General features: G+C 42.1%; 1 protein-coding gene, 1 non-coding gene and 1 pseudogene across 3 annotated transcripts; all 3 read left to right on the forward strand.

The window, feature by feature from the left end:
* The first annotated feature begins 39,758 nt into the window (after window positions 1–39,758).
* LOC131812150 (dual specificity protein phosphatase 5-like) lies at window positions 39,759–44,580 on the forward strand (annotated as a pseudogene).
* A 4,675-nt stretch (window positions 44,581–49,255) lies between these two features.
* On the forward strand, window positions 49,256–110,621 carry SLC28A3 (solute carrier family 28 member 3). 2 transcript variants are annotated; one of them, XM_059142123.1, is made up of 19 exons: window positions 49,256–49,462; window positions 70,226–70,321; window positions 83,368–83,450; window positions 86,051–86,142; window positions 86,944–87,133; window positions 88,214–88,358; window positions 89,593–89,706; window positions 90,291–90,368; window positions 92,659–92,739; window positions 94,171–94,251; window positions 96,552–96,677; window positions 98,320–98,450; window positions 99,828–99,996; window positions 100,416–100,613; window positions 104,767–104,848; window positions 105,603–105,701; window positions 105,940–106,060; window positions 107,115–107,270; window positions 108,267–110,621. In XM_059142123.1, the coding sequence occupies exons 1-18, from the start codon at window positions 49,364–49,366 to the stop codon at window positions 107,239–107,241; spliced, it is 2,112 nt and encodes a 703-aa protein (XP_058998106.1). In that variant the 5' UTR covers window positions 49,256–49,363; the 3' UTR covers window positions 107,242–107,270; window positions 108,267–110,621. The 2 variants fall into 2 exon arrangements, with proteins under 2 accessions (XP_058998106.1, XP_058998107.1); XM_059142124.1 differs by lacking the exon at window positions 83,368–83,450 and having other exon boundaries at window positions 49,447–49,462.
* On the forward strand, window positions 80,478–80,584 carry LOC131813287 (U6 spliceosomal RNA). Its single transcript, XR_009346712.1, has one exon. It is a non-coding gene; the product is annotated as a U6 spliceosomal RNA (small nuclear RNA).
* Window positions 110,622–144,179: the final 33,558 nt, after the last annotated feature.

Below are 144,179 nucleotides of genomic sequence, written 5' to 3' on the forward strand. Positions count from 1 at the left end.
ATCTCCGGTCTCAGAGTCGTGGAAGGCATGGATCACAATATCGCATGTGCTGATGCCCTCACCGGGTCACCGCCCAGCATCGCTGAGCTCCCCGTGTCTAAGCACTGTGGGGCTGAGCCGCACCCACTGAACGTGGCCCGTACACTGTGCTCAGAGAAGTGGTGATAAGCGGGGCCCAGGGCAGGCGAGCACAGGGAGTGAGGGATGAACTCTGCCAAGGGTTCTGGGGAGGGGAGGCTTCTTACTTATAAGGAACCCGCAGGAGGAGGGGGCGCAGAATCCCTCCTCCCTCCACCCTCCCCCCTTCATGCCTTTCTCCTGTCCCTAGGAAGCGCTTTAACCTGCTTGCCTACCTGTGTCCCATCTCGCCCATCAGGTCTCATCACCGCTTCTCCCTCCATCTATCCTTGACCAAACTCACCCTGGAGGGCCAAACCCTGCCTCCAAACTAGACTCAGAGCATCCCAACATGCTTTCGGGGCGGTTATATTCCTCCCCAAGGGGCACAAGCAGGAAGCCGTCAAGTGGGAAGAGCCCGAAGGTTGGGTGGGGTTCTCGTATGGACCCCCAGGGAAAACGGGGTCTCAGTGAAGAGAAGGCAGGAGCAGGAAGGGAAGGGGCGCAGAGGCCATGGCTTTGGCGCAGGAGGGCACGGGGGGGGGGGTGGTGAGATGGGGACCTGGGGGAGATGGAGGGAGAAGGTGGGCCCGAATGTGCAGGGCCTGGGGTGCCAGATGCAGGGAAGTGACTCCCGCCAGCAGGGGCCATGTGGGCGGTGATGACGGGTGGAAGGAAGGACGGTGGGTTGTGAGGGACAAACCTCTGCATGAAAAGTTGAGTGTGGATGCTGATTCAGTCTGACAAGGGCAAGGGGCTCAGAGCCCTCCCAGACAGCTGGGAGGATTTGAGCCCACCGATACTTGTAGTGTCACAGGAGAGGGCCCTGGGGCTATGTGACCTCAGGCTTGAAGATGCCAAACCCTGAGCTTCAGTTCCCTCCTCGGGAAAATGGTAATTACAACAATCCATACTGCGATGATTCATATGCCAACTTGACAGGGCCATAGTGTCCAAACATTTGGTCAAACATTATTCCGGGCGTTTCTGCTAAGGTGTTTTTGGATGAGGTTAACTTCTTGTTTTTTGGTTTTTGGTTTTGGGTTTTTTTTGTTTGTTTGCTTTTGTTTTTTAAAGAGAAAGAGCACAAGCGAGGGTGGAGGGGCAAAGACAGAATCTTCAGTGGGCTCTGTGCTTGGCGTGGAGCCTGACGTGGGGCTCCATCTCATGACCCTGAGATCATGACCTGAGCCAAAACCAAGAGTCAGATGCTTGACTGACTGCACCACTGAGGCACCCCTGAGATTAACATTTTAGTAGACGACTAAAGCAGGTCACACTCCCTAGTGTGGGTGGGCCTTGTCTGATCAGTTGAAGGCTTGCATAGAACAAAAAGACCAACCCCTCCCCCACTGACCTGAGTAAGAAAAAAATTCTCTGGGAGATTGACTTCAGACTTCATCTGCACCATCAGCTCTCCTGGGTGTCAAGTCCTCCTGCCCACACTACAGATCTGAACATGCCAGCCACCATAATCACAAACCAATTCCTCGTAATAAATCTCTATTTCTGCATATACTAATCCTTTTGGTTCTATTTCTCTGGAGACCCCTAATACACATACCTCATAGCACTATTGTACGAGTTAAGTGAAATGATACTTGTAAGACCCTTAGAACGATGCCTAGCACATACCAAGCATGAGTCTGAGGGGTATGCAAATCAAGATTCTTCTTCATCGAGGAAGGTTGGTCATCATTTGAAGACCTCCTGTCAGGAATCCACGACGCAGAGGTGTTCTGTTAGCGGTAATCAGAAGAGCAGCAATCACAAATCCATCCTCTTGTTAGAGAAAAGCCAGGCACCAAGCTTGAGAAAGGTAGAGGGATCATTGCCTCACATTTTACGTCATGCTGGAGCATTGCCCAGTGAGCCTGCCTGACCCGCACCTGACACCCCCAAGGGCTGTCACGGCGGATTTGGCTAACAATCCGCAATAACACTGCAGGCGGTTGTTAGCTCAGTCAGGTTAGAAGTTAACCTGCAGAAATTGGTAAGTTGTTCTGACTTTATGACCTGGTAGAAAAGTGAGCCCCAAAGCTGTGGTGGTTTCCCTGGGCTCTAGAAAGTTAAAGTCATATATCTAACCTGGCTGCCTGATTGGGCACCCATTTCCCTAAAGACCACAAATCCTTCCCCTTCAAATGCTCTGAGCCAGCACTTTGGTCCCCCTGCTGGTTCCCTCATTAAAGAATTAAATCAAATCTTGACACCTGGTTTCTATCTATTTGTAGGAAAATTATGTTTATAACACTCCAGAGGGAGCCCAATCTGCCCCAGGGGGTTCATGATTTCACACAAGTTGCTTGAAATAATGTTTCCAAAGATGAAAAAATACTGGTGAGAAATATGATTGTCACAGGGCTTCTCGACAGGGTTGGGTTTTGTTTGTTTGTTTGTCTTATTGTTCCCCTAAAGGAACGTTTTTAAACACATTTTTCCCTTGATCATCCCCCTCTTGTGAAAATTTTGTACAACCCATATACTTACATCTGCTCGTATACTGTGAGCCTTTGGCGAGCTCTAAACCACTGTGATAGCTAATATCTCTTCAACTCCCCAAGAAGGACCCATGTGTTCTCAGTGGGGCAATGTGGCGTCCAGGGGGATAAATCAGTCATGTCTTACCCATAATTTTTGAGCCCTTAAAAACTCCCTAGTAGAGGAGTTTTTTTAGCTCTACCCTACCATTCGTTTGATCTTACGGAAGTGACTTCCTTTCTCATAAGACAGTTGTGGGACACAGAGGCAGGAGGACAGAGGAAGATCAGTCTTCACGGATGTATGTGTCTAGGTAGAGTAATTGGGCTCTAGAACCCACTGCCAATCACCACTCCACTATCCTGTACCTAGACACATTCATCTTGCTTCAGTGTTTGGAGTCTGGGACTTTTTTGTTCATTTGGTAGGTTGGCAGGTAAGTGGGTAGGTAGGTAGGTAGGTTGGTTGGTTTTGGACTTTCAGGTCACAATGTCTTGAAACTCACCCTTTTTTCTCTCTCTATTAAAAATGTTGCTAATTATATATTATTGACTATTTATTTCAATTTAATTCTATGCCCCTTACAAATGTGAAGCATGAATAACCAGCCTCTCCAGTCATGCAGCTTCCGTGCAGATCCCTTTAATGCCTGCGGCAAGTGATCATTTCTGAGGGAGAGACCATTTCTATCCCGAGAGAACATGCTAGAAAGACTGGAAGACCAACTAAAGCAATACTTCTACTCAACGCTTCTCCTAGTATGATACTGGTGGCGATAAAGTCACAGCCTGAGAGGCAATCATCACACAACGGAGTTATTTCCCGGTCATGGGATTTTGTCCTTGAAATTTAACAAAGTCTGAGAACCTTGGCCTTCCCTGGCTGGGAAAAATCAAGAGGGCCTGAGAGATTCAGGTCTGCTGCCCTGTGGAGACCCAGTCAGGCCTAAGATCTAAAGGCGATGCCATCCCAGGGAAGACCTTTTGCTGGGAATCAGAAAATGAGCCCAGGGTGGCATTGGCAGAAGGAAGGAGGAGATGCAGGAGAGAACCCCCTGCTTACCCCCAGTCCCGCGAAATCATCCTTTACCAGAGACTGAATCTCAAAAGTTTGGAGGGAAAAAAAAAAAAAAGGCAAGAGTTTCAAACAAGCCATAAATCAATATTTATGCAACCAAAAAAGAAATGAGAACAGGATTACTACAGGCCGACATAGTGGTCTAAATGACACTGGAAGAGAAAAAGTGGGGAGAAGTGTTTTTTCTTGAAGTTTGAAGCTAACCCAAGGAAGAAAGGACAAAGAAGTCAACCCTAGGCTCCTCACACCAGCTTACTTGGCTTTCTTCCTATTCTTTTTGTCCTTCCTACCCAGGTATCTTCCAAATGCTTTTGCGATCCATTTGTGTCTTCTGTATGGTGGAATTTAAGTGAGATCACTTTGGGGCACCTGGGTGGCTCAGTCGGTTAAGCCTCTGCCTTCGGCTCAGGTCATGATCTCAGGGTCCTGGGATCGAGCCCTACGTCGGGCTCTCTGCTCAGCAGGAGCCTGCTTCCTCCTCTCTCTGCTTGCCTCTCTGCCTACTTGTGATCTCTGTCAAAGAAATAAAATATTTTTTAAAAATGAGATCACTTTAATACTGGGAATGAAACCCACCAGGAATCTACAAGCACTTCCTGCACAAAGAGGAAATTTTGATTGGATTTCCATCACTGGTAGAATTTTCCTCTCAAGTGTGAGCAAAAGAAAATACGCAATGAGGGAAAATTCACGATGACTCTCTGGGGTCAAATGAAATAAAATCTTCCTGATGTCCTAGAAAGAAATACTTCCTATATACCCCCTAATACATCTAGCATAACAAAGTGAAGTTAATCCTGTGTATTTATTATACTCCCAAAGATCACCAGACGGATAAGCACACTTTCCCTCTGGGACAATACGTTTTGTAAGCCTCCTCCCACGGCCGCTGAAAAATGTATGCTTTTCAGCTCTCGGCTATTAAATATAGTCAACTCTTGTTATTTGCAGAGTTGGAGAAATTCAATGTAAATACTGAATTAATGAGTCCTGAACCATTGTTTCTAGGCAAAATGCACAGTTCAGTTCCTGTGAACCTCTGGTCACATTTTTGTGCACAGAACACGCATAGCTTTGTTGCGTGTGTCTTACTGGATGTATATTGCTGACCCATCCCCACGGCACTCACAGCCGAGGGCCCTGTCACTCAAGCCGGAACACAGCTTATCTAACACATGTATTCTCTGCATGCCATGGGGAGCCCTACATAGCATTTCAGCACCCCGCTTGAGGACTATTTCAAATAGTGAAATCACCAACAAAAAGCACAAAAACACAAAATACATGGCATAAGCCAGGTTGGGAAAAGGAGGGCTGGAAGGAGAAGGCCGTGGTGGCACCTTGTCTGGCCTCCTTGTCGGCTGGGAACACGTGACTCAAATGTGGCTCCAATCCGCACGTGCCCACAGATGACGGCAAAGTTGTCGCGAGCACGGATCTGGGGATTACAAATAAATTTCAGGAAATAGGTGAATTTGCGATCTGTGAATAACGAGATCAACTGCAGTTCTGTCTTTAGCTCCTACAGCACAGATGACCGAAGCCAAGACTTGGGAGTCCTTCACATGTACACAGACTTTACACCCAGTAAAAGGGCCCTTTCCATTCCGTTCAGACTTCGCTTGCAAGAGTCTAGTCCTCTTCTTGTCAGTGAAGAGGAACCAAATAGGGACACCCCAAAATACACCACTTTGGCATATTGATTATTTTGAATTAAAGGTACTTGAGATACAGCTGGCACAAGGACACGCTGACCATCCTTTGTCCCCCTGAAAGCAGGAGCTAAATCTCCTACGTGAGAGGTAGCCTCCCTGTCCCAGGAGAGTAGAGGCATCCTAACCACCAGACAGGAGATCCGGAGTCAAGAAGGCTCTATCACCAAATCGCATCACTTCTTCACCGATTTACGACCCCAAGCACAAACTCCTTTGTCCTGTTCAATTCATGACCGTAAATATACCAAATATATTGTCATAAAAGCTTTCTGCTTTTGTCACTGCTTTTAGTCTCATATTTTTATGGGGTTCCCATTGTACAGAATTACATTTTTCTCTGATTCATCTGCTTTGTGTCAGTTTAACTATTGCAGCAGCCAAAGAAATTTAGGGAAGAAGAGAACATCCTTCTACCCCAGCAGCAGCCAATTTTATCTGTTAGAAAGTTCCTCTTCCAGGGGTTCCTGGGTGGCTCAGTTGCTTAAGCTTTGGACTCTTGATTTTGGCTCAGGTCATGATCTCAGGGTCGTGAGATTCAGCTCTGTGTCAGGTTTCAAGCACAGTAGGGATAGAGAGTCTGCTTGGGATTCTCTCTCTCTCTCCCTTCTGTCTGCCCCTCCCCCCCCCAAAATAAATAAATCTGAAATAAAGGAGGGAGAGAAGGAAGGAAGGAAGGAAGGAAGGAAAAGAAAGAAAGAAAGAAAGAAAGAAAGAAAGAAAGAAAGAAAGAAAGAAAGAGAGAGAGAGAGAAAGAAAGAGAAAGAAGAGAAGAGGAAAGAAAAGAAAAGAGTAAGTTAGTTCCTCCTCCCCTAATGGGCCATGGAGCCTCGTGGTTAAGAGTGGACTCTGGAGCCTGATGACTGAATTTGAACCTAGACCCATCATTTATAAGGCTTGGCCTTTGGCAACTCAACCTCACTAAGCCTCAATTTCCTTGACTTTAAAATGGGAACAGTAAGAGTACCTACTTCATTGGGTTGTTACAACACTTAAATGCTACAATCAGTCTAAAGCACTTAGCCCCATGCCTGCCATGCTCCTGAGTCCTCAGGAAGGGCATATTATATTGAGTTGAACAGGACACCCTTCCCACATTCGAGAAGCACCGCTTTCCCTATGTTTCTCAGAGCTGGGAGCTGCATTGCTGTCCTTAGAGAGAAAATAACATAGTATCCTTAAAAGGCTTGTTTTAACAGCGTGTTCTTTAACCCTTCGAGTGGATTTAACCTCAAAAAAGGGGGAAAATACAAAAGATAGTCCGTGCAAGTTCTCTAGTGTTTTCCGGATCACAGGTCTGCCTTGGCCAATGGTCCACCCCTCTGTAAGGTGAGGGTTTTACCAAGTGATCTCATCTCCATGGACCCATCCTGAACAGCAATGATGTTCCAGCCCAGTCTGACTTATGACCCTTTTCCCCTCTGCTTCCAGACCCTCAAGCTGAAACAGTCTTCCCAATAACAAGATCCGAGACAAGATTTCATGAGATGTTACTCTATCTTGCGCCTTTGTTCACTGCTGTGGTTCTCAACCAGCAGTCTTCTTGCCTCTGAAGGGATGTTTGGCAGCAAAGTCTGCAGGCACTTCTCATTGTCACACAGTGGGGCAAGGGAGATGCTATTGGCTTCCGGGGGGGGAAGGCCAAGGATGCTGCTGACACGCTACGAGGCACAGGAGAGCCCCAGAGCACAGAATCCGCTAGCCTGAAGTGGGTTACTGGTGCAGAGGCAGAGAAAGCCTGGCTTCTCTTGAAAGCACAGTTCTCAATGCCAAGGGAGGTCTTGGCATTGAGATCCAGGGCTGCAGGAGTGAGGGGCTACCTGTTTTGGATGGTGTTCTGACCACGACCGGTGATTTCCTGCCGACTTTGAGAGTATGTGATCGGTGGCATTTTTGGCTAGTTAAACCCTCACAGAGTTTAATCCTCCCCTAAACCTATGTTCCCGTGACCTGACTTTTTCCTAAGATACAAACGAGTGATTTTTTTTAAATCTCCAAGTATAAGCCAGAAACACTTTGTGGATTTGATTAAGACACATACCATCAGCTTCAGTGGAGATGATCACATGGAACTGCTTTATCCTGATAAGGAATTAGCACCTGGTGGGAGTAGAAATAGTGGTGCAGCTTTGGCTATGAATATCTGTCTCACCCCATTGCACTTACTCTTTCTAGCTTTGAGGAAAGCATAACTTCTATACCTAATGATACTTTGAAAGTCCAGAATTCTTTTCAGCTGATTACCTTTCTTTTGTACCTTAATCCTGTTGCTCCTCAGAACCTTAGAGAATCACCACGTGCTCTGACACCAGTCCCTGGACTATTTCTGACCAACTTGCAGTGAACAGAGTCCCCAAACACTCCACACCAAGCAACAGTAATAAGACAAGAGTTTGCTCTTGGAAATCTCTGGCTGCATCAGCAACACTTAAACCCATCAGGAAATTCCCTAAGAGGGAGAGGCTTGGCACCAAGTGTGTGTGAAGTAGTCTTGCTCGACAAGCTCTTCCAGTCCAGGCTGAGCGAAGACCATGTATTAGAAAAAGGAAAAGGAGAGAGGGGCCAGCGTGGCCCTTCCTGTGGACCCAAACCACCACCTCATGAGGAGAGTGTTACAACCTGACACTAGTGGGAAGGCCCCACTAGGGTTCTCTGATTCCCTCCTCGGATAAGCCTGCAGACAACAGTCCCAGTATCACAATTTGGAATCACTCTTCCCAATTTTTCATTTTGTATCGATCATCTCATCCATAGCAGTGAGAGAGTTTACTGTCCCCATCTTACAGACAAGAAAATTGAGCTACACAGTTCCGTGCCTCCCCTAGATGGTCACAGGATTCATGCAGGCACCAGACCACGGTCCCCCTCTCTCCTGACTGGCCGGTGAGACCATTACAGGAACATAAACTGAGATAATCTCACAGACAAGAAAGAATTGCACGTCCTTTTCACCAACCAAACCACTTTCGACGGTATGTCATGGAAACGCCCCTGCTACACTGTACCCCTTTACTGTGGCTTTAGTAACAACGCAGGCAAAGAAAAATTGGCTCCTTTACAAGTTATTGAATTCTTAATCTTAAGATTTGTTAAATTTTACATATGACCCCAAGACTTCTAGAATCTATAATACCCATTTTATATGTGAGAAAAATGAGGTCTGAGGTACACTGAGGTACTACATGATCAGGTGTAATCGTGTTCCTTGGTATTGATTCAATGCAGTTGAAAACATATCCACAGCAAAACCTCCACGTGGATATTGATAGCAGCTTTATTCATAATCGTCAATACTTACAAGCAGCCAAGATGCCCTCCAGTAGATGAACTAAAAACAAATGGGCTATCAAGTCTGAAAAGATATGGGGGAAACTTCCGTGCGTATCACTAAGTCGAAGAAGCCAGCGTGAAAAGGCTGCGTATGATTCCAACTACATGATATTCTAGGAAAAGCAAAACTATGGAAACAGTGAAAAGATTAGTGGTTTCTAAGAAGAGAGGGATGAACAGGCAGCACAGTAAGGATTTTTAGGTCAGTGAAACTACTCAGTGTGATACCACAATGGTAGATACATGTCAATACCCATTTGTCCAAACCCACAGAACATAAAACACCAAGAGTGAATCCTCATGTAAATTAGACACTTTGGGTGGTAATGATGTATCAGTACAGATTCTTCAGCTGCAACAAATGTGCCACTCTGGGGAGGGATGTTCATAATGGGGAGGGCTCTGCCTGGGGGGGGGGGGCAGGATATAGATGGAAAATCTCTGTCCTTTCCACTCAATTTTGCTTTGAACCTAAAACTATTCTAAAAATGAGGTCTATTTTCATTAAAAAGAAAAAAAAATCAGCTCCTCTTAGGAGATTCAAATATTGTTGTCCTGGGGGGGCTCCCCATCCCCCAGTAGGGGTCCTTATTATACCCATGTTTGGAAACCACTTGCTTAAGTGACCTGCTGCCTGCCATTTAATAGCTCTGTGACTCTGTGACCTTGGGCAAATTCCTTCACCTCAGTCTTCAGTTTATTGCCCCTCAATGAGGTTAATCACTTCCTCATGAGATTCTGGATAGGATTAAGGGAAGATGCAGCATAGGAAAAATACCTGAACATTATTCCTTTTCTTATCTCTAAGAAGTTCAGGTTTGGTCTATGGGCATTTAGGCACTCACCAAGAATATAAGGAAGGAAACGCGTGATTAGCTTTGTTTAGAAAAATCACTGATTAAAAAAATCATTTCAGGATGCCTGGGTGGCTCAGTCGGTGAAGCCACTGCCTTCGGCTCAGGTCATGACCCCAGGGTCCTGGGATCGAGTCCCACATCGGGCTCCTTGTTCAGCAGGGAGCCTCCTTCTCTCTCTGCCTCTGCCTGCCACTCTGCCTGCTTGTGCACTCTCTCTCTCTGACAAATAAATAAGTAAAATCTTAAAAAAAAGAATCGTTTCATCAGCAATGTGAAGATGGCTGGAAGATCTTGTTGACAGCTTCTCGCAGTGTTCAGTGAGAGATAATTAAATCCAAGAGAGTGGGATGGACAGAGAAAGGACACACACATTCACAAAGAAGTTAGGAGGTGGACAGGACAAACTTCGGGACAAACCCTGCCTTTCTTCACAGCACACAGCTGCTCCAATAGCAGGTCTAGTCTTCTCTACCATGGAGCCTTCCAAGCTCTCGCCCCCCATGCTGGGATTACTACCATCCACACTGTTCAGCCCCTGGTCTTGGTCACCAGAGGCTTCTACTGCTCTTGCACCCAACCCCAAGCCATTCTCTATAAAGCAGCCAGAATGTTACTTAGAAATATAAATCAAATCTCTTTCACTCCCCGCTTTAAAATCCTCTACTCAGTTCCCATGACACTGAAATATAAAATTCTTTAACCGTGGCTTTTAGGATCAGGCTGATTTCTTCTCCTTCTTCATTGACAATTTCCCTTCCCCCATTCTGTGGCAGCCTTTGTTTTCCACCAGCTAAATGCAAGGCCAGTTACCAGTGCGTGCAGTTTCCTGCTCCCTCTCTCTAGAATGCGCTCCCTGCCCTCCCCCCTACCTACCCCCACCGGCCCACTCCACCCCCTCCATGCTTGCACCTCTTGTGCACCGACCTCTTCCACCCCTTTCAGGATACATTTTCTTAATCATCTTTGCTTTCCCAACATCTTACTCAACATCTGACCCATGGTAACCGTTCAGCACTTATTTGTAACATGAAGGAAGGAATGAATGAATGAATGAATGAATGGAAATTTCTCAGTTAAGGTTTTACTTCTTATTGAGCCAAGCTTTATTTCTCATATAGTCGCTTCCTGCATTTTTCCTTCTGGCACTGCCTTAAACTCTATATCCTCTCCTCATACTCACATTTGAGACCTGCGCCATTCACCACTCAACTCTCCTCACCTTGGACTAGACTATGTCCTCTAACCTTGGCTCCTAAGAGACGTTTAGACTTCTTTCTTTTTCACCACAGAATTTCTCTGAATTCTCTCACTTCCTCTCTCCTCCACTCTTGCCTAATTTTACCTCCCCAGTGCTCCCTTACATGCCCTCAGAAGTTATGTTTCTCCAAGGATAGTCAGAATCAACTCCATCAACAGCTATCAACACAGAGTGCTGTGTCCTACCTCAGACATAATGAATTGGCCTCTGTAGAGCGGAGATCAGAAAATGCAGTTAAGCATTGAACAACACAGATTTGAACAGCACAAGTCTACTTAAACACAGATTTTTTTTTTTCAGTATGAACAGTACTGTTACTGTGTGATTTATGATGACATTATTTTTAACAACATTCTTTTCTCTAGCTTGCTTTATTGTAAGAATTTTGTATGCAATATAGATAACATACAAAATGTGTGTTAATCATCTGTTTATGTTATTGGCAAGGCTTCTAGTCAACAGCAGTCTATTCATAGTTAAGTCTGGAAAGTCAAAAATTATACTCGTATTTTTTACTATGCAGGGGATTCGAGGGTTAACTGTATGCATTTTTAACTTTCCAGATGATTCTGAAGAAAACCAGAATATGTCACCCCAAAATATGCCTCTTTGACATAAAAATTATTTTTAACTAAAGGCTATTAAGAACACAATTAGTAAACACAGAAAAATCTTCCCCATTTCTGCCTAAAGGCAGGATATAAATTCTCCTTCCACTGGAGATAGACATATATCAGCCCAGAGCTGGCACCAAAGGACTCTGCAACAAACCTTGTTAAACTAACCCTTCTCTTACTAGTTAAGGAAGGACAAAATACCTAGCCCTAGTTGAACTGCCCTTACCCCAGACCCCTTTGTCTTGTCAGTGCTTCATAAATATGTTGTTTCTTTGTCTAAAAGGTATAAAAGCTTCCTGCTTAGGCACTTCTTGACATCTTCATTCTCTTATTAACATGTAAAAATTCAATAAAATGTGTATGCCTTTCTCCCGTTAATCTTTGTCCATTTAATTTTTAACCCCAGCTAGGGACCTTAAGAGGATTGAGAAAGATTTATTCCTCCCCTGCAATTCTTGAGTACACCAAAACTTAAGACTTCCAGTAAGCTATTTTTAATTTTTTTAGATAGTTAATACCCTCACAATGCAAAACAAACAAACAAACAAACAAAACCTAATAGTGCAATAGGATTTCAGTGGTTTGCCACATGTAACTATAGGATTCCTGCCATTTAATAAGATGACCAACAATCCAATAGAAAAATGGGCAAGAGACATGAACAGGCATTTCTCAGAATAGCCAACAAGCATATGAAAAGATACACCATCTTGACAAAATAAACATTCATATTTCTATCTAAACCCCCTCAGAATTCTTGCAGTTAAATATATTCAGGAATTTTCTCAGTAACATTGTTTGTGATAGAAAGAAAGGGAATGACTCAAATGTCCATCTACAGAAGTCTAAATAAGTAAATGATGATATATTGATTCAAAGGAATACTATATAACAATGAAAATAAGCAAACTTTAGCTCTAAGCTTCAACACAGATGAATCTTAGAAAATAATGTGGAGGGGGGGTGCCTCAGTTGTTCAGTCAGTAGAGCATGTGACTCTTGATCTCAGGATTGTGGGTTCGAGCCCCATGTTGTGTATAAAGATTACTTAAAAATAAAATCTTTTTAAAGAAAAAAAAAAAAAAAAGGTTGCCTGGGTGGCTCAGCTGGTTAATGTCAGACTCTTGATCTCAGCTCAGATCTTGATACCCGAGTGGTAAGTTCAAGCCCTACATTAGGTTCCATGTCCAGCTTGACAAGAGAAGAGAAGAGAAGAGAAGCTCATACTCATGCTCATGCTCTCTCCCTCAAATAAATACAATGTGTGTGTGTGTGTGTGTACACACACACATACATATATTTATATTCCAGCTACATGGGTAACTCTCCCAGAGATGGCCCAAGCCAGCACCTTAAATACCAGTAGTCTTCAGCGAAAAACAAAAGAAAGATCCTGAGGAGGGAGGCCAGTCATGGGTAGTTACTAGGAAAACATGGTCAACAATGAAGGTTTGCTATGCAAGTTTAAGTCTATGCCTCCTCCATTGATAGGAGTTTCTAGAGATTTCATCTTTTTTCTCTTCAAGGTATTGAAAAGAGGACATCTTTACAAATGAAGATTTGTTTTATAAATGTAAATATCCTTTGTTGAAAGGTAACTTCTACCCTGTTTTCAGAGCTTCTCCCATGTCTGTTGTCTCTCACAATAATCCTTATGCCAAAGAGACATATTTTGGCACAGACTATTCTGCTACCTTTCAGGGGAAAAAAGCAAATTAACAAATGCAGAAGAATACACAAAGTATTACACCATTTTTATGAAGTTCATAAATAAGCAATACTAAAGAATATGTTATCTAAGGGTACATACCTACATGGCAACTCTATAAAGGAAGGCAAGGGGATGACCTAACAAATTTAGGACAAGGGTCACTCTATGGGATGAGGCGGGATGGAAGACAGAGCAATGAGATAGACAGAAATCCATAGAGAATGTCAAGAGTATTCCATGCTGAGGGACTGGCTCATAGGTGTTTATATTATATTACATCTCCTAACTTACATGGTATTTTACTTATTCTCTTGGAGGTATAAAATATTTTATTATTTCCAAATGAAATAAAAAATTTAAATGATTTAGAGTAGGAAATGTATGTCCCTCTATCCCTGTGCCCCACAGACATTCCAAGCACATACAACTATGGGTGCATCTATACACATTTTTACACATACGGTACCGTAACACACATAGCGCGCTACATCCTGTATTAGCCTGTTGCATTACAACATATTTGACTGTCTTATTCTATATCCATCTTGTTTTCCTGTTGAGCTGTTGAGCTCTTTCACATTTATTTGCAGGAGCTCCTTTTATTTTTTTTTCAATAGCTTTTTCATATGCAAATGTATTTGCCTCAGCTTGTCTCTTATCGCTTGATTTTGTTGATATTTTTCCAAAACACTTTTAAGTTTTAATACTGCTGATTCATCAAACTCTGTGGGTTTGTTTATGGCTGTCTTCATGCTTACAAAGGTCTTTCCCATTCTAAGTGTTAGTTCCCATATTTTCTACTGACACGTTTATGGATTTGTTCTTAAATATTTTTTTATCATCTGTAATTTTTTAAAAATATTTTATTTATTTACTTATTTATGTATTTATTTATTTGACAGACAGAGATCACAAGTAGGTGGAGAAGCAGGCAGAGAGAGAGAGAGAGAGAGAGAGGAAGAAACAGGCTCCCTGCTGAGCAAACTGTATCTATCTGAGCAGAGAGCCTGATGTGGGGCTCGATCCCAGAACCCTGGGATCATGACCTGAGCCGAAGGCAGAAGCTTTAACCCACTGAGCCACCCAGGCGCCCTATCATTCTTCTGGCGTGTTAAAAAAAAAAAATTCAACCAGGTAAATTGGAAGATCTAGTTGATTTTATTCAACAATTCATGAGCCAGGCAGCATCTCACCTAGCAGGTAGAAAGGAGCTCCAAGGAGCTGTACAAGATGGAAGGATTTTCTAGGCAAGAGGATGCAACAAGGAAGTTTAGAGTGGATTATTTCAGACAAGACTAGCTTCCCTTAGGGGGAGTCAGAGGGTCTGAAGCAGGTTACCTCACTAGTCTCCTGATGAGTAGACGGAGCAAAATTTGCCAACACAAAATGTATCTCTTTGGCATGTAAATTATTCTAGGCGAATTATGTCTAAGAAACAGAAGGCCCTGGAAGAACCTTTGATATTCCCCTCATCTCTCTAAAAGAATGTAGATAACTGCAGGATAATATAAACTAGACAGGGAGTATCTTAACAAAGTCTGTTAAACTTCCTCTCTGTGTTCCACCGTTTCTGTACGGCTCAGCACACATTTGTTTACCAACAATCTATTCTTTCATATTCCTGTGAATTGCAATCCTTCCCTTTGAAGTCCCAGACTCCTTGGCTCTGGATGGCATATGCTGTGGGCCTCATGTTCTTAGAGAGCCAAAGTACGAACATAACTAAATTTGATTTTCTCCTGTTAACCTGTCTCACCTTAGTTTAATTCTTAGACCAGCCAAAAAAAAACAGTTAAGGTTAGAGGCAATTTTTCCTCCCTAACATCAGAGAATTCCAGACGGACTGGTTTAAAATTCCACTCCCATAGAGGCTGAAACTGTGATCAGGTTAGGTATTCTTGCTATGGCCTAGAAGTGACTCCATTTTAGGCAGGTTGTTTCTTTTTAATAGATATAAAAAGTGAAATTGGGATCTCCCTTTTTTTTTTTTTCCTAAACGGTCATGTGTTTTTCCAGCACCATGCCCTAAGTCAGTCATATTTTCCCCCACTAATCTGATATGCCGCCTTTTTATTGGTGAAATATGAAACTCATATTTCATAGTAAAGGCAACAATTTGGAGAGAGTAGGGAGGGTAGGTAGGGGAATTCCAAGGCGCCTGAGGCAGGCCCTGCTTCCCAAGATCAGTCTGCACAGGGGGAGAGGACCAAGAAGAATGTAGTTAGGAATTCAGCACGGATTCCTTTGACAAGGTTTAGCTCCTGGACCCAGCCAGAGAGCTCCTTTAGCCTGTGCTAAGTAAGGGCAAGCATTCTCTTTTTCCTACGAAACCATTTCCCTCTGGCACTTTTTCTCTTGTATTTGAAACAGAAGCCAGGATCTCCCGGGCTCTGCCAGTCACTGCTCCCTCGGCCTTCCACATGGCTGCTGCTAACGAGGTTCTCATTAGAAGACCATTTACTGTCTTTCCACCTTATTTCACTAAATACTAATATCCCCCTCCATCCTGACATAACAAACAAATCACTGCCTTTGTTCGTCCAGCCCCATAAATTCTATTTTGCTTCCTCTTTGAGTGACAGAGGTTAAGAAAACACAATCAAAGTATACCTTAATTATGCTGTCAGAATGAGGCTTTTCTAGGATATTTATCGGGTCTACAGGGGTGGAAGAGAACAAACATAGGGGAAAGCCATGTTTTCAAAGATTTAAAGATGCATGAAATTCATGTTTAATGAGAAACAGATGTACCGTAATTAATCAAACGAAAGTTTTTTGAAAACAACGGGCCCCAACTTGGAACCTACCAAAAATGCCAAGTTCAAAGCCGAGGGTGACAGCAGCAAAAATAAAGATAAATGGCAGCTACTCGGGAAAAATAAAGATCTGACATCACCTCTAACCAGGCGAGACCGGGCCAGTATTTAGAATGCATTCAATTTGCCGAACCTAATCAAAGGCAGAAGGTGGCCCTAGATTCACATCAGCACCGAGGGGATGGGTTCAGGGAGTCTGCTCTGTACAGCGTAGTGAGCTCTTATAAAAGGTAGATCAGATGATGTCACACCCTCCGGGACCCTCCTCAGACCCTCTTCACCTTTCTGACCTCCCCTTCGACCCCCTTCTCCATGGCTCCACCACCCTGGCCAACCTACAGACTTCCTGACAAAAAAGCACCACAATGTCGCGTAGGCTCAACGCCCTGGGCACTCTTGTGCCAGACACCTGCTGGTACCCTTCTCGGTGAGGCCGTGGAGACTGGAGCAGCCCTCCTGCCCCCGAGACCCCAACGCCCCTACTCTACTCCACTTTTCCCATATCACTGATCACTAGCTAGCATAATACAATGAATATATTCTATTCTATTTGTTCTTTCTTTCCTATCTGCATCTCCCAGAATGTAAGAACATAAAGATAGGAATTTTTGCTGCTTATTGGCTTACGTCCAAAACAGCGCACAACACAGAGTTGGTCCTCAGTGAATACTGTGAGATGAGTAAGTGACATTTATATCAGCAAAAGTATTGTTGTTTGTTTCTAAATGAGAACCAAATTACAGTTGACCCTTGAACAATGCAGGGATTTGAGGCATTGACCCCCTGCGTAGTCAAAAACCCAAATATAACTTTCAACACCCCAGGAAAACTACTGATAGCCCACTATTGACCAGAAGCCTTACTCATAACATAAACAGTCAGTGAACACGTATTTTGTATGTTACATGTACTATATACTGCATTCCTATAATAAAGTAAGCTACAGAGAATATGTTATTAAGAAAATCATAAGGGGGTACTTGGGTGGCTCAGTTGGTTAAGCATCTGCCTTTGGCTCAGCTCATGGTCCCAGGGTCCTGGGATCGAGCCCCACATCAGGCTTCTTGCTCAGTGGGGATCCTGCTTCTCTCCCCCCTCTGCTTGTGGTCTCTCACTCTCTCACTCTACATCTCAAATAAATTTAATTAAATCAAAATAAATAATTAAAAGAAAATCATAAGGAAATAGTAGGTCATAAATAAGGCCTCAGCAAGAATAAAAAGTCTGAGATCACATCATGTATATTTTCTCACCACAATGCTATGAAACTTGAAGTCAACACAAGAAAAAATGTGGAAAGACCACAGGTACGTGGAGGTTAAACAACACGCTACTAAACAATGAACAGGTCAACGAGGAAATCAAAGAAAAAAATTTTTAAATACATGGAAAAAAATGAAAATTAAAACACAAGGGTCCAAAACCTTTAGGATGCAGCAAAAGCAGTCCTAAGAGGAAAGCAGACAACATTACAGCCTACATGAAGAAGCAAGAGAAATCTCAAATAAATAGCCTAACCTTACACCTGAAGGAGTTAGAAAAAAAACAACAAATGAAGCCTAAAGCCAGCAGAAAAAAGGAAATAATAAAAATTAGAGCAGAAATAAATGACATGTAAACTTAAAAAAAAAAAGTAGAACAGATCAATGAAATCAAGAGTTAGTTCTTTAAAAAAATTAACAAAGTTGATAAGCCCCCTAGCCAGACTTATCAAAAAGAAAAGAGAAAGAACCCAAATTAAAAAATCACAAATGAGAGAAGAGAAAGAAAAACCAATACCACAGAAATATAAACAATTATAAATGAATATTATGAAAAACTCTATGCCAACAAATTGGACAAACTGGAAGAAATGTATAAATTCCTAGAAACATATAAATTACCAAAACTGAAACAAGAAGAAACAGAAAACTTGAACAGACCTATAACCAGCAAAGAAATTGAATCGGTAATAAAAAAAATCTCTCAACAAACAAAAGCTCAGGGCTACAGGCAAAATTTTACCACTGACAGAAGAATTAATGCCTATTCTTCTCAAACTATTTCAAAAAATGAAAAAGGAAGGAAAACTTCCAAATTCATTCTGTGAGGCCAGCATTACTGAGATACCAAAACCAGATAAGGATCCCACTAAAAAGGAGAACTATAGCCAATATCCCTAATGAACATGGATGCAAAAATTCTCAATAAAATGCTAGCATACCAAGTCCAACAGCGTATTATAAGAATCCTTGGCCACTATCAAGTGGGATTTATTCCTGGGTTTCAAGAGTGGTTCAATATTTAGAAATCAATCATTGTGATACACCACATTAATAAAAGAAAGGATAAGAATCATATGATACTTTAAATAGATGCAGAAAGGGCATTTGACAAAGTACAACATCCATTCTTGATGAAAACCTTCAACTAAGTAGGATAAAGGGAACATACCACAACATAACAAAGTCCATATAGAAAAACCCACAGCGGGCGCCTGGGTGGCTCAGTGGGTTAAGCCGCTGCCTTCGGCTCAGGTCATGATCTCAGGGTCCTGGGATCAAGTCCCGCATCGGGCTCTCTGCTCAGCAGGGAGCCTGCTTCCTTCTCTCTCTCTCTGCCTGCCTCTCAGTGTACTTGTAATTTCTCTCTGTCAAATAAATAAATAAATAAATCTTTAAAAAAAAAAAAAAAAGAAAAGAAAAAAAAGAAAAACCCACAGCTAATATCATCCTCGATGGGGAAAACTTGAGAGTTCTTCTTCTACAGCCAGGAGCAAGACAGGGATGTACACTCTCACCAGTGCTACTTAACAGTCCTGGAAGTCCTAGCCTCAGCAATAAGACAACAAAAAGAAATAAAAGACATCCAAATTGGCAAGAAAAAAGAAAAACTTTCGCTGTTTGCAGACATGACATTCTATATAGAAAATCCCTAAGACTCCACCAAAAAAAATGCTAGAACTGAATTCAGTAAAGTTGTAGGATATAAAATCAATGCACAGAAGCCTGTTGCATTTCTATGCACCTATAATGAATCAGCAGAAAGAAAAATCAAGGAGTCAGTCCCATTTACAACTGCACCAAAAACCATAAGATACCTAGGAATAAACCTAACCGAAGAAGTAAAAAACCTGTACTCTGAAAACTATGAAACACTGATGAAAGAGACTGAAGATGACACAAGCATTCCATGCTCATGGATTAGAAGAACAAATATTGTTAAAATGTCTGTACTACCCAGAGCAATCTACAAACTTAATGCAATCCTGATCAAAATACTGACAGCATTTTTCACAGAACTAGAACAAACAATCCTAAAATTTGTGTGGAACCACAAAAGTCCCTGAGTGGCCAATGCAAACTTGAAAAAGAAAAGCAAGGTTGGAGGCATCACAATTCCAAGCTTCAAGTTACATTACAAAACCACAGGGATCAAGACAGTATGGTAGGGTGCCTGGGTGGCTCAATCTGTTAAGACTAGACTCTTGATTTTGGCTCAGGTCATGATCTCAGGGTCATGAGATCAAGCCCTGCACTGGGCCCCATCTTCTGCACGGAGTCTGCTTGTTCCTCTCCTTCTGCTCCTCCCCCCACTCATTCTCTCTCGCTCACTCTTGCTCTCGTTCTTTCTCTCTCTCTCTCTCTCAAATAAATAAATAAAATCTTTTTAAAAATAAATAAATAAATAAAAGACTTCTAGGAGCACCTGGCTGGTTCAGTGGGTTAAGTCTCTGCCTTCAGCTCAGGTCATGGTCTCAGGATCCTGGGATCGAGCCCCACATCAGGCTCTCTGCTCAGCAAGGAGTCCGCTTCCCCCTCTCTCTCTGCCTGCCTCTCTGCCTACTTGTGATCTCTCTTTCTGTCAAACAAATAAAAATAAAATATTTTTTTTAAGAAAAGACCAAAAAAAAAAAAAAAAAGTATGATATTGACACAAAAATAGACGTGTAGATCAAGGAAACTGAATAGAAAACCCAGAAATGAACCCACAACTCTATGGTAAACTAATCTTCGACAAAGCAGGAAAGAATGTCCAATGGAAAAAAGAGTCTCTTCAAGAAATGGTGCTCGGAAAATTAGTCATTTACATGCAAAAGAATGAAACCAGACAACTTCCTTACATTATACACAAAAATAAATTCAAAATGGTTTAAAGACCTAAATGCGAGACAGGAAACCATTAAAATCCTAGAGAAGAACACAGGCAGTAACCTCTTCGACATCAGCCAGAGCAACTTCTTACTAGAAATGTCTCCTGAGGTGAGGGAAACAAAAGCAAAAATAAATTTTGGGGACTTCATCAAAATAAAAGCTTCTGCACAGCACAGGAAACGATCAACAAAACTAAAAGGCAAAAAACCTACAGAATGGGAGAAGGCATTTTACAAATGGCATATCTGATAAACAGTATCCAAAATGTATAAAGAAATTATATAATAACTCAACCCCAAAAACAGATAATCTAGTTGAAAAATTGGCAGAAGACATGAACAGATATTTTCCCAAAGAAGACATCCAAATGGCCGACACAAACATGAAAAGATGCTCAACATCACTCATCATCAGGGAGATGCGAATCAAAACTACAATGAGATGTCACCTCCCACCTGTCAGAATGGCTAAAATTAGCAACACAGGAAACAACAGATGTTGGCAAGGATGTGGAGAAAAGAGAACCCTATTTCACTGTTGATGGGAATGCAAACTGGTGCCGCCACTGTAGAAAACAGGATAGAGAGTCCTCAAAAAGTTAAAAAATAGAACTACCCTACGACCTGGCAATTGCACTACTAGGCATTTAGCCAAATAATACAAAAGTACTAATTCAAAAGGATACGTGTACCCCGATGTTTATAGGGGCATTATCTGTAATAGCCAAATTATGGAAAGAGCCCAAATATCCATCACCTGATGAATGGATAAAGAATATGTGGCATATCCATACAATTGAATATTACTCAGCCATAAAAAAGAATGAAATCTTGCCATTTGCAATGACGTGGAAGCTACAGAGTATAATGCTAAGCAAAATAAGTCAGAGCAAGACAATATGTCAGAGAGACAAAATATGTCAGAGAAAAACACATGCTTTCACTCATATGTGGAATTTAAGAAACAAAACAGACAATCATGTGGAGGGGGTGCAGGGTAGAGAGAGGCAAACTAACAAACAAACTCTTAGCTACAGAGAACAAACTAACAGTTACCACAAGGGAGGTAGGTGGGGGATGGGTTAAATAGGTGGTGGGGATTAAGGAGGGCACTTGTTGTGATGAGCACTGAGTGTTGTATGGAAGTGCTGAATCACTAAACTGTATACCTGAAACTAATATTACACTGTATGTTAACTAATTGAAATTCAAATAAAAACCTATTTTAAAAATGAAAATCATGAAGAGTAGAGAGTACATCTACAGTACATTCTGTACCATACTTAATGTTCAAAGCTGTAATTTAACATGTTTAAGAGTTTTATGTCCATATCTTCAAGTTGTGGGAGGAGAAGATAAATGCTATATTCCTGATTTGTTAAAAGGACAGGTTAGTTGAAGGGTTGGACCATGGCATTCTCCAAAGCCATTGGTTGGGAGGGGGCATTTTGCCTGGTCTTTTCATTCACATGTGTCAACAGCTTCTGTAAAGAACGAGTATGTTTCAGGGCGCCTGGGTGGCTCAGTGGGTTGAGGCCTCTGCCTTCGGCTCAGGTCATGATCCCAGGGTCCTGGGATGGAGCCCTTCGTCGGGCTCTCTGCTCAGCAGGGAGCCTGCTTCCCCTTCTCTCTCTGCCTGCCTCTCTGCCTACTTGTGATCTCTCTCTCTGTGTCAAATAAATAAAATCTTTAAAACAAAAAGAAAGAAAGAAAGAGTATGTTTCTTAGGATAGCTGGGAAATTTCTGAGTTTGACTTTAGTAGGAAGCAAACCAACCCCCTTGGACAACCACACTGCGTTATAAACTCACCTCATTTTGTTTTTATTTTAACTTTTCATTGGAAAAAAAAAGTCACCCTTCATAAAAGAATACTGCAATACATACCTATATATCCCTCATCTAGATTCACTGACATTTTACTACATTTGCTTTTCTGTCTCTTGTAATACCCTGAGAATTTTTAAACATCAAGACTTCTTCTCTAACTACTTCAGTTGTACTGAAATCCATGATAATGAGCTCTAAGGAGACAGCAAAATCACTTGAACTTCTTTGAGTTTAGTGTTAAGTGTCAGGTTGCTACTGAAGTTGACAGTGTAGTTATAGGAAGCTGTAACTAAAGGATTAGCAAACCAACCCCTTTCATTTCATAGACAAAGGAAACAAAGCCCCCAAATCAAGGGTAGTCAGGTGTCATTATGGGAAACCGTTGGACCCAAGTCAGGTCAAGGCACTAGGATATGGGAGACACTCAGACAAGGTGGACAGACTGTGATGCATACATAATTGGTCTTGGGCCCAGTTAAGTAAGACATGACTCATTGCAGGCAGCACTGGACAGGGAATGAATCACCTGCCTGTATACTGTTGTGTATTTGAGGAATGAGGGCCCTGAGCTTTGGGGTCAAAGAAGGAAAAGAAGTAGCAGAAACTGAAGATTCCCACATGTCCCTGCAGTTAGTTTTTTGGTGTGTGTGGTACACCGATGTTTGAATCCTTTGAGAAATAATATAATTTAAGGTGGCAGATCTTTGCGATGCTCTGGCTTGTTTTATCCACGATGAGAGTTAAGAACTGGAGATCAAATTGAAGTCATTGATAAATACTATTACTTAGGCAGCCCAGGTTGAGGTGTTTTGGCAGTGATCAGGGACAAATAGTCGGCTGCTTTTTATCAGAAAGGCCTCATTCCAGAGGCTACTTGGCTATAGGAGAGCCATTGTGGTTCACATAATGAACGTCACAGATAGGTTTTTCATTGGTGAAATTAATAGGCTTCGTAATCAGCATAAGATTGTTAAAAGTGAGCTTTTTTAAAACAAATATTTTATTTAGTTATTTGAGAGGGAGAGAGCATGCATGCGTGAGCTCAGGGGAAAGGGCAGAAGGAGGGAGAGAATCTGAGAGTCCCCACTGAGTGCGGAGCCTGACACAGGGCCCATCTCGTGACCCTGAGATCATGACCTGAACCAAAGCCAAGAGTTCATCGCCTGACAGCCACTCATGCACCCCAAAAGTGAGCTTTTATTTAGGGAAATTAATGGTATTCATGATATGTGGATTGGTTCAAATATTTCAGAGACTCTACCCAATCATCAATAACCCAAACAGAATAAAAGAACCCAGGGATATCTGTCACCTGTGATCTTAGGGACCATGCCCCAAGCTAAATCCTATATTGTCCCACCATGATCTCAGTGTGCTGATTATCTGATGTAACCATCAGTCTAACAGAATCCTACCTTTGAGCACAGTTTCTCAAACTTGGCTCTTTTGCTATTTTGCCCAGATAATTCTTTTTTGTTAACAACTATCCTAAGCACTGTAGGATTTTGAGCAGTAGCCCTGGACCCAGCCCTCTCTTCTGACAACCTAAAACATCCCCAGATATTACCAAATATTCTCGAGGGAGATAAATTGCTCTCAAGTACTGCTATTCAATAGAATTTTCTGTGATGTTGAAAATGTTCTACATCTGCATGAGTCCAACACAGAAGCCATTATCACATAAGCCTTATTAACTTTAAAATGTGCTTAATGTGTCCAAAGAAGTGAGTTTTTAGTTTTACTTCGTTTCAATTCATTCCAGTTGAAATCTGAATAGCCACGTGTGGCTAAAGTCTACCACACCGGACAACACAGCTCTAGAACATACCAGATCTGCCTTGAATCAACCCTTCATGGAAGGTGGTGGCCAGAGTGTCTACAAAGAGAATTGAGACTTTATTAAGGTGCCAAAACAAGTTGTATGAATTGGGTTTATGACAGCTAGCTACCAAATGTTTGTTTTATAGATTGAGAGGAAGAAAAAGGAAAGAAAAAACAAACAAACAAAAAAAAAAAAAAAAAACCACTCCAACCACATCTGTCCAGGGCCATTTTCTTTCCATTTTTAAAAATTGGGTTTTACTATTTACATGTTTCCATCCAGCCATATCCTACACTATAATATTTTGCAGAGAATTTTTTCTTACACAAAGAAAAATGGAGCAAAAGGAAATGACCATAGGTTTTTTCGAGATTTGTTAGATCTATTATTTAGAGATAAATCTTCATCTTTCTTTTCCCTCACATTCATAATTTTTTCAGTTCACATTTTATCTTTTCTTTATTATCTAGTCTTGCAAAAGGTCTCTGATCCAAGGTAATAAAAACTATGACCCCAGCCTTTCATCTTTTATCAAAATAATCTTTCAATATATTCAAATAATTTTTTTCATTTTAAAAGTAAATATTTAACTCAACATTGCAATAAGAATTGAACAGTATTAAAAACAGAAGCATATTAGTGGTTTTAAAAAGTGTATGTTAATCTCTAGTCTCCTTTGGAGATTTTAATTGCCAGCTCTCTACAGTGAAATGATACTAGGAAAATAGGTATCAAATAGTATCTGGATAAAGATTCTGACTCCTCCAGTAGCAGAAACTGATGATTGGATATATTTGTAACAGTCATTCTAGAACTTTGAAACAACAGTATTCTAAGGTGGGGAAGGAGCAAAGCCAACAGCGCAATGAATCATGTCTAGATAGGGATTATGACAATCCTCATATTGTGAATGAGACAAAATTGAGGTCCAAAAAGGTTAAATGACTCTCCAGAATGGGAAAATCTCGTCTGTAAAATGGACTTGATCTTGCGTCTTCTGACCCCATATCTAACGTTGCTGCTGCTTCTATTCTTTAAACATAAGTTGGAAACAAGAGAATTTATGATTGGTTTTTAGAATGTGTATTTTCCTACACCCCTGATAACTGTACTGAAATCACAGAAATAATCTCATTTTAGAAATGGAATTATCATAACATCCTAAGTATAAAAGGAGTACTTTGTTGATTTTGGAGAAAAAAACAAAAAACAAAAAACAATGGGGTGCTTGGCTGGCTCAGTGTCTGTCTTCTGTTCAGATCGTGATCCCAGGATCCTAGGGTAGAGTCCCACCTCAGGCTCCCTACTCAGCGGGGAGCCTGCTTCTCCCTCTCCCTCTGCCTCTCCTCCTGCTTGTGTTCTCTGTCTCTCTCTCACTCTCTTTCTCAAATAAATAAAATATTTTAAAAATAAACAAATAATAGTAGAACTACCAGCAATCCTACTTTTCAGTATATGTCCAAAGAAAATGAAAACAATACCTAGAAGAGATACAATTGCACTCCCATGTTCAATGCCCCATCGTTCACAACAGCCGAGACTTGGAAACACCCTGTGTCCTTCAACAGATGAATGGTCAAATAAAATGTGGTGTATGGATAGAATGGCATATTATTCAGCCATAAAAAAATAAAATAAGAAAATCCCACTATTTGTGACAACCTGAACCCTGAGGACATTATACTAAGGAAAGTAGGTCAGAGAAAGATAAATAACGTATGATAAAACTGATGTGTGGAATCTAAAAAAGTTGAAATTGAAGAAGCAAAGGGTGGGTTTGGTGATCGCCAAGGCTGAGGAAAGGTGAAATGGGGGAAAGGAGTGATGTTGGTCAAAGTGTATAAACTTCCAGTTATAAGAGGACTAAGTTTTAGAGGTTGAATGTATTTCATGGTAACTATAATTAATAATACCACATTATATACTTGAAATTTGCAGAGATTAGATTTTAAATATTCTTAGCGTACACACAAAAAATTCTAACAATATGAGGTGATGGATGTGTTACTAACTTTATTGTGGTAATAGTTTCACAATGTGTATGTATCAAATCGTCATGTAAACTTACAGAAAGCTATATATCAATTACATCTCCATGAAGCAGAGGTAAAAGAATTTAAAGGGAATCATGAACAACCTTGAAATTCAAATCCTTAAAAAAAAATAAATAAAGGTGTCGGGTTTAGGAGTCTGGTCTAAATCCAGGCTATCTCCCTATCTTTGGATAATTTATGTAACCTTTCCTGTCCTGATTTCATATACTGAGTGGATGTATTTATAAAAGAATTGTTGAAAGAATTAAAATCACGAATATTGAACGCCTATTAGAGAGTAAGTGGCCATTGCTTCTGTATTCCCAGACTGTATTCCCAGAAACTTTGCTTGGCATATTGTTGGAGTTGACAAAAACTAATAAATGGATGGATAGATGGGTTGATAGCATGGATAAATGGATGAATGGATGAATGGATGGATGGATGAAAGAGTGAATGAATGAAAATGAACAAACAAACAATGGGAATGGTCCAACAGAGAGGAATCTGAAGTGCTCTACATAGTAAATCCCAATATACAAATGCAGGATTATAAACAATGCAGATCTTTGGATCCCTCCCCACAGACATTTTCTTCTCTTGGCTTCTTGACTCCACCCTCTCCTGGCTCCTGTTTTACCTCACTTCTGGCACCGTCTCAGTGTGCAGAGGAAGAGGAGCTCGAAGAGATTAGAGTACATAGACAAAGAAGAACAAGGGGATCAATCTCGAAGAGATTGAGATCGTGCCAGCAGTGAGGTAGGAGACAGTTGGTCGCCAATAGATAACAAACATTTTCACATTACACTGGAGTTGTTCCAGGTATCTGAAGATATCATTTACTTTTTTATTACTTTGAAATTACGGTCATAATTTCTCAGAGCTTGGGTTGTTAGTTTAACCCATCTTCCTACTAGACCTGTTACTGAATGTATTAATACAGGAGCATGTTACATTACTCATCACAATTTTTTTTTAAGATTTTATTTATTGAGGGGTGCCTGGGTGGCTCAGTGGGTTAAAGCCTCTGCCTTTGGCTCAGGTCATGATCCCAGGGTCCTGGGATCGAGCCCCACATCAGGCTCTCTGCTCAGCAGGGAGCCTGCTTCCCTTCCTCTCTCTCTGCCTGCCTCTCTGCCTCCTTGTGATCTCTGTCTGTCAAATAAATAAATAAAAAAAATCTTTTTTTTAAAAAAATCTTCTTTTAAAAAAGATTTTATTTATTCATTTGACAGACAAGTGATCTTGTGATCTCTCTCTCTCTCTCTTTCTCTCAAAAATAAATAAATAAAATCTTTTTAAAAAAAGATTTCAAATCTTTAAATTTCAAAAAGATTTTATTTATTCATTTGACAGACAGAGATCACAAGTAGGTAGAGAGGCAGGCAGACAGAGAGGAGGAAGCAGGCTCCCTGCTAAGCAGAGAGCCCGATGCAGGGCTTGATCCCAGGACCCTAAGACCATGACCCGAGCTGAAGGCAGAGGCCTCAACCCACTGAGCCACCCATCACAATTTTTAAAAACTTGTTTATATTTTAATGTGGTTTCCTGTGTAATCATATGCATTTTATGTTATGCATGTAAAAACATCATTGTAAGAAAAAGTCTAGTGGCTTCACTAGATTCCACAGGGGTCCATGGCATAAGAAAAGTGAATCACTCTTGATCTAAGTGGTAAGTCCTAAATTTCTATCTTCAGTTCTGAGTTGGCTCTAATGGCAGCCTCAAGAATTCTGTTGCCTCCTTGACCCCTCTATCATGGGTGTCCAGAAGGCATCTCAACATCAGACACAGAGAAATAAGCTCAGGGGTTCCAACCTTAGCTACTCTTCCAGTCCCTGCTTCAAATCGCTGGAACTCCAGGACCACCACCTCCAGAACAGCCCCTGAAATTCTTGAGTCAATGAGCTTCAGGAAAAATTAACAAGCCAGGTGTCCCCCAGAAAAGGCAAGTTGATTCTTTTTTCTTTCTTTAGAGATTTTATTTATTTATTTGACAGACAGAGATCACAAGTAGGCAGAGAGACAGGCAGAGAGAGGGGGAAGCAGGCTCCCTGCTGAGCAGAGAGCCCGACTCGGGGCTCGATCCCAGGAGCCTGGGATCATGACCTGAGCCGAAGGCAGAGGTTTTAACCCACTGAGCCACCCAGGAGCCCCACAAGTTGATTCTTATTTTGAAGAAAGGAGCACAAAAGGATTGGAATAGCTAGGAGGAGCCTTTTCAGAAAATTTCCAAACCAGAAAATTCCCTTAGTAGTTACTAGGGATGAATTCTATCCCCACCTCCCTCCCTAGAGTTGAGGTCTACCCTGGGGTAGGACAAATCAGGGTGGGTGGGGCAGAGTGGAGGATGAAAACTAACAGATCCTTTAAAATGGGTTTATCCACACCCAGCCAGTAAGACTCACAAGGCATTCTCAAAGGGTATAAGGCACAGGTGAGCTGGGGAGTGAAACTGGAATCTGGCCCTCCCATCAGATCCACCAGGAAGGACGCACAGGAAAGTGTAGAGATCATCTGTGGCTCCAATGGTGGTGCAGAGAACCAGATTTCCTTTCCTGAAATGGTTTTCTTTGTGTAACTCAGCAAGTGGGTGATGGACTCATATTCTGAATTAGCCCCATGACCTATTTGTATGTCTAGCCTTAAAGGTCACTCTGGTTTGGGATTAATCGTTGACTATGAGCTCATTGAACAAGTATTTTGTGAGGAGAGGGAAACTAACATCTACTGAGTGTGTGTTCCATTCCAGGCACAATGCTGGAGGTTTTTAATGTGTGATACCATTTAATCTTCGATGAAATGTCAGATCTCTTGGGATTAATACTGGACCATTGACCCATGTTCACCCTACATGTCTACATGCTGTCAACTCATGTTTCTACCTTCAGCATGGCTTCTAAGGGCACATCCAAACTCACTCAAACTTCCCCCTCTACTTCTCTGCTCACATCCCTTATGAGAATCCCAAACATCGCCAGGACTCTCCATGCCCTCCCCACGTCACCCCACAAAACTACTAATCTCTAAGGTGGCTTTTCTAAGTAAATGATAATCAGATTACCTTTAAAGACTCCATATATTTCTTCCACATTGCCACTCTCCTTTGCCCTAATCACCAAATGCTATCCTAACTCTCCAAATCCGTCCAGCTGGTATCCCAGCTTCCAGTCTGGCCTCTTCAATAATCCATTCTCCCTCACTCAGAATATCCCAGTGGCTTCTCATAGTTTCTTAGAACAGAATGCAGTTGTCTTAAGGGGAAGCCCCAGACTTTGGCTTTATTTTCGGCCACTCTAGCCACAAAGGCCTTGCAGATTCCAGATTCCATCCCATGTCAGGATCGTAACCGCCTCCACACCCATATAGACACAATAGTAGTCTTTAGATTTTTTGCAATTTAATACTTTACAGCAAGGTCCTGTCATTTGCTCTTAGGCTCTGATACCAGCTGTAGCTTTCAGGTTAAGTCCAAAGACGTTTTCATTTGGACACCCCGTTTTAAACCTTGATGTATACTTCATGCACATGCTTTCAAACGCACCCGCAAACAGAATGATATACAATTATTGTGCGCCAAATTACTCTTTTAAAATGTAACTCGCAGAATCCTTTTATATTGATTCTTACAGATGTGCTTTATTCTTTCTGTTGCTTACTCTCTCCTGGTATGAGTGTACCATAATTCGCAGTTTCCCCTAGGAGCTGTTCTAACGTTTTTCTTTTATTAATGTTACAATGAACATCTTTGTACATGTGTCCCTGAAAACTTGAGTGTTTCTGTAAGTCAGTTTCCTACAAGTGGAATGCTGGAGCATATATGAAATGAGCATTTTAAATGTTCATCTCTTTTGTCTAGCTGTCCTGAACCCAGGTATTAGAGAGCATGTGGTCGGTCTCTTGTGCTTTGTAACAGAAGAGGAAAACTTACAACAAAATGCCCAGGCAGCAATTGGAGACCAAAACAGAGCTAGGACAGGAGGAAGAGGCAAGAGAGGGTGATTTGAAAGACTCCTGGTGGTGATGGGAGGGTGAGTCCTCTGAGACTACCTCTAGAGGAGCAGCACCCTCCAAGGTTGGGAAGGGCAGAGAAGCACCAGCAGGAGTGAAGAGAACCCAGCAGAGTGTCCAGCAGAAGGCAGCACTATCAGTAGAGCCAGGGGTCAGGTAAGTTAAAGAGAATGAGACCTGAGGAAAGTTGCTTGCATTTGGCAAGGAGGGTTTTCCGGAGCGTGGCTTCTGAAATTCTTTTTTTCTCTATGCCTCAGTTTATTTATTTATTTATTTATTTTAGTTTTTATTTACATACCAGTAAGTTAAAATGCAGTGTAATAATTAGTCTCAGGTGTACAATATAACGATGGTCTGGATTCTTATCAAGGATGTATCTGAGTTTTGGAATGTAGAAACTAGTACCATTTATTGGCTGTTTGCCCCTAAAGCCCTCTAGACCACCTCTGAGACAGAGAGGTCAAGGACCCACAATCACACAGCGGTGAGGGGTTAAGACCTCACCTGAGTCAGTGTTCCCTGGTCACAGAGAGCTGACTGTGTCTCCTGAACTAGATCAGAAGATCCCAGCTGCAAAAGTGCTGAGTTAGCTAGTCGTCCCCACCCATACGAAGGGTGGAAGCGCTTATTACCGTGAACCTCCTGACCATTTCCACCGTAGGGCTCAGTTCCCGCCCAGCCTGGCCACCCGCGCAGACCACGCCTACCAGACACACCCACTCCAGGCCACACCCACAGCCGGCAGTGTGGAGGGACCCATCCCAGCAAGCAGGTAAGCGAGGCTCACCTGGCAGCCTGACGGGTTCAACTCACTTGTGTCACTTCAGGAGCTGCTCTCTTTGATGACGCTACTGTTGTCTGAGTGCGCAGGTGAAGAGTGTCTACAGGGGCCGAACATTTAGCTTCGCCACTTATTAGCCAAGTAATGTGGACCCAGTTATTTGATGCCTCTGAGCCTTCGTTTCCTTGTCTGAAAAGAGAGGAAAGTAACAGAACCTGCCTTGGGGTTATTGTGAGGATTAAATGAGGTAATATATGTGGTGAGCTTAGGAAAACGCTTTTTAGATGAATGAAAGCTGGAAGGGGGCCAGCGGGACCGGATGGAAAGGCGGTGTGGTACCGAGCGCGGACTCTGGATGTGAGCTGTCTGGTTTGAGTCCTGCTCTAACAGAGTCCTGCACTCTGTCTAATCCCCCTGTACGTCAGCTGCCTCAGCGATGAACGGGATGAGGGACGACACCACAGACTACGAGGAGGAGCCCGTAGGCAGGCGTTGAGAGCCATGGCTGGCCCAGGACACCACGAAAGCATTTGCCATCCTTCGGCATTCTCCCTCCAGCTGTTAGTAGAGGAGCTAGTGCCTGATGGGCACCCTGCTTCCTCAAAGGCATGATGAATTAATTCTCTAAGAATTATCCAAAAATGTCTTCTTTTGAGTTCCTTATTTTACAATTCATTCAGAAAATGTACTTAATTTTTACTAGGCTAAGTGAAATAAGTCAGACAAAGAAAGACAAAGACCCTATGATTTCACTTACATGTGGAATCAAAAAAAAAAAACAAAAAACAAAAAAAAAACCCACCCATACAGCCAGAGAACAAACTGGCAGTGGGCAGGGGGAGTAGATGAGGGAGGGGCAAAATGCAGGAAGGGGAGTGGGAGATACACGCTTCCAGGTGCCCCCCCCCAAAAAAAGAAGTCCTGATTTCTTAAAATAAAAAAGTACTACCTTTGTCTGTTATTAAGAATTCTTTTCTCACTGGTGGAGAACTTCCAGAGTTCTCTGCCTAGTTAGTTCTAGGCTCTGAGGGAAAAAAATTGAAAACACAGTCTTTGCATTCAAGGCAGAGGACATAAGGTATGTACATAATCACTGCAAAGTGCACGGAGCTCTGGGTGCGGTACCACCTCACTATCTTGTTTAATCCCCACAGTCACAAATAAACCTCAACCTGCCATAGAGGAATGGGTGACACAAATGAAATTAAATGAGCGACAAGCACATGTGAGTTGTAAAATTCTCCCTTCGCCCCCTTTTAGCTTGGAAAGATTTAGATGCCCAGACCTCTGCATGCAGGCTTTCTTTTTGTTCCTTCCATTAATCTTGCTTTGGTTCCCTATATACAGAGCAAGAGTGCTGCCCTGTGTAAATCATTTAAGGTTGGAGAGCCTTGCTTCAGTGTAAAATGAAAATGCAGTGGGGGGGGGGTGTGAAACTTGGAGGTGTGTAGCTAGGTGGGCTAACCTGGGAAGTGCACAGATCCCAGGAGTCTGGCTTATGTCACCTAGGAAAGCCAGGAAGCATAACAGAGGAGGCATCCCTTGAAGGAGAAGCTTGAAGGGTAGGGGGAGATTTGCCTGGCGAATTGGATGGGGAGAATGAGGGGGCAGGGGTGAGGAGGTGATGTTCCCTACAGAGAAGCTGAATTCGCAAAGCAGAGTGAGAAAGCTTAGCATGTTCTAGAGGCCATGGGGAGTTGAGCATTGCTGAACCAAATCACGCTGGAGAATTAAAAGATGATGGAAAGTGGCAGGCAAGGACCAAGGTCTTCCTTACCGGGTTCAGGTGTCTTTTTCGGTGAGCAATGGGAAGCCACTGAAGAATACTGAGAATGAGAGTGACATGATTAAATGTGCGTGTATGAAATACTTGGGCAGTCACGTGAAGATGGACTAGACAAACGAATGAGAGGCAGGACATTGGCAAGGAAACGATAGCTCTGATTGAGGTGCGCGTCTGAACAGGGCAGATGCCGAAGGATGGAAAGAAGGTAAGGATGGAGGGAAACTGGGGAGTGGCTGGTGTGAGACGTAAGAGCAAGTTTTAACCCACTAAACGCTCCCTCAAGGTTCTGACTTGGGAAGCAGGGGGAAGGGTAATGGCACGCACAGGTGATGCGAAAACAGGAACAGGAACCTGTTTGGGGGGTTGATGTCAGTTTTAGTCACATTGGGCTGGAAACACCTGTGGGAGCATCAGGTGGAGATGTCCAATGGGCAGTTTCCAAATATGGGTGTGGAGCATCTGCCACCTGCAAGCTTGGGCTTCATCCGTGTCCTTCCCTCCTTTCCTCCTACCCTCTCCCCACAGGTTCTTATGGGGTTGTGGATTCTCAAGAATGATGAGAGCTCCAGACCCTTTCTTCAGGAAAATACATATGGACATGTGTAGAAGAGACACCTGTTCTCTCCCTGGGCATCTCCTTTACTCTCACACGACTACCAAGCCATGGGCTTCTGCCCCACACCAGGCAATTCTGTGACCCCAGTTGGGTATCCCACAATTTAACTCCATTCTGACACCATCTGTTCTGACACCATCTGTCTGGAGATAGCAGCAGATCCCACAGATTAAGGGCTCAGTTCCACAAGACCCTCCATCTCCACCCCCACCTTTGCCCCCCCCACCACACACACTCCAGACACCAGTCCCAGTCCCAAGTCCAGGTTGTCACCTGTGCCTCTGACCCATTGGCTCTAAATCAGAGGCTTCCACAAACCCCTCACCAGGTTCCATTAATTTGCTAGAAGGCTCACAGCACTCAGGAAAACAGTTTACTTACTTACTATTTATCAGTTTATGGGGAGGGAGAGGATAATGGGATAGAAGAGGAATCTCCAGAGAGAAGAAAGGCATAAAGAAAGGTCGGTGGGAATGAGAGAAGAGCCCCCATGCTCTGTCTACACACACCACTCTCCCCACATGTCCATGTTTCCACCAGCCCAGAAGACTTCTGAACACCATCTTACTGAGATCTTTACAGAGGCATCGTGTGCATGACTGGTCAATGGCTCCGTTTTCGGCCCCGTGTCCCCTCTCTGCAGAATGGGAGTTGGAGCTGAAAATTCCAAGCTTCTAATCATGTTCAAGTCTTTCTGGAGACTGGACCCCATCCAGGAGCCATCCAGGAGCCCATCCGGAGTCACCTCAATAGAACAAAAGATGACCTCAGTGCTCTTATCGCTTAGGGATTTACACGGGTTTGGGGGAGCTCTGTGCCAAGAACAGGGAACAATATCCCAACAGCATTTTTTAAATTTAAGTCACAGTACCCCAGCATGCATGCTAAACAGGCTCTCAGGAGAGCCTATGCATGGATTCTTATTAGCAAAACTGAGTCACACACCCATGGCAGAGTGAAAGGAAGCCCTTGGGACACTCCAAGGGTAGGAGAAGGGGAGCCACAAAGGCAACTAAGGGGGAGTGGCTGAAAGAGGAGGTGCAAGAGGGGCCCTGGGGGCCAAAGTGTGGGGCCACTGTGACCAGGGCGGGCCAGGATCCAGCATCACCACCACCAGCACTGCCAAGGGTTTACGGAGTCGCTGCTGGCATCGGTGAAGATTCTGTAGTGTGATGAGTGAGACACAAGGAGCCCCGCAGATCAAGTGGGTTTAATGAGTGCAGACTTTTCTCCCAGCTTGGATCTGGTGAGATCTGGTGAGATCGTCGCAGAGCCCCCTGCTCCCCGTAACCCGGCATCACTGTGTCTTTCAACAGTTCTCTCTCTTAGGAATTGAACGTCGGGGGTGGTGCGAATACTTTGAAGAAAGAGTAAGGAAACAGGGAGCGGTGAGTGGAGGAGGAAAACAAAAGCTACGGAGAGATGTGAGTCACAGAGGGAATCACTGACTCGGGAATTATATGACACTCTGTGCATGCATGAGTAGGTTTCCCCTAAGGACTAAAGCCTGAGTTATCTGCTCTCCTATTCTATATGCACAGCCAGGAATTAATAAACATGCTGGGAGTGTCATCGCACTTAAGAGGCAATATACAAAGATCTCTTTCCTCTCGGATTTGGTTTGCAAACTAATTGAAGGAGAAAAAAACTTACTGTGCTTCAAGATAGACATGTACTTAAATAATCCACGTCTGCAGTGAGGCTGATTCACCCCATACGTACACAGCAAGGTTTATCACGGAAAGATCGATGATAAGGGCAGCAAGGAAACAATTTTGAAGAATAAGAGAGAGAGAGAGAGAGAGAGAGAGAAAGAGCGCGCACCAGCCTTGTTATCTAGAAGGGTGTGAAAACAGCCTTGATGTTTTGCTTCTTGGAATTCATGCTTCCTGCTTACACATTACTAATTCTTCCTGGAAACACAAGGAAGAGTCTTTTTTTTCCTGCGACGTCACTGAGGGCATCAGGTAAATGCTCTGGGCGTGTACAAGGTCCCCTACATGGAGGGGCCTTCCCTCCAGGGCCAGCTCATGGTCTCATGGTTCACTCCACACACAGGCCCACATGGAGGGAGTCTTAGGGCCTCAGAAGAGCTTCTTTACTCAAGACTGCAGGATTTCTTTGCAGTTATAAAATCCTAGGAATATTCTGTTGATTAATTATAATTACTTATCATTCTATTCTTAATTCTAAGAACAAGAACAGTCAACACTTCAATAGCCCTTAGCTACGTGCTAAGAATGAGTCTGTGTGCTTTCCACATAAACTCACTCAATCTTTATAACATGAGAACAGAGACTGGCTGAGTCACTGCCCAAGGCCACACAGCTAATAAGTAACAGAGTTGGAATTGAAGCCAGGTACCTGTTCCTAACCACCACCACCTCGTTCTAATCTGTATGCTTACCACACAGAAAATGCAAGAGTGAAATAAGAAACAACCACGTTCCCACCAGTCAGAACTGACTACCAACATTGAATCCAATTTACGCTATGACATTTCTTTTTTGAAGAGTCGAAATAGTGCCTACAGACAACTCTTGTCAAGGACCCCTGGGCCATTGGTCCATCCTTCCTCCTCGTGCACTGTAATTATTGTCACAAATATAACTCATCTTCTTCCAACCCGATTGGTTGGTGCCACTGGCACTAACAGGTAAAACAGTGCCCTTTACTCTCACCTGACTGCTGCCTGTCTCCTGTTTAAGGAGCACGACAGTGGCCCCCACCTCCCAAAATCCCACCCTTGTTTACGGAACTGAGATGCCATTACCAAACCAAAAATTGCGATAAAACTGAAGTACGATGACTAATAAAGCTCCATCGGGAGAATAGGATTTTTTTGGTTTTTTTTTTTTAAGATTTTATTTATTATTTGACAGACAGAGATCACAAGTAGACAGAGAGGCAGGCAGAGAGGAAGAAGCAGGCTCCCTGCTGAGCAGAGAGCCCGATGCGGGGCTCAATCCCAGGACTCTGGGATCATGACCTGAGCCAAAGGCAGAGGCTTTAACCCACTGAGCCACCCAGGTGCCCCTGGAGAATAGGTTTTAATGTTCAGGCAGATTATGTGGCAGAATATTCGGGCAGGACAGGGGAGGAGCAAGGATCACTTCTACAAGGGGCTTTAAGAGCCGGACTCTCATCTCTGCCCCCAGGACTACCCACCACAGACTCCATCTCAGGCCATGGTGACTCCATCCAGGAGCTCAGGCCAAGTTCTTGGCATGATCTTCAGCTCTTTCTCCTGAATTCCATGGCCCCCAGAGGTCTTTGTTTTGTCCCCTGATGACTTCCAGGTGTCTAGAAGAGTGCCTAGCTCCTGGTAAGCTCTCAGTACCTATTTGTGAGGGAACTGAAGGTGCTAAAGGCAGAGAGGAAACATCTGTCTATTGAGGGGGATGCCCAAGTCTATAAGGCAGACAGGCTGTGTTGGATTGAGTCTGGGCAAAACCCAACCTTCTGTGTATTGTGGACACACATTACACATCCTTACATCAGACCTCACCTGTGCTCTCCAACACCCCTGGTGTTTCCCTGGCTCAAAACAGTCTTGGATGGAGACAAGTGAATAAACCCATTTTACAGACTGTTAGATATAAGCCCTGTATTTTATAAAAGCAATCAATATCCATGCTGCCAACTTAAGATTTTTGAGCAATTAAGAAAATATGTGCCAAATATTAAGTGTATGTCAGGTACTGCTGTAGGTGTTACAGATGCATCAATGAGCAAAACAAAAATCTCTGCCTTCATGGAGCTTGCAGCCTAGCCAGGGAAGCAGGCAATCAGTGTAGTCAATAGCACGTTGCAGTGTTTTAAAAGGGGTGAAGGACAAGGAACTTTTATTCTGGAATAAGAATAATGATCATTTAAAAAATGAAAGGATATAATAAACCAATATTTGCTCACTAAATCCTGGAAGGACTAGAATCAGGACAGCCCTCAGTTTTATTTTGGAAAAATTAAGAAAAACAGGGTCAGTGTGCTGTCCCCTGAGTGGGAGAACCATCACATTTTATCTAACATACAAAGTGCCCTGGGGTTTAGAACATAGTCATGCTGAAGACCACCTTCCTGCGTGGTCTGTGTGGTCTTTCTCCCTCATATGCTGCCCATTTGATGCACTATCCTCTTCGCCCACCTCCTTTCCAGGCTCATGATCAGGAAACTGAGGATCAGAGCCCTTGAGTGACTCGCTCAGGTCCTGCGCATGGGCTAATGACGGGAGAATGGGGAGCCCAGGTTCTGACACATGTAGGTGTTCTCGAATCATCCCTGGGCTAGAAGTGTAGAATCTCAAGGGCTGGACTGCGGTGGGTGAAGGGAGAGATGAGATCCAGAGGTATAGACAGCTCTCGTGGCTACAGTATTCCTTTATTCAGGAAATAATTATTTATAATAAAATAAAACTAATCTACTGAGCATAGTATGGTCCAGCCCTGGTCCACCCTTTCATAAATAGTCTAATTAGATCCTCATAAAACCCTAAGGCATCTAGGAAACTGAGGATCTGAGATGTTGCATGAACTGCTCAAGACCCCAACCTAAAAGTGGGGGAATCGGGAGCAGACAGACCCCTGCAGTCTCACTTCTGAGCTCTTGAGGAAAAAAGAAACCAAAACATACGCACTCAAAAAGAGAAGTGATAACACATACTTCATATTACTTCGCATCAGAGACTCCTAATGGCTGGTAGACCCACTTAAAAAAATGGAGGAAGGCAGCTCGGTGGTTCGGTGGGTTAAGCGACTGAGTCCTGATTTAGTTCATGATCTCCGAGGTAGGGGAAGGCAGGGCGGGTATTATGAGACTGAGCCCCGCATGGGGCTATGTGCTAAGCAGGAGCCTACCTCAGATTATCTCCTTCTCCCTCCACTTGCACGGTTTCTAATTTAAAAAATAAAAATTTTTTAAAAAAAAGTGGGGGAGGTCGCATTTGCATTAAAATTAGCCTTATGTCCTTATTCTGCTATTTTGTGGCTCCCTGTACTGGTATGTCCTCTATGTGTAGAGACTCTGGCTGCATGGAATGTCCAGCTCTTCACGAACTATCCACCAAATAATTTAATGCCAACCAATCAACCTTACTTAGGGGTCTCCAAACCACACCTTTGGAATCTTAGCGTTCCTCTTCTATTTATGCTAGCATTGTTACATAAAGTGTAGCTCCTCATAGACTGGGCTATTTGATTACCCTGAAATGCAATCCCTACCAGTTAATATAAATGTTCACTTTACCCCTTAACTACTTTCACAGTAAGGAATTAATCCTGCTTAAGTGAACACAAAGATGAGAGATATTTTCTAGAATTTTTTTTTTTTTAATCTTCATGGACTTGTGGGTTTTCATATACTTGATGTCATTCCACTATGAACATTCTTCTTTTTGGTATGCAAATCACCTTGACTTGGACTCCTTTTGATTTCTTTTTCAGATCACTCCTTCAGATACAATCAGGCTTAAAAGCTTCCTTGTTTGCAGAACTTGTTTACAAGTTCTTAAGTGTCCTATCTGCTTCCTATTAGGACGATAGCATATAGAAGCCAAGATCCTGGCCCTAAGAACTTCTATATAGCTCCCTCCTGCAGCCCCCAGGAAGGGTCCTGTCCTGGAGAAGAGATTCTATGGTGCACAAGACAGGTCCTTGACAAGAGGTGGGCTAGCTCTTAGAAGATTCAGAGGTTTGAGACAGCTCAGTGGGGAGCTGAGGACCAAGCAATGTGAAAGAACCAGTCCAAGTTCAAGTGAAAATTCTCCAAGGCCAGTCTGAGGGGCCAGGAAGATCAGTGGGCAAGGAAGACAACAGGACAGGATGAGTCGAGGCCAAGGTGTTTCTGCCCTATTCCTCTGCCAACAGAGAACAATGGTGAACAATATCCCAGTGTGTGCAATTCTCAGAAGAGAAAGCTGAACATAGGATTTCTTTTTTTTTCTTTTAGTCATTAAAATTTGCACAGAATGAATGAAATTCACTGGAATTTTTTATAAGTTTTGATAAGTTTTGAAACCTGCCAATGAATGCTAACAAAGCAAAGGATGTGTAATAAACTAAAATTAACAGAAGAACTCAGGAACCAAAGTTTTCTTGCCTAATTTTACCTAGTTTTGACAATTTGTGATTGTGATTGTTACAGTGCATATATAGAATATGGTCCTTTTCTGCTTGTAAACTGTTTCTAGCACAGTAGACCAAATAGAACAAAATACTGATATTTCCCAGTGTCCCCAAATACCGTCCAGATGTTCTAACAGCCGGTTCAAGATCCCCAACACTACCTTAAGCTTCTGCCAATATGTGAAATAATAGGGTAGTGATTGGTAAGGCTGAAATGAAAGTGAGCTCAAGATGTCATTCAAACATTTCCTTTCACACTTAGAGCAAATATTAGAGCAACTTACAACATTTGGGGTACATCCTTAAGTTCTTTAAATTCAATGTCACTGATTTGAATTTTCATATCACTGTTGGCATTTCTGTAATCAGGAGCTACTCTGCTTGACCAAGTCATCGCAAATCTTACCATTTTATGGGTGTGTTGTATAAGAGGAAACCCCTATACCAAAAGTCGTAACTTCCATCAATAACAGAATTTTTTATGTTGTTATTAATAAATCCATACCAACTCTGACCTCAAATGACAGAATGTGTATGGAATCGGCACTTGACCACATAGGAGGAATGTGTGGAATAATTATAGATTCAGAGATTTAATACACACACACACACACACGTGCACGCACACACACATACACACATACATACATATACATGGGTCCATATATATATGGGCTTTCTGGGGATGGTGAGCGGCTGGTCAGTAGCGGAACATGTCAGCAAGCACTTAGCTCAGCCAGCCGGGTCTACTTCCTCCAGGTGGGATAAGAGACCTTTAAGTCAGAATATCCTCAGTGTTATGTGGCTGCCGAACCCCTTTCACAAGAGAAGACTGAAACGACACAGCCCTCATCGGCCAGTATGGAAAACCATTAGTCAACACCGGATGAATTGCAAGCCTTCCATTCCTCCACCTAGGAAGTAGCTACCATGCATCCAAGTGCAAGGTCCACTCCAACCTGCTTAGCAGGCATCCAAGTGCAAGGTCCACACCAACCTGCCTACCATGCATCTGAGAGCAAGGTCCACACCGTCCCACATAACACAGTCCCACTGAATGTCTCACAACAGAGCTCTGAGACCAGCATGGCCCACCTACACGACAAATGGGTCCCTAAGGAAGACAGGCAAAAGTGGCTGACGTTAGCTCCCACTTTCAAGAAGCATAAACTTTATTGACTGTGTCAGGGAATAGGTAGGCAAGGTTCTGGTCCACTGTGAGGCTAGGATCTCCTGTTCACCCATCATCTGCATGGCTTAGCTCATGAAGACCAAGTAGGTTGCCTAAAAGGGGCCTTATATTACATCAAGCAGGGGAGTATGATCTCACCCAACTTTGGCCTCATGGGCCAGGTCCAGCGGGATCAATCTGGGATCCTGCCTTCCACACCTGCCTCCAGACTCCCTCCAGGCAAGGGGATGCAGCAAGCAGGCTCTTCATTTACGGACGGTTTGCAGTCACTGAGCCCTGACGTGCAGAGTTCCTATGGCACACACGCTATTTCAGTACCCCACCCACCTGATGGGAGTCCATGGGCACAGGCACATCCTGCTAAACCTGGGGTGGGGGCAGGGCCCCTGGGTGGCTCAGTCAGTTAAGCGTCTACCTGTGGCTCAGGTCACGATCCTAGGGTCCCGGAATGGAGCCCCATGTTGGTCTCCCTACTCAGCGGGAAGCCTGCTTTGCCCTCTCCTCCTGTTCTTGATTTCTCCCTCGCTCTCTGTCTCTCTCTCTCAAATAAATAAATAAAATCTTAAAGAAAAAAAAATAAAGCTGGGGTAGGGCAAACAGCCCAGCCCTAAGAGCAACTGTGATTTTCTTTTTGGCTCATGTACTTTCCATACCTGTGCCATGCTAAAGACCTCACTCTGTTCCCCTACCCCAGGGGGAGAGGGAGCAGTCACCAGGCTTGCGGATGAACTTCAGACAAACCTGTGGGGTAGGTTCTCAGGGCCGAAGGAAGGCCAGACCATCATGAGAGCACAGTGAGTACCGACTCCCGCACTTTCTGACCCCCGCCTTCTCAGGGCTGCCCAGTCCCTGCACCTAAGAGCTGCCCTTTCACTTGGAGCCTCGGTAATAAACACGGGCAGCAACAGGGAAGACAGCAGCTGCTAGCCTGGGGGAAGACAGGCACAAACGCAATTCATTTTTGTTTTTTTTAGGATTTTATTTATTTATTTGACACAGAGAGAGAGATCACAAGTAGGCGGAGAGGCAGGACAGAGAGAGACAGGAGGAAGCAGGTTCCCCACCGAGCCGAGAGCCTGATGCAGGGCTCAATCCCAGGACCCCGGGAACATGACCTGAGCCGAAGGCAGAGGCTTCAACCCACTGAGCCACCCAGGTGCCTCCCAATTCATTTTGAAGGAAGCAGTATTTCCATCTTAGTTTTTAACATTGGTGGCCTCCATGTCTGTCTCTGTTACCTCAGGACACACATTCATCACCATGCAGGAAAATAACCCTACAGGTTTTGTAGGGACACCATATATATGCTGACCCCTCAAATTTTTTGAGGTTCCCTCTCGAGTCCAACAGAGACAGTTGGTTGAAGTAGCAAGATATTGACATCTTGAGTCTCCTTTTCCCTGTAGGTTCTTCCCTGACCTTGACCTTCTGCTTCGGCATGATTCTTATTCACACTTGAACATTTCTCCTCGCACAACTCCTCAAACACACTCTGTGTCATTCGAAAAACATTCTTCAGACCATAGACCAAAACTCATCCCTTTGAGGCGGCAGCACTGGGCGCCAAGAGAAAAAGGGTACCTTACTGTGTACTCCGGGTCCGTGGTGTTGAAAACAGAAGTGATCCGTTTCCACAGCTCAGGGTCTAATTCTTGCAACAAGTGTGTTTGCTTCCCTGCCCCTGGGGGTCGTCTCCAAGCTACTGACTTCGGCAATCACCCATTTCACAAGGTGGTACTGCTTTTTTGTCTGTAGATTATTTCTCCAAGGGAAAAAGCAGTGCCTTCCTAAAATCTGTATGAATGGGAAGAAAAACTCTGTTATGGGTTCTTGTTTTCTATAGGGCAAAATAAAAATAGTTCAAGAGGAAATATATATTTATAAATTAACCATTCCATTGTCCACATACATATCTGAAAGGCAAAATTTATATGTTCACATATGTGAATAATTCAGAAAACACCTCTTTTTATGACTTTTTACTTTGATATCATCTTAAACTTATAGAAAAGTTGCAAGAATAACATAAACTCCCATAACTTAATCAGATTCACCAGGACCACATCGCCTCATTGGCTTTTTAAAATTTTCTCTCATACTCATATACATTTATACATCATTGCTTTTTTTCCCTAAGCCATCCAGGAATAAATTAGAGACATCATATCCCTCTATTCGTAATTATCCAATGTTTATTTAAGGACATTCTCTTGTATAACACAGTATAGTTATGAAGATGAAGAAGTTTAATATTGATGCACTGCTGAGACCAAATTCCAAATTTGGTCCGCTTGCCCCCTCTGTGGTCCTTTATAACAAACACTGCCCTTGGTCTAGGACTTACCCCCAGGTGACGTGCTGCATTTACTCATCCTGTATCTTTGGTGTCCTATAATCTGAAATGGTCTCTCTGTCTTCATCACCTCCCACAACCTTAACACTTTTAAAGAATACAGGCCAGTTATTTTGTAAAATATCCTTTGATTGGTTCTAACGTTTTTATTATTAGATTCAAGTTACTCATTTGGGGCAGGAACACCACAGAAGTGATCTGCCCTCCCCTGTGTACCATTTCAGGAGACACCTGATGTGGCTTTGTCCCATTCTTAGCGACCATTTGGTTAAGAATGCATCAGGTTTCACAGTTATAAAATTTCAACATTATAAATGCTCTTCTTATCAAAATTTTCCGGCTAAGTTTCGCACCCATTCGTGATTTTTGCCACGATAGTTATGAAATGATGAAGAAAACATATATGGGTGTTCCCTTTCCCAGAAATAACAATGTTTCGCTTCTCTGTCCCCAGTGACAGCCTTCTTTAGCTGACCATCCAAAACCACCCACCATTCCCCCATGAGCAGTATCCTATTTTCTCATCCATGAAAAGGGACAGTGAGTGTTTCCCACAACAGAATGTCCAGCACTGTGGTACTTTGGAAATGATGCCTCAGTGTTTAGACCTTGGGCTGGGTCCATGGACCCTGAAATCACATAAGATCCCAACCTGATCCCATCAGAACACAGCGGCCACTCTTGCTAAGCACTCTTGGGGGTAAGAACTGGGGAGAGTTTGTACCCAGCCCCAGCCCAGTATAAAGCTTTTCTGTAGATCGCTCACACAGCAGTCTTCTTCTCTGAACATACAAAATAAAGGGGAAGGTTTTTTATCTCTGGGAATCTCATTTTCTCAGCCTCCAAATGGTCTTCCTGGAAAGTCTTTGTTCCTCCACGAGGATTCTGTTGCCATTACCATAACCCAGACCAAACCCATGCTTTTTCTTCATTCCCTTTGTTAACCTTTTTAACTAGGTGTGACAGTAACCTGCGTGGCCTACTAGACACTTCCAGAGCCCTAGAAGTCCACTCTGGCTTGCCTCCTGGGCAGCGGCTGGCAGGTTTCCCTTGGACTCTCAAGTGTGCACACTCTTACTACCCAGTACCCTCCACTTTCCACCCAGTACATTGTTTAACCCCCACAGCCAGCCTGCTGTAAGATCGGTGCCCCTATAAAACTTTTTTTGCTGGGAACGGATGTATAGAGAGGTGACTGCTGAAGTGACTTGCCTAAGGTCCCAGCCAGTTAGTGTTCATCAGAGGCAAAGCCTGGATTGGAAGCTGAACCGAGTCCAGAGCCCATACTCATCCTGCCTACATTACACTGGTCCAAAATAAACCCAGAGACTGTTCTTGGCTGGGCCCGGGGTAGGGTGAGCAGAGCCAGCTGCCTAGGGGGCCAAGTTTAAGAAGGCCGTCAACTGCCAGGGGCTGTTCTCGCATTTGCACAGCACCGAGATGTGTGGCCCCTGAAAATCTGCACCCTCAGACCAGCCCCGGTTCTCAGGAAGGGCAGGTCAGTGTGAACTCATCTCCCTAACCACTCACTGTGCAACTCACACAAATCTCCAGGCTCCTGGGAATGCAGGGACTTCAGTTTTCTTCCTTTGATCAATGGACAAGCTATTCAGCCTCAAGGCAACTCTGTTTGAGAGCTCTCAAGAGAGAGCAGAGACAAAGATGGGTACAGCCCCTCCTAGATCTTGGAGCCCAAACATTCATTTCCCGTGGAATCAATACATCAAGCCAATACTTGGGCCTTCTTACAAATCCCCTCAACTAAGCACTGGCACATTTTTTGAGGATTTCAAAGTACACAGATGGATGAAACTCTGCTGTCTTGACAGGCCCATCATTTTTCCATTTTATTGACCTTTTTGCCTTTAGCTTGGTAAGTGGTTTGCGTTCCCCCCTGACAGAATGAGTACTTCCGGATATTAACTCAGTAGTGCTTCCCCTGGGCTGCATTTCTTTCCAGAACTCAGAGCTCTTATTAGGATGAGGTTTCAGAGCCATGGGCTCAAATGAGACTTTGCCACATACTAGTTACGTTCTTGGAAAAGTCAATTTGTCTCCCTGAGCCTCGGGGGTTTTGTCTGTGAAATGGGGATGTTAATACAACATTTGCAGAGTTGTTGTGACAATAAAATGGAAACAACATTAAGTACTTAAAAGACTCATGGCAGTGCTCCACAGGCTAGTTCTCTCCCCTTCTTTAGGCGCCCGCCCTTGGGCCAAGATCATCCTTCCCAGAATTCTAGCTAAATTGGTGCAAACGGGGACACCTGGCTGGCTCAGTCAGTACAAACGGGGACACCTGGCTGGCTCAGTCAGTAGAACATGTGACTCATTTTTTTTTTTAATTTTATTTATTTATTTGACAGTAGATGGAGAGGCAGGCAGAGAGAGAGAAAGAGAGGGGTGGGGGGAAGCAGGCTCCCTGCTGAGCAGAGAGCCCGATGCGGGACTCGATCCCAGGACCCTGAGATCATGACCTGAGCTGAAGGCTGCAGCTTAACCCACTGAGCCACCCAGGCGCCCCAAACATGTGACTCTTGATCCCTGGGTCATGAATTCAAGCCCTCAGGCTGGGCATAGAGATAAAACGGGGCACCTGAGTGACTCAGTCTGTTAAGTGTCTGTCTCTTGGTTCCCGCTCAGGTCTTGGGATCTCAGGGTCTTGGGATCAAGTCCCACATTGGCTCCCCGCTCAGCACAGAGTCTGCTTGTCCCTCTCCTTCTGCTCCTCTTCCTGCTCATTCTCTCTCAATCAAATAAATGGATAAATAAATAAATAAATAAATAAAATCTTTTTAAGAATAAATAAATAAAAATAAAAATAATAAAGTGATACCTACTGCCAAGCCATCTTAAATCACAGGCCACAGATCCTCTGACTCATCTTTGACTATGGGAAGTACTCTGGCTGGCCTTTCCTAGTACAGTGGGAGTACTGAAAAGCAGGGTTTTGTTTTGGTTTTTTTTGGAAAACCTCCCATAGTATTTATTTCAAATACATGTTATTGTGCTATTGGTTTTTTTCTCTTGAATGATCTGAATAGAGTTGGTTAATTAGTTTAAGCTTTGTAAGCATCCTAGGATTATATTTTTGGTTTATTAAACTACAAGATGTATAAACAAATGTTCATCTGTAATACACGAAGTGTTTCTTGTGGGGGAAACAGCAGGGAGCAGAAAAAACTCATGTTCTTACGTATAATACATTGTTGTTAACATGGGACAGATGTTATACGTAATTTTTTTAAAAAATTCACTTTACTCGTTTTGGAAACGTCACCAAAAGCAAAAGAGTGACCTTACTGTAGAATTACATGCACAAGGCAAGATCTATTGTCATGTATTGAAATTGTTTTTACATTCATAGTTTAAATAAATTTGGAGGGACTTGGGTTTTTTTTTTTCATTTATTTTTCTTTAATGAGCTTATACACACAGTCCATGAGTTTTCAGTCTTCATAAGCCAATTCTCAGGGAATGGAATATAGAAACAATTTGATTAAAATTCCAGCAATTAGTTGCTACACAATGGCTGCAAAGTTTAAAATTGAGTTTGAGGAAAATTGCCATGAAAATAGCTCAGACTCAGAAGAGATAAGGGGCCATTCCTTTGGTCTTGGTACAAGCTATTCCTTACAAATAATGATTCTGCACGACTAGGGAAGGATTTAAAATGTAGCCCTATCAAGTTGAATGGGTCTTTCACCTCATTTTCTGATCATAATTTCTATTTCCAAATTGGGCAAAATGAGCCACAGCTTCTACCAAGGTACTCATCATTTTAAGTGATAGTCCCATAAATCAAATGAATTCTTATGCTACAAAGAAAGTCTGCATTTTCATTACTTCTTAAAGCTCTTAACTACAGGTTTCAGATAGATAGCACATTAAGTTAAAACTTCTCTGCAACTTAAAAAATAAATACACAAAATAAAATAAAATAAAACAAAAAACTTCTTTGCAACTGACCATTACTTTTGCATTTTTAGCTTCATTGTTGTACATATAATTTATTCTATTTAGGATTCCATTTTCCTTCTCACTGGTGTAGGTGGAGGATGGAAGCGGCCAGTCACTGTGTCTTTTAATCAACACTATTGAGTGCTCTTGCTTGCACAGTGATATGTTCTCAAATATGCTTGTACTCTTCAAACCTAAGTTTTAAAACAGCCTAGGGGCTGAGAAAACACTGGGTTGTGCCTTGTAAAAGGCTCATATAAGAGTATTTGCAGGAATGTCAGGTATGTGAGTCAAGCTTCCTGCACTTATAGCCACAAATGGCAGAATAAAGGGGTTTTGTTCTTTGGGGTTTTTTTGTGTTGTTTTGTTTTGTTTTGTTTTGTTTCCTTTCCCCCCCCACTTTCCAGAAAATAAGAATCCTCCATAATCTTTAACTAGACTGAGTCTTGAGTTCATGATGGTTTTGATATCTGGTTGCAGCAACCAGCTTCTCCCAACAACACATTTTACAAAGAAAGCTCCTCATATTACCTGTTTTCTGTTTATCCGCACCTTTCTTGAGAAATTCCAATTGGACTTTTTGCCTTTGATAACATGGCAGCAACTTACTACAACATATCACAATTATGGGGAAGAGCTGATAAAAAAAATTCCCAAGTCTCCCATTTATCAGTGACAATCAAAAAAGAGCAAAAGCATAAAGAACGCTCTGATGATGTTAATAAATGGTGAGGATTTGGAACAGGGGTCCAGGAGCACGCAGTGAGAGATCACTTTTCCCACCACCAATATGGTGGGGTTTGGGGGAGGGACCAGCCTGACTGCCAGGCCAGCGAGGGCACTGTGCCTTCCTGTGTAAGTACAACATAGCACCTGTTCAGCCATAGGTTTACCTGCCTCAAGGAGAAAGACTGTCCCTAAAACACATGCAAACTACTATTTAGAGATCATCATGCTTTTTTTTTTTCAACATTTTAAGTATAATCTTATCACAACAAATTTACTTTTTGTCTAGGACTCTTCCATGTGTTTTTAAGTGTACTAACACACTTTGTCATCTCAATCATATAGCATAAAATGGGAAATATTATCTCCATTTTTTAGATGAAGTATTGAGGCACAGAGAACACAGTACCTTGCCCAGATTCACATGGCTAGTGAGTCAGGAATCAGCACACACTTTCCAAATAGAGTCAGGTAGTGAATATTTTTTACTTCCAGCCACCAGTCCCTGTAACAATTACCCAACCCTGCCCTTGTGCACCACCAGCAGCCATAAATGATACATAAATGGATAGACATGTTTGCATTCCAACAAAATTTTATTTATGGATACTGAAATTTGAACTTCATATAGTTTGCATGTGTCATGAAATATATGTTCCTTTGATTTTTCCCAACCATTTAAAAATCTAAAAATTATTCTTAGCTCTTATAAAAATAAGCAGCTTGGGGAGCTGGGTGGCACAGTGGGTTAAGCTACAGACTCTTGGTGACGCTTGTTTTCGATTCAGGTCTTGATCTCAGGGTCATGCAGTCAAGCCCCGCATAACGTACCGTGCTCATTGAGGAAGCTGTTGAGATTCTCCCTCTCCCTCCGCACCTGCCCCCACAACCCGCTGCCGTGCCTGTGCATTCTCTCTCTGTCTCTCTCTAAAATAAATAAATTAAAAAAGCTAAACAGCTGGCTGGGTTTAGCTCTTGAGCTATAGTTAGCTGCAGTAGGCGGTAGAGTCAGAATTTGAATCCACGCCATGTGTTTCCAGTGAGCTCTTAATCACTATATCCTCTAGATCATGATAATAATAGTAAATCATGCTCTTTATAGAAAACTCAGCAAAGTCTGAGAGAAAAAATAAAAACCACCCATAAAACCACAACCCAGAACTAACCATTAGTAATATCTGATACCTTCTTCCATTCTTTCATCTGCTGTGTGATGCAGTATTCCACTTAGTAATTCTAGCTTTTTCACTTATCATAAGCATATTTCACATTTCCGCAGAGGCCCACAATTGTAGCTCATTTGAAATGTACTAAGGGAAAGTGCTATTTTGAAAGAATCCTATAGCTAATGATTTCCTAAAGAATCCTTTTATTAAGTGAGCCGTTGGTCACATCCCATTTATCTGAGGCTTATTTGCATTTCTGGGAGTTGGATTCTTTAAAAGCCATCCAGTCTGCAGTCAGAGATGTAGTAAAAAGGCCTCAAAATCATCTAGACATGAATTTGACTTCTCACCATCCCTTTACTAATGAAATGATCCTGAGCAAACCATGAACTTTGCCACACTTCCGTTTTTGCTTATATGGAAGATAAACCATAACCACAATATACAATCATACATATGCATGAACCTAACACAGAATAGTGGTCCATTGGTAGCAAGGAGCCCTTACATTCCTTGCCCTGCCCTCCCAGGATTCCTAGTCCCCACCACCACCCGCAGGAAACAGATTATCTCCCTCCTGACCATTGGGAAAGCATCCTTTTCTGTTCTGTGCCCTGTAAGAGTTTTCCTGAGTAAAAATGGGGCCCCAGTTCCAGGGCTAATCAGGAATATAATGAGATGGGAGGATCCGAAAGCCTCCACGCCTTCCCCCTCTGGCTCCTGCTCCGCCCCACAGACTCTGGTTTACAAAAGTAAGCCGTGCCCAGGTTCCCACAAACAGCAGGTGGCATTCTGACATCAGCAGAGCCTGGGATCCTCTTCAGAGCTAACAAGGAACCTCTAGAGCAGACGTCCGAAAAGAATGCAGACCCCAGCCAATTCCAAGAGCAGCCACGATGTCCTGGAGCTAAAGAGTACGACAGCCCCCCCAGCAGAGGGCTACAGCAACATGGGCTTCCAGGTAAGCCGACAGTTCCTCTTGTTTCTGACAAAGTCATTGCAAATAATGCTCTTTCTAACCACCTTGGCAAGTTTCTGAAAGAAAGCAGCAGGCTTATGGAAATGCAGGAAGATTTTCTCAGGAAACACTTTAAACCTATTGTTTTTTCCTTCTTGGGTTCTTCTTGGGCAGACAAACCTGAAAAGTCTCTTTTAATAGAACTTGTTTTGATCCCTGACTTGCCCTGTCACTTAGAAACAAGTCTGTCCTCTCTGGCTTTTGTTTTGGGCTCACGGGCCCTGACAGTATTTCCCAAAGAGCTGGAAAATAAGGAAAGAATGGGGAGAATCCAGATGTTGGATGTAGGGAACACCTGAGGAGTTCTTCCTCTTCAGCAAGTCCCAAAGTCCCTGTCCCATGGTGGCCGCCCCAGTGCAGCCAGGTTAGGCAAACCAGTTGCATGTCATCAACCAAAACTCATTGAGTGATTAATGTCTCTGACCTCTGGACGAGGTGCTGCAGAAATCTAGAAGGTGTCCTGTCCCAGGGAAACACTGGGCTCTTCTGACGGGCTCTGGGATGGGGATTTTTCAGGGATGTCCCTAGCTGTGTTTCCTTCCTTAAGCTGACACAAGAGCCACACCAACAGGTGTCAGAAACCTCTTGGGATTCAGGGTCACCTCAGACAGGGTTACCTCAAACACCTCACCTTAGACACTAGCAAAGAAACAAACAAGGAAAGTAAATGTCTTTGGCACAAGTTCTAAGTCTTCCACCCACAAATGACTGTAACTTCCCTGAGCTTCAGTTCAGTTGTCTATATGTAGTCACAGTGATCTTCATCTCAGAGGTTACAAGTGTAAGGGAAGAGAAGTCTTATCCTCTCCTCTTATATGCACCTGAGGTCTGTGAATTAAACTGAGAAATGGCATATTAACCAGAGAAAGACGGACAAATTTTATTAGTCTTGAAATTTCTTTGGATTTTTCACTTTTAATGTTGTGTTCATGCAACTTCACAGAAAAGAAGTGAAAAATCCAAAGAAATTTCAAGACCCAGGGGTTTATATACCCTTTTAACAAAGGACAAAAAATTGTGGAAAAGTGTTAGGCAAAAAAAAAGAGAGAGAGAGAGAGAGAGAACTTAGGCTTTTAGGGCCAATAGTCTGTGGAGAAGTGAGTAGGAAATACGTTGGAGAAACTTATGGAATATAAGGTTTGATATGAGGTTATGCAATCTTATCCCAGTACCATCTCTTTGTCCAGTTCTGTTACAGGAGATGGGACACCTGTATAAGGGAAAGTCATGTCCTGCTTGTAGACAGAGAGACAAAGACCGAAGTGATCTTTTGGTGTCTGTGTTTTCTCAATTGCTTTCAGCTCAGAATAACTCTCAAACCAAAGTGGTATATTTTGGGATGGCATATCTTGATTCCCTTCATAAGAGTTAAATGAGAAAAAAGCCCAACTCCGAGGGCCTTTATGGTTCAAGAGAATGGAAGGGATAGAGTCAAAGTGAGTATGACAGCAAGACAAAGATGTCTGCAGAGGAGGGAGATCCACGTCACCCGCAACTGACAGCCTAGTCAGTGGGACACACATCCACCAAAGGTAGCCCTGACTTCTATCCCTCATTCTCTTCTATCAAAACAAAACATCTCCAGAGCTCAAACCCAGCATCTCTGGGTCTCAAACCCAGCAGAATAATACCACACACCAACACCAACAAGCAGTGACCAGGTTATTTCTTCTAACTCTTGCTGTTTGACAAGAATTTCAGCAAAACCATTAACTCCTCCCAGATAGGTCACTATTGGAAAGGGATACCAATTCAAGAAGGGATAATACACTATTCTTGCCCTCCAGGAGCAAAGCAGGCATAATCATAATATGATGTAGAATATGATGTTACTGTATATGATGTAAAAACAAAAGATACTGCTAGAAGTCAGCACCAAGTGCATTGTACATACATAAGCAAGTGGAGTTGGGCTGACCTGGGAGTCTCTCAGTTAGGGCTTCAAGAATGGGCAGGGATTCCCCAGCTGAACTGGGAGGGGTGTCAGCAGAGCCCTACAAGCAAAGAAAACTGTCTGCATAGGCCCAAGAGCCTGAAAGAACATGTGTGCTCAGGATAGAGAAGATGAGCTGGGGCTGGAGAGTAGGGACAGGGCCAGGGTGGCCCCAGATCACACAGCCTCCATGTGTGAAAAGGCATCGGGAAAGAATCCACCAGGATATACACTGCCAAGTTATTAAAATACTCTACTAGTCCTGCTGAGAGTGGACAAAATAGAAAGAGATTTGTGTGTGATTGGGACAGCATTTAGGAGGTTAGGATGATAATCATGGTGGAAACCAGCTCTAGGCAGAAGTACCGATACTGGTAGGAAGCCCCCTCGGCCATGGAATTAGCATTGAGTCAGGGCGACATAAGGGCTACTCTGGTTATTAATATCTCCATTTTCTTCTCTGTACGGTAGAGTAACAATATCATATCTTGAGGCTGAGAGAATCAAGTGAGGTAATATATGTTAGGGAAAAAAGCATGTAATATTTGTTTTAAAAAACTGTTCTATCCTAGTTTGTTCAGGTCATTGTAACAAAATACCACAGACTGGGGGGCATATACACAGAAATTTATATCTCATAGTTCTGAATCCTGGAAGTCCAAGATGGTGGCCGCAGAAGATTCAGTATCTGGTAAATGCCACTTCCTCATGGACAGTCATGTTCTTGGTGTGTCCTCACAAAGCAGAATGCACAAGGGAGCTCTCTGGAGTCTCTTTTATAAGGACACTGATCACCTCAAAGGCTCCACCACTTAATACTGTCACATTGGGCATTAGATTTTCCAAAGAGGAAATTTTGGGGGGTTGGTGGGGAAACATTCAGACCATAGCAAGTGCCTAGCACACAGTGTAAACATAGTAACAGTAGCTCTTGGTGTTGGGGCAGGTTAAAGAGTGACCAAGTCAACATTTCTCGCTTGAGAGCTCAACTTAGAGGTTCCCTTCATGTAGACAGGAAATCCAGAAATAGGGTGGGAACAAGGAAGACCATGAGTTCATTTTGAAGCCTGGTGGATGAAATTAGGGTGATTCCCTACCCCTAGATGAAGATGGAGAGGAGGCAGGAAGCTCTAGGCATGCATGCACCTAGGTCTGGAAGGGAACATGATGCGCTCGGGGGCCATTAGCACAGCGATGAGCCAGTGGCATGAATGAAATCAGCAGGAGGGAAACCTAGGGAGCCCCAGTGGTTTTTTTTGTTTGTTTGTTTTGTTTTGTTTTTAATTTTTAAAATTTATTTTCAGCGTAACAGTATTCATTGTTTTTGCACCACACCCAGTGCTCCATGCAATCCATGCCCTCTCCAATACCCACCACCTGGTTCCCCCAACCTCCCATCCCCCGCCCCTTCAAAACCCTCAGATTGTTTTTCAGAGTCCATAATCTTTCATGGTTCACCTCTCCTTCCAATTTCCCTCAACTCCCTTCTCCTCTCTAACTCCCCTTGTCCTCCATGCTATTTGTTATGCTCCACAAATAAGTGATACCATATGATAATTGACTCTCTCTGCTTGACTTATTTCACTCAGCATAATCTCTTCCAGTCTCATCCATGTTGCTACCAAAGTTGGGTATTCATCCTTTCTGATGGAGGCATAATACTCCATAGTGTATGTGGACCACATCTTCCTTATCCATTCGTCCATTGAAGGGCATCTTGGTTCTTTCCACAGTTTGGCGACTGTGGCCATTACTGATATAAATATTGGGGTACAGAAGGCCCTTCTTTTCACTACATCTGTATCTTTGGGGTAAATACCCAGTAGTGCAATTGCAGGGTCATAAGGAAGCTCTATTTTTAATTTCTTGAGGAATCTCCACACTGTTCTCCAAAGAGGCTGCACCAACTTGCATTCCCACCAACAGTGTAAGAGGATTCCCCTTTCTCCACATCCCCTCCAACGCATGTTGTTTCCTGTCTTGTTAATTTTGGCCATTCTAACTGGTGTAAGGTGGTATCTCAATGTGGTTTTAATTTGAATTTCCCTGATAGCTAGTGATGATGAACATTTTTTCATGTGTCTGATAGCCATTTGTATGTCTTCATTGGAGAAGTGTCTGTTCATATCTTCTGCCCATTTTTTTTATATGATTGTCTGTTTTGTATGTGTTGAGTTTGAGGAGTTCTTTATAGATCCTGGATATCAACCTTTTGTCTGTACTATCATTTGCAAATATCTTCTCCCGTTCCGTGGGCTGCCTCTTTGTTTTGTTGACTGTTTCCTTTGCTGTGCAGAAGCTTTTGATCTTGATGAAATCCCAAAAGTTCATTTTCGCTTTTGTTTCCTTTGCCTTTGGAGATATATCTTGAAAGAAGTTGGCTGATATCGAAGAGGTTACTGCCTATATTCTCCTCCAGGATTCTGATGGATTCCTGTCTCACGTTGAGGTCTTTTATCCATTTTGAGTTTATCTTTGTGTATGGTGTCAGAGAATGGTCGAGTTTCATTCTTCTACATATAGCTGTCCAGTTTTCCCAGCTCCATTAATTGAAGAGACTGTCAAATGTCTACTCTGCCTAGAGCAATCTATACTTTTAATGCCATTCCGATCAAAATTCCACCGGTATTCTTCAAAGACCTGGAGCAAATTATCCAAAAATTTGTATGGAATCAGAAGAGACCCCAAATCACTAAGGAAATGTTGAAAAACAAAAATAAAACTGGTGGCATCATGTTACCTGTGTAGCTTTACTACACAGCTGTGATCACCAAGACAGCATGGTACTGGCATAAAAACAGACACATAGACCAGTGGAACAGAGTAGAGAGCCCAGATATGGGCCCTCAACTCTATGGTCAAATAATCTTCGACAAAACAGGAAAAAATATATAGTGGAAAAGAGCCCCAGTGTTTTTGGAGCTATCAGAGAATGAAGAGGTCATGGGGAGAGAAGGAGAAGGAACATCAGGAGAGAGAAGCGTCTGGGGAAGCCAAGGGAAAAGAGAACTACAACATGAGCAGCAAAGACAAGTTCATTCGATTTGCCAACCAAGAGGTCACTGGTGACTGGGGGTGTGGATAGGGGCAGTTTGTGTTACGAGTGGGAGCTGAGAAAAGGGGAAAATAAGGGAAGGGAGGATGTTCCTTCTCCTGATGGAGAGCAGAGTGGTGAAGAGAGAGACAGGCTCAAGGGAGGCAAGTTTGGGGCTGTAAACAGGGGGAAAGAAATCTCATTGTGAAATATAACATGCAGAAAAACACACAAAATCAAATAGACAACTTATTATAAAGTGCCATCCATGTCAAGGAACAAGGCATCGCCATCCCTCAGCTCGGACGCCCCAACCCTGCACATCTGCCACAGCTGCCACTCGCCCCTGGGGGTGACAATGATCCCAACTTTATAGTAATCATTTCTCTGCTTTGTTTAATATCTTAACTTATAATTATGAATCCCCAAGCATTGTTTTTGTCCATTTTTAAACTTTATGTAAATAGAAAATTACAAGAGATTTCTTTGCTTATTTTAAAACATTTAGATGGAATTGGGCAAGAGGAATCATTCTGTATCTGACTTCTTGTGCTCAGTTTTTTGTTTCTGAGACTCAGCCATGCTGTTGCATGTAACAGGAGTTCATCCAATTTCATTGATATACAGTATTCTCCATAAACATTGCACAATTTTTCTATTTTACTGTTGGTGGACATTTATGTCATTAAGCTTGGAGATTTTAGGAGCTTCTACAAACAAAGGCAACTATAAATACTCTTTGACATGTCTGCTGTTGCACATGTAACCAATTTATTTGGTGTTATATTTAGGAGTAGAATTGCTAGGTCACTGGGAATGCATATATATTTTCAACTTTAGCAATAATGCCAAACTGGTTTCCCAAGTGGTTTTACCAGTTTACACTTCCATCCACAGAGTGTGAGTTCCTTTTACTCCAGAGCCTCACCATATTTATCTGGCTTTTTAATTTCAGTGATTCTGATAGATGTATAGTAAGTGGTGTTTAACAGGGAGGTTTCATTTTCATTTTCCTTTGTTACTGGCCACTAGATGCCAACTTTAAGAAATACTTGTTCAAGTTTCTTACCTATTTTCTCTGCTGGATTTTGTCTTTTCTTTACTGATTTGGAAAGAGTTCATTAAATGTTCTGAATACAAACCCTTTTTCAGTTACATGCTTTCCAAATACTTTCTACCACCCTTAAGCTGTCTTTCACTCTGTAATAGTTGGGTACACAAAAGGTAGTTATAGTGTGGTCCCATTTATCAAGTGTTTCTGTTTTATATATCCTGTTTATATATCCATCTTTTTCTGCCTTGAAAGATCATAAAAATACTCTCCCATATTTCCTAAAAACTCGTTGCTGCCTTCTACATTGAAGACTCTAGTCCCCCTGAAAAGAGATCTTATGTATAGTGTAAGGTGGGCATCAAGTTTTTGTTTTTCTACACAGGTATCCAATTATTTTGGCATCACTAATATATAGATACAGATATAGATATAGATAATTTTCCCCAATATTTAGGGTCAGTCTTCTTAGAATAGAACAACTGAAAGATTTTTCCAAAGTCCAAGTTGGGGGAAGGATCCAGAAAAGAGAGAAAGTAGAAAGTTGGCAGCAAAAGAGCTCAGATAAAGCTCAGAATTTCTAAGTGTGATCAATTTTTGAAGGAATACTTTTACTAAAGGGTGTTCCTTAGAAACCCAGCTAAAGTTGCCTCTTGCTTATGAGTCAGCATCGATTTTACCACCAATGGCCCTCAGAGCCACAGAGCCCATGCTCACTCTGACATCAGTTAGGTGGGACACACTTACGCAAAACTCGAGACAGGACTAGATGGGAAACGTGCTCCACTCTACACATGCAGAGAAAAGCTGACCTACTCCTTGAATTGCCTGGTAAGCCAGTCCAGTTTGAAGAGTTTGTTCAATGGAAGTCAAAATTTGGGAGGTCATCTAAGTGCAAGAATTATTTGGCACAGACCATTTGAATAGAGAAGTTCTGAGGTTGGAAGTAATTATGTAAAGAGGAAGAGCACTGTTTCCCTCTAACCCTGGAGGATGGCCACATGAATCACACCAGGTGGTTGAGTAGGTTTTCACTAACGCAACAGAGCAAATACATGGCAATAATTGCCTTTGTGAAGGAAGTTTAAAAAAAATTTTTTCTCTTTTCCTCAAATCAGATCATACCTAGACTTATTTCTAACAGCCTAGAAGGCTAGAACCCAAGGCTCTTCCATGACACCTCAGAGGGGATGGATTTAGGGATTCAGTTTTTTTTTTTTTTTTAATTTATATATTTTCAGTCTCTTAATTTAAAATGAAGGTGGTAGCACCTACTGACCCATTTCATCCAGACATTGTTGATGTTGATGAGAAGCCCTGGATGCTAGCTGAGCTGTCATTGGTCAAAATGAAAAAAAAAAAAAAAACAAAGGTAAGAATATTTGGAATTTTACATAGAACAGATTACTGTGAGCAGGAGCCCCAAGTCTTCATCAGGCTACAGAAGTTTGGGATTCTGTCTTCAGACTGCAGATTTAGACATAGTACAGTATGATTTTCACACAAACCAGAGATCTGGATTTGGAGACACCTAATTCTACTCCACACATGGCCTAAGGTATTTGACCCAGAAGCCGCTTATAGCCTTGGCATGCCTAATTGTTCTTTCTTTTTCCTGGAAGGGAATTTAAAAAGAGAGAGAGAGAAGAAAAGAAAGGGGAAAAAAAGAAAAAGATGGTATGCGTGTCTTACAGCTTCTGGAAGTAAAATAAAGACAGAGGTTTCTTCGGAAAATGCCGTGAGTCACATGGTTAAAGACCCTCCTGTCGGTGTTCAGGAACAAAGTAGATGATGCGCAGGAATGGTGCCACAGGAGAATGTACCTGAAGACTTCTCAGTGTTCCTTTCAGTCTCCTGACTCTGTAAATTCAAAACTTTGTTTGTTACCCTTCCAAGAGTCAAAACTCTTTGACATAAAGCATGACATTTACTGATTCAATGAAAATGTATCAACACTGTACCAGGCATCATGCAAAAAGCTGGGAACAGCAACCATTTGGTTAAAATTAGTTAACAATGGCAAATCGGCACAACATAGTCTGTAGAAAGCGCTATTCATGACATGAAAAAGTGGTCTCACCCAGACTGGGAGGTGGGGAATATTTCCCAAATGCTTGCATTCATTCATTCATTCAACAAATACACACACACACACACACACACACGTGTGTATATACATATGTGTGTGTGTGTGTGTGTGTGTATATACATATATATATAACATGTTTTTTTAAGATAAATTTAGTTATTTAAGAGAGAGAGCTCTGGAGGCAGGGAGGGGCAGAGGGAGAGACAGAGAGAGAGAGAATCTCAAACAGACCCCCTTGAGTGTGGAGCCCTACACCAGGCTCAATCTCACAACCCTGAGCTCATGACTTGAATCAAAATCAAGAGTCAGACGCTTAACTGACTGAGCCACCCAGGTGGCCCCCAACAAATACATATATTGAGCACCTACTACATGGGTGCTAGGCAGAAGGAAATACCAAGTATGGCACAAATAATTCCCTAAGCTACCATGTCAAAAATTATTGGTTCCCATCTCACATGACGCGAAGAAACTAAAGCCCTGAGTGGGAAGGTATGAGATGCATGTGCAGGGAACAGAAAATGTTGTAAAGAGAGAGCCAGACGGACGAGAGGCCAGTTCTGATTCACCTCAAGGCTCTTTGCTGATTTCAAAATCTTGGTCCTAAGAATCTAAGAACAATGATAAGTTTAGGTTTAAAACTGAGTTTTTATACTCTACAGACTCAGGAACATTCTAGAATAAACTATCCAGCCAGACTATAAGGAATGGTATAAACTCCTCCATGAAACATGGTCAGAAAACAGTCCATAAAGGTGAGGCAATGCTTTTTGTAACATGAGACAGTGTCAGCCATAGCTTAAAAGGGGACAAGCCAGGCATATCTGCTCCCCTCTGGACTATCTAGCTGCTTTACTCCCTCCACCTGCTCAACTTTGGGAGCATAGCATAGTTCCAGACAGCACAATCTACAAAGTTGTGCAGCTATCCAGCCCCCGATCTCTTGGGTCCTACTTTCCTGTCAGCGTCCCTCCCTTTGAATTTTATTACCTTTGACAACTTTTCTAACTTTTTATTTTTCTACTTCAAATTACTGCATCCTAATCCATTAGTTGAGAAATATTTGCAAGGAGGAAGTTGGTTAGAGGCTGCTGGTCTAACTTGCACCATCAGGAAGGTTTGAAATAGAAATTATGTAATTGAGGGCCAGACCCATTCAGAAAGAGCAGGTGAGAGCAAAGGTCTTGGTCCATGGTATGTTGGATCCAGCGAGGAAGGGAGAGAGAGACAAAGACACACACAAAACCAACAAGAGACATTTCCAGGAGTCAGCAAAATTAGGCTTCCTGTTGACCCACATGGCTATTTCCTCATTCCTCCTCAGAGCGTGAGGTCTTGAGGTCAGAGAAGAGGGAAGAGAGAAGTAGGAGGGGAGGAATTTAAAAGGCACAGCTGTAATAAGAAGTGGTCTGTCATAGTCCAAGAACTGACGGTACTGCGTGTGACTTTGAACTTGGCTGGCGATAACAAGGGGCCCCTTCTTAAGGAGGAAGTGGAGAAGGAAGAAAGGGATGAGCTTTCGAGAAAAGCCACACTGGGGTGGGGTGTGGGGTTAAACACATATACTAAGGTTAAAAGTCACATATTGAATCATTATAAGAAGAGAGAAACATAGGTTCTTTGGGTCAAGAGTTGAGGTTTCCACTGCCATTTAGGCAAGTTACCTAACTTTATATCTATTTCCCCATCCAAAAATAGGCTCTAATACCCTACACCCACAGGACTATGGGGAGATTGGTAGAAAGCACTAGCACCTCCCAAATGCTCAGGTATCAGGGACCATTAACCAAATCATTTAGGTGCTATTTTGGTCAGGGGCCAGACCAAGCTTTGAAAGCCACGTGTGAAGTCTGCCTGTTCATATAGCAGATACTGGAATCTACTGATAGGAAACTACAGAAGACACCAACAGGCAACTTTCAATTGTTTTAATGTCAACCAAATGTGAACGCCAAGCCCCTTGGGTCCCTGCCAGACTGAGAGACCTTGGCTCCCAGCATCTGTGTCTCTTCAATTGGCCTTTGTAAAGTTATTGTTCAAATACTTTGGTTCATTCTGATCCATTTCTAATTTAGTCAACTGCATCTCTAAAAAATATTTTACAGGCTCCAAATTTGTTCCATGTGTTTCTAATTAATTTATATTCATTTAGTCAGTGCTCTTTGGAAAGATGTTCTCGATTTTAAGAATCGTCAAAAAGCAACGTTTTTCCAAATGTAAGCAAATTCAAATGTGTACGGAGCAGTGATTATTCTCTTTAATGCCTAACTACCAACTGTTCTGGCATGAAATAGTCTGGTTCAAGGTAAGACTAATACTTAGGAAGTGACCATGATTTCCCAAAATAGCACAAGAGTAAGGCAGACCTGAGAAACCAAGGCTTCATCCTGGAGGTGATTCAGGCTTTGGCATCAAATGCATTTTCATTAAAAAAGGAGCTCTAGTATTACCCTTGATCCCTTTAGACAGACTAGAGATTTGCCTACTAAAAACAAATCAAAGCAGGAAATGAGAATAAGAAGAATTTTAGTTTCAATTGATAGAGTCAAAGGAATTATATCCTTGTTTCTTTATATTTTTTTTCTCAACTATAAGAAGACATTTAGCTGTTAAGAACATTTCTATTTCTCCCTTGACTAAAGGGGTTGCATCTTTGGAATTTTAGACACAGCTAAGTTCATTCTAATTAATTTGTAAATGCATTACAATGTGTAGGAGCTGAACTTTTTAAGTCTTTATCATGACTATAGTAAAATAAATACTATATGTGTAACTTTATGGTTGACAGCTTCTCTTCTAAATTCCCTAAGAAAAGGGGCCATATATGCAGCACTCGGCAACAACATTCTCTACCCCATAGTAGATGCATAAGAAATTATTTGTTAGAGGACTAAACGAGAATGCCTAAGACAGAACCCTGAGGAACTATGTAACATTAAGTCTTGAGTAGAAAGGCTCAACCCTGGACCCCCTAGTAGGGTCCAGGAAAGGGAGAAGTCTGGGCAGGAGGAGGAAACTAACCATGTGTAATATCACAGAAGCCAAGAACAAGACTATTTTAAGGAGGAAGTGGCCCATTGTGTATGATGAAAACTGGATTTAAGGACATGAAAACCATCCGTGACTTTGGCAAAGGTGATTTCCATAGAGCAGTAGCAGTGAAAGCCATATTGGAATGGGTCAAAGACCAAATGAGGCAAGAAAATAGAACCTTAGTCCATTGGGGCTTCTACAACAAAACACCACAGGCTGGGCAGCTTATAAACAACAGACTTATTTCTCACAGTTCTGAAGGCTAGAAGTCCAAGATTGAGACACCGGCATGGTTATTTTCTCGTGAGGGCCCTCTTCCTGGTTCATAGCCAATGTCTTCTTCCTATGGTCCTCATACAGTGGAAGGGGCTACAGTCCCTGTGGGACCTCCCTTGTAAGGGCACTACTCCCATTCCTGCGGGCTCCACCCTCATGACTTAAGCACCTCCCAAAGGCCCCATCTCCTAACACCCTCATCTCTGGGAGTTAGAATTTCAACATGATGAATTAATTATAGGGGCACACAAACATTGACCATAGCAACCTGTAAGTTCAGACAGAAGACTGGTTTTTAAAAGGAGGAGAAAGGATGTTTCTCTATGAATTCTTGGTTTCACAGCAATGAAAAATTGATACGGTTGCAAATATCAGAGAAGCAGGGGAAGGAAGTGTTAAGTAGAGTAGTGTGAGGAAAAGTACAGAGCATTGTGTCTGGCTCAGTAAGTAAGGAGTCCAGGTATTGTCATATTATTGCTCTAAGAATAGCTTGTCCAAGCTGAAATCATACATTATCAAATACAAAGTAAGAGATGCATCAGGAGGAAGACGGGCACCGAAGCCTTCTCCCCAGACCTGAGACAGACAGAGCACCTTCTAGTCAACCAACCAAGAGCAGGTGGAACTGCTTCTTGAAATGGATATGAAAGATGCAAAAGAACCCTCACTACACTGAGTTAATATATACAAGTACAGGAAAAATTCGGTATCTGTTGCAAATACCTCTAAATGCGATTTACATCAATGGCACCAAAATGAAGATAGTTATTAGAACTTGCAACTGGACCCTGTTGGGTTTTGGGGGTTTTTTTTCATATTCTTTTAAAGTGTTGATAAAGATGCACATAAACTATCACAAATTAATTTTAATATTTTAATAACTGGATCTCAATACCGTTGGCTCCCTTTTAGTATTACATATGCAATTTTATGTATTTTAAAACATTCTCCCATGCAAGTACTAACCAGGTTCGACCCTGCTTCGCTGTATTTTAAAACATTCTGAAGGAGCCCATAGGCTCCAGCCACTGTCCTGGTTTGGGACACTTCCCTGAAGTTGCACATAGCTTCAATCACAGTGGCAGAATTTAATTATAGCCACAGGGAGGTTAGATATGCAACTTTATTCTGGGAAATCATGGGCCCCACTAAAATTCAGAGCCCTATATTTAAAGGAAATAGGGAAGGGGCACCTGGATGTCTCAGTTGGTTGGCTGTCCTACTCTTGATTTTGGTTCAGGTCATGATCTCAAGGTCATGATATCAAGCCCTATGTCAGGCTTCCTGCTGAGTGTGGAGTCTGCTTGGGATTTTCTCTCTTTCTCTCCTGCTGCACCTCCCCCCTGCGCTCTCTCTCTCTCTCTCTAAAAAGAAGGGGGGGAGAAAGGAAGTAGAGAAGAACAGGTATTAGGGACAACTAGCAGTCTTGATAATATTTCCTACTGAGGTTATAGAATTCAACGGATGTTAATCGTATCATATTATTTATTGTTTGGGTCTTCCTTATCCTTACTTTTGCCCATTTGATCTGTGATAGACTGAAAGAGTTCTATCAGCCTCTTTCTAGATGTGTTTCTAGGTATTTCTCCCTCAGTTTCCTCTACATTAATCTATGCCATTTGTACACAGAGAGTCATGCTTCTCAGAGTATGAGATTATACTCTGATCATTGTTTCTCTTGGAACATGTTAGTTGCTTTTTTTAATCCTATATTCAGACGTGGTCAGTTAAGATCATGGACATTGCATGTTATATCTTTCTGAGTCACTGAGTCACTTCCAGTACAGATCCTCCTCAATTTACAATGGGGTTATGCCTCAATAAACCAATCATGAGTTGAAAGTATTGTATGTCAAGAATGTATTTCATATACCTAATCTACCAAACATTATAGCTTAGCCTAGCCTACCTTAAATGTGCTCAGAACACCTATATTAGCCTACAGTTGGGCAAAATCTTCTAACACAAATCCTATTGTACAACAAAGTGTCGAATAACTCATGTAACATACTGAATACTGTAAAGTGAAAAACAGTGGTTGCATGGGTACGGAACAGGTTTAAGCATATCAGTTGTTGACCTTAGTGATCTCATGGCCGACCAGGCAAGACCCAGCATCACAGGCAAGGATCATACTCCATATCACTAGCCCAAGAAGAGGTCAAAATTCAAAATTCAAAGTACAGTTTATGCTAAGTGCATAATACTTTCACAACATCATAAATTTGAAAGATATCACGGGATATGGCTATGTTTATTTGTTATTCCCTCTAGTTCAGTCAAACCTATTGATCTGCCAGATGGGTTTATTTGTTCTTAGTTCCTCTCAGCATAATTGATATTATGCTTTGTAAAAATCTTTTCACTGTATGTTTGTGTTTTTTTTATTTTTGTTTGGTTTCTTCTGAAGACTTATGTTTTCTTTTAATGATTCCTTTTATAACGAGCTTAAGATTATAAGTAACCACGAAAGTAATATATTTTCTAACTTCTTTTCTTTTCTTTAGTTCTCTTTCATCACTTGATTTTAGCTGAATATATATTTAAGCATTTACCTTTCTCCCTTAAACACTACTGCTTATCATCTCTTTCGGTTCCCAGAAATTAAAAGATAAGAAAATTGTCATACTCACCCTAACTTCTACTTTTTCTTTCCCTTCTCCTTCAAGTAAGTTTTCTGAGTATTTTTCTACATTGTCAGGGGTTAAAATATTAAAATTTGTTCTGGAATCTTAATCCCTGGATTAAGGTTTTAATTTATTAAATAGATTCAAAACATACTATCATTCCTTTTGCCATAATATCTCATTAATCTTTTGTTTGGCTGTTCCTCTGGTTTTTTCTCTGAGAAAATCATGGAAACCATGTTCTTTGAGTACATTCAGGCTTCAATTTATTTTTATAAATCTTATCATTACAAACCTTCCTCTGATTTTTCTTACTGGATCTAGAACTGTGCCTTTCCTTACCTTCTTATACTTAGGGGTTCCGTTTGCCCCTGGCTTACAAAGATCACGAGGGGAGAATGTCATCAGTACTCTGTGGCCCTGCCTCCACACACCCAATTCAAAGCTCCCTTCAGAGCATTCAGAGGTGACAGAGAATTGTGCCAGAGAAGTGTGACGAACCACAGGCGGTTTCCTTAATCCAGTCCATAATCCCACACAGGCCCACAAGATAAACAGGACCGTCTCAGGGAGGAACAGTCTAGCTAGAGCTCATGAACTACATTAAGGATTCCATAAACCTGAGACTTGAGTCAGAAGGCCACCTGAGCCAAGAGGGTCATGTGTAACAGGCAAAGAGCAAAGGCTTCTGGGATACAGCCTTTGAAAATGCAGTCATTCCGAGACAAACCCCATGCAATTTAGAGGAAACATTGTAGAGAAAATAGCCTTAAAATAGTGGACATCTGTAGGTTTTCATTTTATTTTTTTTAATATTTTATTAATTTATTTGTCAGAGAGAGAGAGGAGAGAGCACAAGCAGGGCGAGCAGCAGGCAGAGGGAGAAGCAGCTCCCTGTTGAGCAGGGAGTCCAATATGGGGCTCGATCCCAGGACTCTGGGATCATGACCTGAGCTGAAGGCAGAGGCTTAACAAACTGAGCCACCCAGGTACCCCAACATTTGTAGGTTTTAAAATGTAGAAAGTAAATAAATAAAGGGGAAGCTACATTCCCAAACAATGTGAAGAGATCAGATTCACCAAACAGATGTTGACTTTTCCATGCCAAATTTCAACCATAGAAGAAAAGTGGTTACAAATGCCTGAAAGCCAGCAAACAAGTAGCAAACTCAACTATAAAATTAATATAAAAGTCAACCGACAGAAGTCAATTACTATATGTGGCACTGGGTAGGTGATGAATGCTACTCTCCTATACAGTTGAGAATACAGCCTCAAAAAAATTAAGCCTGGATGTGAACCCAGAAATGACAATGGACCCAGCCTTTCATCATAATGTAATACCAATTAATATAGATAATTTGTCAATGTTCCTGAAAACGGTCATCCTAACATTCATGGTGAGCCATTTCCTTGGATCTCTTTATGTTGCATTTTGGAATTTTAAGTCACTATTTCAAACAGCTGCTCCAATCCAGTCCCATTTCATGTACTTAGAAATGGACACAGAAAGGTTAAGTCAATCACTTGAAGCTTAAAAAAAATGGAGGTGTATTTCTGACACCTTCATTTCGGCATCTAAGGTTTAGAATATTAGAACATATAGTAACCCTCTTGGAGAAGTAAAGAAAGCAGTCCTGTACCATTTTGTCTCTCCTCAGTCGTAGGGACATGATTTTAGCTGCACTATAATGAGCTCAAACAGCCCCCTGAAATATCCTTCTGTTGCAAAACAGTTACTAAATACTTCCATGCCTGCCATTGTGTTATACTGATGGTATCCAGCAGAGAACAGGGGACAGAGAATCTGGTTTCTCAGCTTAGAGTCTAGGGATATAATGCAGATTTACACAGTTCCAAGTTTTCCAAATGGTATCATATTCCCATTTTTGCCACTGGTCTTGGGATTTGAACATCTATAGCAATTTCTCAGGCATCACTCCTCAGAATGTATCCCACTGACTGCTTCTAGGAAGATTGCTTCAAAGATGTACAGAAATGTGGAGATAGGTAGAAGGATAGATGATAGATATAGATAGATCGATGCATACATACATATATATATATATATATAGACAGACAGATAGACATATACACACATAGTAAAATTAGCAACTCTCATCATCAATCTAAATCTGTTTTGGTGGTATAAATCCCTCCGGCCAAGGTAGATTAGCAAACACTTCACAAAACTTGCTGTGAAGTGTCAAGCTCTAGAACAAGGTAAAGATCTTCATACCAACTCCTCAGAGTCCTTATGAACACATTTGCCTGAAGGTACCCCAGGCTCAAGCCCATCACAGCCCCCTCAGCAAGAAGTCAGAGTGCACCAGGCCAAGCACTGTCTGCAAAAAAAGTCAGAGAAAGGCTCCCCGGCAGCAGAGTCACCCTAACCACAAAAACTGAGAAATGGAAGCCACATGGTGCGATCAGGGCCACCCTGGGAGGCCGACTGCCCTGTTGGAAGAAATGACCACCAAAGCCTAGGTATAGTTGAAAAGTAGCCACAGGTATCTCTTAGCACCTCTGCCATTTCTTTTTTTTTTTTTTTTTTTTTTTTAAAGATTTTATTTATTTATTTGTAAGAGAGAGAGAGAGAGTGAGAGCAAGCACAGGCAGACAGAGTGGAAGGCAGAGTCAGAGGGAGAAGCAGGCTCCCTGCGGAGCAAGGAGCCCGATGTGGGACTCGATCCCAGGACGCTGGGATCATGACCTGAGCCGAAGGCAGCTGCTTAACCAACTGAGCCACCCAGGCGTCCCACCTCTGCCATTTCTATCTAGTCTCTTTTTTTTTTTTTTTTTTTTTTTTTTTTTTTTTAGTGTATACGATGTTACACAATGATACACAATGTTACACTAGTTTCAGGTGTACAAACGTAGGGATTCTGCAAGTTTCTATACCATACTATACTTGCAAGCATAGCTACCATTTGTCTCCATACAAGGCTATTATAATACACTGGCCCTGCGCTGTACCTTTTATGCCCGTGACTTACTCATTCCATTACTGGAAGCCTGTCTCCCCCTCCTCTTCACCCATTTCATCCAACTTCCCCCCACTCTGGCAACCAGCAGTTTGTTTTCTGTATTTATGGGTCTCATTCTGCTTTTTGTTTATTTATTTGTGGGGGTTTTTGATTCTATGTATAAGTGAAATCATACAGTATTTGTCTTTCTCCCCCTGACTTATTTCACTAGCAAAATACCCTCTATGTCCATCCATGTTGTCCCAAACAGCACGATCTCATCCTTTTTTATGGCTGTGTGATATTCCACTCACTATCAATACAGACCCCATCTTCTTTATCCATTTATGTACTGATGGACACTTAGGCTGTGTCCATGTCTTGGCTATTGTGAATAATGCCGTAGTAAACATAGGGGTGCATATATCTTTTTGAGTTTTTGTTTTCTTCAGATAAATATCCAGAAGTGGAATTGATGGATCTTCTGGTAGTTCTGTTCTTAATTTTTTTGAGGAACTTCTACACCCTGTTCCAGAGTGGCTGCACCAATTTGCATTTCCACCAACAATGCACAAGGGTTCCTTCTTCTCCACATCCTCGCCAACACTTCTTATGTCCTGTCTTTTTCATTCTAGCTATTCTGACTGGTCTTTTAATATCTAGAATTCAAACCAGGTCTTGATGGAGGGGAATTTAATCTGTAGGTGTACCTCTATCTTTTTAGATATTCCCGAAGCCAAAGTGTCCTGGCCCAAGGTTCAAACTCTACAGGCTTCATACAGTTTGGGTTGGACAGTGAGTCCAGATCCCATTTTGGATATTTCGGTTGTATAACCTGAGTCACACCATCCATTTATCTCTGCTTTAGATTCTTCATCTGTCAAAATGGAGATCACAGGACTTTAAAGAGTTTATGTGTCCTGTACCTACTACATATTATATCGAAGCAGGTGCAAAGAAAAGCAAAAGCCAAAAGTAACAAGGGAGAAGCTTACTACCTGCAGATAAAAGTAGGACGTGGGGAGTACAGAACTGGAGTGGAAGCATTGCTCAAGGTTTGCAGAGCCCCAAGTACCCTGCAGCTTCCCACTCTGGCGTCCCCAGGATGGGGCCCTGGCATTCATGGCCCGGCTGGAACCGTCCACACACAAGGCAGCAGGACGTAGGGAAAAATGAAACGGGAAGGGAGCACCTGCCAGCCATCCCTTAAGGATTATTCCCGAGCTGCCCTACTCAGGGTACCACATCTATTTATATTTTGATTGGCTAGAATTTAGCTGTAAGTGGAAATGTAGCCTCTTTTCAAGGTGGCTATCTGTTCAACTACAATTCTATAGAAGGGAAATACCATAAATAGATGAGGCAGTGGTTTCAGTAATTTCTCGGGTTTTAGAAGTTGTGTTTAGAAACTGGGTGAAAGGAGTAAATTAATAATAATTTTGAAAAGAAAAGAAAGCCTCTGTCCATCTGTACTCCCTGCAACACTCACTGGGGACGTATGGAAAATGTGGGATCGAAACCCAGGCACAAAGGACTCCAGGCTCAAGGATTTGCCCTTCAGAGAGTCTCAGGCCAGAACTGAGTACACTCAGCAAATAACAGTAACTAGAGAAATTAAGTACCATGCTGTCAGCTGCTTAGAAATACTCATACACAACACCGCAACGTTGTCACCCGCTCAGTGGAGTGACAAGCTTGCACGCAGAACACAATATTGTTTGTAGCGCAGTGTCCTAAGATAGGTAGTCTTCTGTATGAATGTATCTACTTAATCTGAATTGCTAAGTAGATGTAAAGAAACAAGGAGCTAAGGAGTCATTATGGACCACCCCTTCAGGCACCTCGGACTCCAATCTGAAAAGAAGCAATAAAACAAAGCCAAACAATGTCTCAAGGGTTATTTTTCCAGCACCAGTCTACACACACTGCGCCCCCATTATTGCTGTTGGAAATCCTCCAATGAAACACTTCCTGGACATGTTAAAAAGCCAAGGCGTACACTCCACTAGGGGGTAAAACAATCCCATTACATGTTACAAAATAAGTCCAGGGGTGCCCTTGTCACCAGTTAGGCCTACTCTACCCCAACCCCAAACACACACATACACACACACACACACACGCACACGCACACGCACACGCACACGCACACACACATCCCTTCTTGCGTGAACTTGAAAAAGGCAGGCCCCTTCCTTGCGCGCCGTACGTTTCAGATTCTGCCACCAGGTGGCGGGAGTCATCAAGAATTAGCGGGAATTACCACGAAGGTCGGGCTGCTCCTCCGGCAGCCAGAAAAACGTCAGGATTCTGGAAGAGATCACAAGAACACCCAGTGGAAACTGGGGTATAGACGGGTAGACTGAGGCTGAGTAGATGTGACCGACCCAGCATGACACATGTAATTAGAGACCCCGAAGACCAGCACCCTCCTCTACCTGTGTCTTGTATTTCCACCAACTCATGCTGTTTTATTTTTAACTTTTTGTTAAGGAAATTTTCAGCATCTGTGAAAGTGAGAATCATAAAATGAGTCCCTAAGTGCCCACCAGCCGGCCTCTGTAATGAGCATATTTTGTTGTTCTTCCCCGCGGTATACAGCGCCCCCTACTGTATTTGTTACCGAATACTCAGCTGTACACAGGGCTGCACCCATTAATGCAATACTAAAGTCACTGCGGTTCATTCAACCAAAAAGACTTGTTAGCGTCTCCTATGTGTGGAGACTGTGCTAAAGTAAGATATACAGCCATAACACAACGGGCAGTGTGGCAGCAACCCTTCCACGCATAAATCACGAGTGTGCTGGAAGTTAGATTTTATTCATGCTTTATACACTCTTGGGTTTCAATAGATGGAAAATGCAACCCAACTCAGGACTGTAATTCTTTTATAGCTTCTTGGAACCAGCCAGAGAGCCAAAGGTAAAATCAAAGTCATACACTTGTTCTTTCAAAGGCAAGGTCACAGGCCTAGCAGAGGACATTTCCTAAAAAGCTAAAGGGACCTACCTGACATGGTTTATCTATCTTGTTGCCTTACTTGGAATGAAGTGCCTGAGGAAGGCAAATCAGGATGAGATGGAAGAAAGATTGGGCTCCCCCTCAGAACAGGTAAAGGAGAGGCGAGCCAAATGTCCGTCACACCTCAAAGCAGCAGCTCAGGGGTGAGGACATGCCTCCAAGAACACAGCTTACTCACTTCCTTAAGGTAAAATCACGACAGCCTGACAAAAGAAGGCATTTTTCTTATTCTCTTTCTTATTCCCATTACTACCAGAGATTGCTTTAAACTAAACAAAGCACATTTTAGCATCTCAAAATTCCAACGTCTAAGAAGAAAATTATCTGTCCTGCATTTTGCTTTATTTTATACGTTGGAGGCCTATGTTATGTGACACACCTTTGTCTCAACTCTTATTATAAAGTCACATGACTTAGATGCAGGCACCTGGTCCTCCTCTCTCTCTTTTTCAAGTTGGGCCACACCATTCCTTCTAGCAGAGCAGAGCAAAACAGAAATCATCTGTTTCTTTATGAGCCCAAGATTCACTGGTTCTTTCTTTATTCAGCTGACGCATCTGAGCACATCTCTGCCACCCCATCCTTCAAAAGTCTTCTAGGTCCTGTTTCTTGAGAGAACATTGGGGTTTGGGGGTTCTGAAATTGTATTTTTGCAATTTATGCTTTTTTCTTAGAATGAAGACGACTTTGGTGAGAGCCAGAAAATATCAGGAAATAACTCGCTAAGGTGTAGAGTTACGCAAAACGGAGAACACAAAACCGCGACGCAGGTACTTGGGTGATGGTTGAGTGACTCTATTACCATGGTAACTGCTGTGCAGCAGGGACTGAGAGCTGTGGGGACAGAAAGCTGGTGCTCAGCTGGCGCTCAGAGGAATGAATTAAATGGTAATTAGGTTGTGTAAGGCAGAGTCGTGAAGACAATACACACACTCAAACAAAGAGATTTTGTATTGATACACCTGTCCCCAGAGTTTTCTGCTGGGAGAGTACGTAGGCTCTCTCTGGACATGTCACTGGCACAGATTCTAAGCTCCATCCTAAAGCAAAAGGCACTGGCTTAAACCTAAGTGTCTCAATTTTAAAGCAGGTGAGGCAGATGAGGTAGGATGTGGTTCTAAAACTGTCCATCATGCCCTAGGGCTCCCAGAGACACCAAAGTTTATAGCACACTGAGGCATTCTGTCACAAGACCACTTTTCTTTTTTTATATATTGAATTCTGGGCAGGAGCTCCTCGGAAGAAAGCCTTCTGTTCCTAAAAACTAAGCAGATTATCCATGTAGATCATCTTTTTTTTTTTTTTTTTTTTTTTGGTAACACCTGGGTGCTGACTATCAAGCCATTTATTTATTATTGAAACAAAATTTGGAACATAAAAAAATTACCTATATAAATCCAGAAAAAAATAGATGCCTAACATCTTAAAATATGACCTTTTAAGACAAATATACACCCATGTGCATATGTTATGCTATCCATATCACTACTGTCCATTTTACTTAGTATATTGTAAAAAGTATCCATTTCACTCATTATTCAAGAAAACAACACTTCTGTGATATGAAACCTGCACATAGTTTATAGTACCTTTGCTCATGACAGCCAAAATGTGGAAGCAGCCAAGATCTCCTTTAGCAGATGAATAGACAAATGAACTGTGGCTCATTCAGACATGGAATATTCTTCAGCACCAAAAAGACATGAACCTTTGAGCCAAGTAAAGACGGGGGTGGGGGGGAGAGAAGAGACTAAGAGCAAGATGGCAGAGGAGTGGGAAACCTAAATATGGTTGGGTCCCAGGAATTCAGCTAGATAGTTATCAAACCTGAACACCTACAAACTCAATAGGAGATCCGAAGAGAAGAAGAGCAGCAATTCTTGGAACAGAAAAGTGACCACTTTCTGGAAGGTAGGATATGCAGAGAAGTGAATTCAAGGCAACATTCGGGAAGATAGACTGTGGTGGGAGTAGGGGCCAGCTCTCAGCAAGGGGTAGAGCAGGGAAGCACAAAATCAGAACTTCAAGAAGTCCACTCCATGAATAGACATTGCTCCAGAGGCTAAGTGGGGGGTGGAGCCCTTGAGGGGACAGTGTGGTCTCAGGACCCATGGGGTCACAGAAAGACCAGAGGTGTCTGAGTGCAGCAGAGTTCCCAGGTATCAGAGTGGGGAAAATGGCTGCAGAGATGGAGCCAAGGGGCGTGCTCTAAGCTCGGGTTACCTTAAACGTGATCCAAGGCACAGCTGGGCCACTGCTCTTAGAGTGGCGTGGAGTGCACTGCAGGAAACAGCTGGGTTTGGAGACTCTAAACGTGGCTGGGCCAGATATAGAAACACTCGGTCACAGGTCGGGTGAGCTCAGAGTGCTGCTGGAGACCAGCGAGATGGGAGGGACTGACTGCTTTTCTCCAAGGACACACTGAGGAGTGGGGCCCTGAGCTCTCAGCCCCTCCAGGGCAGGAGATTGGGAGGCCGCCATTTTCATTCCCGTCCTCCAAACCAGTACAGAAAGCATTCAGGGAACAAAGCTCCTGAGAGCAAACCCAGATTACTTAGCCTGGCCCCTGGCAAGGTTGGTGCAATTCTACCTCAGGTAAAGACATTTGAGCATCACTGCAACAGGCCCCTCTCCCAGAAGATCAACAAGAACATCCAGCCAAGACCAAGTTCACTGATCAATGAGAACTGTAGAACTCCAGAGCTGGGGAAAGCAACACCTAAAATTCATGGCTTTTTTCCCATGATTCTTTAGTCTTTCAAAGTTAAATGTTTTTTCTTATTCTATTTTTTAAATTTTTCCTCTTTCTTATTTTAATCTTTTTAAACTATTTTATCTTACCAATACCTTTTTTTAAAAAAATCTTTTTAAATTTTCATTGTTTCTATCCCTTTATTGTATTTGACCTTATTTTTTAATTAAAAAAATAATTTAAGATTTTATTTATTTATTTGACAGAGATCACAAGTAGGTGGAGAGGCAGGCAGAGAGAGAGAGGAGGAAGCAGGCTACCCGCCAAGCAGAGAGCCTGATGTGGGGCTCGATCCCAAGACCCTGGGATCATAATCTGAGCCAAAGACAGAGGCTTTAACCCACTGAGCCACCCACGTGTGCCCCTAACCTTATTTTTTATATACATATAGGTTTCTCTTTCTTTAAAATTTCAGGATACAGTTTCTTCTAACAGATCAAAATATATCCTAAATCTAGTGCATGGCTTTGTTCTAGTCTCAGCCTGATCACATTCTTTCCTTTTTTTTTCTTTATTCAAGCAACTTCTTATCTTATAAATTCCTTTTTTAAAATATTTTTTTAATTTTCATCTTTACATTCATATTTCATCCCTTCATTGTGTTTACCCTTATTTGTTGTGTGTATGTATATATACATATATATGTATGTGTGTGTGTGCATATATATATATATATGGTTTTTTCCTTAAAACTTTGGGAGGCAGTTTCTTCTAACAGACCAAAATACACCCAAAATCAAGTATGTGGCTCTGTTCTATTCATCAGTCTAATATATATAGATAGATAGATAGATTTTTTTTTCTTCCTTTCTTCTCCCCCCAATTTCAGGTCTCTTCCAATTTGGTTAGTGTATATTTTTCAGGGGTTGTTGCTACCCTTTTTGTATTTTGTTCTCTCCTTCATCTATTCTTATCTGGATAAAATAATAAGGCAGAAAAACTCACTTCAGAAAAAAGAACAAGAGGCAGTATTGATGGCTAGAGACCTAATCAATACAGACATTAGTGAGATGCCAGAACTAGAGTTGAGAATGATGATTATCAGGGTGCTAGATGGGCTCGAAAAAATCATGGAACATACTAGAGAATCCCTTTCTGGAGAACAAAATCCCCTTCTGGAGAAATAAGAGAACTAAAATCTAACCAAGTTGAAATCAAAAAAGCTATTAATGAGGTTCAAACAAAAATGGAGGCTCCTACTACTAGGATAAATGAGGCAGAAGAAAGAATAGTGATATAGAAGACCAAATGATGGAGAATAAAGAAACTGAGAAAAAGATAAACAACTACTGGATCACAAGGGGAGAATTCTAGAGATAAGTGATACCATAAGGCAAAACAATATTAGGATAATTGGGGTCCCAGAAGAAGAAGAAAGAGAGAGGGGGCAGAAGGTATATTGGAGCAAATTATAGAAGGGAATTTCCCTAATTTGGGGAAAGAAACACGCATCAAAATCCAGGAGGCACAGAGAATCCCCCTCAAAATCAATAAAAATAGGTCAACACCCCATTATCTAATAGTAAAACTTAAAGTCTCAGAGACAAAGAGAAAATCCTGAAAGCAGCTCAGGACAAGATGTCTTTACATACAACAGTAGAAAGATTGGCAGCAGACCTATCCACAGAGACTTGGTAGGCCAGAAAGGACTGGCATGGTATATTCAGAGAACTAAACAAGAGAAATATGCACCCAAGAATACTATATTCATCTAGGCTGTCACTGAAAATAGAAGGAGAGATAAAAAGCTTCCAGGTCAGTATTTACTCCAAAGATACAAATGTAGTGAAAAAAAGAGCCATATGTACCCTAATGTTCATAGCAGCAGTGGGCACAATTGCCAAACTATGAAAAGAGCCAAGATGCCCTTCAACAGATGAATGGGTAAAGAAGATATGGTCAATATATACAATGGAATACTACACCTACATCAGAAACGATGAATACCCAACTTTTGTATCAACATGGACAAGACTGGAGGAAATGATGCTGAATGAAATAAGTCAAGCAGAGAAAGTCAGTTATCATTTGGTTTCACTTCTTTGTGGAGTATAAGGAATAACATGGAGGACATTAGGAAAAGGAAGGAAAACGTGAATTGGGGGAAATCAGAGGGGAAGATGAACCATGAGAGACTATGGACTCCGAGAAACAAACTGAGGGTTTTGGAAGGCTGTGAGGTTGGGGGATGGATGAGTATTAAGGAGGGCACATATTGCATGGAGCAGGGGTGTGGTGCATAAACAATGAATCTTGGAACACTGAAAAAATAAAATTAAATTTTTAATAAAAAGCTTCCAGGACAAACAAAAACTAAAATAATTTGCAAACACTAAATCAGCCCTACAGGAAATATTGAAAGGAGTCCTCTAAGCAAAGAGAGAGCCTGAAAGAAATAGGCCAGAAAGGAACAGAGACAATACACAGTAACAGGCACCTTACAGGAAGTACAGTGGCACTAAATTCATATCTTTCTATAGTTACCCTGAATGTAAATGGGCTAAATGCCCCAATCAAAAGACATGGGTGGGGTGCCTGGGTGGCTCAGTGGGTTAAGCTTCTGCCTTCAGCTCAGGTCATGATCTCAGGGTCCTGGGATCAAGCCCCGCATCGGGCTCTCTGTTCAGCGGGCAGCCTGCTTCTCCCTCTCTCTCTGCCTGCCTCTCTGCTTACTTGTGATTTCTCTCTCTGTAAAATAAATAAATAAAATCTTAAAAAAAAAAAAGACATAGGTATCAGAATGGATTAAAAAAACAAGACCCATTGATATGCTGTCTACAAGAAACTCATTTTAGACCCAAAGACACCTCCAGATTTAAAGTGAGGGGGTGGAAAAAATTTACTATGCTAATGATATCAAAAGAAAGCAAAGCTGGGGTGGCAATACTTATATCAGATAAATTAGATTTTTAGCCAAAGACTATAATAAGAGATGAGGAAGGACTCTACATCGTACTTAAAGGGTCTGTCCAACAAGAAGATCTAACAGTTTTAAATACCTATGTCCCTAACGTGGGAGCAGCCAATTATATAAACCAATTAATAACTAAATCAAAGAAGCACATCAACAATAATATAATAATAGTAGGGGATGTTAACACCCCCTCATTGAAATGGACAGATCACCTAAACAAAAGATCGACAAGGAAACAAGTGTTTTACGTGACACACTGGAACAGATGAACATCACAGATATATTCAGAACATTCCATCCCAAAGCAATAGAATACACATTCTTCTCTAGTGCACATGGAACATTCTCCAGAATAAATCACATCCTGGGTCACAAATCAGGTCTCAGCTGGTACCAAAAGACTGGGATTATTCCCTACATATTTTCAGACCACAGAGCTTTGAAACTAGAACTCAACTGCAAGAGGAAAGTTGGAAAGAACTCAAATACATGGAGGCTAAAGAGCATCCTACTAAAGAATGAATGGGTCAACCAGGAAATTAAAGAAGAATTTTTAAAAAATTCATGGAAACAAGTGAAAATGAAAACACAAGTGTTCAAAAAATCTTTGGGACACAGCAAAGTCAATCCTGAGAGGAAAGTATATAGCAATACAAGCCTTTCTCAAGAAGCAAGAAAAGTCTCAAGTACATAACCTAACCCTACACCTAAATGCACTGGAAAAAAAAAAAAAAACAGCAAACAAAGCCTAAACCCAGCAGGAGAAGGGAAATCATGAGGATCAGAGCAGAAATCAATGAAATAGAAACCAAAAGAATAGCAGAGCAAGTCAATAAAACTAGGAGCTGGTTCTTTGAAAGAATTAATAAAATTGATAAACCTCTGGCCTGACTTACCAAAAAGAAAAGAGAAAGGACCCAAATTAATAAAATCATGAATGAAAGAGGAGAGATCACAACGAACACCGAAGAAATAAAAACTATTATAAGAACATACTCTGAGCAACTATACACCAGCAAATTTGACAGTCTGGAGGAAATGGATGCATTCCAAGAGATGTATAAACTACCAAAACTGAACCAGAAAGAAATAGAAAACCTGGACAGACCCTAACTCCACAGTAGGGAGATTGAAGCAGTCAACAAAAATTTCCCAACAAACAAGAGCCCAGGGCCAGACAGTTTCTCAGGGGAATTCCAACAAACATTGAAAGAAGAATTAATACCAACTCTCCTGAAACTGTTGCAAAAAAATAGTAATGGAAGGAAAACTTCCAAACTCATTTTATGAGGGCAGCATCACCTTGATCCCAAAACCAGACAAAGATCCCATCAAAAAGGAGAATTATAGACCAATATCACTGATGAACATGGATGTAAAAACCCTCACCCAAATAGTAGCCAATAGGATCCAAGAGTATATTAAAATGAATAATCATTCACCACAACCAAGTGGGATTTATTCCTGGGCTGCAAAGCTGATTCAACATCTGCAAATCAATCAATGTGATACAATACATTAATAAAAGAAAGAACAGGAACCATATGACACTCTCAATAGATGCTGAAAAAGCATTTGACAAAGTACAGCATCCTCTCTTGATCAAAACTCTTTACTGTATAGGGATAGAGGGTACCTCAATATCACTGAAGCCATTTATGAAAACCCACAGCAAATATCATTCTCAATGGGGAAAAACTGATAGCTTTTCCCCTAAGGTCAGGAACATGGCAGGGATGTCCAATCTCACCACTGCTATTCAACATAGTACTAGAAGTCCTAGCTTCATCAATCAGACAGCAAAAAGAAATAAAAGTCATCCAAATCAGCAAAGAAGAAGTCAAACTCTCACTCTTAGCAGATGATATAACACTTTATGTGGAAAACTCAAAAGACTCCACTCCAAAACTGCTAGACTCATACAGGAATTCAGTAAAGTGTCAGTATACAAAGTCAATTCATAGAAATCAGTTGCATTTCTATGCACCAACAACAAGACAAAAGAAAGAGAAATTAAGGAGTCAATCCCATTTACAATTGCACCCCAAACCATAAGATACCTAGGAATAAACCTAACCAAAGAGGCAAAGAATCTGTAATCCAAAAACTATACAGTCCTCATGAAAGAAATTGAGGAAGACGCAAAGAAATGGAAATATGTTCCATGCTTATGGATTGGAAGAACAAATATTATGAAAATGTCTATGCTACCTAAAGCAATCTACACATTTGATGCAACCCCTATCAAAATACCATCAATTTTTTCAAAGAAATGGGAACAAATAATCCTAAAATTTATATGGAACCAGAAACAGACCCCAAATAGCCAGAGGAATGTTGAAAAAGAAAACCAAAGTTGGTGGCATCACAACTCCAGGCTTCAAGCTCTATTACAAAGCTGTCATCATCAAGACAGTATGGTACTGGCACAAAAACAGACACATAGATCAGTGGAACAGAATAGAGAGCCCAGAAATAGACCCTCTATGGACCCTGCATGGTCAATTAATCTATGGTCAATTAATCAGCTCTATGGTCAATTAATCTTCAACAAAGTGGGAAAGAATATCCAATGGAAAAAAGACAGTCTCGTCAACAAATCGTGTTGGGAAAATTGGACAGCTACATGCAGAAGAATGAAACTGGACCATTTGCTTACAGCACACACAAAAATAGACTCAAAATGAAAGGTCTCAATGTGAGAAAGGAATCCATCAAAATCCTTGAGGAGAACACAGGCATCAACCTCTTTGACCTCAGCCTCAGCAACTTTTTTCTAGAAATATCGTCAAAGGCAAGGGAACCAAGGGATAAAATAAACTATTGGGACTTCATCAAGATCAAAAGCTTTTGCACAGCAAAGGAAACAGTCAACAAAACCAAAAGACAACTGACAGAATGGGAGAAGATGTTTGCAAACGACATATCAGATAAAGGGCTAGTATCCAAAATCTATAAAGAACTTATCCAACTCAAAACCCAAAGAACAAATAATCCAATCAAGAAATGGGCAAAAGTCATGAACAGACATTTCTGCAAAGACATCCAAATGGCCAACAGATACATGAAAAAGTGCTCAACATCACTCGGCATCAGGGAAATACAAATCAAAACCACAATGAGATACCACTCACACCAGTCAGAATGGCTAAAATTAACAAGTCAGGAAACGACAGATATTGGCAAGGATGTGGAGAAAGAGAAACCCTCCTACACTGTTGGTGGGAATGCAAGCTGGTGAAGCCACTCTGGAAAACAGTTATGGAGGTTCCTCAAAAAGTTGAAAATAGAGCTACCCTATGACCCAGCAACCACACTACTGCATATTTACACTAAAGATACTATGCAGCCCTCAAAAAATGAAATCTTGTCATTTGCAATAACATGGATGGAACTAGAGGGTATTATGCTAAACAAAATAAGACAGTCAGAGAAAGACAATTATCATATGATCACTCTGATATGAGGAATTTGGGAGGCAGGGCAGGGGTTCTTGGGGGGAAGGGAGGAGAAAAAATGAAACAAGATGGGACCATGGAGGGAGAAAAACCTTAAGAAACTCATGAAACAAACGGGTTGCTAGGGGGTGTGGGGGGGAGAGATAAGGTGACTGGGTTATGGACATTGGAGAGGGTATGTGCTATGGTGAGTACTGTGAATTGTGTAAGACTGATGATTCACAGACCTGTACCCCTGAAGCAAGTAATACATTATATGTTAATTTTTTAAAAAGATAAGACATGGGGGAATATTAAATGTGTATTGCTAATTAAAAGAAGCAGTCTGAAATGGTTACGTACTATATGATTCCAAGTATATGACAAAGGAAAAGGCAAAAACAGTGAAGACAGTAAAAAGACCAGAGGTTACCAAGAGGTGGGGAGGGACATGTGGGCAGAGCACAGAGGATTTGGGGGCAGTGAAACTACTCTGTGGGATACTATTATGATGGATACATGTCCTTATGCATTCATCCAGACCCACAAAATGTATAACACCAAGAGGGAACCCTAATGTAAACTATAGAATTTGGGGGCTAATATGTCCATGTAGTTTCATCAATTGCAACAAATTTACCACTCTAGTAGGAAACGTGCTATGGGAGAAGCTAGGCATGAGTAGGGTCAGGGAAATTTCTACTTTCTCCTCAATTTTGCTGAGAACTGAAACTGCTCTTTAAAAAATGAAGTCTCGTGGACTCTGAAAAACAATCTGAGGGTTTTGAAGGGGCGGGGGGTGGGAGGTTGGGGGAGCCAAGTGGTGGGTATTAAGGAGGGCACATATTGCATGGAGTACACGGTGTGGTGCAAAAACAATGAATTGTTATGCTGAAAAGAAATTTTAAAAATGAAGTCTCTTTTTAAATTGTTTCACAAAACAATCAAAAACAAAAAAATTAGATTTTTTTTATTTTTATAGACAAGAATATAAAGAGCAAGAAGGAGCCACTGGGTTTGCAACAATGGTCCTTAGGTGATTTTGGCAGCAGCCATCTCAGTAGAAGTCTGAGTGAGTAGGATGTGAGAATCACTAAAAATAAAGGCAATTCTTTCAAGTGGTTTGTCTGTGAAGGAAAGGAGGGAAGGCAGATGTTGACCCCATGACTATGGGGTCAAGAAGATTTTGTTGTTATTATCATTTTTGGTTGTCGTTGTTGTTGTTAGTTTGTTTTTTGTTTTTTGTGTTTTTTTAATTTTTAACGCTAAATCTTTATTTCACTTTAAAGTTTATAAATAATTTTTTCAAGTGCTATTTTAAAAATATTTTTAAAGATTTTATTTATTTGACAGACACAGATCACAAGTAGGCAGACAAGCAGACAGAGAGAGAGAGGAAGGGAAGCAGGCTCCCTGCTAAGCAGAGAGCCCGATGCAGGGCTCGATCCCAGGACCCCAGGATCGTGACCTGAGCCAAAGGCAGAGGCTTTAACCCACTGAGCCACCCAGGCACCCCTGTATTTAAGATTTTATTTAATTTTTGCACTAGCTTGTTAGGAGATGATATTCTTTGGCTCATTTTATAGCGGATAAAAAATAAGAACATCAAATTGTATAAAGCCATTTCAGTACAAACTCAGGGTGCAATTGTTTCTCAGAATTCATAAGTTTAGCTCAATTGCCATACTTCTTTTTCTTTTTACGTAATGTTAGTCACCACACGGTACATCATTAGTTTTTGATGTAGTGTCCCATGATTCATTGTGTGCATATAACACCCAGTGCTCCATGCAATCTGTGGTTTGTTTTAAAGATGGAGACAGGTTCTTACTATGGCAGCACATATACTAAAATTGGAAAGACAGAAAGAAGATTAGCATAGCCCCTGCACAAGGATGACATGCCCATTTGTGAAGCATTCCATATTTTTAATACCAAAAATCCATAAGCTGATTAAAAAATGGGCAGAAGACATGAATAGACCTTTCTTCAAAGAAGACATCCAGATGGCCAACAGACCCATGAAAAGATGCTCAACATCACTCATCATCAAGGTAATCCAAGTCAATACCACAATGAAATATTACTGCACACCTGTCAGAATGCCTAAAATCAGAAACACAAGGAACGACAAGTGTTGGCAAGGACGGGGAGAAATAATGAATCACTGAACACTACATCAAAACCTAATGATATACTATTTGCTGGCTAACTGAAATAAACAAACAAATAAATAAATAAATAAAAATTTTAAAAAGAAAGATGAGGAGAAAAAGGAACACTCAAGCACTGTCAGTATAAATGCAAACTGGTGCAGCCACTGCAGAAAAGAGTATAGAGGTTCCTCAAAACTTTAAAAAGAAAACTACCCTGGGAGCCAGTAATTGCACTGCTGGGTATTTATCCAAAGAATACAAAGAGATACATGCACCCTTATGTTTATTGCAGCATTATTCACAATAGCCAGACTATGGAAGCAGCCCAAGTGTCCATCGATAGATGAATGGATAAAGAAGAGGTGATATATATATCCTATATATATGTAAAATATAGCATTATTATTGGGCTATAAAAAAAAAGAGTGGAATGCTGCCATTTGCAACCACCTGGATGGATCTAGAGAGTATAACATCAACTGAAATACATCAGTTGAAGAAAGACAAATACTATATGATCTCACTCATATGTGTAATTTAAGAAACAAAACAAATGAACAAAGAAGAAAAGAGATATACCAAAAAACAGACTTAGCTATAAAGAGATGGTTACCAGAGGGGCGGTGGGTGGGGGAATGGGTGAAATAGGGGAAGGGGATTAAGAGTATACTCTTAATAAAAGTATTAAGAGTATACTCTTAATACTTAATACTCTACATACTCTACATACTTCTTATGTAGAGAATTGTTGAAGACTATATTGTACACATGAAATTAAAATAAAAATGTATGTTAATTATATTGAAATTAAAAATTTTATTTATTTGCTTATTTTTTTATTTATTTGTTTATTTGACAGAGATCACAAGTAGGCAGAGAGGCAGGCGGGGTGGGGGGGAAGCAGAATCCCTGCTGAGCAGAGAGCCCGACGGGGGGCTCAATCCCAGGACCCTGGGACCATAACCTGGACCGAAGGCAGAAGCTTTAACCCACTGAGCCACCCAGGTGTCCCTAAATTAAAATTTTTTAAAAAGAAAAATGTCTATACCAATCTGATAAGTAAAAATAAACAAACAAATAAATAAAATGGGAAATGTTTGGGGGGACATAGAACAGTTAATGTCAGACATCCTATAGAGAATAGGTGACTTGAAATTTCACTGTAAGAAAATAATAATCATGACTATTTAAATCAAATATTTGTCAAACTTTAACTATTGGCTAAGCTAGGCATTGGATGGGAATGAAATGAATAAGGGTCCTGTCCACCCCTGTCCTCAGCAGCTGCAGCGTGGACTCCAATGGTCTCTTTCTATTATCCTTCACCTTCCTAATTCCTGGGGTCCAGCCCAGAAAATGAAGGTAGTCTAAATGAAGTGTATAATGGAGTTTGGCATCAAATGACTATATGATCTTTGAGAATCCTTTCAGCTCAGAGACATGCTTATGACTTCATTTTATATTTATTTTATTTTATTTTATTTTATTTTGAGAGGGGTGTGGCTAAAGAGAAAGACTCTTAAGCAGGCTCCATGCCCAGTGCAGAGCCTGATGCAGGGCTCAGTTTCACGACCCTGAGATCATGACCTGAGCCAAAATCAAGAGACAGACACTTAACCAACTGAGCTACCCAGGTGCCCCACTTACAACTTATTTCTAAGTTCTTACACAGTCCAGAGAATCAACGGCTACCTGGGATATGACAGAAAGAAAAAGCTGAGATTTGACATTATCCCTCCTAGAGTATGTTCAAAACTCTTCCATGTCTGCATACTTCCTTGCCACCTTGCATTGCCATGCTTACAATAGATGGAACTGTTTGTTTGAGACATTATTGCAAAATGAAGGGAGGCAGAAAATCCTCTATGCTATCCTGAGAACAGAATAGGTCATGGATATTTAAAAGTTTGAATGGTACATAGAAAGATAGCCCAGGTATATACTTCACTCCATTAATCAGAGCAAGGGTTTGATGAGAAAGGGAAACTTCCAAAGTTTAGCCCACTGATAGAAGGACCCTAGTTCTTCCAAAGTTTAGCCCACTGATAGAAGGACCCTAGTTCCCAAGAGAAAGTTTATCAGCTCTTGGAGATCCTGGGCTTGGAGATCCATCTGCAGACCAAGCGTTGGACTGCCAGGAAAAATAAACTAGCCTTGGTCTTCGTCCTATGGAAACCAGAATTGGCAGAGTATAAAAGGAGATTTATGCAGCCTCTGAAATTGAGTTCATTTAACTCCTGCCTGAAAACAGAGCAGCGGTTGAATGACTGCAGTAGAGACAGGAAGAAAAAGTAGAGATATGAACCTATCCCCTAAAGAAAAGAAGGAAATACCAACAGCTCCTCTGGAAGAAAAAGGAGAGAGAAGTGTGATCCTGGATTTTTTGTGATAAAGGGGGAAATGTCTGCACAAGAAGATAATAGGAGCTATTTTCTTGCATAATAATTTTAAAAGAGCTTTTGTCAGTCCTTTGCCAAAATTCTGAGCAAAAGAGATGAGGGTCCATTATGCCCCGGCTTCTCACTTTTCCATCTCTGCTGCAATGTTTGATTTCCAGGACGAAGAGCAAGTCACCATTGAGCAGGATTCTTTAAGAAACAAAGAAGATGAGGCGGATGACCCAGAGACACATCAAAAAGGGTACAGGTTTAAATTAGAGGAGTAACCTTACTGACCTCCTATTTGGTTTTGTCACTTTGTTTTATCCTCACCTAATTTCAATCATTTATTATTATTCATTATCTATTACCACCACTACCATCCACCAACAGCATTTTCAGAAAAATTAACGCTCTATGATAATCACTGTGGTAAATTCAAACTGCTGATGTCCTCTGGGAACCCAATATCCAGGACAGTCTTCTAATTAAAGCCATAAATTACCAACTAATTGCTCCAGTCCATGCAAAAGTAGTTAATTCATCTTCTCAGTGTCAATCAATAAGCAATTGATTTCTCAAAACCCGATCCACATTAAGTCCCCACAAACTTGCTCTTACACTATAGTATCTTAAAGGTATTCCAAGTCCTTACTGCTCCATGAAGTAAGAGAGGCAAATTATTTTCTTTATTTTTTGGACCAGGAAAATGAAGCTCAGAGAAGTGACTTACTCAAGGTTAGTCAACTAGAGAGGAACAAATCTAACTTAACAATTTCAGCTTCTGATTCCTAGTCCAAGATTGTCTGGTTCGTCATAACTTTCAAGTATTTGTCAAATTTCTGAATGTCCATTTAAATTTTATTTAAAATTTATAAAAATTTTATTCAAATTTCTATGTCTCTGAGGAACTTTGTTTTTATGCATCAGAAGGTCTCTCTGGAGTTGGTGAGAATTAAGATTAAAGCTCTTATCACCATCCGCATATTTACTACCTTAGAAACCTGAGCTTAGATCCATCTTTCATTTTACTCTATGGATCTCTGACCCCCAGGGGCTGAGAAACTGTCTTGGGTGGGTAGAGATACTCAGGTTTCCCCTAATGATAATGGGATAGAAGTAATCTCCAGGAGGACAGAAATGATCTAGTCAAGATTACCAAATGGCTGAAGCCTCTATTTTGAGCTACTTTAATTTACACAGTATAAGACTGCTGTCTTGGACCACACACACTCCACGCAATTAAAGAATCTGATTAACCCAACCTGAACTACATGCATGCGCCCAATTCAATGTTGCCTTCCACCTCTGCCACTTTGAAACACTACCAGAAATCAAAGACAATGGATCATCAGCCTTTCCCAAGTTCAGCCACAAAAACTCAGTCTTTACTGAACTTTTATTTCCTCCAAATCTTCTGGATCAGTGTTTGTAATTCACTCATATACATAACACCAAAGTTCTCATGATATAAAACTCATCATTACTATGTCTGATATGCTCTCATACATCCTATTTTTTCTTATTAAAGATGGATGTCCCGCACTGTGCTCTTCTTAATCCATGGATGGGTCCCAACCCACACTGGTGCAATACTGTTCCAGAAAAGCAACACACACTAACATCTCATTTATCCAGTAATTCAACAAATGCCCATCAATAGCCTCATTCCCAAGGGTCCTAATGCTACTAGGCTCAAGTATATGCTCCAAGAAGTTAGCCTGTCAAGGTTTTATCACAAAATATGACCAAAGAAGACAGTAGGAGTAAAGCACAGAAGGATGCCTCTGTCCGAGGAGATGCAAGAAGGTGTTGTAGGAGTGAGGGGCTTTGGCTGTACACTGAAAGGTGCAGGGGGTGCCAAGACTTGGACACTCAGGCATAGCTGTTGCAAGATGGAGAAGTGGAGGGGAGGTCCCAGCTCAGGCCTGAGTCCTTTGAGATCCTGAAGATGAGGAATCTCCTCTAGGGACTAGAAGTGGCCTAGAAGTGGCAATGATTAAATGTATGAATAAATTCCTTCCTCCAGTAGGAAAAGAAGAGGTCTCCATTAGAAGGCACACTGAGGAAAGAGATGAGTGCGGGGAAGCCTGATTTCAGGGCAGGAATGGAGGGAACCAGGAGCACCCCAGGAGAAGTAGAAGACAGTACCATGTGTATGGTCTTGGGGCCTCTCCAAACTCACTGGCTGATGGATACTGTCCTCCCCAGCAGAAGTAGTCAATGCACATATTGCTCATTCACTACCTACCACCCCCTAACAAAGCTCTGGACAGAAACAAAGGCATGCCAACAATGCCAGAACTTTCTGGAAAGCTATCTTACAACCTGCTAGTTGGTAGCTCTGAAATCCACAAGATTCTTCTTTATATTTCAAGCATCCAGTGAAGTCTGTAGTCTCCCACTAAAAAAATGTGGTAAGCCAGGACAGGGAACAACTAACTTACTCAAACTGTATGAGACCAGAAGGGGTGAGAGTTTCTAAAATGAACATTTCATAACCATGGCTTAAAAGCTATCAAAGGCCCTCATAGTCCAGTGAGAAACACTCTCATCTTATGATTTATTTTTGGCTTTTGGTTAGTTACTGTCTCCCCTGCTCTGTTTCCAGAAGCATGTTTTCTGCATTTCTGTAAGCCCTCAGGGCTTGGCACATCCACACAGCAAACGCTGATCCAAGCCATGGCTGATTATAGTCTTAAATGAGATGAGTATCCCATTTCTATTTTGCAGGACATACACTTCACCAATTTGTTCATTTGCTCGCTTGATTTACAAAGGCTCATCTAGCTCAGTATGTTGGTTTATTTCATGTTTTTGATATTTACTTCTGCCTGCCTTTTTGTTTTTGTGTTGTTACAGATATCTGGAAAGGAAATATGATACAGTTTGTGATTTTTATAAGAAACACAAAACCACCCTTTGGTACATCATCTGGGGCATCTTAATACTAGGTAAATAATGAAAGTAAGATGGATGCACGTGTCTTTTCATGAGAATTCCACAATTACTAGTTTTCTGTAGAAATAAAATACATCTTTTTAATCTTTCTGTTCCCCTGGACTTCAGTGAATCCAGAGAAGCAGAAATGTTAATCAAGAAGCCCTGAGTGATGGGTCTCACCTGTGGTTGCCTATGCAGACTGTTTCCCTTTTTGGTGCATGCTAATTATTCAGGTCCCCTACTCTTATGGCCTTCGTTGTTGTGACAGATTTAAGGGTTGGTTAATGCAAATCCAGGTAACTAGAAGACATGGTGATACTCACCAGGTGGGAGTCTAATTGCAGAGGGCAATCTAAGTGAAATTCATACTTCATGCAAATACAATGTGAGCAGGAGCCTAGGGTCATGTAGGCTGTTCCTCTTGCCTATCTTTGCAGATGAGCAGGTCCCCTATTTTGACTCCCTCCAAAGCAAAGTTTTCCACAGCCCATTTTGAAGAACACTCCTGTCTATAAAATGAGAACCCATGCACCCAAGTCCATTGGCATTAATTTAAAATCACTGCACCTCCAAGGTCAGTAGCTTGGTTGGTGGTCAGATAGCTGAAATAAGGAACAGCAGCATTAAAAGCTTCCACTATACTGGGCCACCTAGTATTCTAGGCTTTTCAGGCCATGCAGCGAAGACCAAACAACTCTGCATTCAGTGTCTTCTTGGTTGAACCTCCCCTTGGCTGAGCCACGTCAGTGCTAGAGGCTGGTCAACAGCTTGGTGTGGGTGATGTACCCTGTCTGCACTCACTTTCTCAACAGGTTACCTGGCAATGGTGATTGCAGCTTGTATGCTGAACTTTCAGAGAGCCCTTCCCCTTTTCGTGATCACCGTGGCCGCCATCTTCTTTGTGGTCTGGGATTATTTTATGGCCAAATACGAGCATCGAATCGATGAGTGCCTGTCTTCTGGCAAAAGGCTCCTACAAAACCAGTGGTTCTGGATGAAGTGGTAAATGTACCCAGTCCTCTTGTTGCATTTGAGAGGGAAGTTAGTCTTTTCCAACAGTGTTATAAAAATGCATTCTGAAATTGCTCCCTCATTTATGGGCTATTGAAACTAGAAATAACCAAATTATAATGCCTTCATTTTACAAACAGGAAATCAACATCTAAATAGGGCAATGACTCACTCAAGATATGTTCAAATGTCCATACAAAATGCTTTAATTTCAAGTGCCACCAAATGATAAATTGTTGTGCAAGCAATGGGACAGTTCTGACTTGGGGAGGCAGCTTTCTGCTCGGGGCCTCTTTGAGAGGAAGACCCTGTGAATTATTAAAGCTGACTCTTTCCTATAGGGCCCCATGCCCTATGAATGAGCGCTCAGGGCTTTTCCCTCTGCCTATTTCTGTGGAACCTCCTCTTCCTCCAGGTGGCTCTAATGGATTGGACACAGGACAGGTTCTCCCCAGAGTGGCTCACAAGGGATATATCAGGAAAGTTCACAAATCCTTGGCCTAATAACACAGAATTGTGCAATCTCAACAAGCTTTCTGGCTCTGCCCTCTAAGCTGTGAGTCAAACTTGTCATACCCACTGGATCCTCCAAGGAGTCAGAACACATTCTGAAGTCCAACTTAGCTCTCTGAGGTTCAGTTGAAGTCCCCCATCTCCAGAGAACACATCTCAAGTTCTCCCCTAAAGGGAAAAAAGGTAAAACCTCTCTCATCTCCCAAAATGAAAGTGAGAACTCACAGCAGATCTCTCAAAGATATCACCAGACTTCCTTCTCTAAGTGTCCTTTCTCATCTCTCACCCCTTTGTATGTCCTTGAACTAGTGAAGAGCCCAAGAGTTGTAGAATGTGCTTAAGACCGTGCTTAATTTTTGTTTTAATTTTTTTATCTTTTGGCTATTTGCCTTTATAGCCACAACAAAAGAGGGTTTGCACAATATCTAGAAGCATAACTTCCTGGTGCCAGGGTATGCTGCTCTTAATACATTTTTTTTATTTGTTAGTTGAAGTCTGCTCCAGATTTTCAGGTTAGCATAACAAATGATGTCAATGCCTCCTTTCTGATTCTCTTAGGGTGATTTGGACCTTACTGATCCTGGGAGTTATTTTCTGGCTGATCTTTGACACCGCCAAATTGGGCCAACGGCAGCTGGTGTCCTTTGGTGGGCTCATAATGTATATTATCCTGATATTTTTATTTTCCAAGTACCCAACCAAAGTAAGTGTGAAATCAGCTTGTTCCCTCTTTTCTCCCCGCTCATGTCTAAATTGCTCAAAATAATGAGTGTGAGAGAATTTCACTGTTATTCAGTGTTTGTCTTACCTTGCTATTGCTACATTAAGTGGCTAGAGTGCCTTTCTTCCCAAGCTTTCTTAGCGCTAGTACTCTCTCATTTCTCATTCTCAGTAATTTTCCAGTTACACCACCAGTGAGGTGTTCTCTCCTGCCAAGTCCAATTTCTACTCATGTACCCCACCTCCCTCGATCAAACACACAAAGAAAATTTATCTATTTTGATTCTGGTTTCCCCAGGCCAGTAAATAATCTAATATTCTACCACCGGATTCTGCCATTTATCAAATTTCTATTTGCAAGTTAGGTTATTTTACTGTAAAAATCTGTTCTTAACCAGTTTTGTTCCCACTGAATTCAATTCTCATTCTCATTTTATCAGCCTGTAACCAATTAAATGGGCAAGAATTCAGAGGTATCGAAGCTTTCACTCACAATTCAGAATGGCAAACTCCAGAAGATTTTATTGGCTTTCTGAAAGGCTGACCCAAGAAAAACAAGTCAACTAGTAGGATTCAAAGTGCCTGCCCACCTCGGGTCAACATTTCCACTGGTATCTATACCTCCGATACCACAGTTCTTTGCAGCCCGCTCATCTCAGCACCAAAAATGAAAGCAGATGATTGTCCCTTCCTGCTGCACTCCCTGGCTCTGCACTAGAGTTAATTCGTTCCTTTTACAGTGAAATGGGAGCCCTCACCAGGGTGGAATTTCACTTAATTCACTTGCAAATTCTCAGATTAACAAACCTTGGGCACACAGAGAGAAGCCATGTTCTGCCTTTCCATTTTCCAGACAGGGGAAGTAATTATATGTCTCTGACATTACAGCACAGCGAAGAGGACCCAATCCCTCCTCCTTTAATGGCCCCTCTAAGACTATTCTTTAAGTCTAAGTTATTTTATCATGATATAATGGGTACATACTCTCCAGGGACCGAAGCCTTCAAACTCAGGGTTTGAAAGGGGGAATGCATCCCTGAGATCTAGGGGCATGATTCTATCAAGAGATTCTCTGCTCACAACTGCTTTGGGCTCCCAAACTGTGGATCACTGGCCACATGTGAGAAGTTTCCAAGGAAATCGTGACCCTCTGGGCATGTATACTGAGCTTAGCATTCATTTTCTAGTAAGATCTCTCTCTCCATCTTTCTGCCTAGGTTTACTGGAGGCCTGTCTTTTGGGGAATTGGGTTACAGTTTCTTCTCGGGCTCTTAATCCTAAGGACTGACCCTGGCTTTATGGCTTTTGATTGGTTGGGCCAACAAGTTCAGGTAAGTTGGGTTCAGATGAACATCTTGCTTATAAGTGCTTTTGACATTTGGCTATAATCCTCAAGACATGTCAGAAATAGGTTTCTTCATCTGCATGAGTTGACCCACATTTTTGTTTGTGTAGAATACATTAATCTGTCTAGTTTATTAATATTACATTTGCCCCTCCCCCATATCATCCATTGCACCACTCCCCTATCCCAAATGTCCCTTTCACCCTGGCCCAGAGGTGTCATACTTCTAAGATGGTTCCACAAACAGAAAAACAGCCTTTCTTCATACCAAGCGCTAACTAGTGCCGACTGCGTGCCATGTATGGTTTGCTGGAACAAACTGACACACCTGGCTCCTTCTTGAGCCTCCTAGAGTCAGACTGAATGTCACTAATGACAGGAAATCTGTATGTGGGTATAGTTCAAAAATATTCTTCCATACCATCCATTGGAGCAAGGAAAACTACAAAAATCTACCTTCCATGTCTAACCAGCAAATTTGCTGGGCTCCCCATCTGCAGAGCCTGGGAGGTCCTGTAGATACAATTCTGTGGTTGTAATGATCGTCTGCTTTTCCTTTCTTTAACTCAGACCTTCTTGGAATACAGTAACGCTGGTGCTGAATTTGTCTTCGGCGAGACATACACAGAGCACTTCTTTGCATTTAAGGTAAAACCAAATCCCTTTTTGAAGTAGTTACTTCCTTTTCAGTACCTTCTGGGTCTTTGTCCCAGATATTCTGATTAGACTATCTACTAGATATTAATATCTAATACCTAATTAATACTAATTAGATATTAATACTAATTAATATTAATACTACTATCTATTAGACATTCTGGTAGAAACTGACCAGAAACCAGATATACACCTGCCAGGCATGTCCTGGGTGGATATCACATCACTGCCTTTTCTCATTTATCAGATTTTTTCTGAAGTCAGTAGATTGCAAACATTTTTCTTGGTTACCATAGCATGGAGGGAAACAGCTATAAATCAGACATATACAAATACTTTTGAGGGGGCTCCTGGCTTTGCCTGAGATACTTCTGAAAAATCGTATGGGACAATACTATCTAAAGGCATCTGGGGAAGGAACATCCGGTAGCTGGCAGTGATGAGGCATATGGCCACTGATGGCTTCCAGGCCTAGGATCAGTGACAGCTCTCTGCTCAGGAACCTTCTCCATCTCCCAAAAGGAGACAGCTGCTCACCTCATTAACCTCTCTTCTTCCAGAGCCATCTTCATGCTAAACCCTTCCTGTCTTTCCTTCAGCATAGCAGGCCTGGAGGCTGAGCCTTCTCCCAACCTAAGGAGGCACATTATGCTCCAGGGGAAAGGGAAGCTGGCCTCCGTGCACCCTCACAACCCCCAGGAAGCTCACTTTCCCCTGTGAAGACCCTACAAATACTCGTTGATGAGGCAGAAAGATGAATTCAGCTTTTCCTTCAGCATTCTTTTTTTGTGGTATTGTTATTCCTAGGCTTCTAACTTATTTTCTCACTTAGGGACTCTTGAGTTTACCTCCAATCTACCCAGGCTTCAGTTGGGTCAACATTTATGCTGAATCTTTTTTTTTTTTTTTTTTAATTGCTGAGCCCAGAATTGGGAAAAACAAAGTCACAAGGGAGGTATAACTTGCTGCCCAGATTGTGCCAGTGTCTTTGGATACTTCCTACCCACCCACCTCCCTCTTCCCCAGAGCAGTGGCCTCTATCCTTTCTGCCAAAGCAGAATCCCCGTGGGAACATTCAAGAGATAAGCCCCTTTAATTCCCTGAAGCTTTCAGGAAGGCTCTGCTTGCCCATTAAAGCCAATAAAAGCACATAAGTGAGTGAGCTCTGAATAATGGCACAAATGTCTTTTAATATATATTATTAATAGATTTTTCTAAATTAGATCCTGTACAAATTGTCCTCGGTCATTCTATGCCTCTGGTGGCAGCTTGTCCCTGGTCATTTAACTGGGGAACAGAGGGAAAGGGGTACAGACGGGTAGGAGTGTGGAGGGAGCCAGCCCACAGCTCCGTGTTCTCTGCGGGGTAGAAACTGTTCACTGTGGAAACACACGCTGCATCAAAGGCACACAAATAGCATCAGGGAAACAAGATCCAGAGAAAGACAATTTTGGTATCACAATTGAAACAAACTAAGTTTCCCAAGTTTACTATTTTAAGTGATTAAAAAAATCTATAAGTAAAATAATAATTATTTTAAAAGCTAAATGGGGGACGCCTGGGTGGCTCAGTGGGTTAAGCCTCTGCCTTCAGCTCAGGTCATGATCCCAGGGTCCTGGAATCAAGCCCAGCAACAGGCTCTCTGCTCATTGGGAAGCCTGCTTCTCCCTCTCCCACTCCCCCTGCTTGTGTTCCCTGTCTCGCTGTCTCTGTCTCTGTGAAATAAATAAATAAAATCTTAAAAAGAAAATAAAATACAAAATAAACAAATGGGCACTTCCTTTATGATGCAGTGTATGGAAGCACCTACCATGCTCTATCTGATCTGTACAGCCTCTGTAAGGAAGGATCTGAGAAGCTCCTCACACTGTTTTGACCAGCGTCCTCCGCTAATAAGGCTGTTTAACATCAGAATGTCAAGAACATCTGCCCAGGGTCTTCAGCTTCTTGATCTAGTTATTACAAATTCCCCCAAAACTGTATTACTTCTCTGAGAAACTACAGTAAGAAAAGCTCATTATTGCAGAGAAACAAAAAATGTCACATTTCCTATGAAATATACTCAAGTGTATCCAGAGGAAATTCAAAGAAGGAAATGGCAGATGGGGTGCGCTGGCTGGTTAAAATGTCATTTAGTTCAAAATGACATTGATGATGATGATTTGGAGGATGTTTCAATGGGGGTAAGGAGGCAGAAAAATGACCTGATCTGAACCCTACTGATCCAACTGAGGCCAACATCAACCAATGATTGCTTTCATGCCCTCACCTTGCCCCCCAGGTCCTGCCAATTGTGGTTTTCTTCAGCACCGTGATGTCCATGCTCTACTACCTTGGCCTGATGCAGTGGATCATTAGAAAGGTACTGGGACTTGCAGAGGTTGGGTGACAAGTGTACAGCAGCGATTTTAGGGACAAAGTCTTAAATGCCTTTTATCCAGGTTTTCTCGAACAGCCTTACTGTTTGTACCAAGATTCACCACCACCTCCTCTTCCATCCCAAGTTATTAGACCCGAATCAAAAAAATCCTACGTGGGGCCCTAAGGCGATTTCACCTTAGGAACCTCTAACAGGGCTTTAACTCGCTGTCAGTGGTTACTGGCTATCTTCCTAAAACCTTAGTAATTCAGAGCACATGCCCGTGGGGAGAACAGCATCCTTCCTTCAACCTGGCTGTGTTCCCTGAGACTTACACAGAGTCCCTCCTTCTCCTCAGGACATTGCAAAAGTGGAGGCTCTTGGTCTAGGAGTTGCCAGAGGATCCAAGTAAGAACGGGAAGCTGCTTTGCGTTTCTGAGGGAGTTTGATAAGCACACACAAATTTAAAAAAAAAAAAAAAAAAGCCTGGAAAGTTCACCTCATTCCTGTCACCCCAGCAACTATCAGTCCTAGTACATTCGTGTTAAATCAGAGCATGAGGAAATGTGTGAGCTAGTTTGATTGCACACATGAGCCAGGCAGTGTATACAGAGTTTGGACACAGCCATAGCCCTCCTTTGATCCTTGAAAATACATAAAATAGAGGGAAGGAGGGATGGAGCAAGACAGGGAGAGCGAGAGAAAGAGAGAAACCAGAACACCAGCAAAATTCAAAATTTCAGCAAGAATGTGCCAGGGCCCATAATTTTCTGATTGTTGACTTCAACATTCAGCATTCATTTCTGTGCTCAGATCTAAGCAGAAAAGAAGGAGAGAATGCAACAGAAGGTCCCCATCCTGAAGCGGACACCACAGTCTCTAGTTGGAAGGGCCAGTACAGAAAGGGGACCATCAACCATGTTCATCTGAGAGTTCAGTAGAAAAAGCCAAACCTCAACTACATCCCACTGCTTCTTAGCTGAGTGATCTTAGACAAAATAACTAAACTGTTCTGTGCCTTGGATTCCTATTCTATAAGATGGCCATGATTATGAGACCTCCTTCAAAGGGCTATTATGATAATTAAATGTGTTCCCTGGATCAAGGACATAAAACAGTGCTTGGAATGCAGTGAATCTTATCATGACTGTTAGCGATTACTATTTATTACTCTTATAAAATGTTTCAGTAGACAATTGTTTGCCTATTGAATGTATGAATTCAAAATATATACAATGATTCAGACTTACCATTCACATAGGAGGACTGGATACATCCGCTCTGTAGACTAGATAACCTACACTCATTCTTAGCACCATCACAGGCCGGCCAACAATGGTGGAAGGTATTTTCCCCCCAAAGACTTTCATCCCTATTTTGAAGTATTGTGTATACAAAGAGCTCTTCGCTGACTTTGTCCCTTTACCTCTTTAGGTTGGATGGGTAATGCTCGTTACTATGGGATCATCTCCTATTGAATCCGTAGTTGCTGCTGGCAATATATTCGTGGGACAGGTAAGTTGTAATCTCAAAAAAACAAAAACAAAACACCTGTTGAAATGTATACTTTTCCTAGAAAGCAGAATAAGTAACATAACGATATTATTGTTTTTTAGTGTCAGGGGCAGGGTGTCAAAATAGGGAACCACCAGCACTGACAATGTCCAGATTCCAGAGAGAGAGAGAGAGAGAGAGTGTATGAGAGAGCCCCCTTCCGAGTGTCCCAGTGTCAAATTTAGGTTCTTGAAAGTTTATGGAGAGGAGGAAAGGTGGAATCATTTTATCAAAGCGCTGGGCTTCTCCTGTGTAGATTCTCAACCAGTCTTTTGTGAGCTGATTGAATTGCTGACGTCTCCAACCCACCGTCCAGAGGCTAGAGGGTCACCCACTCAAATGGAGTTCACCACTTACCCAGAAGCTGCAGAGATGTAACAGGCAGCCTCCTTTTCTGTGGTATAATGCTTGTGGAAATGAAAGAGGCCAAAAAAGGCTTCCCACCAATGACCCTGCAGCTATATAAATACTGGAGATTATTCTCAACTTGTCTGAATGGGCCAACGGTCTGTCTTAGCTGGGCCTGAAGAAAGATGCTGATGAAAAAAAGCATTTTCATCTTCCTGATCCATCACACGGATAAGTGCTTTGCCTGAAGCCTACTTAAGCAAGGAAATATGAAGCCAATGGGTTGTCCTTCAAAACAGCAGCCTTCCTAAGGGGTGGATAAGGAAGAGATCGTAATCCTCCTCGCCACTCAGAATAGGTAGCTTCAAGCAAAATGGAATCACACCCAGGAAACGTGTGAATGCTTGCCAGTACCACTACCCAAGGAAATTGGATTTGAAGCAAAATTCAAGTCACCCAGAGAAACGCACAGTTCCAACTCCAACTCCAAATCTGAGGCTTACAGCTGCTCCGGGCAGGCTGAGCCTTATTGGTAAGCCCAGCTTGCAAGCCTGGAGGATAGTCTTTAGGGCGGGGCCCATACTTCCTTCCCTAGGAGTTGAAATCGTTATAATTATAGCCATAAAATCTCTCAGGACTAATTAGAACACCTTCTTGACTTGATTACTCCTACCTGCGGGGTAAGAGGGCTTATGTACTGAGTTTCTATTTAGTCCATGAAGTGAAGCTCAACACATTCAATCTTATAGAACAATTACAAATAATGAGGGGAAAATTGTAAAATTGCACACATGCTTCTGTGATGCTCAATTTGATAGTTAATATGCTAAAAGTACAGCTATTATTTATGGAGAGCTCCACGTCGCAGGCCGCCTGTCCTCCTTAATGGGACTCAAGCCCTTACAACTGCACTCTAATTCCTTTCCACCCAAGGGGAAGAGTGGGGTGTCTGATTACCAATTAGGAAAGTGCCTGCAGGCACCTGTCCTTGTTATTGCTGGTATTTTTTTATACTTGCATCTCTATGTCCGTGTGGTGTGAGCAAAGAGGTATATGGTCTGTCAAGAAGAACTTGGAAGATGGGAAATCTCCAGCTCAGAAGGCCAGGGCAGTTACTCAGGCAATAGTATTCCAATCTTAGAAAAGAGTATCTGGCCACCAGACTCTAATCCTAGACTGGTGGGGACCTTATATGAACTGGCCTTACAGACTTTGCAGACTTGACACATGACTCTATCTGCACACTGACGTGGAGTTCAGTGACCCAGACATTGATGGTGTGGGTTCTCAAATGAACATGCATCAGAACCACCTGGAAGGCTTGTTCAAACACGATTGCTGGTCCCATTCCCAGAGTTTCTGAATCTGTAAGTCTGAGAATTTGCACGTCTACCAAGTTCCCAGGTGATGCTGATAGAGCTGTCTGTGGTTCACACTTAGAAAGACTACTTTAAGTCCAACTCTTGGTTTTAGCTCAGGTGGTGATCTCAGGGCGGTGGGATTGAGGCCTGCATCAGGCTCTGCGCTTGTCATGAGTCTGTTTAAGATTCTCTCTCCCTCTCCCTCTGCCCCCCCTGCTTGTGTTCTCTCTCTCTCTCTCTCTCTCTCTCTCTCTCTCTCTCCCTCTCTCTGGAATAAAGAAGTAAATCTTTAAAAAGAAAGAAAGACATACTGCTTTAGAAAATGGAATCTTGGGGCACCTGGGTGGCTCAGTCAGTTGGGTGTCCAACTCTCGGTCTCAGCTCAGATCTTTATCTCAGGGTTCAAGTTTGAGCCCCACATCGGGCTCCACTTTAACAAAAAAAAAAAAAAAAAAAATGAAAGAAAGAAAGAATAAAAGAATCTTGAGTAGATTGGCAAATCCTCCTAAGGTTTAAAAAGGAACGTTCAATCTAGTCTTCCTTTGCTTCCAGACAGAGTCTCCACTGCTAGTCCGACCATACTTACCACACGTCACCAAGTCTGAACTCCACGCAATCATGACCGCTGGGTTCTCTACCATTGCCGGAAGTGTCTTAGGTGCATACATTTCCTTTGGGGTAAGGATATTTGAAGATAAATTTATGGAAAATTCGACCTCTCATTTGTTTACTGCTTTATCTCTGTCTTTTCTTTACCACTACTGCCAGAAAAGGAGGCAAAACATGTCCTTCACTCTTCCTTTGGCATTTGAGTGGAGTAACCCTGAGGGGCTTTGTGACTTCACTTTCAAATCCCTGCCACCCAAATGTGAATTAGATCCAACTGTGGCAGAATGAAATCGTATTATGAGGTTACTGTGGTTGAACACTTAAATATGTAAAACAACAACAACAACAAAAACCACTATCACTGTCACTAGTAAAAGCAGTCAAGACCAGGGTTCAGCAAAGTATGGCTCACGGGTCAAACCAAATTGCTCCCCCTTTTGGTAACTAAAGTTTCACTGGAAACCAGCTCCTTCTATTCATTTCTGTATGGCAGCCTTCATGCTACAGAGTTGGGTAGTTGTGGCCTGAAAGCCAAAAATGTTTACTCTCTTCCCCTTCAGAGAAAAAATTTTTTGACCTGTGCTTTGGGACAGTGGTTCCCAAAACTTACTGCACATTAGAATCATCTGGGAACTTTTAAAAACCCTAATGCCCAGACCCATACTGCAGAATAATTAAGCCAGAATCTCTTGGGGTGAGACCTAAGCAGCACTGTTTCTTTAAAAACTCTTCCTGTATATTCTAACATACAACCCAGTTGGAGAGCTGGTCGGCTGTGGCCCAGTGCAGCAGACCATCATTAACTGATGCTCATGCTCCAAGCACAGAGCTTCTAAGCTCCACGTAGAGGCAACCCCCAGTGGAGAAATGGAAGAACACACAGCTGTGGGCCCAGGTGACTAGCAGTTCTTACAAGATAGGTGAGTTTCATCCCTCCACCTCATCCGGGCCTCTGAGAGCCAACCACGAGGAAGAGAGAAGAGTAAAAAGGTGACAGAGATCTCAGGAATAGCAGCTTGTCTGGATCCACAGATGGCCCACTCCACCACCACTGTAGGAATTCTGCTGGCAGAAATGTGCTGGCTGCAAGGGAGTGGGGGGGGGGGGGATCCAGATACTGCCATTCTGAAAATACAGGGAAGGGAATCCCGAAACAAAATAAGGGTTTGGGGAGGAAAGGGAAGAAAGTTTAAGCAGGTCCACAGTGAGGGAAACAGAAATCCCTTACAGATTACAGGGACTCTGGATAAATGAATATTATATAAGGGCACCACGGATTTCAGGAGAGCAAAAGGAAGACAGGGAGGGGAGTGTCTGAGCCTGCATCCCCAGATACTCCCCCAGTCTATACTGATGAGGTGATGAAATATGGGCTTTAGGGACTATGTAAACATTCAGAAGGTCTGCAGAGAGGTAGAGGAATCTGGAAGTTCTTACACAGGATTAATTCTCTTCTGAAATGATTAGATTTTGGTTTTGAGCTTCTCCCCAAAAGATGTGGTCAATTAACACCAATTCCTCCCTCCTCCCTCTGACTCTCAAGGTGATACCGACTTGGCTCACTGAGTGCTTCCAAGCCTCCAAAGAAACACTTTCCTGGCATAGCGTTCAATTCTACCCTTCTCTTCCCCTGTAGGGCTTTTGGGCTGTTCATCCTGAACTCGACAGAAAAGCTAAACCTCAGTTGACCTTCTTTCTCCTGAAATCACAGGTTTCCCCCTCCCACCTGTTAACTGCCTCAGTCATGTCTGCGCCTGCTTCGTTGGCTGTGGCTAAACTCTTTTGGCCTGAGACAGAAACACCTAAAATAACCCTCAAGAACGCCATGAAAATGGAAAGTGGGTAAGTGGGACATCGAATTCATACCAGCTGGGGAGTCGGCTGAGGCGGGGGTGGGGGTGGGGGGGGGCGGGTTCCAGATTCAAAGCACAGCAAAACTTTGATCATTGGAGAGCAGAGTGAGTCGTGGTATTAAGGTGAATTTAATTTCTCAGTGACTTTTAGACTTCACGAGACTTCCAAAAAAAAAATCCCTTTTTAATATTTGGAAATCTTCCTAAATACTTGAATGTCAGTGCACTTCCTGAGCAGTTCAGTGTAGATGCTTCATGTAAAATATAGTGTAGTGTTTATTGAGCCCTGATTCGCGACCACTGGAGAGCCATGGGACAACCATTTCTGGAACTTTCTTATATAAGAGGGAGAATGAAGGTGTGATATAGGTATCTTTAACCTCTCATCAATTCCTTTTCTTTTGTCCTGGGCAAAAGAAAGAGAAAAAAGGGTGAAAAAGATGAAGGGGTTTAGGATAGTCAAAAGAATCTAGTTCAGTAACAGAATCCATCAACGGGCATGTTGCTGAGCTTTATCCCTTGTTTGTATGTAGCTGCAGTCAGAGAAGAGCAAGTTGTGGAAGAATACACATATGGGATATGTGTGCTTCCACTTACAAAGTTGAGCAAATGTGCAAACCTACACAACGTATTAATTAGGCACACCCTCATGTAGGAAAGATGAAAAGGAAGGGAATGATAAGCAACTTCTAGGAGACAGATACCTCTAAGATTGAAGAGAAGAGAATAAGATTAGGGAAGGAGAAGTGCTCAAAGGTGATAGTGACATTCCACTTCTTCAATGAGGTGATAGATATTCAGGTCTCCTTTGAATTACTAGTGCTTATACCATGAATATTTTATAAATATTTTCTGGTGGCTACATTAATAGAATTTTTAAAACCTATAATATTTTTTAAAGATTTTATTTATTTATTTATTTATTTATTTATTTGACAGAGAGAAATCACAAGCAGGCAAAGAGGCAGGCAGAGAGAGAGAAGGGGAAGCAGACTCCCTGCTGAGCAGAGAGCCCGATGCAGGTCTCAATCCCACGACCCTGAGATCACGACCTGAGCCAAAGGCAGAGGCTTAACCCACTGAGCCAACCAGCCGCCCCAAAACCTATAATATTTGTATCATTTCCCAAATTTTTCATTATAAATCCCCCCTAATTAACAGAGTAGTAGAATGGTTAGACACCCATTTGCCATCACCTACACTCAGCAATTATAAATGGCATCATGATTTGATGGTATTTTGACCAAGGCAGGAGGCTGACAGTTTGTTTCTAACCAAATGAGCTCTGATTATGACATTTCTACACCTATGATGTCCATCACTGACAATACCTTGATAATTCTGAAATTGCTGTTTTTTGATAAAGCGATTCAAGGAACCTCCTAGAAGCCGCAACACAGGGAGCATCCTCATCCATCTCCCTGGTGGCAAACATCGCTGTGAACCTGATTGCCTTCCTGTCCCTGTTGTCTTTTGTGAATGCGGCCCTGTCCTGGTTTGGAAACATGTTTGACTACCCACAACTGAGTTTTGAGGTATAATGCTATCATGTCTCTCCTCCATTTTGCTTCTGCCTATCTTTGTTTAAAAAAAAAAAAAAAAAAAAAAAAAAGGAGGTTTGTGAATTGCCTTCCCTAACCACCTGTAGTATACTCTTACACAGTGCACACACTTCTCATATATCTCCTGTCTTCCCACCACTGCCCTTCCCCCCTCCATGTCCTATCACCCTTCAGGAGAGAATGACTGGCCTCATGCCAGGAATCCAGGTTCTCTCAAATGACTTGATGCCAGCTTGACTCCTAATGGGTGGAGATGGGAAAGGTGATGTGAAGGGAGTTCTATGCTTCAAGGAGACACAGAGGGGTTGGGAAAAATCTTGTCACAACAGTAACGCAGAAGAACCAGAAGCAAATCACCACTCTAATAAAGTATCTATTTTTGGGTTTTATAGATAATATGCTCCTACATCTTCATGCCCTTTTCCTTCATGATGGGAATAGACTGGCAAGACAGCTTTATGGTTGCCAAACTCATAGGCTATAAGACATTTTTCAATGAATTTGTGGCTTATGAGCACCTCTCAGAATTGATCCGTTTAAGAAAGGAGGCCGGACCCAAATTTGTAGATGGCGTGCAGCAATATATGTCGGTGAGTAAATATATTGATTTCAGAACACACTTCTTTATCACATATATACATTCGTCAAATAGTCACAGGTGCTTCTGTGTAGTAGGCTAGGCACTTGGGGATACGTCAGAGAACAAAACAGAACAAAAATCCCTGATCTCAGGGAACCATAGTGAATGAATATAGCACCTCCTAGTTTTCCATTATGTTGAATTAATCCATATGCCTGTGTCTGTGTGAGTGTCAACACAGCTAATCCTTCCTGCTCTGATCATTGACTCTTGAGAGCCATAGATCCAAACCTGGAGTCGTAGGAGCTGGGGCTGGAATCAATCAGTCAACAAATATTTGCTACATGCCTTCTATGTACAATGCGCATGTGCACGGAGGTCACAACATTGAACAAGAGATAAGGCCTCTGCCCTCATGGGCTCATTGTCTAATAATCTTGGAGTTCTCTTCCTTCCAGTTTTAGAAATTCTGTGGACTCGGAGAAACTGCCCAAAGGCAAGATAGTGCCTGGACATCCTAAAGAAATAGGGAGACACAACTGCTCCTCTCCAAGTGGGTGAGGAAAGAGAAGAGCTTGGCTTATGGCCTGAACTTTCTGGACAAGCATCCTCTAACTAGTTGGCACTTCAGGTCAATGGGCTCCAAGGAGATGCCCATGACTGCTTGGCCTTGAATGGGATAAGGGAGCTCAGGTGAAGCCATGACTTAGGTCATATTTAACAGCCAAGTCTCCAGCTTTTCCCTTCCTGAAAAACAGAATGGTCACACACATGGAAACTCTTAGGGAAATGGGGAATATTTCGGACCACCACCATTACTCATTGAAACAAGCCATTTGTAATGAATGTTCTGGGCATGTATTTGGCTTTAAAAGGAAAGGGGAGGAAAATCACACTGCCCAACGTTCTGGGATTGCCTACCACTGAACACCACGATCATCTCTCCCAGTACCCTAAAGACCAAACATGCGAATTCACTCCTATGTATTCTACAGATACAACAGCAGACTCCAACAGAGTTCTGATTCGTGTTTTATGGCCAGAGGCATTGGACCCATACATCTGATAACAGTGGTTCTGTAGGTCTCCTGTTTCTCAAATGTTTATTCTTCAACTGACCATACAGTGGAGCTTGGCCAAATGTCTTCATTGTTTGGATGCCACCACAAACCAGTCTGTTTCCCTGCCAAAAGTAAACAATGGGCTAAATTAAGTGAATTGCTTTCCATCTCCAAGTTCCAGTTGCCAGGAGAAAGTAGTTTTTTAATGAGCAAAGCAAGCTCACAATCCTGGGGATGCCAACCAGGTTTGTGAACAGTCATTATTAGAACAGAGACAGAACAGGAGGGCCGACTTGGGTTGGGTGAGCCCAGCAAGAGGCAGACCTACAGAGGACATTTGGAGACAGGAGCCCAAGGGCTTCTGCTACTGTTGAGTCATAATGGCAAAAGCATTTTGTTTTTCCTAATTTCTTATTTCCAGTCAACAAAATGGGGATGAGTCCCTGCAATTTTTGTTTACCCACCAACAAGTGGTGGGAGTGTTGTAGCATCTCCCGGAAAAGGGACCACACAACCGAAGCATAAGATCTGGGTCTGTGAAACAAAACCCAGTGTTGTCCGGGTCAGACTATGTATGGAGCACATTGTCCACAGAATGAGCTCTTTGCTACTCCGTCATCTTTTCTTTCTTAGCATAAAAATAATACTTTGCATGTTTGTTTGTTTACATTTGATGTATACATATCATGGTTCAGAATTCAAAAGGTACAAAAAGGCAAGAGGGAAAAGTAAGCTTCCTCCTTATTTCTCTGCCACTCAGCTCTTCTCCCTGTACCAGAGTATGCTCTTAACTTTGCTCTATGCCCGTAATAACATATCTTGGATGCCTTTCTCCCTTGGTATCTGTGAAAGCGTATTCTCTAGTATGAACAAACCATTGTGTATTTTAACCAGTCTCTTGTGGATGGACACTGTGACCAATTTCCTGCCATTGGAAGCAGTGCTGCGAAGACTGTCCTTGAATACACAGCATCTTTGCTCAGGAGCTAGGAGAGCTGTATGATATATTATTCATTTCCCAGTGTGGTGGAGCTGTTCTCATGTAATCTTGCACATGTATGGGAAAAGGCAAAGTAGCATCATTTCACCTCCTTTTCCTCTTATTATAAAACCCTATATGGCCACATCTGTGTATCCCCTTTCCACAGATCCCCAGAAACAGGAAAGAGGAATCTCAAGTGCTCTGTGCCATCTCCCTCCCCACGGTCTCTTAATAAGCCTGCCTGTTTTTAAAGCCAATTGAACTAAATGAAAAGCACTAGAGAGCGCTGGGAATGAGGATGAGCTTTTCCAGAAACAGCGGATTGCTCAAATACGTTATTTTTTTTCCTGACTGCTATATGCACGCTGATTGAAAATATCAACAAAGGCGTTCTGAGAAAACCATGAAAGAGAAGAGAGGCCTTATAATCAACAAAAAAATTTATGTGTCCACTTGAGTCTCGAATGTGAGCTTTCAAAAAAATCTAGTTAGTTGGGGGATAAAAAGGCATTACTAATTTTGAATGTCATATTTTCCTGGTTTGTTCTTTAAACCAAATCAGAGATTTTTCAGGGTTTTAGAAAAGAAAATTATTGCCTCAATTGTGTGGGTGCCTTTGCCAGATTGGGTGAGTTTCTGGTGAACAACAAAGTCCACTGAAACTTTTGAGTGTCCTGTAGTCAGTCCTTCAACCTGAGAAAGAATTATCTGGGCCAAGCAACACCTCTTGGCCATCAGAGTAGAGCTGGAGGACCATGCTCTCTTCCTTCTACAAATTCATCTCCCATCTCCTTACTGCCCATGACCATTCTTCCACCTAATACTTCTAAGGGATGGTTAGATCTGAAGACCAAAGAAAGGCAAGCACACCACAACCAGAATGAAAGGAACTCTTTGATACCTAAGAGTTTCATTTTTACTAATATAACTCCTTTTCACTGAAGTATAATTTACGTACAAAAAAGACCCCTTTTTGGTTGTATATACAGGTTGTGACAAATGTACCGCCTGTGTAACCTCATCCTCCGTGATTACATAGAAAACCTCAGAAATTTCTCTCATGGCCGGTTGCAGTCAACAATATCCCTACCCGCCCCGTCATTCCCAGGCAGCCTGATTTTTCATTCACTATAGATTACTTTTGCTTGTAAAATTTCAGGCAGGTGGACTCACTCAGCATTCATTTTGTTTCATGCCTTTTCCTTCTAACTGCAGAGTAGTATTCTATTTTATGGATAGCCATAATTTATTTATCCATTTGTCTGTCTCAAGACATTTGGGTTGTTTCTAGCTTGAAGATATTATGAGTATAGCTGCCATAAATACTCCAGTACAGTCTTGTTATGGACATATGCTTTTATTTCTCCTGGGAAAATTTCAAAGGAGTGTTATTGCTGGGTGAGACTGGCTGTGTCTATTAACTTGATAAGAAACTGCCAAGTATGTTTGTACTTTATAAACAGACTGTGTCGCTTTACATTCCCACCAACAACATACAAGAATTCCTGTTGTTCCACATCCTTGTCAGCACTTGGTATTGTCCATTTTTTAGCCATTTTCATGGATGTGTAGTGGTATTTTATTGTTCTGATTTGCATTTCCCTGGTGAATGAATGATGTTGAACATCTTCTCATGTGCTTGTGGCCATTTAAATGTCTTTTTTGAAATCTCTTTAGCCATTTGTCTTATTAACAAATTATAACAGCTCTTTATACTTCCTAGATAAGTCCTTCATCCAACAAATGTAATGTGAGTAGCTTCTGGGACCAATCTGATATCCTCAGTAGGCTAGCACTGTGCCTGGCACATGATAGCAAGTGGCCATGAATGTTAGGGGTTATCATTGGGCAGAAAGTAGCATCTGTAGAGACTAAGACTTGTGGTCCCAACTCCTTTGTAGAGTCTCCAAATCCGCACAGCCCCTTTCTCTCTCTCCAAATTCAATGGAAGATGGAAAAGGGGGGTGGTCTAGGAAATAAATAGGTGTTTGACACCATGCACTGCACGTTCACTTGTCCATATCGATTCCATAGTCAGCAAAGGAAGCCTGGTTAGGATGTCAGACTTACTAAGCTGAGTCGCACCATGTATACTTCTGTGTGTTTGTGCTTATTTACAGATTCGTTCAGAGACAATTGCCACCTATGCTCTCTGTGGCTTCGCTAATTTTGGTTCCCTAGGAATAGTGATCGGTGGACTCAGTAAGTGAAAAGAATATTCTTCAACAATGTATGTGACATAAACATACTTTCGATCTCCATCTTTCTCTGTAACATTATTGGCGTCTGGGGGGAAAGAAGGTCCTGTGACAGTAGTAAATGCTTTGAGGTCTTTTTTTTTTTTTTTTTTTTTTTTTTTTTTTCTTAAATTCCTGCTCTACAATATAGTTTTCTTATGCAACCCCAGCTAATGTCAGGAAGAATTTGTTCAAATATACCAGTGCTTCTCTACCCAGGGACGATGCATAGACTTCGCTGTGCATGCCAGTTCCAGTGGACTTAAAAAGGCCACCTGGAGAAGGATTCTGAGACCAAGGGCAAGCAGGGAAATGCTGTGATTAGTTAGTGATGTCAGTCGTAGGCACGGAAGTAGCTGGTGATGATGAGCTGGAGATGTTTGCGTCCTACCTTGAGACCCATTTGCATCGCCATGGCCTCCAGACGCTGTGGTGAAACTTAGAATAAAATGGAGAACTTGCTTCTTCTTCAGAAAAGGGAAGCTTCTGGACCTTCTGGTGTGGACATATTTCTTCTCTTCTCCCCCCGGCCAGAGAACTCTGGATGTGGAGCTCATCACGAAGCCCCTGAATCTTGACTTTTTTTTTTTGGAAAAAAAAAAAGAAAAGAAAAGTCTCTTACCTGAGACGCCCAGCCCCAGAACAGTTCTCAGAGGTGGGGAATTTGGAATTCCCAAGCAATGACCTCCACCTTAATCTCCTATTTCCATGTCTCCTAGCATCCATGGCTCCTTCCAGAAAGCACGATATCGCTGCAGGGGCAGTGAGAGCGCTGATCGCGGGGACCGTCGCCTGCTTCATGACAGCCTGCATTGCAGGTACTGCAGGCTGTCCCTTGTGTCCTGTGTCCCGGAGCCCACAGAGCGGCAGCTTTCAGGGCTCTGTGCCCCCCACCCTGCAAAGGCAGCATCAGCCACTGCGGGGAGCCGAGAGGCAGAGCTGCTGTGTGTATTGTAGAGTGAAACGTGCAGAGCGTGTTGAAGAAGCTAAGAACAGGAGGAGGGCTTGCTGATGTTGATCGTTATTAAAGCGGAGGGCACTCTATTTCACTTCCAGGGATACTCTCCAGCACCCCCATAGACCTCGACTGCTATCACCTTTTAGAGAATGCCTTCAGCTCCAGTCCACCTGCAAACACATCCGATGTGGTAACTTGTTGTCAAACTCTACTGAACAGGTATTGCACCCTTGAGTCTGACTTCTTCGTAGCCATTATTAATAAACAAATTAGGTGTACAGACCCCATCTGCTTATTTTTATAACTTTATAACTCTGTGTTCAATAATAAGAGCTTATGGGGTGCCTGGGTGGCTCAGTCTGTTGGGCCTCTGGCTCTTGACTTTGGCTCAGGTCATAATCTCAGGGTCATGAGATTGAGTCCCCGCATCAGGTTCCCTGTTCTGCGAGGAGTCTCCTTGTCCTTCTGCCTCTGCCCTCCCCCGAATCACACTCACACACTCTCCCTCTCTCAAATAAAAACATAAATCTTTTAAAAAGAGAAAAAGAAGAACTTGTGCAATGGTTCTAAACCACCTTTCGTCTTGACCTCTCTCAGCTGAGACTAAGAAGTATGATACTAACTAGCAAGTGCTACACAAGCATTTCTTATGCCCCCAGCTTTGTGATAGGCCATTGGTGTGAATTAGCTCATTTAAACCCCAAAACCTCCATAGAAGTTAAAAACTATTGCTCTTTTTGGTGTTCAATAAAATCAGGCCTTGAGAAGGCTATCCCACTTTCCCAAGCAGAATGAATACAAGCACAATCAAGATAGAAAATTTACGTCTTTCTGTCCAAAGTCTGTGCCCTTAACTTATGCCCAATAATTAATTAGTTGGTACTGCCTCCCTTTCAAGGGCACCGAGCCGTGCACCGAGCCGTCCCAACTTGAGGGGCCACCAGGGGCCTGTGACCCATACTGGCACCTCCCATCCTGTATGCTTTCTACCTGCAAAACCAATCCCCCTACCCCATCCGCCCTTCTTAATGTGCTAGTGCTTTATGAGGATTGATTCTTGGCTTATTCTGGAAGAAACGGGGGGAGTCCTTGAGGCCAGACAGAATTTGAGAATCAAAACTAATTCTCTGGGGCCTCTGTCCTTAACCCACCCTAACCTGAAAGTGGGGAGGAAATCAGCTTCCCACTCTATGCTATTTTTAATGTGTCTTCTGCCCATCTACCGTTCTGTCTTCTGAGGCTCAACTAACTGTTTTATCCTACTTTCCACCAGCACTATTGTCAACGGCCCTGGTGACGTCATCCCAGGAGGAAACCACAGCTTGTCTTCTTTACGGGGCTGCTGCACATTGTTGGCTCCATCAATGCTGAACTGCACTTGGATCCCTGATGCACTTTGAGTTTGCCCCCTCCTCCAATGGAACTCTAGGTACAGATGCTGAATTTCCTGCTTTGGGGTGGGAAAACACACACACACACACACACACACACACACACACACTATTCCTCACAGATGGATATTTCCATCATGGAGTCAGCTTTAACCGGAAAGAGAAAAATGGGAGTGAACCTTTCATATCTCCAGCATCATCCTCCTCTCTTTCCCTGTCTTCCTCAAACCCATCCCCACTGAGAACTACTGTGACATCTCAAGATGGGCTATTGCCTTCAGTCCCAAAGATGTTTTCTGACCCTACAATTTTAAGACATATTACCAGAATGCAGGTATAAATGTTGTCTCACAACAGTGGGGCTACGGCTCAGACACACTCTGACTCACTTCCAGAACATCTCAGGAGAGGTCAGTGCATTCACCCTGGTTGACCGGAAGTAGCCAAGAATCTTACAAGGAGAAGGATCAGTCATTTATTACCCATTCATGGCCTTCCTCAGGAGGAACTCCTACAGAAATCAGGAGTCTTTTAAAAGAGCATTTAGATCATTCTAAAACCAAGTTTGAAATCCTGTATGCTTAGAGAGTTATACCAGTCAGCTGACACTAAATATTGTTGCAATAAGAAATAAGCCAAAAAACTTGGTGACTTACAAGTTTATTTTCTCCTTGCAGCTTGTGCTTACTGGGGGTCAATTCTGGCTGTATTTCATGTTGTCTTTACTTCCAGGACCCAGGCTAAAGCAGCAGCCACTATGGCGGGGTGCGGGTGGGGGGTTAGTTTCCTAACTTCTGTTAGGAAAGACCTTTCACTTCTACTACATTCTATTACCCAAAGCTAATCATATAATAAGCATGATATCAATGGCTATGGATGAATTATCATGTCTGAGGGAAGAATAGTGAGTATTTTGAAGAAACAACATGATAAAGTACATGGATACATGATATTCATTTCTCCCTTCAAGGAGTCAACCTGTTCTATCACAGAAAGCCTACTCATGCAGGATTTGTTTCTCTTCCTGCTGACAGGACTGGAAAATGGCACTACCTTTTGGTCAAAAAGTCACTTTAAGACCATTTGAAGAGGAAAAATAAGTCCTGGTTGAGATCCAAAACCTTCCACCGATACTTCCATTGACCAGGAAAGCATCAGCATCAAAGCTGCTTAGTAGGAATCAGAGAAGAACCTTCCTTAATGGGTTCTGAGATATAATGTGTGTCAAAAGAAAATTCTGGAGACAATGGCTGGGTGCTCTTTAATGAAATGCTCATCACCAATTCTCTTAATAGCCCAAAGACCACATTTTGTGAGAAAACACAAACACCAATGACTGAGTCAAAAGGTGATTCACAAGAAAGAAAAAAAAATGTGAAAAAGGTTTTGGAATACCTTGGGTAATTTATTTTAGTTATGTTTTCTTTCTTGTTCATGCACAGTTTTTTGAAATGTATATGTAAATAGCTGGTGTGTGTGTGTGTGTGTGTGTGTGTGTGTGTGTGTGTGTGTCAGCAGAGGAGAAGGATGAAATTAAATGCCCAAAGGACGCTTTTTCTCTGAAGTACAATATACTAGGTTATTTCTATCGATCATTTGTATCAAATTTTCTTGGAATTCATGTGCCCTTTCAGCGTTTAGATTTTATTTTAGGAAAGTATATTTACATGTCTTTTCTCTATGTTCTTTGTGTCAACCTTCAGAAAAGCCTGTGACAATAGCATGCCAGGGTGCTGGTTATTCATATGTTGGTTCTCGTTGGTCTGCTAGGGCTACTCTCTTTCTAACTCATTTTTCTCTTTTTAATTCTTTACATCTATTTTATTTTATACCTGAGACTCTCTAAGAGGATTTCTGTGCTATTTCTAATGTGCTTCTGTAACCAACTCATATTCAAATTCTGTCTGTTGCAATTACTGTTCTTGGGAAGTTTGTATCTCTGCTCTGATCTCTTTTATTTCAAGGAAAACTTAATAATTACTGTCCTATTTTTTAAGTTTCCTTCTTTTTTCAACTGCAGAAAGGAATATCCATTTCTAGTAAAAAGTCACACACACACACACACCTTTCTTTGAACATATATAAGCGCATGGAGGATTTGTTGCTTCTACAGAACTAGAATGAATCGACTTAAATATCACGTACAACTTCTTTTCACTTGGCAACATACCTTGGACATTTCTACCAAGTCATTAGATATAGTTCTAACTCTGTCCTTCCCTTTCCATTAGTATGTGTGTGGAGGGAAGGGGGGTACAATTGCACATAAATGAGGTACTATATATGCTGGGAGAGGGAGGGAGTTAAACATTGTAAATTCTACTCGCTTCCCTCCCTTCCCTGGCCTTGGCTCACCACATACAGGTAACCCAGGTTAAATAATCTGACATCTAGCTTTCTGCACTTTTTTTTTCATGCTCAGGTCATGTTTTATAACATATGCTATTGAGGATTGGTATGGTTGTTTTATCATACTGGGATATTCTGGGACGACTCACATTTCTCTGCAGTCTGTTTTTCTTCTATAACAATTCTTCATGATATTCAAGTCCACTGGCAAAGCTGTGTTTTTCAAAGCCTTCGTAATAGTCCAGACATATTATGTGTATGTATTATCCATTCCTCTAAGGACAAGCATCCACTTTTGGGGGTTTTGCTTTGGTTTTGGCTACTTCGAATAATACCTGCCCACTTATTTCACATCCTGGTGGCTTTATTCTATAGCAGTGTTATCTGATAGAAATATAATGCAAGTCACATGTGATTTAAAAAATTTCTAGTTGCCACTTTAAAAACTTAAAAAGAAACTCATAAAATTAATTTTATTAATATTATTTTACCCATTATAACCATGATATTATCATTTCAATGAATTATTTTATATTCTTTTTAACTGAACTAAGCCTTTAAAATCTAGTACATATTTTATACTTAGAACATATCTTAAGACACATTTTCATTGGCAATACTTGATCTGTATTTAGATTTCATAAAAGTTACAGTTGCAAAGTAAATTCACATGCCCAAATTGTTCCAAACACACTAAAAAGCTTTCCAATAACTGAAATGAGTATCGGTTTTTAAATTAAAATTTTAGTTCCTCAGTTGCACTAGGAAATAGTTCCATAATTCAATTATTAGTAGCTATCAATTCAGACAGTGCAATTCTATAAGGTGGTTTCCTAGGTGAACTGAAGTGAGTGTGTGTATATTTGGTATTAATATATGTTGTCAGATTGTGTCTTAGAGAAATACGTTGTCTTAATTTTTACCTGTTTTGTGATATAATCTTTCTAATGTGTTTTACTCCTCTACCTCTGTGTGTATATGTGGTATTTCTTTTCAAATGCAACAAGTTCACATAAATCTCATGCTGATTTCTTTTTTAATATTTTCTATCCTTGAGCTGAGGAGGGCATGTTATTCTTGAACCATATGAGAAAGAATAGTAAGGGTACGGACCGGACGAATGAGGTGGTCACTTTGGGCCTCTTGTGTCCAGAAAAACCTTACCAAGCCCCTGTGAACGATGAATGGCTCTAGGCTGGCTGAAAGGTTCCCTCCTCCCAGTGAAACCACTCAATGGAGTTTGGGGCACATGGTGACGTCTCCCTTCTTCTTTAGCAAACATAAAACCTGGAGGGCTGCTTGTTCCCCTCAATTTATCCTACAATTTATCCTACACCCTCAGTTTATCCTACACCCAACTACCCATGGTTTTCTGAGGTGGCAAAGATGGGGTGTCTGTGTGCTTTCTATACGTTTGTTTAATCGTGGTCTGAGGTCACTCGGTGCTGACAGCATGTTGCTAGGGACCTCTGCACCCTGAGCTTGTTTCAAGTCAAGGCTGTGACATCGCTTTTGAAGAATTCTGCACTCTGCCTATTCTGCCCAAGAAATCTGAAATGTTTGTCTTCACACCAGTACAGTTTCCACTAGTCCGAAAGACCTTTTTTAAACACAGTATTATGGGTCCAGATATGAATATTTCCTATTTTTAATCAAGATGAAAGTTTCCTTTGCTGCTTCTTATTCTCTCTGTTGTTTTTTGCTGGCTTGTAAAAGGAGAGGGGGCCAGATATGGCATTTCTGTTGCCAATCCAGAAGCTATGGTTACAATCAAATTCTCTGACCCTGCAGAGGCCTTACAGTCTCAGCAAAGAATAGACTGCAGTCCTGGGGTATGGAGAATTTATTTTGATTTTTTTTATTATTATTTCATTGGTAAAATCGGCACAGCCAAGCAGTTAGATCTGAGTGGGATCTCTATAACTACACAGATTACCAACATGCATTCATTTTGCAAGTGCTCCCAAATAATTGCTTTAATATTTCTGTAGCTTAATTAGGCCGGTAGGCCACTGTGAGGAGCTTAAGGTGTGCATTTGCCCAGTGAAGCTGACTTCCAATTACAGAACAATTCCCAAACCAGGTACGCTTGTAAAGAAGGTATTGAAGGACACCGTGTGCCAGGAAGGATTAAACTACCCTCCATGTACTGGAGGCAGGGACGGGGGAAGCAATCATTCACATTTTAAACAGGCAGGAACATAGGACTTAAGAAAGAAATATCTGGTCCAGGTGCACCATACGGGGCTAATGAACCATATGGTCCTGAGAAAAGCTACTTTTTACAACCTGTTACTTAATTTTAAAAAATTGCTTTAAGCTCAAGCAGGAAGGAAAGTATACAGGTACCCATTCTTTTTCTGGATCTAAGGGCAGCATAAGCTTAGTGCAATTACGTTTTCTTGTCTATCACAGAGGCCACACGATTGACCTCTGGATGTAGAGTGAGTCATTTCAACCCGGGTCCTTTGTGGACTATTTGGCATTTTCATTTCAAGGGACTCTAGGAAGTAAACAATAAATCTGCATCAAGCCAGCCCCTCTTACCCATTAAGTCTTTTACAAAGTGGAAGGACACGTTTCTGAGAGGCAGGGAAATAGCCTGGAATCATGTAAGAGAGAAAAGCATTTAAATGACAACCTTGAAACGTAGTCCTACAGCAAAGGACAACCAACCAGTTTGCCATGAGACACTGGGATTAGGGAAAAATTGATGTCTTGGACCCTGTGTTAACATGCAGAATCAACCCTCCACACGCTGGGCATGCGTCTAGTCATTTCCACAAAATAAGAGAATTGTAGAATCCTAGGTCATTCAGAAATGCTTCCATCTCCTCCAGCCATCCCCCACCCCAGTTACTTAGAGCCACCAAACCCATAGATTGCTATGGCTAAAAGTAGAGTTGAGAACAGTGTTACCTGGTCTAGTCTAGAATCCCTTCAACTGCAAAGTATCTACCTCATTCCATAACTGTTTGCCCGTACGTCTGTCTGACCACTAGACTACTAATTCCTATGTATTTCTAGTACCTAGCACCTGGCATCTAGTATGCATTCAGGAAATAGTTGTTCATTCCATGAATAAATGAACATTGCAAAATGGCTCACCTTCACATAATCAATAACAGTTAATTGGATCAACATTTTGCAGTCTCATCAAAAATGCATGCTCCTAATAAAAATTGCAAGTGATACCCCAGTATATAACTGAGATATTGGAAATCTTCCTCTCATCTCTCTCTATGCTCCATAGTCAGCCACAGTGCGCACTTTGGTGTTTTCTTTTTATATAATAAACTACAGTGAGTTATAACAAACCAAATTGAACGCGTTTTCTTTCAAGCCGGATGCCTGAATCACTTTCACATTCCATTTCTTGACAACATGGGGTACATGTCTTATAACACTGTGTTGTACAATGATAGGAAACCAAGTTCAGGAGACTGGCCTTCTGGATATTCTGCAAGGATAAGCTGGAACTTAGTAGTGTATTCTGTGTTGAAGCTAAATGGAACCACTAAAAGCATCCTCATGCCCAACATAAATAGATGTATTTTAAGTAACCAGATTCTTTCTGCTTAACTGAGCAATTGTTCTGCTATTCTGGAAAAGCTCTTAGAGAAAATGAAAAACAACAACCCAGTTGCTCCTTCTGATGAGGATGGAAGTATGTTTCAGGAGCTACGAGTCCAACCCTGGAGATGAGCTGCCAGGGTTCAAACCCTGGCCCTAGACTCTACTTCCATTGCCTTAGAAATTTATATAACTCTCTATGCCTCATTTTCCCCATCTGTAAAATGAAAATAAACCTATCTCCTCCCCCATATTTTTTTAAGAATTAAATGAGTTTGAACATGTAAAGCACTTAACACCTTCCGTGGGGCACCTGGGTGACTCAGTAGGTTAAGCAACTGACTCTTGATTTCAGCTCAGGTCATGATCTCAGGGTTGTGAGATTGAGCCCAGCGTCAGGCTCTACGCTCAGTGGGGAGTCTGCTTGAGATTATCTCTCTCCCTCTCCTTCTGCACCCCACTACTCACGCACACGCTTTCTCTAAAATAAATAAATCTTAAATAAATAAATAAAATATTTAAGAAATGTTTAAAAAAATACTTTAAAGTTTGAAAGCACTGTAGGAAAGCCCAATGAACATTGCAAGGTGAACTCTGATCATACCATAACAGATTTTTGGCTCCAACAGCTTGCAAGGTACAGAAGCAACCATTAGCTGAAATTTTTGTTACTTGGGAGCTATAATAAATTTAATCCCACTGATGGGAAAGGACAGCCAGTTCTTAAAAGCACTTGTGCAAAACAAAGGCTCTAATTATTACAGTTCACACATCAGAATCCAACCTGACCTCTCTGAGAAGGACATCACCAATGGTTAAGAATTATTTGCTCCCTTTGACTATCAATTCATCAGTCTGGCCATGGAAACAGGTTATTCAGAAAGCGAGGGTTTCTGTGTCTCCTTAAACCAAGCAGAAGGAAACAGTATGTTCTTGAGGACTCGGGAGAGGTCCTCTTGTGGCAATCTGACTTGACTGCTGTTTCCATAGCAACGGACTCCAGCGTTCTCAAACAAGCCCCACGTGCTCCCGGGAAGCTGCAGCTGGACACTCAGGAAAGTTCTTTCTCAAAAGCTACTGAAGTATTCAGAAAGAATTCAATCAAATTCCACCTGAAATTGGCAGGGAACTGGTCTTCTAGATGACCTGAAAATTAATTTCTTAAACGTTTTCTCTTCATTCTGAGTAGGAATACCAGGAATATGTTTGGAGGGAGTTTCAATCAGGTTAGAGGTTTTTACAAGGGTCTCTGCTCAGGGGCATAGCCCAGATACGGTCCAGCCAGCAATAGCAAGGAACAGGGCAGAGATCCAGACAGCTCACACATGGGCCGGGAAGGACAAAGCAGAGATTCCGGCTCCAGAGGCAGGTTCCTCTATCAGCCACTGCAGCTAACACTCACAGGCATTTCTGCCTCTATCCCTTCTCGTAATAGCTTTCTTCAGAGGCTTTATTGCAAAAGTAGTCAATTGTATTTGTTTTAGAAAAACAGTCATAATCTTAAGAAAAAATAAAACCTTCACCCATATCACAAAAACATCACAAATGCTAATAATCTGTGGTTATAAACATTCAGTGTCTATGTGTATAATACTTTTAAAATGAGATCACTATTATGATTTATTTTGAGGCCATATTTCCCCCCCTTAATATATGGTGAACACCATATACTAAATATTCTTCAATCTCATCATTTTTAAGTAGCTGCAAAGCATCCATTATATGACCGTACCATAATTTAATTTGTCTCCTATGGTTGGCCACAGTGGATGTTCCCCATTTTTCATTAGTAACACATTTTCAATAAACATTCTTGTAGTCAAATCTTGGCACAAATTCACAATGACTGCTTTGTAAGACATTCAAAAATGCTACAGACACATAGAGATTTATGTCCCAACAGAAAGCTTTCTGCCTTATGCTAAGCCTCAAGGCAAAGCCAAATGATCAATCTTTGAATGGACTATATATTTCCAGTACAAAGCTAGACTACATGTAATCAAAATCCCAGGTTCTGCTAGCCATCGAGAAGGTAGTTAGTTGAAACATGAACGTAAGCCTTGGCTTGTCAAGATGTCATACACTAATCACTGGTAACCACTTTGTGAAAGCCCTTGGTAAGTGACATACAACGTTATCTTTTTTTTTCTTTTTTAGATTTTATTTATTTATTTGAGAGAAAGAACACATGAGCAGGATGAGGGGCAGAGGGAAAAGAGACTCCCTGCTGAGCAGGGAGCCCAATGTGGGGCTTGACCCTGGGATTCCAAGACCATGACCTGAGCCGAAGGCAGACTCAGACACTTAACAGCTGAGCCGCCCAGGTGCCCCATATCTTTATCTAATTAAAGATAAATTTTCTAGTCCCAAATTTGGAACTGAATCATTTCTCTATTTCTTCAGTGAGCTTTTATAATGCCAATACGGACTAACGGGATATGAATTAACTGAAAGTGAGCACGAATGCTACCTCCCAACAATCCTTAGCTCACACACCGCCCCCACCCCAGGAGGAAAGAAGTCCTAGCCTACAAAGAGTCAAAACATATGGTTCCCACCAGTACAACTGGATAGGGGCATGCTATGGTGAGGGGTGAGCCCTGTAGATCTGGTCACCTGGGAGGATCAACAATTTCCCCAGAAAAACAGCATCCAGAATTGTGTGTTCTATCTCCCCCAGCTGTCCAGGAGACCAGCCATGGATCCTCCTTTGCTGGGAGAGGACAAAGCCATGTACTCATGATTCACAAATGGTAGAATATTATGCATACCGTTCTGTACCTAGCTCATTTTCACTTAAAAATGTATCCTAGAGCTCTTTCTAAATCACTACCTACAGATTTTTTCTTTTATATATATATCCTATGGATATTCTATGGATTTATTACTATTTATTTAGTAGTCTTCTATTTATATTGTATCCCATATTTTACAAGAAAAAAGAAAGCTGCAGTAAGTAGCATCTACATGGGTCACTTTACACATCTGTGAGTATAATTGCAGGAGAAATCTCTAGGAATGGCATTGCTGAAACTTAGGGCATATACATTTAAAATTTTGAAAGATACTGACAGAATGCCCTCCATGGAGATTAGACTGATTGATATTCTCACCAGTCAAACACAATGCAGTATTTTATTAAACTTTTGGATTTTTGCACAATGCAAAGAAACTGGCATCTCGGTACTGGTTCAATTTACATTGCTTCTGTTTTAACAGAAGGCTGAGTACCTTTCTGAGGGTTTAAGAGCCATTTGCATTTCTTCTATAAATAGTCTCTTCCTATCCTTCATCCATTTCTCTATTCGGTAAGTTTTCTTCTCCCCAGACATTGTAGATGTTCTTTATCTATTAGGAAGCATAACCCCTTGTCTATGATATGAATGGTCTGCGATATCTCCCCAATACTGTCATTTGTATTTTTACTTTTTTGGTACTTTTTGCCAAGCAAAACCATGTCCCAACATTTCTTAATGAATGTTTTATTTTATTTATATTTTCCCCATATATTTGAGTTGCCACTTCAATCACATAACAAAGCTCCATTTTTTGAGGTATATGTGAACTTTCTGTTCAGTTCCATTGGTCTATCTACTCCAGTGGGGATCAACTGTTTGAATTTGGGGGGGATCAAAGTATGCTACCCCATAAGATGTCACTTTAGTACAGGACTATTTTGAGCTGAAAGCAATTAGCTCTCCATCCTCCCCCTTGCTTTCTAAAAATCAGGGCATTAACTACCATTTGTAAAGGTATCTCTTTGTCCTAATGCATAAGACAAGCACAACTCAATCACTGAAGATGGTTTTCATTAGTGGGGAAGGCAACAAGTCGAGTCCGTGTATCAAATCTTCCTGAAGAATTCTTTCCTTCCGTTAGTTCCCCCATATATTTATTTTCCACAACTTACTGCCCCCAGAAGCACAATTTACTGCCAATTTCCTTCCCAAAGTGTACTCCCTTCCTTTGTCTATTTACAGTACAATTGGTGACTCTTTGTTAAAATGGTACCACCCCAGGTCAAACCATTTCTTTGGGTTTTCATGTCTTTCTTCTGAGTCCCCCAGCAGCAGAAAGAATAAACTGTTTCTCTTGTTAATCTAAGTTTAATTCATGGGCTCCAGCTACAGAACCTAAGAGGGTAAAGGAAAAGATGTTTTCCTCCCCTACAATCTCGAAAGTGGAGATTATATTACCTACGGCCAGAGCATTAGCCTTAAGATTTAAATGAATATAGAATGTTTGGCCCATACCAAAACTCAATGAATTTCAGTAATGATGATGAAGGGAAGAAAAATATTGCCTCCTTCACTCTTGTGCAAAGACAAGTAGATACCCAGAGAGTTTGCTTATTACAGTAGTTCAAAGATTAGCTTTTCCATTATACTTTGAACTATAGACTCCTTTACACTGGAAAATGGTATTATCAATGACCTTGATGGTAGGTTTGAGATGATCTTAGTGAATTTTTCACTAACCCAGTTTAAAGGGAATCTCAAGGGCAGTTACTCCCCGGCTGAAACTGGCCTGCCAAGGCACAATGGCAGGTAAGACCAGATTTGATTTTTAGTTCAGCCACTTATCTCTGAGACTTCGTTTCCCTATCATTAAAAGAGGGATGATTTTACCTCCTTCTCATTCTGACAAATAATGAGATGGTCCTATCAGAAAAGTGGCTAGCACGGTGCTTGTCATTAAGTTCAATAAACGGTAGTTCTTTCTGTTGTTACCGTCATGTTCTTGTTATAATCATTAAAGATGATGGTTTTGGGTGAATCAGGACAAATGAAAGGAGTGGAATAACACCAGAACTGGAATAAAATAAAGGAGAAATAATAATCATGATATTAAAATCAAAGTTAAAAAAAAATAAGATGTGTTGACTGAGGGACAGTTTGCTACATGTTTGAAAAAAATTTCATACTAAAATGTTGGGAAAAACCCAAGGCTGCCATCCCTCTCTCCTAATCTGAATTTTACCATAACCTCCACAAACACTCAAAGGCAAAGGTGATCAATTCTCCTTGTGTCTGGATATTTCACATAAAGTGAAGAACTTGTAATTCCCCTCCTGGCCTAAATTTCAAGCTGTCTTTATGACTGTGCTTTTGTTCCTTACCCCTAAGATTCATACTTCTTATTTCCTTGCTGGCCCAACTGACAGCTCCAATTTATACACATCTGTCACCAAGAGCCCATGCCCCCAAATCCCTCCTCCCCCCAACACACACCCTATTTCTCTCAGGTCCCCAACTCCCAGAATCCAAACAGCTTTGCACCCAGAAAACTGCAAAGGGGGAGATGTCAGAGCCTGGGACCAACACCCTGTTTCCAGGGCACCTGGAATGCCAAAATCAACTGCAGCTTCCTCCTGGTGCTGTGACAGAGGTGACCCTCTGGAGTCGCAAGCCCAGAAACTGATGGACATGGGTCAGTGTGTACTGGTTACCAAAGATGAGGAGCGACTTAAGGGTGCTTTCTCCAAGCCCATTGGAGCCTGGCTCATTAGGTGCCCAAGAGCTACAAACAAGTACTAAAGGTCCCTCATCAAATCATTAACATTTTAGGCAGGAATTCTGTTGTGTTCCATGGGTCTGAGGGTCCAGCTTCACAAAAGAGATGGGGGAAGGGGGGAGGGGGAGGGGAGGAGAACGGCTGGTCCCTTTAGAAATCTAGAAAATTACGTATGTAAAGCAAACTCTGCATTTCTTTAATGACTTGTTCTTTTTCAAAGGAAAGTTGAATCGACTCCATTTAAAAAAATTGAACTTCAGACACTCAGCATCCTCTAGCCCAGTATTTGGCCAAACGCTGTCCCTGAGCTACAAGCTACCGGCTCAGAATCTCTGGGGGTGGGTCCCGGATATCTGCAGTTTTAACAATGTCCCTCGAGTCCTGTGCACGCTCAAGTCTGAAAGATGCTGCTGTCACGGAGCTCTGTAACCTCAACGTCGCCCGGCAAGATGACAATGCAGAGAGCAGCACCCAAGATCTTTCTCTATTCGGAATCCTTTCATCACGTTCTTCACCCTACTGCACCCCAAGAGCCGCGCTGTTTGAAAGATATTTGTCTGCCAAATGACTTGCTTGTAACTGCATGTCATGATGCTTCCCTCTTTGACCAAAGATGTATAAAACCCCCAACCTGATGGGCAGAGAGAAGCACATGAAGCTATTACACTGATAAAAATTAAAAATTCAACTAGAGGGTATTATGCTTAGCGAAATAACTCAGTCGGAGAAAGACAACTATTATATGATCTCCCTGATATGAGGAAATGGAGATGCAACATGAGGGGTTTGGAGGGTAGGAAAAGAATAAATGAAACAAGATGGGATAGGGAGGGAGACAAACCATAAGAGACTCTTAATCTCACAAAACAAACTGAGGGTTGCTGGGGGGCGGGGAGAAGGGGGGTGGGGTTATGGATTGGGGAGGGTATGTGCTCTGGTGAGTGCTGTGAAGTGTGTGAACCTGGCGATTCACAGACCTGTACCCCTGGGGATAAAAATACATTATATGTTTATAAAAAATTTAAAAATTCATAAATAAATTTAAAAAACTAAAAATTCACTTCATATCAAAGAAAACTGATCTTCTTTTACAGCCTCAGTGCAGGTGAATGTCTACTGCTCGTTAGGCTTTCAGAGACAAAAAGAATACCCTGAGCTCGCCAGTGCTACCCCTGCCGACACTGAGTCATCTGAGAGTCTCAAAGTGGGATCCACAGAAACGGTTAAGGAACTCCGTTGCATCTAGGAGCCCATTCTGAGATTCTGAGACATGTCAAACAGAAACAATAACAAGATCGACCTGCCTTCTAAGGAAGGTAAGGTTATTTATTCCTTCATTTACTTATAATTGCCCTTCCCCCAGAATGGAGACAATTTAAAGTGGTTCACAAAGATCCAGTAAGTAATCTAAATTGCAAATAGATCCACCTGCTGTGGCCTACTACTTGTTTCCCAAATGGCTCATCCCCCCTTCCTCATTTTTAGCTACAAGACATGGCTAACGACATTTTCCAGCTGTCCTTACGGCTCGGTGAAGTCATGTGCTAGAGTCTGGTCAATGGGACCTAAATGGAAGTTGTGTGTGTGTAACTTCCAGGAAGTATCCTTAAAAGGGAGGATTGGTTGTGTCCTTTTTCTTCTTCCTGCTGCCTGGATGCAGACATGATGGTGAGTGCAGGGGCCACCATTTTGTGCCGTAAGATGGAAGCTGTGTGTTGAGGATGACAGAGAAACACATTAGAAGTCTGGGTTCCTGACCATAGAACTGCCATTCCAAAATTGGACCACCAACTCAGAGTTTTACCAAAGAGAAAATGAAGCTTCTATCTTGGTTATGTCACTGGTATTTTGGGTTTTCCATTCCTCAGAACCAAACCTAATTTTTACTTCTAATATAAATGAAGGTAGGGGTGGGGGATAAAAACATACTAAGAGTCAGAAATAAACTTAACCAAAAAATATGTACCGTAGAGTCTTTATATTTGCTATGAATGAGTTGCAAATTTAGCTTCAGGCTTATAGTGGTTAAAGTGACAGTAAGATTTTTAAGGACACAATTCTCAGTGTCATAAGGTTTCTTTTTTTTAATTGTCCAGGAGAAACACAACTGTTCCTGATGTTGTGAACAAATTAATTCACCCTAAGATCTTCATAAAGAGGACATTCATCGTGTAATATAATTAACAACACTGTAACAACTTCCTTATGGGAGAAACAATGTGTTTCATGATATTCTTCAACACAGGCTGGGAGAATCAAAATGTAGATAATTTGAAATCACCCTGTGTACAGGCTTATAGATCACTAGATTGAATGCTCCCTTTCCCATTCCCCACAAACACTAGCTAGGTAGGACTTAAAGAAGTAACACGTGGTATGATAAGAAGGGGCTTTAAAAGGCCAAGTTCTCATACACTTCACCCAGATCCAAGCTGTCTACCACCAGCACCAGCACCAGAGAGAAATGGGCGGAACTGATACGTCCTCCTTTTCACATACCCCATTCAGCCTTTATTTTGGGTTTATTTTCTCCTTCAACACATCCTTAAAGTTATATAAATTAAAATTTTACAGGCTATGTAAAACCTATTAAAAACTCTGTGTGTGTGTGTGTGTGTGTGTGTGTGTGTGTGTGTACTGGGGGAGGAATTCAACCTGTGTTTTTTCTACTTCTAGTCCCTGTAGATCTCTGAATATATAATGCACGTAGATAGTAAAATCAGCTATATAGGGTACTCATCTACCCATAAAACACAGGGACCAAAATGTAGATATTTAACTTGTGGGTCATGTGACCCAACTGTGAACACAAAGTGGTAAATGTCAGCAATTTCTATCTCCTAGAGCAAACCCAAGTGGTTCCCAGCATGCCATCCCTTTGCCGGAGGCAGCAAGACAGGCAGCCCTGATGAGGCAGCAAGACAGGCAGCCCTGGACTTATCCTGTAGGAGGAATGATTTGTGAGAGCAGTGTGAGGACAATGAGTGGTAAGTAGGTGCTAAACCAGATGGTTAAGGACTTCGCATGCATGGGGTCCCTTTATACTTTACGGCTAGGTTTTGCTCGTATGTGCTCCCGACAGCCCAATATTGGCTTTGAGGGAAAAAGGGGTGTGTTGCTTTTTGTTTGGTGGCGTTTTACTCAGAGCATTACTTATTTTCATGCTACACATACTGCATTTCCATTGGGAAAGCAGACTGAGAAGGGTCTATGGGCAGGATACCCAGTCATTCCAAGGAACTCAAGTCCACCAACACAGAACACAAAACGAAGTCCTCTGTATCCTTTAGCGAGAATAACTGCCCCTTTTCCTTCCTTTATTTTAAATTAACTGTCCAATTCACCTAGCAACAGGCCAAAACCTCAAAACTTGATCACATAGGTCTAGCTTCCCCAATGGTGCAAAGCCAGCCTTTTCATTTATATATTGAATTTACAAATAAATTCATTTCCCACAAACAGAATCTCTAATTCAGATCAGCTTCATCTGAAACCATGAAGCAAATGAGAAAACGAGAGAATTAGGGAACAGTATTAATAGCTACTGCAAGGAACTCCTTAATCCACATGCCTATTTCTCTCCAAGAAGTCACTCTTCTCTTCCATTTTCGAAATAGACAGTCTTTGCCTGCAGTTAGCAATCATCTCAACAGTATGCATCATAAGAGTAATAACGGTAACTTTTTAGAATGTCAGCCAACATCTGGAGAGATCTTTTTTCATTGCAAAAATGCGTTCATTTGCATCATCATCTCTCTTGATCTCACATCTGCTTTGTGTGCAGGAAAGGAGGTGTTTTAATTCATTTCACAGACACTAAGGAGGGGTTCATAGTGGGGACATGTGTTACTTATGTTTGGGGTTCAGTTCTACCTTGTGTCACCTGAATGACCTTGGACAAGTTACTTAGTGTCTCTGAATTTCCATAAAGCTATAAAAGGAGGACAAAAATAGTATCTATCCCAGACAGCTGTTGTGATATGCAGTAACAGACACTAACAAACAAGTGGCAAGCCCCAGTAAAATGCTGTAGCTCTTAGTTAAGGACAGAGGAGTTTTTTTTTTTTTTTTTGGGGGGGGGGGGGCTCTGCCCAGAGGTAAACAGTTTGATCTGCAGAACCAGGAAGAACCTGGCCACTCAACTCCAGATCTGGGACTTGCCTGATGCCCAAATCGATTTAGGTCCAGAACCAAGACATTTCCAACACAAACTTCTCTCCATTTCTGCCATCCCATCAGCTACATGAGCACTTTAAAGAATGAAATGAATACTGGCTCTCTTTGGGGGCTGGGGTGCAATGAAAATATTTGATGGCCAAGAAAAGAGTCTATAAATAACATACGGAACTCACAGAATTATGTTGGTCGTCCTGAAGCCTGGAAATGCCTGCCATAAATTGCTTCTCCACCCTGGGCTCAGCTTAGAAGAACCTGGCTTAGGGGACAATGCCCAGTGCTGAGGTCCACAGCTGACCACAAGGTGGCAGCATGTCCCCAGCAAGGATTGTCGAGCCCACTCCTCCCTGGGGAGCAAATCTTTGCTCAAGTCCAGATCCACACTGGAGCAAGTCAGGCCAGGACACCGACAGACGTCTCATGCCCAAGATGACACACTGGACAATTCTAACTCACATTAGCCCTGAACATAAATTAGTGCCCCAAATGCCATTCATGAGTCTAAATGCTCAGCTCAGAATCAAGACAGGAAAAGGGGCATCTCAGCAATTTCCATCCACAAAAAGAACCTCAAGGTCACCATAAACTTTCCAGTACAGATGACTACTTTTGTTTCCATGAATCCCAATTTTCAAATGTATAAAGGAACTGAGAAAGTTTGGGTGACAGGATCTCGAGAACCCTCTGGTTACAGTATTTTCTTATAACGATGAAAATGTCTCAAAAAGAAGAGTCAAATCTAAATGATTTCCACATAACCCAATTACCAAACACATTTTAATACCTGGATTTTCCTACCAACCTATTTCTGAGCTATCTTCTCTTTTACTCCTTACAAAAGTGAATGTTTGCAGATTATACATTAATTTAAATAACAGCCTAACAATAGGTAAAGTTTTACAGAGACTCTTGTTGTTTAGGCAGATGACTCAGTCTGGGAGATTATCCATTTTAATAAAGCCCTCATTTTCCCAAGGAAGAAATTAGTATTGCCAGAAGTTAATACATTTGTCTAAGGCAACACAGAAAGTCCATTCAGGACTGAGACTGGAACTTTTGTTCCCTGACTTTCAGCATCATTTGTACTAATTTTGATCTTTTACTTAACAGTGTCAAGGAAGGCATGATTTTTCTCTACCCCATAGAATACAAAACCACTCTCAAGCAAAGCAACAAGGAGAGAATCTGTGTGATTCTAGGTTGCGGGGGAGGTGCCTGAGTGGCTCAGTGGTTAAGCATCTGCCTTCAGCTCAGGTCATGATCCCTGGCTCCTGAGATGGAGCCCTGCTCAGCGGGAAGCCTGCTTCTCCCTCTCCCACTCTCCCTGCCTGTGTTCCCTCTCTCACTTTATCTCTCTCTGTTAAAAAAAAAAAAAAAAATCTTAAAAAAGAAAATAATCAACGGTAGTTAGGACAAAAACTATCTGAAGACCATTGTAATTACTACACTAGTAACGCCCCTAACCCCTCAAAAAGCCCTAACAGGTAACCCAGGGTTAAGTCTCTCTAGAACCTGAAAAAGAGCCTGCGAGATCACGGCCACTCAAGTGCAATATGAAATTAAATCAATTGAAGACAGGAGGGGCGAAATGCCACTCTCTGGACTCTGGAGACCCTGAGCCCTGTCTTATAAGGTGTGACTCTAAAGTAATGTGTGTGATTTTAAAATAAACACAACCAGAGCTTTCTAAGTGAGCCCTGCGGCCCCTCAAGCTGTCACTTCAGGAAGCTACATATTTGAACCAGGGACGCGGCAGCAACCCTATTAACTCTTCTTGGGGACTTCACTTCAGAGAGTCAGCATGCTCTGCAAAATATCTACCGTGGCATGAATCTTGGTGGTGTGAGGGTAGAGAGTGGAAATTTCCAGAGTCAACCGAGGAAAAAGGTGGATAGTCAAGGCAGCAAAAGAACATTTGGGATAAAACTGAGTTGCACATAGTCACTGGGTTGCTTTCCACTGTGGTTCATCTAGTGGAAAAGAGTCACCTGCGTGGAGCCAGCCAGAAAAAAACCTGAAGGCTTTACTGACAATATGTGTCTTACCGATTTCAAAACAAAGGCTTCTTAATCATTTTGCCTCCGTTGATAAGTTAGTCTTCTGCCTCCCAACTCATGTTTAAGTTCCTCTAAGGGAAAGGCCACTTAGTAGACTGAATCCTACGAAATGGCTGCCATGTGACCGTATTCAACCTACAAAAATTATATGGTTCAAGCTAACCTTTGACTTCTTAATATTTCAGCACAGTGGCTAGCGGAATTCAACAGTGTTAATTACTATTACCATGCCGAGATAAACGATGCCAAACATTTATTGTCAGGGAATTGTCAGGGAAGGTACGAGCGTGTGACGCTAACCAACCTTGCAAGAGGTAAACATCTGTTTTCTCCCTTAGTAGTTCTTTTTTTTTTAAGACTTTATTTATTTACTAGAGAAAAAGAGGGCACAAGTGGTGGGAGGGAGAAGAAGAGAGAGAAGCAGTCTCCCTGCTGAGCAGGGAGCCCCACATGGGGCTCCATCCCAGGACCCTGAGATCAGGACCTGAAACTTAGCCAGCTGAGACACCCAGACCCCCCCTCCCTCGGTAGTTCTACTTTTCATACATTTCATAACTAATTTAAACAGCACATCTGAAGGGTGAAAAAGTCGGCCAATGACAGCAACAAACAGCCTTTCCCAAACAGAGCTGTTCTGAGAGAAACATCAGTCTTATCCTAAGTCATAATCTATATATCCCAGCCGTTGTCGAAGGCAGGTCTGTCGACTTGGTACCTCCATGTCCTAGGTAAGACTCAGCGACACTGGCCAGATGATCTGATTTGAACATAATCAATTTCACTAAAGGACAGAGTGTACCTTTGACCTTCCCACCTCCCTCCCGCAGGGCAGATGTGACCCTGCGAATCATGTTTAAAGTCACTGTGCTACAAGCCATCTTTTCCCTCTGGTTCTTCCAGACTTCATTTCTGGCTTGCTTTCTCCTTAGCCTATATTTACCATCAAAATATGATTAGAGAAGCCTCTCTGTTCTTCATTCATTCACGTGCACAGGAGGGACCAGCCAGTACCTCTCTCCCGCTGGAGACAAAGGACTAATTGGTTATAGCACAGAGCATTCTGGGTATTACTTCAGTCTAAATTGTCACTTCACGTTCGGGTGATGGCAAACTGTGTGCTATCCCGCTGCCTCTCAGAGAATACTCTCAGGGGGCACCTGGGTGGCTCAGGTCATGATCCCAGGTTCTGGGATCGAGTCCCGCATTGGGCTCCCTGGTCAGCAAAAGAGCATGCTTCTTCTCCCTCTGCCTACCGCTCCTCCTGCTTGTGCTCTCTCTCTCTTTCTCTCTCTCTCTCTCTGACAAATAAATAAAAATAAAATCTTAAAAATAAATAAACAAATAAGTAAAATTAGAATACTCCTCTCAGGAAAAGCTTTGATTAAGGAAAAATGTCACCGATAAAACCTGGCCCTGAGCAATTTACAGAGTGATCGACAAAGCTATCAAGATCCTATGTGAAAGAGGTGCTTCCCCTCTAGAACCAAGCAGATGCTAAACAGGCCCTGAGCAGGTGCAGGCCGGCCTCCCAGCCCTGACGCCGGTGAGCATGGCCTGTGCCTCCCACCCAATGGTCCCTACTCCTCCAAAACCATCGGTAGGACCTCACTCTGCACATTCAGTTACATTGTGACAAATTTTAAATTGTCCACCTGTGCCTCCAAATAAAAATTCTGGCCGCAGAATTATGATCTCTGCTGGGGTCTCCCTGCTAAATCCCAGGCAGGCCGGGAGGTATTCACCATCCTTGGTGTCAGCCCACAAGCGACGGAGCTGACCTCCACAAGCGACAGAGCTGACCTGGCTGCTGCGGCCCTTTTCCTTGTTGTTTCTTGCTTGTGTTTCTTCTTCACGATCTTTTGTGATTACAAGAGCAGTATCTTTTCAAAATTAAAAAATTATATTACTTTGCAAAACCTACGTATATGAAATCATCACGTTGTATACCTTAAACGTGCACGATGTTGTATCTCAGTTATACCTCAGTAAAGCTGGGGGGGGATTAGAAAGTGTCAATATTAAAAAAAAAAAACAAAAACGGAAAACTAAAACATTATGTTCTTATTCCCCAAGATTATCAGAGTTAACACCTGTGTGTGTATCCTTCCAGCTTCCCTCGTGCACAATTACACGTATCATCTATATACATACTGACAAGGAGTCATCTGTCGTCCCATGTTTATAAACGTTCCTCTAATCTAATAACTTTCAAATCCCTGCCTCTGGCATTGTACTCCAAATGTGTGTTATTGCTAGATTACCTGCACCAGCATCCAATCCGGGGCCGTGTGTTACAGGAGATTGTTATGTTCATCTAGAACACTCATCGCCTACTGCACATCACTGAGTTATTGAAGAGAGCAAGTCAGTTGCCAAAGCAAAGTCCTATCCTCTGGATTCCTCTGGATTTATTTAATTTGTTGCTTCCTTAGGCTATCTGTCATTAACCCTGCCCTCCCATCCCCATATCCCCGTAAACTGGAAATTAGATCCAAAGGATTAGATTAAAGCATTTCCTGGCTAGATCCATCAGAGAAGTAGTGCACTTCCTATAGGGCTGCACCAGGAGACAAGTAACACTTGGTTTTCTACCATCGGGGATCCAAGGATTGCTCATTGGATGAGGGGCTTAATCCATCCAACCAGGAAGTGACTTCTAGAGTGTTCCAGACTCAAATGGGGCCCTCTCCCAGGTACCCAGACCATCGGTACCCCCACCACCAGGGAGCAAGGGCAAAGGTCATCCAGTGGTCTTGTGAGCCACACACAGTGCAGATGGCACTGCTTGCTTTTTCAAGATGAAGGTGGTAAAATATTTAAGTAAATATTTAAGTAAAATATTTTTAAATTAAGTAAAATATTTAAGACAGCAGGAGAACCCTCAGGAGGAAGATGTCTCTGAAGACGTTTGCCTCCGTGGCCCTGAACAAAATATTCACACAACAGCTCAGAACTGAGGTAGCTCCGACTGAGTCGGCCAGGATGGCCTAATTTCCAGAATGATAACACAGATGTGCAATTAAACTGGAAAGGGGTCCAGGATGAGAGAGGGGGAGAAAATAAATACCACTGTCCCACAGGCCAAGTACAGGGGCATGCACACACACACACACACACACACAAACACACACACACACGGCCAGAATTTGGCCTCAAGCCACTATAATAGATTTAGACAGTCTAGTTCAACTGAAACTCTTTGGGCATCTCCAGGAAGTGTCCCTGTCTTCCCTACCATCTAGAAAGAAGGCTTGTTAGGTCTCCTGGAGCTACCTGGAGAGCATCAGCCTGCAGTGGCCTTCTGAGGGCTCTGAGTTGACAGGGAGCTCTCCATAGGGCTAGTGGATGCTGTCTTTGCTCCAAAAACTCAGTAAGTTCTGTCTAAAAGATCCAACCATGGGGTGCCTGGGTGGCTCAGTGGGTTAAAGCCTCTGCCTTCGGCTCAGGTCATGATCCCAGGGTGCTAGGATGGAGCCCCGCATCGGGCTCTCTGCTCGTTGGAGAGCCTGCTTCCTCCTCTCTATCTACCTGCCTCTCTGCCTACTTGTGATCTCTGCCTGTCAAATAAACAAATGGAATCTTTCAAAAATAAAAAAAATGATAAATAATAAATAAAAGATCCAACCAGGTAAATGTCGTTCTAATGGACATGAAGGTGAAAATTATAAGGAAGAAGAAGAGCACAGCACTTAGAAAAAAATGGGCCCTTTAGGCTGCGGCACCTGCTGCTTCAACTCCGGGAAGACTCCCCTCGTGTCTGCTTTTAGTCCAAGCTCGTGCAAGCAGTTCCGCTGTGCACACGCCCGCTGCCCTGCCAGCAGCCCTCGTCAGCTGCCTCTGACCTGTGGAAAAGCTGGAAATAGAACCTTGAGCCAGTTTCTCTGCAGCTCAATTCTAAATATTCACAGCAGCCCGGGTAGGCCATCAATTTAACGTACTTGTCCCTCCTTGCCTTTTTGGACACCCCCAACCACCACATTACTTTTCTTTGGGAAAAAACATTTTATGTAAAAGGTGAAGTGCCTCTCTTTTTATTTGCTTTCTCCCTATGTAGCCAGGGATGCTATTTTTCTTCTTGATGGCTTTTATACTTGGTTAAAATCACCTGGAAAAATCATTAGGGAAGAATAGAGTATTTCCTTAGTTACCCATTAGCCGCTGTAACTAAAGTCCACAGAAATCCATTTTCCATTTCTTGTGAACATTTTATAAATGTTTAAAATATTCACTTGGATGATGTGTGTTTTTCTTTTGCATCTCAACTGAGCTGCTTTTCTACCCTGAGGACTAAAGCCCGACTGATTATCCTCAGTGGCTTTACTCAAAATAAAATCTTTTTTTACTAATAAGTAAATACCCAATTCTGCGTATTAAACCGGTGACCTTTGCATTTTCTGACAGGGTTCTCCTCCTGAGCTGGAGCCAATCCTTGACGACGCTTCGGATGACAGGCACGCACACAATAAGCTGTCTGCCCCGGGGTGTATTTTTCTCCCTGATTTAGAAGAAATCTCTGCATTCGAGGATGGGCTCCCTACAAATCATAACCAAAGTTCACCTCAGCTTGCCTTTCCCGGGTTTAAAGCTGAGAGGAAAGGCCACTCGGGGCACATCAGTGGAAAGAATTGCGCCAGTCCCTTGATATCACTCTCCAGATCCCTTATTCTAAAGGGACCAAAACCTAACCTGGCTGAACACATCTTGTAAATCCCTAGAGGCTCTCAAAAATCAGACTTCTCAGGGAACTCCCCCCCCCCTTAAGATTTATTTATTTATTTATTTGAGAGAGAGAGGGAGCACAAGCGGGGTGAGGGGCAAAAGGAGAAGCAGACTCCCCGATGCAGAAACTCCTATGGGACTCGATTCCAGGCCCCTGAAATCATGACCTGAGCCACAGGCAGATGCTTAACTGACTGAGACACCCAGGTGCCCCTCAGGGATCTTACTTAAAACACAGATGCCTACACTGGGAGTTACATGTAAGTGATGAATCAATTCTATACCTGAAACCAACTTTACCATATATGCTGACTACCTAGAATTTAAATAATAACTTGGGATATACCTGGCAAAGGAGTGGGCTATGTGAAGAAATGTGAGTAAACCTCAAGCTGCCCCCAGGCTAATAGCAACATGGCGGCCCTGGGCATTCGCTCAGTGAGGGGAGAAAGAAAGTGTACTGAGCTCTTCTCTGTAAGGATCCCTCAACCCTGCCGTCCAGCCAGGACCCTCATCCATTATTCCTCAGAATAAGATGTCCAGTGTAAGCTCCTACGTCGCCTTCCTCTAACCTATTAATGTTCCAAAAGGGCTAGAGCTTTAATCAGTGCATTTTACCACCACAGAGGCTGCAAACGCACCTCGAGATGAAAGGATGAGAAAAAGTGTCAAGTGAGAGTATGCCATGCTCTCTCACTTTTATCCTCTTGAGAACACTGCTACCTTTCCAGGTATGCTGCAACGCATAACACACACACACACACACACACACACACACACACACAGTCAGAATTTAGGAGAGCCTGAGCTATTCTCTGCTGGCAGGCTAAAAATAAAAACACAGTGGTATTGAGACCAGACTTTCCCTGACAATATTTCCTATATCTGGTTTGATGAATTCATTTTATTTATATATTTAAGACTTTGTAGATTTGCATGGCGGGTGGCCCATTCTCTGATATCTGCCCAGGGAAAAGCTGGACCATACCTATTAGTTGTATCATGCATTCTGCCATCCAAATAGTTCTACCTCCCACACACCATTCCCCACCTCGGATAGGAGTCCCCCACTCAGGGGCCGACCGTCCATCTGCAGATCAAAAGATTCTGTGAAAATCCATAATTAGAAGGCTAATGCCTCTGAATGCACTTCAGAACCATCAACAGCATAAATTACATGAGCAAATTATATCAATATATTCAGCTGCCACCCTATTTTTCACCTTCTGTATTCCTAATCAGAAATACAAAACAACATGTGCGCGAGAAAAATGAATTACAATCTGAAGCAGGGACCCAGAAGAAGCAGATGGACGTTAGGATTACTGGCCCAGGTAATGGGTCATTTCTCCAGGAAATCTAATCAGAGGCGAGAATAACAAGTACTTTTCCGGGGAAGGGGAAGGAAGGAGGGTTGGTTTTGGTTTTTGGTTTTTTGTGGGTTTTTTTTTTCCTGTTTGCTTTGTGACAGCAACACCACCGTTAGCAAGTTGCAGTTTGTCTCCCGTGACATCTTCCCACGTCTAAAGTTAAGAAGAACTGTTACACAAGGAGATAAGAATACAGCGCCTCCCACCCTACCCTCCGCCGGTTTTCCTCCCGATGGGGGGGATATGCCAACAAATTAAAGAGATGTATTAGCGGCCTCATCCTGCTGCCCTGTGGGTCCACACCTCCTGTAATGGGATAATTGTGGGTCATGCTTTCGGAGAAGCCTGGAGGAATGATCTGAATGCTCGCGTCCCCTCTATATGAACGTGCCCTGACATAGCCTTCAATTAAGCTTTCCAGCAACCTTATCTTTCTGCCAGAGTTTCGCTACACTGGGATGTTTCCCCACAACCTCATGAAGAACAGGCAGAAAACAACTCCTCAGCATAAACCCGACCCCATGAAGATAGGGGAAACATACTCCCTGCTCTGCCTCTGGGAAACAGAGCCGTCTGTCATTCCTCTTCCATTCCCATTCTTGTGTTGTCACCATCGTGGTGCGGCCATCCTGGGGCCGGGCCATCGCAGGTACAAGTGCAGGTGGACAAAAGCGGAATGTGGGGTTACAGTTCACAGTCTTGTCTTAGATTCTTGAAACGGCTCTGAGAGCAAAGCTTCCATGTTCTCACCATAATGGCAACGGCACCAAAATGGTAATCATGTGAAGCGAAGGATGTGTTAACTAACCTTACTGTGATACACATTCACAATATGCACATGCAGGAGATCATTGTACCCCTTAAACTTATACAATGTTTTATGTTGATTATATCTCAATAAAACCGGAATAAAAATTTTTAATTAAAAAATGGAATATGGGGTACCTGGTGCCTCAGTTTTTTAAGCCTCTGCCTACAGCTCAGGTCATGATCCCAGGGTCCTGGGAACAAGCCCCACATCGGGCTCTCTGTTCAGTGGGGAGCCTGCATCTCCCTCTCCCTCTGCTGCTCCCCCTGCTTGTGCTCCACCATCTCTCGAATAAATAAGTAAAATCTTTTTAAAAAATCCATTATCGGGGCACCTGGGTGGCTCAGTCATTAAGCGTCTGACTTCAGCTCGGGTCATGATCCCAGGGTTCTGGGATCGAGCCCCGCATTAGGCTCCTTGCTCAGCAGGAAGCCTGCTTCTCCCTTTCCCACTCCCCCTGCTTGTGTTCCCTCTCTTGCTGTATCTCTCTCTGTCAAATAAATTAAACAAAAAATTTTTTTAAATCCATTATCTGATATGAATAAAAAATATTTTTTAAAAAAATGAAATGTGCTCCCTCCACGAGTCAATGCTGGCCTCTGTGGAGACCCAGAATTAGCTTCTGTCCAAGATTGGCAGGACTGAGGCAGGGATAGGGGATCTTTAGCAGGAGATCAATTTGCAAGCTGATTCTTGCTGGAGAGACATACAAGACCTGCAAAAACCAGTCCCTTTTTTTCCTCTGGGGTACCTGGGATGTCTGCCAAGGCTTCTGGCCATGACCAGAAGACATAGCATAAACGCTCACAAAAGTAACCTACAAATACACACACGTGGGGGCAGACATACACACACACACTCACACATCTGCAAACTGTCACTGGCTGGAAGGGCTGGAAACAGATCTCTACCGAGGGAAGCTCAGCACAAGCCTCCATCCCGGAGCCCTCAGATTTCCGAGTCCTGGGGCAAAGTGTCTAGAACTCTGCTCTTCAGTGTGATAGCCACTAGTCACGTGAGCGGGGCACTTGACATGGCACGAGATCTGAACTGAAATCTGAGCTGGGCTTTTAAAACTTAGAGGACTTAGCATGGAAAACAATGAACGTAGAATATCTCATGAATAATCTTTGCATGATCAAATGTTGACACAAGAATGTGTTGAATTGTATTAGTTTCTTATTGCTAGTGTGACAAATTGCTACTAAATGTAGTGGGTTAAAACAACACAAATTTATTATCTTACAGTCTGGGAGGTCAAAGTCCAAAATGGGTCTCAGAAACTAAAATCAAAGTGTGCAGGGCAGTCTCCCTTCTGGAGACTCTAGGGGAAAACCTTGTTTCCTTGACTTGACCACCCACATTAGTCAGCTCACAGCCCCCTTTCTCCATCTTCACACCGATAGGCAATGTTCCACCTGTCTGACCTTCTCATGTAGTAACGACTTCCTCTGACCACAGCCAGGATAGGCTTTTAGCTTTTAAGGATCCGTGTGATTAGATCAGGCCCTCATAATCCAGAATAATCCAGAACTCTCTCCATCTCTTAATTTAATCATACCTGCAAAGACCCTTTTGTCATGTAAGGTAACATAACCCAGGTTGCAAAAATGAGGGCATGGACAGCTTTGGTGCCATTATTCTGCCTACCACATGGATATGTTAGATTAAATACAATCTATTCTTAAAATCAATTTTGTCAGTTTCTTTTCATCTTTTTAATGTATCCGCTGGAAAAATTTTAAATCATGTATGTGGATCACATGGCATTTTTATAGGACAGTGCTACTCTAGGGCCTTCAAATCACTGATGTTCACTCTACAGACCAGTCTCAGGGGCTCAGATCCTCTCCAGGGCATGGGGTAAAGCCCTGAGGTGACCTCTACTCCTAGAACACAGCCACATGGCTAGACTTGAGGGTGGCCATATGCCCCTGTTTACAGGGCAGTCCTGGTTTACAATAATGCTCCCGTAGAATTATTCCTAGAATTCCCACTCATTCTCAAAATATCCTGGTATGAACGATACATTAAATGTGTGTCCTATTAATACATTGTTGTGAAAAATGGTGCCACTCACTCATCATTAGGCAAGGGGAACCTCCCATCCAGGTGCTAGTGATAGTAATAGGTTTGAATTCGTCTGTGCACCCCACCCCCCCTGGCCTTTCTTTCTCAGTCCTCCTTATGATTTGGCTTCGAGCAGCAAGCACAGCTGACTGGAGTGTCCACCTCCACCAGCCACTGCAAACTGATCATCTGTAAGCTGACCAACTTCTGGATTTTTAAATTATACTTTGTTGTTGTCCTTATAAATTATAAAATTTTATAAATTGTTGTTGTTGTCCTTATAAATTATAAAATTTTATAAATTATAAAAATCGCACACGTTATACATATAAATCATTATAGTAATCCATATGGGGAAAATGTGTGTCTCCTACAATTCACTCACACTTGTCCCCCTAGCTAAGCACTACTAACTCTTTGATAAATACCTCTTCAGGGGTTCTCTGGTCAACAGGATTGGTTGAATAGTCTAGGTTCAGTGAAGAACAAGGGAGAAGCTGGCTTTACTATTGTTTGATGGGGCTCCCTCCGCCCACCATTCCGCATAAGGAAGATGGAATGTAGTTCAACCAGTTAAACTCACTCATTCCATAATGGTGATATCTCCTCCAGTTTCAACTTTCTCTCTAGGTCACACTCAGTGGAACTCAGAAGTGTAATTATCGGTGATCAGTTAGTTCAAAGTCCCAGTCTTTGAAAATGTTTGAGGTAAAGGAGGGGATTCCAGACCCACCTCCTCACACCCTCTATCCTCTGTTCCAGCACTGCTCCTGGTGGGCCATATGCATGCCTGTATGTGGGTGTGTATGCACAATCGGAGGGTACGGTCTTCTTTCCACTGCCTCGAGCTACCTCTGTGAAGAAGTGACTGTGGAAAGCCAGAGCTGTTTATTGTACAGTTGGTCTCACAGTTGTACCCTCCTACACAGATTCTAACGTATTTTGTGACAATATTCCCCTAGGTCTTAGCACTTAAATTAATTATATATAATGACTTCAGTTGTTAAATAAAACACACAGAGGATTCTTAATACTTATGTAATTGCAACCTAAAAACAAAAAGAAAAAAATCTAAAGAGTAGTGAGAGAAAAAGAAACCAAGCAAATCTTGCACAGATTATCCCTGTCATAGTAAACGAGCAAGCCATAAGCAGTCTAAGGGAGAAGTGAGGCCCCGGAGCACTCAGGGGGTGCCTGCCACAGGACTTGGCTGCTGGCAAGACCAAAACATAAAACTTATCAGATATCTTACAATTTGGAGTAAAGAAAATTATCCAGAGAGAACCAGAAAGAAAGACACACCCCCCCCAAAAAAAGAGTACTATAAGAGGAGGGAGATAAGTATTCTATGGAAGTCTGACCCAAGAGGTCCAAGATCCAATGAAGAGAAGTTCTAGTAAAAGAATGGACAAAGTGGAGAAGATGAAATTATAAATAATCAGGACAATACAAGTAATACATTTCAGATTGAAAATTCTCAGCCTGGTGAATGAAAAAAGACTCATGAAAAGGAATTTCAAAAGCTAAATTAAAAGAAAACGAATGACTCCTGTACAAAGAACTGACCATGAGAATAATGTCAACTTTTAGATGGAAGATAGAATGATGCCTTCTAAATTCTAAATGAAAATTATCTTCCACCTAGCACTCTACCCAGTCAAATGATCAATCAAGGAAAATAGAGGAAATTATATTTTTAGAAAGGTTCTCAAAATGTACTTCCCTTGAGCCCTTTTTAAGGAAGCTTGCGAAGGATATATCCTAACAAAATAATAACTGATGTAAGTATAAAGCACTTTCTGCACCAGGCACTATTGGAAGTTCTTTACATATATTAATTAGTTTACTTCTTACCATATTCCCTTTTCCCAAAAGGAAACTACACACAGAGAAGTTAGGTGCTTTGCTTAAAACCTCACAGCTCATCAATCGTGGAGAAAGAATGAACTAAGAAAGAAGGCAAGGGACCCAGAAAAAGGGGATTCAATCAAGATAATGGCACAGAAAAACTCAGGATTGCACAAAGGGTAGCCCCAACATGCTCACTGGTGAACTGATATGGAGCACAGTTGGTCTAGTGTGGAGCTCAAGAATGAGGTAGAGAACTCTGGCAGGGAATTCTGCGAGGGGAGGAATGAGTTGATAAATGATCTGATATTTTGACTATCTGGAAAATGACATTGATCAGTGTTTGACAGATGTGGTGGGATATATTCACACTACTTGTCTCTACAGCTAGGACATAGTGATGTGAACACTGATTTGATTTTGTAAAAAATATGTTTTGATATTAAAATAAAATGGAAAAAGGAATAAAGTATGTGTGGTAAGAGGCAGGAGAGTGGGACACGGTGTAAGAAATCTAAATCCTTGTTGGACAAACAGGGAGATGAGAGAAAAATGTCTAAAATCAATTAATCAAGAAATGGTGTAAGTAAATTCTTCAGTTAACCAGCAGCAAATATGGGAATAAATGGTTAAAAGTCTTTTTGCCTTTGGGAAGTGGGACACAAGGTGAGAAAGGGTGGAAAATTTTAATACTACTTAATTTTCTAAATTCATCTTTCAAAATATGAATCAGTAATCAAATTTTATTATTACATTTAAATTATATACAAAGAAAGAGATGACTAACAAGAAGTATGGAAAAAGATGTTAACCTAAATGTATGGGGTCTGACCTGGGAGAGAATTCAGATATATTAATGATTTTTTGCAAAGACGGTATAATATGGAGTATGGGATATTAAATACAAGACATTTAAGAAGTTTAAAACATATATAATCATTTAAAACCTTTTATTTCAGGGGCGCCTGGGTGGCTCAGTGGGTTAAGCCACTGCCTTCAGCTCAGGTCATGATCTCAGGGTCCTGGGATCAAGTCCCGCATGGAGCTCTCTGCTCAGCAGGGGGCCTGCTTCCCTTCATCTCTCTCCGCCTGCCTTTCTGCCTGCTTGTGATCTCTCTCTGTCAAATAAATAAATAAAATCTTTAAAAAAAAAAAAAAACCTTTTATTTCATATAAATACATCATGCAAATCCATATACTTACAGCCTGTGGCTTTTTTGCTGCTTCTTGAGTTTAAAATTAGAGATGAATTTATCATTTGGATATTATGAGAGTCATGTTAGGTGTAGGTTTTTTCCTTTAAACTTTTTTGAATTTTGATAATTTTCTTCAATTAAAATACACTGATTTCTAATCAGAAAAAAAGTGTAAGGGAGTTTTTTTATTAGAACTTTGGCAATATATTTGGGTTTTAAAACCAAACATGACTGCTCATGTCAGATTCAGATACTGCTTTGATAAAACTGGAAATTTAATTAGAAAAGAAAGAACTTACGAGAGGAAAATTAACAATAAAAGAAGAGGATTGGAAAAGCAAAATGTCCCTGTATCATATGATAATTTGATTTTTCTTAGTGACCCAAAAACCTAACGTGACACATTCCACAAGAATTTGTTTCACGGGGCGCCTGGGTGGCTCAGGGGGTTATAGCCTCTGCCTTTAGCTCAGGTGGTGATCTCAGGGTCTTGAGATCAAGCCCCGCATAGGGCTCTCTGCTCAGCGGGGAGCCTGCTTCCCTCTCACTCTCTGCCTGCCTCTCTGCCTATTTGTGATCTCTGTCTGTCAAATAAATAAATAAACTCTTTTAAAAAAAAGAATTTATTTCACATGTTTTGTTGTAATGGGACTCTCATCAAATGTTACTCCAAATGAATGGCCACAGGCTAAGGACTGGAAATCCTTTGTCACCTAGAGACTGCTCAATGTGATGGTAAATGCTAGAACAGAAAATGGAGATGAACTCTGGGCTGTCTTTTACTCAATGTATAATTCCAAGAAAGAAGGGAGAGAGAAGATAGTAAAGTAATGGTCTTTTCTCTGAAACAGTTCCCCATGCCCAGACAATGAATCTAAGGAAAGAAACCAAGAGTCCCCTTAAATGCACCGGGCTCCGTTTCTAGGCTGGAGACCTGGCTGTTAACACAGAGGACTGTGCAGAGTTTCATGTCAGAAGGTGGCTTGATGGAACCCTCTTCCCTCACTGGTAATTTACTTAAATGTCAAAAACCTTAACTCTGCCTGTCAACAGCTCCACGTAACATTTAACACGCATGACCTCACTGGAGTCCCTGCCTCTCTTTAAGTACTTTAAAAACACATTATCATTTCATCTCAATTTACTCAGGGTCTACAAGAAATGCCATTTCTCAAAATGAAATGTTACATGAATCACAGCTGCAGAGCACTAGGACAAAGCTCCCTGACTGCCTGACACCCCATCGCACACTCCAGGAGAGAAATCTTCTGCTCTCAAAACAAAGAGAAGGCACGAGTGTCTAATACAGAAGTCCCAGCCCCCAGGAGGGGCCTCGAGGGGCACACAGATTCCTGTTCAAAAACAGAATGCAGATTTCTGGGTCCTCTTGGCGTGCTCCCCAGATCGCCACATAACCACTTGGTCCAAGTTTGGGGAAAACTCTTAGAATGGCCCTGAAATCCACGGTGCCTTCCAAGGCCATGAGACTGCCTGGAGTAGAGGCGTATGGCTTCCAGTGTCTCTAGAAAGTCTGCCCAATACTCAAGAGCACTGATCCTAGAGTACCTTGGGATAAAGGTCTGAGAAGTGGCTGGACTGAGCCTGAAACAGATTCTCTAACGCTTTCAGGCGAGTTATCCCCAGATGTTCTTAATGATAACCAACCTGCAGGGTCCCCCTATGAGGGTAGGTTCTGAGGAGCCCCCAAAGGCACCAGAAGAGCCCAAATGTTTTATGGCATTAGGTATAATAACAGACTCCAGAATAACCTGGTGCTTCCTGAAGGCCGCACCCAGCCCCTGAACTTGTCTTCCTCAGTGCCCACATTCTGACAGGCACTGATCAGAACCTTTCCCCAAGTCCTGCCTGCATTCACTCTGCCTCCATCCCCTGGTCCTTCTTACCCGCCAGGGGGTGCCCGAGGCTTCAGCCTGGTAACTCAACTCTCCATTAACCAGCCTCCTCCACCACAGCTGAGATTGCTTTCCAAGCTCCCGTTTGCCCAACTACACAGCAGCTTCCAACCAGCCTCCCCGGATTAGGAAGTGCCCACCTATCCACTCTGTCCCCTGTCCCTGGGGCTCTGTACAGGAGGGCTGTGAATGGTGTCACATGCCTTTGGTTGCATAACTCAAATGCAATCCCTTTCAGGTGCCCACTCTCCTGACCTGGTAGGAGGTCCAAATCTGTCTGTCCCTTTTCTAATTGCACTTCCTTCCCCCTAGTCAACATGGGCTTACAGAATCCAGACGTGGTGAGGAATCTCCGGGCATCTGGTTTTCTGCCTGCCCTTGCTCCTTGCAGAAAGCAAGTGGTCTGCCATTTGGCCACCCTCATTGTTTGCCAGGAACAGGTTTTCCGGAGCAGGCCCGCAAAATTCTGCAGGTTCCCAGCTCAGCCAGAACACTCCCAGGAGCCCCAGGTGCTGCGTCTTGAGACCTGGGCTAGGGGCTCTGCAGGATTGGCCACTCACTCCTGAGCTTTCTCCTCTCCAGGTCCTGAAATCCAATCCCACCCTGGGGCCAGCCTGTTTTCTGGACCCTGGAAATACAAAGCCTTTATTCGCTTGCTTGTCTTTAATAAAGGGGCTTAATTGGCAAAGAGAAGGGATTTGTTTATTCCAGGGGGCAGATCCCAGACTCTAGAATTGGAAAAAGTTTGTTTATATTTAAGAAAGGCAGGAAAGAGAAGAGAGAGTAAGATCGGTTTAGATGCACTGGAAGAGTGATTTTTTAGATAGCAGTTCTATAAAAGGGGATTCTTTTGTAATACATAGGTTTATTCATCAAATATTTATAGAGCCTGCTATGGGCCCATTAAAATGCTAGACAATGGGAGATGCAGAACTTTCCCTCAAGGTAGGTGTCTGGAAGCATCTGGAGAACAGCCATCAGAGACCACTCCCATCCTCCATGAAGAAAGGCTGTTTATTATCACTTAAAGCCATTTATTATTACTTGTCTGTAGGCACATAGCATAAATTTCCATATCTAAAATTACCTGTTAGTTACTTTACTTTTTACAGAGTATCGTTGATTAGATTTCCCTAGGATAGAGCCCGAGCAAAACCAACAATCACATGAGTTTTCATGGACTTGTGGCTATGAAATATAAAACTCCTTCCCTTGCATCACTTGATCCCTCTTACAGCATTACAGGTGGCAAGCCTGCAAGTCCTCTAATTGCATTTTACAAAGAAAGAGAGCAAAGCTCAGAGCAGTTAGTTAATTTCCAAGGAGGGTACTAATCCACGGGGGAAAGGACCAGGTATCTAACCAATGACTCATCTGCATACATAAGCAACTCCCCACCCCCAATTCACAAAGTTATGTTTTGTTCCTGGAAACCCTGAGAAAGCCAGAAGCCTTGAGCTGCGGGGAGCCGAGGTTGGAAGGTCAGGAGTGTTGTCATCAGAGGGATTTATTGTGAAGCAAATCAATCTCAAGCTTCAGGCCCTCCACTTGCCCAAGCTCCTTTGGAGGCTTATGATGTGAAAAAAGGTAATCCTTTATATGCATTCCAATTAGGAGCCTATAATTTCTCACTTTTTTAAAAAAAGATTTTTTTTTATTTGTCAGAGAGAAAGGGCACGCACACACATGCGGGGGGGAGAGGCAGGCAGAGGGAGAACCAGGCTCCCCGCTGAGCAAGGAGCTGGATACAGAACTTGACCCAGACCTGAGCCAAAGGCAGATGCTTAACTGACTAAGCCACCCAGGCTCCTTCTCACCTGTTTTAAACTTCTCATTTGTTGGGTTCTGTTTTCTTGCTTTAAATATGTGTTTGCAAACAAAAATTTGTTAAAATTTTTTAAATTCTTTTTTTTTAAGATTTTTATTCATTTGTCAGAAACAGAGAGAAAGCACAAGCAGGCAGACAGAGCCACAGGCAGAGGGAGAAGTAGACACCGCACTGAGCAAGGAGCCCAGTGCTGCACTTGATTCGAAGACCCTGGGATCATGACCTGAGCCAAAGGCAGACGCGTCCCAGAAATTCTTTTCTTTTAATAGTCCCCAAAACAATGTATGTTCCAAGCAACCTAGTTGTCCCTCTGGTGGCTGGTCCCATGGTTCTGTTTGTTCGGCAAGAGGAAGTGGATACAGGGCACTGAAGCACAAAGAAAGGGTCATCTGCTCCGGCAGACATCATTCCTCACCTTACTCACCCAGGAGGGAAACCCATACATAAATAACACTTACAGTAAAAAACAAACAAACAAACAAAAAACAACAACAACAACAACAAACTTAATGACTCCCTACATGTCAAAGAATAGAACAAAGACTGCCAGTGCTAGGAAAAAAATGCTGCACAAGACAACACCCACTAGTGAGTAAATTAACTGAGGAACTCACAGAACTGGAAAAGTCAGGGATTTTTAAGTGTCATAAATGAGGTTTGCTGGTGGTTACGCTAACTAAGGATTGAGAACTCTTGGGAGAACTGCATTAGTCCATAGGTCTGTGCACTGGTTGGTTAAGCAGCCTCATTGTTTATTCATCAGGAAAGCCTTTAGTTAGGTCTGGAAGTGTCTGGGGTCCCTAGGGCCACTGAAGGCTCATGGTCATATATCAGCTTCTGTTGTAAGAACAAGCTATGATAACACATGGCCTTCCATTTTGATATCTCCTGGGCAAGCACTGCTGGAAGTGGAAAATTTTCTTTTAACATGCAATAAACCAGGAACAATAAGTACTCAGCTTAGGGCTAATCCACCTGACAACCGTGAATGATACATATTATTAAATGATTAAATAAATAAACTGGAAGCGCTTCCAGCGGGTTTGCACATAACAAGTGCTACCTTGTTATTTGCTAATATTATTATAATCCTATACATTTTATAGTTGGACAAACTGGGATCCAATGAGGTCAATAACTTGCTCAGGTCACCCAGTGAGTGGTGATGGAGCTGGATGCCCAGCCCAGGGCTCTCTGACTTCAGAGGTAATATTCTTTCTTTAGCTGAACCTGCTCCCGGGCACAGAAATCCTGACACACGTAAGTCCTTGGATAAATGTTCACTTTCCTGCATTTGTATGAAAACTGTTCTAGAAAGAGAACTCTAAGTGTGTGCTTATTCACCACCACAGAGTATTCAGGATGCAGCTGTGTGCGCTTATTCACTACCACAGAGTACTCAGGATGCGGCTTTGGTCTGTGAAAATTAGTAAAAGGAAACCTCACTAAAATGAAGTGAAGAGGTTTCAGCAAGGGGAGTTCTCACAGCCTACCATTCAGAGTCAGTTGCAGACAAAGGGAAGAGACAGACTTCTTACATGGTCTTGGCCTTGCATGGGATAGTACTCTACCATTCCAGCCAGAGGAAGGGTCACTTTTCTTATCCTCCGGGCAACAGCTCAACCAGTGAGAAGCCACCACACTTCAAACTCTTAGGTCACTCCAATTAACTTTTAGTTTATAACAGCCTTCCCAACTTACATCTTTTCTCCTTAAAAAAGCTTACTTCTTCTCTGATCCCGGACTTGCCTGTGGCTTTGCCAGTTTGTTTTTCCCAGATACAATTCTCTTTTATTCTACAATAAACCCAGATTTTGTGGGTAAAATAACTGGCAGTTTTTATTTTTTTTTAAGATTTTATTTATTTATTTGACAGATAGAGATCACGAGTAGGCAAGCAGAGAGGCGGGGGGTGGGGGGGGTGGAGAGGTAGCAGGCTCCCCGCTGAGCAGAGAGCATGACATGGGGCTTGATCCCAGGACTCTGAGATCATGACTTGAGCTGAAGGCAGAGGCTTAACCCACTAAGCAACCCAGGCACCCTGGAAGTTTTTACTTTTAAGGTTAACATTACTTGTGGCAGGGGTGGGGTCCAGAGGACTGCTGATGGCTCCAGGGCTGGGGAGCAAACAGGCACAGTACCACAGAGCTGTATGCACTCACTGCTTTCTTGCCAACCCTGGTGCAAGGGTAAGATTTCTACTGGATTTCACCCTCTACACTTCATTTCTGAGCTCTCTAGGCCTTACTGGGGATCTATTGTAAGGCCTTGGTTTTTTTAATCTTTGAGAATATTTATTGGGCCTTCAGTCCAATTCCTTTTCAGAATCAGAATGCTCCTGGGGTGCCTCCTGGATGGCTCAATCAGTTATGTGTCTGCCTTCTGCTCAGGTCATGATCCTGGGGTCCTGGGATCGAGCCCCGTGTAGGCTCCCTGTTCAATGTGGCGTCTCCTTCTCTCTCCCCCTTTGCCCTCCCCCCGCCCCCCTCCTCGTGCTCTCTCTCTGTCTCTCAAGCTCTCTCTCAAATAAATAAATATTTTTTTAAAAAAGGGGGGGGAAGTGCCTGCGTGGCTCAGTCATTAAGTGTCTGCCTTTGGCTCAGGTCATGATCCCAGGGTCCTGGGACAGAGCCCCAAATTGGGCTCCCTGCTCAGTGGGAGGACTGTTTCCCCCTCCCATGCCCCCTGCTTCTGTTCCCTCTCTCACTGTGTCTCTCTATGTCAAATAACTAAATAAAATCTTAAAAAAAAAAAAAAAAAGAATCAGACCATTCCTATTAGAACTTTGCTAGCCTTCAGTCCAAGCTCTATTTGGGACTGGACAGTTCCTCCTGGAACTCTACTGGCCTTTGATCTGATTCCTTCTGGAACCAGACTGTTCCTGAAAAACCTCTAAGAAATAGGATCCCAATCATCAGAATGCTTTGAGGGTGCCTTCCCTTACCGGAACTCTGGCCATTTTTATGTTTAAAAACTACAGTCTGTCCACATGTGCATTTATAAATAAATGGACTGACTTAGCCAAAAGTAATTTAAAATTTCAGTGGCTATTATGGTGGACTTTCAATCTCCCCAAATTAAATTTTCTGTTCAAAGCTGAGTTAGACAACCATGGTCCTAAAATTGACAAAACTGAATGGGAGTCCTATTTTAACTGGTATTTGGAAGCTTCCAAATACCATCAGGAATCTAAAATTGGCTGTCTCCATCACAGTTTGTAAACTAAATGAGGCAAACAAATAATTTTTAAAAGGGGGAGGGGGCGCCTGGGTGGCTCAGTGGATTAAGCCTCTGCCTTCCGCTCAGGTCCTCATCTCAGGGTCCTGGGATTGAGCCCCGCATCAGGTTCTCTGCTCAGCCTGCTTCCTCCTCTCTCTCTGCCTGCCTCTCTGCCTACTTATGATCTCTTTCTCTCCATCAAATAAACAAATAAATAAATAAATAAAATCTTTTAAAAAGGGGGCAGTAGCTTCTGAGGCCTCTTCTGCCCCTCCCCCACCTTCTCTGTCTGCTGACACTTGACAGC

The sequence above is a fragment of the Mustela lutreola genome, chromosome 12 (genome assembly GCF_030435805.1).
Source record: "Mustela lutreola isolate mMusLut2 chromosome 12, mMusLut2.pri, whole genome shotgun sequence".
NCBI classification, from domain to species: Eukaryota; Metazoa; Chordata; class Mammalia; order Carnivora; family Mustelidae; genus Mustela; species Mustela lutreola.

What these genes read in the sequence shown, in the direction of transcription:
- SLC28A3 (XM_059142123.1), top strand. Translation starts at nt 49,364, where the DNA reads ATGCAGACCCCAGCCAATTCCAAGAGCAGCCACGATGTCCTGGAGCTA. An exon ending in GGTTGGGCCAACAAGTTCAG is followed by an intron (nt 89,707 to 90,290) that starts GTAAGTTGGGTT and finishes TCTTTAACTCAG; the next exon opens with ACCTTCTTGGAATACAGTAA. An exon ending in TGTCAAACTCTACTGAACAG is followed by an intron (nt 106,061 to 107,114) that starts GTATTGCACCCT and finishes ACTTTCCACCAG; the next exon opens with CACTATTGTCAACGGCCCTG.